Source organism: Ricinus communis, chromosome 5 (genome assembly GCF_019578655.1).
Source record: "Ricinus communis isolate WT05 ecotype wild-type chromosome 5, ASM1957865v1, whole genome shotgun sequence".
In the NCBI taxonomy this organism is placed as follows: Eukaryota; Viridiplantae; Streptophyta; class Magnoliopsida; order Malpighiales; family Euphorbiaceae; genus Ricinus; species Ricinus communis.
Window position 1 is genome coordinate 21,388,320 of NC_063260.1, and position 121,896 is coordinate 21,510,215.

Here is a 121,896-nt window from a genome sequence, read left to right on the forward strand (position 1 = left end):
TAAATATACACATTGTATAATAAACATTTGCATAAGCTGAATCAATAATGAAAGAAAGGCCAAAAAAAATTCTATGGAAAACCAAAAACAAAATTAAAAAAAAAAAAAGAGATAAAAATGCAATATTGTTATCACTATTGAGCTCAAACGAACCCCATATAGCAGGATTATTAAAGAAAAAATGAAAATTTTATAATATAATAATAATTAAAAAAGATAGATAACAAGTTGGTTTGGATAATAAGTTTGAATATTAAATTTTGAGTAACATCATTTATTGCACCTTTAAGTATTCTTTTCAAAACAGTAAGATGGAATCAACAGCTAAATTCAAAATTGTTGGTCCACAAATCCTTTATTAATATTAAAAAATAAAAGATTTAAGAAATTATTTATATTTTAAAACCATCAAAAACTTAATTTTCACAAATTATATCTTAAGTTTATGATTTACTTTTTCTTAGTATGCTCTCTATAAAATATTAATTTACTAATGGAGAATGTGAATTTCTCGCCTGTCTCTCCACAAATTATACATGCATCAACTTGACTATTAAAATAAAATACTTGTTTTTTTGATAAAAAAGTAACCGATAAAAGTATAATTATTTATTGGTTACTTATCAATATAAAATATAATTGGCATTGAAAAAGAGATAGTAAAGTGTTCTAATTAAATTCCATGCAATCACATGTAATTTGACATTTTTGTTTTATCGACTAGCTAGCAACAGTGAATAGTTTATGTGCTTTTCAATTTATGCATCCTTTTCTTAGTAAAATTTAAATAACAATACTCATTTATATTATAAGTTGATCTCTCAAGTATCTTGTATATGATTTTATATTTGCATGTCATGTAAATTAAATATGTAATATTTAGTATATTAATTTATAAATTATATTTAAATATTCTACTCAAACTTTTATAATCAAAATATTGAATAATATTTTTAAATTATTTGATAACATGAATAAATAAAATTATATTATCAAAAAAAAAATTATTTGATAACATGTGTTTCATGCTTTTTGATTTTGGATCATCCATTTCTATAAATTAGATTTTTGTTATGTGCATATATATTAAGTATTTGACTCGTTATCATTTAAACAAAAATACATTATAATTTTTTTAGTCAGTAATAAATAAATTTAATACATGGTTAAAAATTAAGATTCATATCTATTGTAGAAATATATTAATTTAATGATAATATTTATTCTAATAATTTTATTTTATTTTAATAAGATAAAAAATAAAAAATATTTTCATGTATGAACCTTTTTATTTTTCTATTTTTAAAAATTATAAAATTAAATATTTAATTATAATATTCATTTATTACAGTTAAATCACTGTCATTATTTTGAATAAATATAATTAAGTAGAAGCTTAATAATTTATTTTTTAATAATCTTTTGAAGTGTACAAATAAATTATTTTAAATTATTATTTAAATTTTATTAGGTTTTTATGTTTAAATCATATCGACTACTTTGAAATTTTTATTATTGACCTAATGATAGGATCATTAAGTTAAAAATTGTGTATGCTATGTAAATCTTACGCTACCCACTCAAAAAGTCATATTAATAAATAACAATTTTATAAGACACATACTTATTTTAAGATAAAATAAGTATATAATTGAATCATATTAAAATAATAATGTAATAGTTCATCTGAATATGTTTTACATATCACTATTATTTTTTATTTTTTAATTTATAATTATTATTATTGTCATGATAAATATCTTATAATATGTTAACATTTTATTTTAATTGGTAATAATTTTATTTATTTTTTAAATTTATTTTACTCACATACGTTACATGTCAATATTAACTATTTGACTCGCTATCGCTTAAAAGATAAAAGTATATTATATATATATATATATTTATTTATTTATTTACTTATTTATTTTTTATTTATTGTTCATTTTAAGATGTTGTTTTAATTTTTACTTATTACATTAATATTATATTAAATATATAATTAAAATTAAAGTAAAATTAATATAATATTCTTAGAATTATAAATCATTATATAATCGAAAATATGATTTATTAACTAATATAATGAAAGAAAGATCAAAAGAATTTATAATCAAAACACAATAACATACATACATTAGAGAGTAAAACCAAAAATAGAATAAGAAAGAAAAAATAGATAAGAAAATACAATCTTTTTATCACCGTTTAACTCAAACAAATCTTATCTAATAGGATCATTAACTAAAAATAAAAATTTTACAATACAATAATAATTAAAAAAAAAGTAGATAACATGTTGGATTGGATAATAATTTCGGATGTCAAGTTTTGAGTAACATCAATTATTGTACTTTTTAGTATTATTTTCAGAACAACCAGGTGGGTCTAACAGCTAAATTCAAAGTTGTTGGTTTACAGAATTCTTAGTAATATTAAAAAGTAAAAGATTCAAGAATTATCAATTTTTTAAAATCATCAACAACTTCAGTTTCACAACTTATATCTTAAATTCATGACTTGTTTTTTCTTAGAATGCCTCTTTACAAAATATTATTTTGCTAGTGGAGAACTTGAATCCTTAGTCTACCTCTCTACCATTATTATTTCCCTAGTGGAAAAGACCAAATTAACCTTATTAATAAACAATCTAGTGTAAGTTATTTATAAATGAAAATATTAGTGTGAGTTATTTATGCTAGTTATAATTTTTTTATTTTGAAATACCAATTATAGTTTGAAGAATTAGTACAAGTATAAAATGACTTAATAAATCCCTCCAACCAATAGATAACAAAAATGAATTTTCATCCATCTTTTGTAAACATTAATTTTTTATCATGTTATTTTATTATTTTTTCTTAAAGTTCAATAATGCTTCAAACAACAAAAACTCGGATCCAAGTAAATCCGACCAATAATGCACATACTATAAATCAACATACAGTGATACTAAATCTTGAATAACCAAAACTATTATAGTTTACATCCACAATATAAATCTACAAATTAGTATTTGGAATATACAAATTTTATACTAAACATTTGCATAAGCAGAACCAACAATGAACGAAATGCCAAATAATTTCCTAATCAAAATCCAGGAACATGCATATATTAGGGAGTAAAACTAAAAATAAAATAAGAACAAAAAAGAGATAAGAGGATGCAACCTTTTATCACTATTGAGCTCAAGCAAACCCCATATAGCAGGAACATTAAATAAAAAAAGTTATAATATAATTACAATTAGAAAAGGTAAATAACAAGTTGAATTGGATAATAAGTTTAGATGTCAAAGTTTTGAATAACCTCAATTATTGCACTTTTAACTATTCTTTTCAAAATGTTAGATGGGCCAATCAGGCCTAAATTCAAAGTTGGTGGTCCACATAGCCCATCGATATTAAATCATAAAAAACCTTTTAAAATCATTGAAAACTTAAGTTTCATAAAATTATATTTTAATTTCATGACTTGCTTTCCCTTTTCATGTCTCTATAAAATATTATTTTGCTAGTGAAGAATGTGAATCCCTCACCTGTCTCTCTACAAATTATACATGCCTCTCTAAAATTATTATTTTTCTATCGGAAAAGACCAAATTAACCTAATTGAAAAATAATTTAGCAAGATTTTTCAGTAAATTTATCCTGTCCACCTCCCTTCCCACTTTTATATAATCAATTTTACTATTAAAATAAAATACTTGTTCTTTTAAGAGAAAGAAAAACTACCAATTATTTATCTATTACTTATCGATATGAAATATAACTGGCATGGCAAAATAGATATCTTTACTTCTAACTAAATTCCATACAATGCAGTCACATGTAATTAGACATTTTTGTGTTATTGACTATCTAGCAATAGTGAATAGTTTAAGTATTTTGAAGTTTGATTTTATGCATCATCTTTCTAAATAAAATTTAGATAATAGTGTCATGTAAATTATATATATATAAAATTAAATATATTAATTTAAAAATTATATTTAAATATTCTACTTATACTTTTTTTAATCAAAATATAAAACTATATTTTTGAAATTATTTGATAACATGAATATATAAAATTATATTATGAAAAACATAAATTTTTATTTGATAACATGTGTTTTCGTGCTCTTTTGATTTTGAAATGTATATTAACTATTTAAATCCTTTTTAAAATAAATGCATTATAAATTTATTTAGCCACTAATAAACAAATTTAATATATTATTAAAATTGAAATTCATATGTATTGTAAAAATATATTAATTTAATGAAAATAATTATTCTAATAAAATATTAAAAATATATTAATTTAATGAAAATAATTATTCTAATAATTTTATTTTATTTTAATAAGATAAAATATAACAAACACTTTCTCTCATGTACCATTCTTTTATTTTTCTATTTTCAATAATTATAAAATTAAATATTTTAATTCTGATATTCATTTAGTGTAGTTAAATCACTATCATTATTTTAGATAAATATAATTAAGTAGAAGCTTAATAATTTGTAAAGTGTATAAAAAAATTATTCAAATTATTATTTAAATTTTATTAGTTTTATGTTTAAATCATATTGACTACTCTGAAATTTTTATTACTGTCCTAATGATAGGATTATTAAGTTAAAAATTGTGTATGCTACTATGTTACACACTGATAAAACTATATTAATACATAATAATTTTATAAGACACATATTTATTTTAAGAAAATAAACATACTTAAATTATATTAAAATAATAATTTAATAGTTTATTTAAATATAGTTTACATATCACTATTATTTATTTATTTATTTATTATTATTATTATTATTGACATAATCAATATCTCATAATACGTTAATGTCTTGTTTCAATTGGTAATAATTTTAGTTTTTTTATAAGTTGTTTTACTCACATGCGTTGCACGTGAATATTAATTATTTACCTCGGCCGCTTAAAAAATAAAATTATGTGTATATATATATATATATATTTTTATTTATTGTTCATTTTAGGATGTTGTTTTGATTTTTTACTTATTATATTGACATTATATTAAATATATAATTAGAATTAAAGTAAAATTAATATGATATTCTTAGAATTATAAATCATTATATAATCAAAAAATTTGATTTATTGACTAATATAATATTAAAATTATAATTAAAATGCTATTTTTATGATTAAAATTATTGTTGATTTAAAATTCAAATGGAGTTGGATTCTTAAAATTAGATTTGTACTAAACAAATTATATTATATATTATTAAATTAAATCAATAAAAAACAAAAATAATTTAATTAATTAAAAATTTATGATAAAGTTAACTGAACTTTTATTATCATTGACCATTTATTGATACCAAGAATACTATCAAATTTTTATAAATGAAAATATTAGTGTGAGTTATTTATGCTAGTTATAATTTTTTATTTTGAAATACCAATTATAGTTTGAAGAATTAGTACAAGTATAAAATGACTTAATAAATCCCTCCAACCAATAGATAACAAAAATGAATTTTCATCCATCTTTTGTAAACATTAATTTTTTATCATGTTATTTTATTATTTTTCTTAAAGTTCAATAATGCTTCAAACAACAAAAACTCGGATCCAAGTAAATCCGACCAATAATGCACATACTATAAATCAACATACAGTGATACTAAATCTTGAATAACCAAAACTATTATAGTTTACATCCACAATATAAATCTACAAATTAGTATTTGGAATATACAAATTTTATACTAAACATTTGCATAAGCAGAACCAACAATGAACGAAATGCCAAATAATTTCCTAATCAAAATCCAGGAACATGCATATATTAGGGAGTAAAACTAAAAATAAAATAAGAACAAAAAAAGAGATAAGAGGATGCAACCTTTTTATCACTATTGAGCTCAAGCAAACCCCATATAGCAGGAACATTAAATAAAAAAAGTTATAATATAATTACAATTAGAAAAGGTAAATAACAAGTTGAATTGGATAATAAGTTTAGATGTCAAAGTTTTGAATAACCTCAATTATTGCACTTTTAACTATTCTTTTCAAAATGTTAGATGGGCCAATCAGCTAAATTCAAAGTTGGTGGTCCATACTTCTTGATATTAAATCATAAAAAACCTTTTAAAATCATTGAAAACTTAAGTTTCATAAAATTATATTTTAATTTCATGACTTGCTTTCCCTTTTCATGTCTCTATAAAATATTATTTTGCTAGTGAAGAATGTGAATCCCTCACCTGTCTCTCTACAAATTATACATGCCTCTCTAAAATTATTATTTTTCTATCAGAAAAGACCAAATTAACCTAATTGAAAAATAATTTAGCAAGATTTTTCAGTAAATTTATCTGTCCACCTCCCTTCCCACTTTTATATAATCAATTTTACTATTAAAATAAAATACTTGTTCTTTTAAGAGAAAGAAAAACTACCAATTATTTATCTATTACTTATCGATATGAAATATAACTGGCATGGCAAAATAGATATCTTTACTTCTAACTAAATTCCATACAATGCAGTCACATGTAATTAGACATTTTTTGTGTTATTGACTATCTAGCAATAGTGAATAGTTTAAGTATTTTGAAGTTTGATTTTATGCATCATCTTTCTAAATAAAATTTAGATAATAGTGTCATGTAAATTATATATATATAAAATTAAATATATTAATTTAAAAATTATATTTAAATATTCTACTTATACTTTTTTTAATCAAAATATAAAACTATATTTTTGAAATTATTTGATAACATGAATATATAAAATTATATTATGAAAAACATAAATTTTTATTTGATAACATGTGTTTTCGTGCTCTTTTGATTTTGAAATGTATATTAACTATTTAAATCCTTTTTAAAATAAATGCATTATAAATTTATTTAGCCACTAATAAACAAATTTAATATATTATTAAAATTGAAATTCATATGTATTGTAAAAATATATTAATTTAATGAAAATAATTATTCTAATAAAATATTAAAAATATATTAATTTAATGAAAATAATTATTCTAATAATTTTATTTTATTTTAATAAGATAAAATATAACAAACACTTTCTCTCATGTACCATTCTTTTATTTTTCTATTTTCAATAATTATAAAATTAAATATTTTAATTCTGATATTCATTTAGTGTAGTTAAATCACTATCATTATTTTAGATAAATATAATTAAGTAGAAGCTTAATAATTTGTAAAGTGTATAAAAAAATTATTCAAATTATTATTTAAATTTTATTAGTTTTATGTTTAAATCATATTGACTACTCTGAAATTTTTATTACTGTCCTAATGATAGGATTATTAAGTTAAAAATTGTGTATGCTACTATGTTACACACTGATAAAACTATATTAATACATAATAATTTTATAAGACACATATTTATTTTAAGAAAATAAACATACTTAAATTATATTAAAATAATAATTTAATAGTTTATTTAAATATAGTTTACATATCACTATTATTTATTTATTTATTTATTATTATTATTATTATTATTGACATAATCAATATCTCATAATACGTTAATGTCTTGTTTCAATTGGTAATAATTTTAGTTTTTTTATAAGTTGTTTTACTCACATGCGTTGCGTGAATATTAATTATTTACCTCACTGTCGCTTAAAAAATAAAATTATGTGTATATATATATATATATATTTTTATTTATTGTTCATTTTAGGATGTTGTTTTGATTTTTTACTTATTATATTGACATTATATTAAATATATAATTAGAATTAAAGTAAAATTAATATGATATTCTTAGAATTATAAATCATTATATAATCAAAAATTTGATTTATTGACTAATATAATATTAAAATTATAATTAAAATGCTATTTTTATGATTAAAATTATTGTTGATTTAAAATTCAAATGGAGTTGGATTCTTAAAATTAGATTTGTACTAAACAAATTATATTATATATTATTAAATTAAATCAATAAAAAACAAAAATAATTTAATTAATTAAAAATTTATGATAAAGTTAACTGAACTTTTATTATCATTGACCATTTATTGATACCAAGAATACTATCAAATTTTTATAAATGAAAATATTAGTGTGAGTTATTTATGCTAGTTATAATTTTTTTATTTTGAAATACCAATTATAGTTTGAAGAATTAGTACAAGTATAAAATGACTTAATAAATCCCTCCAACCAATAGATAACAAAAATGAATTTTCATCCATCTTTTGTAAACATTAATTTTTTATCATGTTATTTTATTATTTTTTCTTAAAGTTCAATAATGCTTCAAACAACAAAAACTCGGATCCAAGTAAATCCGACCAATAATGCACATACTATAAATCAACATACAGTGATACTAAATCTTGAATAACCAAAACTATTATAGTTTACATCCACAATATAAATCTACAAATTAGTATTTGGAATATACAAATTTTATACTAAACATTTGCATAAGCAGAACCAACAATGAACGAAATGCCAAATAATTTCCTAATCAAAATCCAGGAACATGCATATATTAGGGAGTAAAACTAAAAATAAAATAAGAACAAAAAAAGAGATAAGAGGATGCAACCTTTTTATCACTATTGAGCTCAAGCAAACCCCATATAGCAGGAACATTAAATAAAAAAAGTTATAATATAATTACAATTAGAAAAGGTAAATAACAAGTTGAATTGGATAATAAGTTTAGATGTCAAAGTTTTGAATAACCTCAATTATTGCACTTTTAACTATTCTTTTCAAAATGTTAGATGGGCCAATCAGCTAAATTCAAAGTTGGTGGTCCACATAGCCCTTACTGATATTAAATCATAAAAAACCTTTTAAAATCATTGAAAACTTAAGTTTCATAAAATTATATTTTAATTTCATGACTTGCTTTCCCTTTTCATGTCTCTATAAAATATTATTTTGCTAGTGAAGAATGTGAATCCCTCACCTGTCTCTCTACAAATTATACATGCCTCTCTAAAATTATTATTTTTCTATCAGAAAAGACCAAATTAACCTAATTGAAAAATAATTTAGCAAGATTTTTCAGTAAATTTATCTGTCCACCTCCCTTCCCACTTTTATATAATCAATTTTACTATTAAAATAAAATACTTGTTCTTTTAAGAGAAAGAAAAACTACCAATTATTTATCTATTACTTATCGATATGAAATATAACTGGCATGGCAAAATAGATATCTTTACTTCTAACTAAATTCCATACAATGCAGTCACATGTAATTAGACATTTTTTGTGTTATTGACTATCTAGCAATAGTGAATAGTTTAAGTATTTTGAAGTTTGATTTTATGCATCATCTTTCTAAATAAAATTTAGATAATAGTGTCATGTAAATTATATATATATAAAATTAAATATATTAATTTAAAAATTATATTTAAATATTCTACTTATACTTTTTTTAATCAAAATATAAAACTATATTTTTGAAATTATTTGATAACATGAATATATAAAATTATATTATGAAAAAACATAAATTTTTATTTGATAACATGTGTTTTCGTGCTCTTTTGATTTTGAAATGTATATTAACTATTTAAATCCTTTTTTAAAATAAATGCATTATAAATTTATTTAGCCACTAATAAACAAATTTAATATATTATTAAAATTGAAATTCATATGTATTGTAAAAATATATTAATTTAATGAAAATAATTATTCTAATAAAATATTAAAAATATATTAATTTAATGAAAATAATTATTCTAATAATTTTATTTTATTTTAATAAGATAAAATATAACAAACACTTTCTCTCATGTACCATTCTTTTATTTTTCTATTTTCAATAATTATAAAATTAAATATTTTAATTCTGATATTCATTTAGTGTAGTTAAATCACTATCATTATTTTAGATAAATATAATTAAGTAGAAGCTTAATAATTTGTAAAGTGTATAAAAAATTATTCAAATTATTATTTAAATTTTATTAGTTTTATGTTTAAATCATATTGACTACTCTGAAATTTTTATTACTGTCCTAATGATAGGATTATTAAGTTAAAAATTGTGTATGCTACTATGTTACACACTGATAAAACTATATTAATACATAATAATTTTATAAGACACATATTTATTTTAAGAAAATAAACATACTTAAATTATATTAAAATAATAATTTAATAGTTTATTTAAATATAGTTTACATATCACTATTATTTATTTATTTATTTATTATTATTATTATTATTATTGACATAATCAATATCTCATAATACGTTAATGTCTTGTTTCAATTGGTAATAATTTTAGTTTTTTTATAAGTTGTTTTACTCACATGCGTTGCACGTGAATATTAATTATTTACCTCGCTGTCGCTTAAAAAATAAAATTATGTGTATATATATATATATATATTTTTATTTATTGTTCATTTTAGGATGTTGTTTTGATTTTTTACTTATTATATTGACATTATATTAAATATATAATTAGAATTAAAGTAAAATTAATATGATATTCTTAGAATTATAAATCATTATATAATCAAAAAATTTGATTTATTGACTAATATAATATTAAAATTATAATTAAAATGCTATTTTTATGATTAAAATTATTGTTGATTTAAAATTCAAATGGAGTTGGATTCTTAAAATTAGATTTGTACTAAACAAATTATATTATATATTATTAAATTAAATCAATAAAAACAAAAATAATTTAATTAATTAAAAATTTATGATAAAGTTAACTGAACTTTTATTATCATTGACCATTTATTGATACCAAGAATACTATCAAATTTTTATAAATGAAAATATTAGTGTGAGTTATTTATGCTAGTTATAATTTTTTATTTTGAAATACCAATTATAGTTTGAAGAATTAGTACAAGTATAAAATGACTTAATAAATCCCTCCAACCAATAGATAACAAAAATGAATTTTCATCCATCTTTTGTAAACATTAATTTTTTATCATGTTATTTTATTATTTTTTCTTAAAGTTCAATAATGCTTCAAACAACAAAAACTCGGATCCAAGTAAATCCGACCAATAATGCACATACTATAAATCAACATACAGTGATACTAAATCTTGAATAACCAAAACTATTATAGTTTACATCCACAATATGAATCTACAAATTAGTATTTGGAATATACAAATTTTATACTAAACATTTGCATAAGCAGAACCAACAATGAACGAAATGCCAAATAATTTCCTAATCAAAATCTAGGAACATGCATATATTAGAGAGTAAAACTAAAAATAAAAATAAAAAAATATAAAGAGGACGCAATCTTTTTATCACTATTAAGCTCAAACAAACTTCATATTGCAGGATCATTAAACAAAAATAAAAAATTTACAATATAATTACAGTTAAAAAATAAATAACAAATTCAATTGGATAATAAGTTCGGATGTCAAGCTTTGAGTGACATCAATTATTGCAATTTTAAGTGTTCTTTTTATAATAGTGAGGTTGGCCAAACAACTAAATTCAAAGCTGGTGGTCCACGTAGCTTTTACTAATATTAATAACTTAAAAATTTAAAAATTATCCATTTTAAACCATCAAAAACTTAAGTTTCACAAAATTATATCTTTAAGGTCATGACTTGCTTTCCCTTTACATGCTCGTTTATAAAATATTATTTTGCCAGTGGAGAATGTGAATCAGTAGCATGTCTTTCTACAAATTATACATGTCTCTCTAAAATTATTATATTTAGAATGGAAAAGACCAAATTAACCTAATTAAAAACTTACTTAGCAAGATTCTTGGATAAATTTATGTGTCCACCTCCCATCTCACTTTTATATAATCAATTTTACTATTAAAATAAAATATTTGTTCATTTAAGAAAAAAAAAAACTATCAATTATTTATCTATTACTTATCAGTATGAAATATAATTGGCATGAAAAAAGATATTGTAAAGTCTTCTAACTAAATCCCATATATAATCACAGGTAATTAGACATTTTTGTTTTATTGACTAGCTACCAATAGTGAATAGTTTAAGTGCTTTTCAAGTTTGATTTTATGCATCATTTTCCTTGTTACAATTTAAATAATAGTACCCATTTAGAAAATAAGTTGATTTGTCAAGTATCTTGCATGTGATTTTATATCCACATGTCATGTAAATTAATTAAATAAATAAAATTAAATATATTAATTTATAAATTATATTTAAATATTCTACTTATACTTTTTTAATCAAAATATAAAACTATATTTTTTAAATTATTTGATAACATGAATAAATAAAATCATATTATGAAAAAATATAAATATTTATTTGATAACATGTGTTTTAGTGCTCTTTTAATTTTGGTTCATCCTTTTATATAGATTAGGTTTTTTTTTTTTTTACATACATGTACATTAACTATTTGATTTTTTTTAAAAACACATTATAAAATTTTTTAGCCAGTAATAAATAAAATTTAATATATTATTAAAAACTAAAATTCATATGTATTATAAAAATTTATTAATTTAATGAAAATAATTATTCTAATTCTAACAATTTTATTTTATTTTAAGATAAAATATAACAAACATCTTCTCATATTAACCATTTTTCTATTTTTCTATTTTCAAAAAATTTAAAATTTAAAATTATATTCATTTATTGCAGTTAAATCACTATCATTATTTTAGATAAATATAATTAAGTAGAAGCTTAATAATTTATTTTTTAATAATTTTTGAAGTGTACAAAGAAATAATCTAGATTATTGTTTAATCATATCGACTACTTTGAAATTTTTGTTAATGAACTAATGATAGAATCATTAAGTATGCTACGTGAAACTCACATTATATACTCATAAAAACATATTAGTACATAATGTTTTTATAAGAAACAAAAAGTTAATTTATTAACTAATATAATATTAAACTTGAAATTAAAATGCTATTTTTAAAATTGAAATCATTGTTGATTTAAAATCCTAATGGAGTTGAACTTTAAAAATAGATTTATACTAAACAAATTATATTATATCTTATTAAACTAAATCATTGAAGACAAAATTAATCTAATTAATTACAAATTTATGATAAAATTAACTAAACTTTTATTATCATGGAATATTTATAGATGCCGACAAGAAATCCTTAAATTAAAAAACTATCAAATTCTTATAAATGAAAATATTAGCCAGTTATAATTTTTTGGAATGCCAAGTTATAATTTGAAGAATTAGTATAACTATGAAATGATTAAATAAATGCCTCCAACTAAGAGATAATAAAAATGAATTTTATTCTTTATAAAAGGTAATTTCTTATCACTATTATTTTATTATTTTTTTTTTAAGATCCAAATAGTTCTTCAAACAACAAAAGCTCATATCCCAGTAAATCCAACTAGCAATGCAGATACTACAAATTAACATATAGTGATAATAAATCTTGAATAGTCAAAACTATTATATTTTTCATCCACAATATTAATCTATAAATTAATATTTGAAAAATATATAAATTTTATACTAAACATCTCCATAAGCTAAACCAACAATGAACGAAAGGTCAAGAAAATTTTTAGTCAATACCCAGTAACATGCATACATTAGAGAGTAAACATCAATTATTGCACTTTTCAGTATTTTTTTCAGAATGGCTAACAGTTAAATTCAAAATTGTTGGTTTACATAACCCTTACTGATATTAAAAAAAATAAAAAATTCAAGAATTATCTATTTTTTAAAACCATCAACAACTTCAGTTTTACAATTTATATCTTAAACTCATGACTTGCTTTTTATTGGAATGCTTCTCTACAAAATATTATTTTACTAGTGGAGAATGTAAATTCTTAGTCTGCCTCTCCACAAATTATACCTACATCTCTACAATTATTATTTTTCTAGTGGAAAAGATTAAATTAACCTAATTAATAAATAATTTATTAAAGTATTTCAGTAAATTTATCTGCCTCTCTTTCTTTTCATTTTTATATATTTTATGACTATTAGTAGCAAAATTTATAATTGTTAATTTAATTAGTTTTATTCATTTATTGATAAGTAAGTATAATTTTCACGTATATTATAAACATAATATAAAAGTAAAAGATAACTTAAGTTTTAAATTCTATTATTAAATTAAGTTAGTTGTTGGCTCTTAATAAAATAAAAGTTGATTGTTAATTTGTATCATATTATCTAATTATATATAGAAAATTAAAATATTATGTCATTTAAATTTTCAAAAAAATTAAATTAATATTATCTTTACCGGTTCATAAATATCAGATAACCATCTTTTTGTCTACAAATATTTTGTATTTATCGTTTTTTACACAAACGGCATGAAAAAAGAAATAGTAAAAACTTATAACTAAATTCCACATAATGCTAGCAATAGTGAATAGTTTAAGTGCTTGTCAATTTTAATTTCATGCATCATTTTTTTATATTTTAAATAGAATCTAAATAACAGTACCTATTAACATAACAAGTTGATATGTCAAGTATTTTACATGTGATTAGGTATTTTATATGTGATTTTATATCTACATGTTATAATAAATTAAATATGTAAAATTTAATATATTAAATTATAAATTATATTTAGATATTATACTTATACTTTAAACAACATTTTTAATTATTTGATAACGTGAATAAATAAAATCATATTATCAAAAATAGAAATTTTATTTGATAACATGTGTTTTATGCTCTTTTGATTTTCGTTCATCCTTTTATGTAAACTAGTTTTTTTTATGCACATATATATTAATTATTTGACTCGTTATTACTTAAAAAATAAACATATTATTAAATTCTTATAATAAGTAATAAATAAATTTAAAATATTATTAAAAATTAAAATTCATATATATTGTAAAAATATATTAATTTAATAAAAATTATTCTAATAATTTGATTTTATTTTAATGAAGTAAACTATAACAAACATTTTCACGTATGAACATATTTTTAGTTTCTATTTTCAAAAATAATACAATTAAATATTTTTCTGATATTCATTTATTATATTTAAATTATTATCACTATTTTGCATAACTATAATGAAATAGAAGTTCAATAATTTACTTTTTAATAATTTTTAAGGTGTATAAATAATTTAAAAGAAAACTACTTTGAAATTTTTGTTAATAACCTAATAATAGGATCATTAAGTTGAAAATTGTGTATGCTTCGTAAAAACTTACGTTATACTCATAAAAACATATTAATACATAAGTTTCTATAAGACACAAACTTGTTTTAAGAGAAAACAATTATACTTATATTATACTAAAATGATAATTTGAGTCCATTTAAATACATTTTATATACCATAATTTTTCTTATTTTCTTAATTTATAATAATAATAATATTTTATTATTTTTATTATTATTATTGCTATAATAAATCTATAATAAGATGTTAATATCTTATTTTAATTGATAATAATCTTAGTTTTTTTTTTAAACGCCAAGTTGTAATTTAAAGAATTAGTACAGGTATAAAATGATTAAATAAATGCCTCCAATCAAGAGATAACAAAAATGAATTTCATTCTTTATAATGGGTAACTTCTTATCATTATTGTAATACCCGGAATTTTTTTTATATATTTAAAAATGAGTTTTTTTTTTATTTAAGTTAATTTTAGCTTTATTTTTATTGGGTTTAATTTGAAATGATTTAATGAAAAATTTAATATTAATCAAATAAATGAGTTATTTTCTATACCCAATTAGTTTGAAATTTTAAGAAATTATTCAAGTAAATTATTTGAGAAATGATTATATTTTGGTTATTCAAAATTTTTCCAAATGCATATTTATATAAGTAAAATTATATATTGGAAAATTTTGGAAGAAATTATAAAGGATGTTTTTATAAAAGAATTTTGAGAAAATTGGTATTATAATTGATTATTTAATTTAATTGTGTGTTAGGACTAAATTGGAAATTTTATTTTTATGAGGTTTTAATGGAAATTTATGAGTTTGGTATTTTCGTAAATAAATATGTCGGTCAAGGGTATTTTTATAATTGTGTATTTTCAATAATTCGGATTTGGCCCAAATTAATTAGTTAAGGGCTTAATTGAAAGGCTAAAAAGAAGTTTGGGAGTTAAATTGGAATTCTGCAGGATGAAATTGTAAGTAATTAAGAAAGTTGAGGGACCAAATTGTAATAAGAAAAAGTTCGGGGGCCTAATGTCGATATTGAAGAAATGGAATCGGGGAAGAAGAAAGGAGGAGAGAGAGAGAAGGCGAGAAGAAGGAGGCCGGGTCTTTGCGTCGTCACGGCGTGCGATCTTGGCCAGCCGGCAAAGCGGCAGCGTGAGGTGAATCGCGCGGCGTGTGGCAATGGCTTTCCGCCGATCTTGGTGGCGATCGGCTCCCCTTGGAGAGCTTCCTTTGGCGGCGGCTGTCGGTTTTGGTGGCCGGGAGGAGAGCTCCGGAGGCAACCGCGTTTTGGGCTTTTCCGGCCGAGCTCCGGCCGGAGGATGGATGATCGGAGGACATATCCCGACTCTCCTCAGCTCAAGCTTCGTGATGGCACCGGTTTTGTGGCGATCGGGCTTCGTTTGCGAATCGACGGTCGAGATCGTCCGCAAATCTCTCCGGATGACCGGGTGTCGGATCGGAAAATCGGAAGTGGGGATCGTCATCAGCACGTCGTTGTGAGTCCGATGGTGTGTTCGGATCGTCGATCGGACTCCTAGTCGGCCGGCGATCGAGCGTCTCGGTAATTTTCTTTGGCCCGATAATTTTAGAAATTCTTGGTTTAATTGTGTCTATTGGATTATATTGTGTATTTGATGATTTTTGTGAGTCAAAAATATTTGTCTGTCAGTTGGCCTGCCATAGTCGTATTTTGTGCTGTGTGGCGGAGTCGGGAAATAGTGAAGTTTGGGGACCCGACTCCCGTTGTTTAAATTGTTGGATATTTGGAGTGTTTTTCTGGCAGGTCCTGGACCCGTTTTTACGGGGTGTAATGTTCGTGTTGTAGGGGAAGTTCTGCCGAATTTTCGGTAGTTCCAGAGTCGAGATTCTTAGACAGTCAGTCCTAGGAATCTAGACCCAGGATCTATTGTAATTGTTTCATCGTTTTGATAAATTGTTTTCCGTGATTAGATGATCTGTCTGTTCGGCTCGCTCCAATCGAGGCACCGGAGCAGAGCTAGGAGGTCGCCAATCCTGTGAGTTAAAGTCATATATCGCTTACGCACGTGTCATGCATAAAATTTGATTTGCTACTGTGAATATTTATTCGCAATTTCAATTTTTCATTCAATTATTATTATTATCATTTGCATGATGCTTTTAATTACTATTTAAATATGTTTTTCCTTTATTACCAATTTTAATATTGCATGATGACTCAGGATGGGACGGCAGTAGAACATAGGAGTTGGATGAGTGTCCAATATTATATGAGAGAGATAGGAAAAGGGTAAAGAGGTAAAAATTTTAAGAAAGAAAGATTAGGACTTGCCCTGGTCGAGCATCGCTCTCTGGGCTTAGTAGAGTGTGGTTGCCGAAGTAAAGGTCCCTGGTCGAGCATTGCTCTCTGGCTTATTTGGAAATTTAAGTGACCGGAGGTAAGGTCCCTGGTCGAGCTATGCTCTCTGGGCGCCAGTCTTATTGGATAAGAGAGCCAAAAGGCTAAGGCTGAGAGTTAAGTGACCGGACTGGAGGTAAGGTCCCTGGTCGAGCTTTGCTCTCTGGGCGCCAGTCCTGTTGGAATGAGAGGTTTGAGATGTTAGAGTTGAGGTTAGTTGAGACATAAGTGTTGAAATAATCGAGATTTTAGACTTGGGATTAGAGTTCTACTGAAGTACTCCGTCCCGTTGCATGTGGAATAAATTTTGTTTAAGCATGGCATGACACATATGTTTTAACATGACACGTATGGTTCGCGTGATTTATTAATTATTTTAAAATTTAATAAGGTGACATTGAGATATTTGAAACTGTTTTAGATATATGATTTTAACTCACTCTCGAGACTGACAGTCTCATTTTTACTGTTTTTCAGATTCGCGACTGTTAGTTCTCTTACGACTCTTATTCAGTAACCCGACTCCTTCATCATCGAGTGATGTATTTGATTTGGTATGTAAATTGGTAAATCTTAGATTCTCCGCAGTAGTAATAGTAGATGTATCAGTTGTAAATTTTCTGAGTTTCAGGTCTCGCCTAGTTTTTCTGGCAGACCGAAGTATTTATGTAAAGTGTAACTATTAAGATGATTTGTGGTTTTAATAATATTAATTTGAGATGAGATTTGTTTAAATCAGTGAGTGTCAGGCTTACTACGGGTTTCGGTGGCCTTAAGCCTACCCATTCCCTAGTGCCGGTCACGGGCCCACGGGTGGGGTCGTGACAATTATTACGATCACAGACCCACAGAATGGGTCGTGACAATGCTTAAGGCTACCAAGACCCGTAGTAAGTCTTATAAAAGCTGTTTTCAGCCGCTCGCGGATAATAGAAATCTTTTCTGAAGTGATATGAACTAACTATGGTCCTACTAACTTCTGTTCGCCAACCTCTTCCCAACACACGAGAGATCTGCATTTTCGGCCATACAATGCCTCATAAGGGGCCATCTCGATGCTTGCATGGTAAAACTTACTATGGGTCTTGTTGGCCTTGAACCTACCTATTCCCTAGTGCCAGTTACGAACCCACATAACAGGCTGTGACAATTACTTTATTGGTTTTCTTAAGAGCAAGTAGTGCTTCAAATAACAAAAACTCGTATTCAAGTAAATCTAACCTGCAATAGAGATACTATAAATCCACATATAGTGATATCTTAAACAATCAAAACTATTATACTTTCCATCCACAACATGAATCTACAAATCAATATCTGTAAGATTTACATATGTTATACTAAACATTTGCATAAGTTAAACCAACAACGAAAGAAAGGCTAAAGAATTTTCATCGACACCCAACAACATGTATATATTAGAAAGTAAAATCAGAAACAAAATAAGAAAAAAAAGAGATAAGAAGATGCAATATTTTTATCACTATTGAGCTTAAATGAACCCCATATAGTAGGTTCTTTAAACAAAAATGAAAACTTTACAATATAATAATAATTAAAAAATAGTAGATAACAAGTTGAATTAGATAATAACTTCGGATATCAAATTTTGAATAACATCAATTATTTTATCTTTCAATAGTCTTTTTAGAATGAGTAGATAGATCAAACAGTTAAATTCAAAGTTGTTGGTCTCCAAAGTCCTTATTAATATTAAAAACTAAAAAATTAAAAATTACTTATCTTTTAAGACTATCAAAAACTTTAATTTCACAGCTATATCTTAAGCTAATAACTTGCTTTTCCTTGACATGCATCCCGATAAGATATTATTTTGCTGTAGAGAATGTGAATCCTTAGCATGCCTTCTACAAAGTATACTTGCCTCTTATAATAATTATTTTTTTAGGAGAAAATACCAAAATAACCTAATTAATAAAAAAAAATGTAGCATATTCCATTTGCATTTTTCATGTCCTATTCGACGTCGGTCCACCAATCTAATAATTTTATTAGAAAAAAATTATAGACAAATTAATACTAATATTTAAGAAATTGATGGTAAACATGCCCTATTTAAGCGGATGTATTCTCACTTTGCCCTGCTCTTAATAATATACAAGGAATGAGCTTTAATTTTTCATTTTAAGTTCATCCATCCAGTGGACATTAAATAATTAAATGTTTTATATTTGGACATTAACTATTTAACAGTAAATGATTATTTACTATATTATTTTTATTTATGAACTTTATCTCTATATATTGGAACATAATTTATAGTGTAGAAGTATTTTCTGAATAAATAACTATCGTCAGTACCATTCAATATTCTAAACACTGAAAATGAAAAAGTTTTTAACAGTCATGTTTTCATTTGAATCAATCGCCTTGCAACTTGAGTATTTATACAACAATTTACAGAGTCAATTATTCAGAATATACATGACTATCATAACTTTATATTTACATTTTACATTTCCAAGTAGAGTATATAATCAGGCTAATAAATAAAGAGTTAATGGATCTTCGCTTGAGAGTTTCACAAATAATATGGTGTTGCACTCTCTGTCTGGCACCATTGGGATTTTGATCATTTCCATCAAACCAAGGCCTTGTTATTTTTATATCATTGTCTTTTGCATTTTAGAGCATTTCTAACAAGCTCTTTAAGTCATGCTTTTTTTATTGAAGGAAAAGGAATTTATATCAATAATTCAAAGCATCAAAACATAATAAGGTCAGAATGAAGCTTGGAGGTTCAAAACAGACCCTAAGGCCAGCATGTGAGTGAGAAGCTCTTACTAACAGGTGACCAATCTAATTAGCTTGCCTTTTGACAAAAACAACACAATAAGAATTATTTTCAACCAACAACTCAGCACACTTAGAAATCAAGGATCCAAACTCGTCAACACCAAACAAGAAATTAGTCACTGCATGAACAACCTGTTGACAATCCAACTCAAACAATTAATTATTGAATATAATAATTTAACATATTATTTTTTAAAATTAAAATTATTATCCAATTAAAAAATTAATATGCTAGTTCTTATGATAGAATTAGTATCATTATTTGATTAAAAAACTATTTATTAGTTAATATAATATTAAAATATAATTAATATACTATTTTTTAGAATTAGAGTGACTGTTTAATTAAGAATATAATATATAAACTTGAATTTCATGTGTCAAAAATAAGTATATATATCAAAACAAAAAATTTATATGTCAAAAAGTAAACATACGTGTCAAAAAAAATTATTAAATTAGGGTTTGTGATCCCGGAAAATTCATTTGAAGCTATCTATTTGGATATCACGTGGAGCATCACTGCTTCCTTCAACTGACTCAAGTGACCAAAAAGTATTCTTAGAGAGGCTTAGACTTGTTTAACAGTAGAAATGAAAGTTCAAAAGAAGAAGCATATCACTGCATAAGCTACAATTTGTCTTCGTCATTGCTAGCCATCAGGGATAGTACTGGAATGGGTTTTTCTACATAGCAAATCGACCGAATTGGTTTGGATGTTTTGGTTTAAAATCTTAAAACCTGTCTCTGAGTTTGAATTTTTAAATTCAACCTGTGGAAATTATATTTTCAAATTCAACCCATCAGATGTTGCTATCCAAACTTGATTATATAAACAAATTAGGGTATATAAAACCCGGTGTCCATTTATCTTAATGAGTATCGGGAGGTTCCACTTTTATACAATTAATTTTCTTCTTCTTTTGTTCCCAATGTAATTTGAACTTTGGAATTTTAATAAAAGACAAGCTCATTCTGTCACCACGCTATATAAAGTTCTTTTTTTTTTTATATTATGCATGTATGAAATAAAATACAATAAAATCAAAACTATATGATTTTATTTAAAACTGCATAGTTTTACTTTGTTAAAATTATATTATGGATGTATAAAATAAATCAGAAAAGAAAACTAAATATCATTATTAAAGAACAGAACAAACAACTACGACTTTATTTCAAATTGTAATTAAAATTATTGTGACTGTTAAAGAGGTAGTTTTATTAATTGCTAGAGACAGATGGGTCGCAGGTTATATTTGAAGGGGATTCGAAGAGGGTTATTGAAGCAATGCTTACAGTCATTAAAGATATCAAACAAATAGCTGCTGGTGTTTGTTCTTTGTCATTTTCTTTTATTTTTGGGCTACCCAAATATAGTGAAGAACTTAAAAAGCCCTCGAGCTGCCAATCAAATAACAATGGAGAAGATGTATGAACAAAAAACTGAAAAATTAGAAGTGACTAAAAATGTGGAAAGTTGGAGAACTTTTGGTGATTAGGCCTTCACTTTAATGCATATATGCTTCCTTCTTTTTTATGTTGTAAAGGGCTCGTTAAAGAGACTCGAACTCAACTTCTTAAGTAAATCAGGTTTTTTCTTTATAGATAATCTAATCCACCTTTCTCCATTACTTCGCCTTCAACAAACATTATAACATTACAACAACGGTCTCGCAATAATCACCTCATATAAAGGAAACTAACTCTCCCTATAAGGCTATAAATGAAGGTATAAAATACGCATGTAGAAATCATAATACATTAAGAAAATAAAAAAGATAAATAACCGCTATAGTTGACGAGAAAAATTAAAATGACCACCAACTTCAAGTCGATATATTTTCGTTTTGTGTTTCCCATGAGAAGATCTCTTGTAAACCACTTCATAAGAACGATCATCTCTTTTAACTTGTGCAGGTCAAGGCTCCTGCTGATGCCATCCTGCATTAGTAAGAATTCATTATACAGTTTCATGCATGCTCATGATATACTATATGTTATAATATACACAACTTATACACTCCTTCTGCATACAGGATTATTAATCAGATATCACTGTAAACATTGCAGCTGATTCACATCCATCACAAGGCATCAATGTGTGTTTAATTTTCCCTTTCAACAGATGGTGGTCTTGGCAGTGATCACGGCTTTTTTTTCTTTTACTTGGCATAATGGATAAAGCAATTAAGGAAGTAATATTGGAGAAACGCCATTGATTAGAGAAGGTTCAAATGCCAGTGGTAGTGTGTGTCCATACAATGACTTACTCGTATCCAAGATTGCCTTGGAGCTACTCCATCTCCTTATCAAATTAATGCATCCGAAAACTTCCAGCAAGAACAGTAGTAGCGATAGCTTCAGATAATCAAATCAAGGGTATAGAAAGGAAAAAAGTTATTCAGAAGCTTGCAATTTAATAGATCAATAGGAGTCAGAAACTTTTACCTTACAAAATTCTTCGTTTTATTTGCTGTCATAGAGATCCAAAATCTTTTGGTGGCCATACCTAGAAACATATAACAGGAGGCGAAAAAATTAATAACCAATAGTATAAAAGTATGAAGATGGGTTTTGATACAACACAATTAACAGATATTGATGTGCCAGTCGCTAATAGAATATATACACCAGCGGCCCAAACTCTGTACAATAAAGTGCTACCTTTCCATTATGCTGGAATCCATACAAGTTCAATTGTTCACCAGAAATTTAATTTCTAATCCTATAAATTCTTGCTTTCTTAACTGCTACTTTTAGCCTGAACCATTGATGTGCCAAACATAGTTTTATGTTGATTACCAGTGGTTCCTACCAAGGCTAATGGTTGATAACCCTTCATTCGTTGCCAGGTAAAGACCAGCCTGCCTTGCGGATAAACATGTTTCCATTAACACCCTTTTTTCTTGGTCAAGGATACTGCAATTGAATCTCCCTTATGCACGGTATGCAGATATAAATAGACATTTTGCATCTCCTGAATGCTATCTTAAGCTGATACCAGAAAGGTCATTGATGAAAACATATCTAACATAATTCTGCTGCATTTAGCACATGGAGCATGGACTATATTGATGACATAAGCATCATCTTGGACAACATTCTTCATCACTTTCAAAAGCAAAACTTCCCTTTATTTCAGGTTTTTCATATCTATATATATATATATATATATATATATATAAAAGAAACACGCCATGAAACTGAACTAAAAAGTAGCTACGAAATTAAGCTCAAGAAGAGACTACAATTACCCTCCAAAACACTTTTGCGTGAAGAAGACCATAAGGAACAGCCCCAAACTTTCTCGAGTCATTGGAATCATACACATTATCTCCCTCGATCCAAATATGGCCCTTAGGAACCTAAAAACATAAAGCAACAAATTCCCAAACTTAAGCATGAACCTCAAGCAAATTATCAAACACAAACCTAGCCACAATCTCAACAATCCAGATTCAAGAAAAGAAACCAAAAACCCATTAAAGAAAATACCATAATAGTATTGCTCGCATCACTGTTCTTGGGATCAACAATGTAAGTGACTGAATCACCCTCAATGCCCATAACACGCTTGGTGACAATTCTTTTAGGATTAACAGGGGACCTTACAAGAACGATATCACCAGGACCCACCTTCCCAAACTGAGGGGAGATTCTCTCAGCCAGTACCAGGTCTCCGGTGAGATTAAGGGTAGGGAGCATGCTGGGGCCATAGGTCTGAGAGGCAGCGTATCAAAAATTCAAGCTCAATTGCAACTGTAATTACTATTACTGGTATGCAAAATAGCAACAATAATGATAAACTAACTTACAAGAGCAGCAGTGCAGAGATAGGTGTCGGTGACGTGGAGAAAGCACAGGAATTTGGCTACTAATATTGATTGATTTAGTGCTTCCTTCGCAAAGCTTTTCCATTGTGCTAGATTTCTCATGCTCTGTTTTTTTTTTTTTTTCAGCTTGCTGTTGTTGTGTAAATCTTGTTTAGCAATAAATGGTAGATAATTTAAATTTGTTATACATTATGTAAATACTTCTTTTTCTGAAAAAAAAATTCAAATGAATATTTCTTCTAATACTATTTATTGATTATTTTTTGTCGCCAAAAGTAGATGAAAAGCAGCTTTAGCGAATTGTTTCTATAGAAAAATATAAAATAAAAATAATTAAAAGTTAAAATTACTAAGAACAAAATTCTTATTTCTTGAACCAACATTACTTTTTAAAGATTTTTTACCAAATCCTTAAAGCTAAATTCGTTAAAAAAAATTAAAGAAGGAAAATACAATAATTTTTTGTTTTATCTGAATCATGTATCTACCTCACCATTAAAGTATATTAAAAAAATTGTTATATTTATCCAACAAGGTTGCCACATCGAATTCAACACAGGCAATTGACACAATTTCCAAAAATCGAATATAATTGAAATGAAATCTTCATATCAGGGTAAAATTATCAAAACTGAAAGTTTGATAAGAATTTCATAGAAGTCAAAAAGTTTTGGGTTTTGTTAGTAATTAAGCCTCAACCAATGAGAGAAAAGGAACAAATTTGACTTGTAAATTAACATAATGAACTCCTTAATCTTGATATCAGCATCCTTATGACATTCACTCATAAATAATTCCTTTAACTGTTCCAATTTTCTTTCATAGTTTTCAACAAATCACTTGCAATCCTAGACATGAATCAGAAAATGGAGAGACTTCTCAATCTGGGGGTTATTGATGGCTTGTTTTTTTTCTAACAAAAATATGATTAGTTAATTGTGGAAATAAAAATCACAATTTATGGACTATTATGATCATAAAATTTCAATTGTAGCTAATTCATAATGAATTCACTGATATGTTTATGTTATACATTCACTTAAATATGATTATAATGTTTAGTAAAAGAACACTTAGGATTGAAATAAATACTATATATATATAAAGCTACTATATCAGGAAGAATCAATATATGCAAACAAAACTAACAAAGAATATATTTTATAAATGCTTAATCACAGATTTTCTCTTTTACAAAAAGAAAAAAAAAAAAAAAAAAAAAGCAAACGCCGAAATGAAAGAAAAGCATATATGCCTTCAATTGACAATTGCTAATGCTCTACCTAATCTACAAAGAAAAAGAATCACAAGATCAAAAAATAAACTATGCAGCAGAAATTATTAAACTAATGGCATAAGAATTACTTCTTTAACTACAATCAAGAAACAACTAAAAGCCAACTAAAGGAAGCAAGGGTGGAGGCGATGGGAGATATGGAGGGGAAAAAGACCTGGATTCAGAAGAGGCAGCAAGGGCGGAGCCGACTGCAGCAAGGGCGGAGCCGACTGCAGCAAGGGCGACGGCGACGGTAAAAAGGGTTTGTGAGGGTGGAGGCTGTGAGGTTTAGATGAAATTATAATTAGGGTTTCTATCTAATATTGGAATTTGTGTTATATTTTCTTTTAATTTGTTTATCAAAACTTGGTAGTGTTGATTAAAACTATATGGTTATCGTTTTAAGATTTAAATATTTATATTAGTATTATTAATGCTTGATTTTAATACTAAAAATAAAATTAATTAGTTAAAATTTAAATTTTATTACATATAACAAAATGTATGAGATTTTTTATATCATATTAATTCGTTAAATGACATATTATTAATAAAAATTTATTTAATAAAATATGATCAATGTCATATTAACACTATATAATCATAAATTAATAATACTAATAGATTAGATTGATTACTATAATAATATTTTTTAACGATATTTAGTTTCTTTTTCCTTTGGTCTATAAGTGATATAATTTTTTTAAACTCAAGTGATATTTTATTTACTAACAAAAAGGTTTTATAATATTCTTTCATATTTTAATAAATATCATATGGATAAAACGTTAATAGTTGTAATGATTAATGTCATTGTGCTGATTTTATTAAAAAAAATTAATGAAAAATTATATTAATTAATTAGAAAAGACGTTGTTAATAAAAAATTATTTTAAAAGATATAGTTAATATTATTATCAGCACTACATAATTATAAATTATAAATATTAATAGTTTGGATATTGATAATAATATTTTTTTAATGATAATATATTATTTTAGTAATAAAATAAATTTTAATTTTACTTAGAATAAAATTCATAATTTTATTTTTCATTATTTTACTCAATACATACTCTTTTATATATATATATATATATATATATATATATATATATATATATATATATATATGTCGTGTTAATAAAAATTTCTAAAATGACCTAGCCGTAGAATGACTGTTTTTATAGAAAATATAAAGTTAAAATCTCATAAGAAATAAAATAATAAATAATATTTTTTAACAGATATAAGAAGGTAGGATAGTCGCGGATATCTTATACCCATATCCGTTTATGTAATCGAGTTCTTAATGGGTATAAAAGGATAGGGTACATATAAGTACCTTATATCCGTTTATATAATCGAATTTGGATAATAAGTGTCCGCGTGTTTAAATCCGGACGCGACTCGAACCGAACTCGACAAAGGTAGTTATTGAGATTTCTTTTACTGTTGCAATTCTGTATTTCATAGTTTTCAACAAATCACTTACAATCCCAAAAATAGAGACTTTTCAAGCTGGGGGTAATTGATGGCTTGCATTTTCTAATAAAAATATGATAAATTAATTGTGGAAATAAAAATCACAAATTATGACTATTATGAAAAGAAGTTTCAATTGTAGCTAATTCATTATGAATTCACTGATATATTTATGTTATACATTCACTTATATATGATTATAATGTTTAGTAAAAGAACACTTAGGATTGAAATAAATACTGTATATATAAAGCTACCTTTTATGTGTTCTTTTTTTTTCCGGCAGAACTCAAAACAAATACTATACAACTCAAGACAATAATTATGGTGTCTGACCAATCTATGTGGCGGCAATAACAAAGATAGCAGATTATGGCTGTGTTACTGTAGGTTCTTACACTGATAGTCCTCAGTAACAGGCCAATTGCACATTGTAACAAGCACCAGCTTGTGTTCCTTTTCTCTGTCCCTTGCTTTCTTCTATGCCTTGTTGCAGTGAGGAATGCATTGATACAGACTTGTTAGAATCCGATGACGACTTTTAACAATGATTTACCTTGATGATCATTCAGCAAAACATACTTATCGGAACATTGCAACTTGCAATCAGTTAACTCCTGGAAAAGAAACACCAAGACAACTAAGATATAATGCTGCTAATGAATAGGCTACTTAACAGCATTATGCAGGGCATCACGCATTTCTGTAGCTCATGCATAAAAGAAAAATAGCAATTTTGTTTTAAATGTTCTTTACTAGCAAGAATGTGGAGTGATTTGAACAGACCTTCCTGACTATGCCATATCCACGGGCCATGAATTGCTGTATCAGTTAATCCTAATTATAATGATACCACGTACAACTATCATGAATTCAAAATCATATGCAGTTGTTCATATCTTAACTTTCGTTAAGTCAATCTGCATACATTGTAGTTTGAATTGCATTTGCAGGTAATTAAGGGTAAGAAATAGCAGTACACACTAAACCAGTATGCTTACACGAGGGTTATGGGAAATAATTTTACCATCTTTTATTGCCAAGCGATGCAACTCAGGCATAAGATGCTAACAGTGGGTCTCTAGAGCCTTCACCATATTTGCTGCTATAATAAAAGTACAGCATCAGTTGAGTTATCCCCAAAATTGTTCCGATTCCATTCGGGACCTATATCAGACGAAAAAAGCACCAAACAGAAAAGGAAAAATAAAAGTGATGTCGGGTAATTCTGCCATAAATACAATGAATGACTTCAAATTCGGGTATCATTAGATATGGTACTTACAGAAATGAAAGGATCATACTTTAACATTCCATATGCGAAGAAAGAGAGACTCATCAGGAAGGTGGCGAGGGAGAGATAGAATGGCATGTACTCAACACTCTTTGTTTTAAACACCAAATTCTGCCAATGTATGTAAAACTGTAAGTAATAATGGAACGAGCAATCTAAAATATAAAGCAAGCAAATTCTTAGATGAACTTACAATGACACAAAGTGGGGAAGCAAACATGGAAATGAGAGAAAAAACACTTAGATATCCAACAAACATCTGTCGAGCATGAGACTCAAAAAAATTTAGGCTCACAAAGACTATTACAGCAAATAGTGCAGAAACAGCAACCAGTAGTCCTATCATCTTTAGCTGCAAGAAGCATTTCAAGAACACCGAAGTGGTCAATATGAAATATGCAAAAAGGAAACAAGAATCTTCTCAAAAATCGAACACAGGCAACAGACAAGAGAGGGAAGATTACCTTTCTTGCTTTATCAGCATGCAAGATGAATATCAGTATGTAGATAAATTGAAAAATTGCCCCAATTGAATTGACTGTTGCAACCAATATCACCTCGGGAGATACAATGGGCATGCCATACCAGAGACAGATCAAGCAGTTCAAGAAGGAATATATATAAGGCAACCCTGAAAACTGTTCTGTTGATTGGCTTCTGATAATTCTCCTAAATGTTGGTCTGGAGACAAAAAGGAAAAAGGAAGAAAAAAAAGGAAAAAAATTTAGCTTCTTTAAGAAAAAGAACATAGAATTTTCATTCTAGTTCTTTACCTTAGTTAAAGGATCATAAAAACTTACATGGGTGACAAAAATAGCGCAAAAGCAAAGATGTTCCCTGAAATTAAGCAGCAGATATTAGATTAGATTTACAAATAAGTAGAGAAGGCAACAACTTTTGATCATACAATGAAACTTCAGCAATCTTTCTGGGAGATTTTGGAGGATACTTGGAAATTAATCTTAGCTAATAATATGATTTTAGCAACACAATCTATTGTCCAAGTTCAACTCTGGAGTATCTTACAGAAACAGATATATAATATGTTAACCCAGTAGAGCAAGGGCAAACTTTTTCAGACATTTCAATTCTCAACATGCAAGAACTAAGAATTTCTCTCAGATATTGGAAATCGTGGAACCGATTTGGAATTTAAACCTCAAATTCCAATACTTGTAGAGGGGAAGCAAAAAAAAGAAAACACAGGTTTGGTAAATTTATAGAAATATAAAGGAATAAACAAAAGACCACTTACCAGCAACTCCAGCTGCATCACTGAAGCCCGTGAAAACAGAATATAATCCAGTTGAACTCATCTGTCAATCTGTTGAACCCTCAAAGACCAAAACCCAAAACTCTGTTTCTCTCTAGCTTTCTCTCTCCTTTTGGAATTTTATACGTAAATATTAGCGAAGGTCGGGATCTATTTATATGTATATCTAATCTAAATGGGAATTCAGCGGTATCTTGAACCAGGATTTCCTTTTTCTTGATTAAATTTCCTTCACTTTAAAGAGTCATTTTGATGTGGGTGAACGTGTGGATATGTGAGCTTATATTCTCATTCTATGCATCAACTTGTGTTGGAATATGCTTTAATTTGTTGTTTGATTCATATAAAAAAGTTTTCATCTTTGATCAAATCAGAGTCAATAAGGCTGTCTTCCTATCAGATAAGCTTTCAATATAAAATACAATTTCAACTGTGTTATTATGCCATTGGATTTTTCTTTCCTTTTCTTTACCCTGTGCAATTGATTATGGAATTTATTTTAACATTTAAAATTTACACATTTTAAATAAAATAAAAATTAATTTAGTATTTTTATATAATTAAATTTATAAAATTAATTATATTTAAATTAAATTTAATAAAATTTTTGATAAATATTTTATATAATTTATTTATTTTATTTTTATTTTTTATTCATATCTCTTTCTTAAATAAAATTAATTTTTTTATAGATTTTAACTAAATATAGTACCAATGTAAATTAAAAGACAACCTAATATTTGATCAAGAAATTCAGATATCTTTTAGCAGTTGCATCTAACTTTCTGGTCCCAGTTCAAAAAATAATAATAATAATAAGAAGAATAAAAAACTTTCTGGTTCAGCTTCATTTGAAGTGTTTTTTTCCCTACCACCTGCAAAGAGGGACCCAAGGTTGAAGTAGCAATGCAAAAGGAGTGCTTAGATCCAAAAGTTAGAACCACATATTTATTTATTTATTTATTTATTTTTATCTCCTTGTTCATTATTTTGTGTTGCCCATTTCTCTGTATCATAACAGATAAGATGCGAACATGGTCCTTAATCATCGGTTGTTCTTATCCATGATATTTATTTTAAATTGAAAAGCGTTTTGCACGTGACACAAATAGCTCAATATAATTTAAATATTATTCTCAAGACTTTATGATATTGAAATCTTTGGTTTACATAACCCTAATGGCATTATTTTTTTTTTATATTTACTTTTATTTACGTAAAGGATAATCTAAATTTTATATGTTATTTGATCTCAAATATTCCATTTCTTTATTAATTTATTGTCAGGGGGCCCAATCAGACTGGGACAGAGAAAAGACAAAGACGGAAAATATGTAGACTGTCTGGACGACTGAGGTTGTGTGTCAAAGAAGTATTTGTTTGTGTAATCTTTCACTTCATTGATGGCGGAGGAATTAGAAAGAAAAAGAAAAACTTAGCCTTTAATTAAGCCGGATTCAGAGTTGCATTCTCATACGATAATCAAATATTTATATAAGGTTCCAACTCCCGACATTACTTGAGAACTTCCAAGGACTGGCAAATCCTTAAATTCGAAATTTGATATTATGCTAATTAACAGAATCTGAAAATATCAGAAGTTTTATTAAGAACCACATTAATACTATTGTTGATGTACTTTGAAAATTTCTAAACTATTGAAAATTTTAGTAAATTTATATTCATTTATTATTATAAATTTAAATAACAATAATAACCGTATAACATTTGAAACTTAGCTTTGGAGGCGGAATTAAATAATTTATGATTGGTCGTGAGGCTCTTATTAATTAGTTGTCTTCGTTGCTCCATTTATCATGGGTAGTATTGGGGGATTTTAATGAGGTGAATATATGGGTACGGGGAAAAAAGAGGGTATAAATAATTGAAGACATTAATGGATGATTATTGATCAAGGGCGAAGGAAGGGGGACTCTGTATTTTTGGTCCGCTTTGATTTTTCTTTTTTGGTTATTACCCTTCTAAAGTAAATGAACAGTTCCTCCTCTGACTGTAATTTATGAAATTCGAAATTTCAAAAAGGCTAGACTACATTTGATAATATTAAATTATTGTTGGTTTATATATAAGATAAATTATTCCAGCTCTTTTGTATTTTTTCGAATGGGAGATTTAATTCCTTAATAGAACTGTTTGGCCTATAATTTTTTGGGCTAAAAGTAAAAGTTGAAGCTGAAAGCCCATAATTATTAATTTAATTAATTAGTTAGTGATTACATGCGTGAAATTATAAGAAAAGTTATATAATTAAATATTTTTATTTTTAAAATAAAAAGAGATAATGTGGCTCTATAATATAAAAAAAAGTAAGTAATTTTTAAGAAAAGTGAAATTTGAAATTCTTTATAAAAAAAAACAGAAACAGAAAATAGAGAGAGGCAAGCATCAACAATTAAATACAATAACTGCACTGTAATATTCAAATACTTAAGTATAAATTATTTATAAATATTTTAATTTTCAACAAACTATTTCTTTCAATTATTATCTTATATTTATATCTATTTCAAACTCTCTAAGTTGTTCATACAAATTTCTATCAATTTAAATACAAGTCATTCAATTGAGCTTCTTCCTTTACAAACATTTATTGCCGCTCTTTTAAGTCATGTAGTGTCTCTTGAGGATATAAGTAAACTGCCAAAGGAATTTAGGGATTTACGAAGAATATAATTAAGAAGTCAATTCAATATGCAGTAATTACAACAGATCATGTACCTATATACGTGTCACGCTTAGCCACCAAATAAAAATACTTATATATACATATCATATTTTTATTTATTACTATAAGTATTGTTAGTGTATGTAAAGATAATCTATTGACATGTTACATCATGTAGTTATTAAGAAAAATAGACACTTCCACTTTGGAGCAATGTGGTTCGTAATTTCAAACGTGAAGATGCAGTCCTAGAGGCATGGAATTATACGGAATTAGATGGAAACATTATCAATTAGTAGGACAGTTGATAAAAGAAGGAGATGCTATATATGAATCACTTACATATTTTTCTGAATTATAAAATAATTGAATTTTTTTTGATAAATGAGAAATTCAAAATGTTTGGGGATGGAAATGAGAGTAATGTCTATAATACTTGGATTGAATTAGATACAATTTAAAGGATTTTGTAGGTTCATTGATCAAGGCTTAACAAAAGAACTTTATAAGTTTCCAAAAACTGAAAATACAAATTAAGAAATTGAATTTCAATTATGTGGTGGTAAACTAAGCAAAAGTGTGGCAAGAAATAGGAGAAATACTAGTAATATGCTTAAAGAAAACTAAGTGGAAAGTCAAAATAAGTATTGATACAATTCCTCAAACATTATATCACTTATTCATCAAATCTTGAATGTGGGAATTAAATCAAACGCCTTTCACCTAATAAGCATTGTGTCACTTAAAATGATAAGTGTGGGAATTTCAAAAATGCTAAAATTGAACTAAAATTCTCGAAATTGAGAGGCAAGGGCTCATTCCATTTATTTTCAAATGGATTCATTGAAAGGCTTAAGGTATTAACAATCTAATGAGCATTATGGTTGAGAATGGTATGTGGGAAGGACAAGCAAGTTGGGAAAACTCTTGTTATGCCGAAGGAACTAAGATATAAAAAGAAGATGGAGAAGTGAGCTGCTATTTCTCAAAACAAGAAAGAAGAGAGAAAAAAAAAAGGGGGGGGGGGTGAGGGGAGGAATTGGTTATATTCAAGACATAGGGGCTAATTGTGCATATGGATCTCAGTTTTGGTCTAACTATCAATTATTCCAAAATTGAAATATCTCATCAAACTTCAAGGGGCAAACAGTAATAATATATAAAGAGGAAAAAAAAATCTTTTATATATCATTCAAATATTTATAACCTCACGCTAGTTAATGAAAATTAAACTTTAAAAGCCCAATGACCCATAAAAAATCAGAAATATCTCAGAATCCAAGAAAAGCACTGTATACCTTAACACAAAAGCAAGACAAATTATTGTAAAAGTCTTCTAACTTCAACAGAGTGATCTATGGATTTTCTAACCGATGCCGTTTAATCTTGACTTCAAATTAACGATTTTACTGTTATCAATTAACCAACAAACACAAAGGGTTGCCAATCTTTTTGAGATTGATTGGAAGTTGGAGGCTTTATATTTTCTTAGGTTCCCATTTTCGTTTTAGGGCAAAAGTGCCTGTGGGAATATGATCAACTTGACGTTTTCCTTTTAGAAATTTTACTATCAATTTTAATTATTTTTTTTCTTTTTTAAAATCCAACATAAATAATGGTATTGTTTAATGGGTGTGATAGACACATTATATAAGTCATAAACATGTGAGCGCAGAGTATATCTAAAATATTATTATATATATCAATTTTTTTTTTATTATAAAGAGTCATTTTATAAAATAAAAGTTCAATATATATTTTTTTAGATTTAAAATGAAGAGTCAAACTTCATTATTTATTTGGTTAAGTATTTATGCGCTTATAATTTTTTTGAAAAAAAAGAGAGAGAAATTTAAACCACTAATTATTACGGAGAAAGATATATAATATATAATTAATATAAAGATTCTATTGTACTTAAATAAAATTTTGTATTCATTATGTTTATATATTTCTTAAAATATTTTTAGGCAAAAGATATAGATAAGTTCTTGAAAGTGCAATTAGATCCCTAAATTTCAAAGAAACTTAATTTCAACTTTAATAATGTTGTTGAATTTATCAAAATGACACAAATATTATCATTTTATGATTTATACTTTTAAAACAACAGAGCTAGGGCTTCCTCCATGTAAAAAACACTGAGTTAAAAACAGTCAAAGAGATTTATTTTATCGGTTAAAATTAATTGGATTTCATATTTTAAGAGCATTTTTGACGGTGCTCTTTATTTTAAAGAGTGTAATTTATATAATAAAGAGTATATTAAGACATATTCAAATATAAAGAGTAAATATTGTATTTAAGTCCAATAGACTTCTTCTATTTTATTATTTATCTTATTTTATTTCCATGAGTATTAATAATTTTATTTTTTTTTTAATTTTTACTAATAGAAAAATAAAAATTATAAATATCAATAAAATTAAATGCATAAAAATTTATATTGCATTTATTAAATATAAAGTAAAGAGTGAAGTTTGGATCTCCATTTGTAGAGAATCAAATTGACTTTCTATTTTATATTTAAAGAATAAAAAGCGTATTAGATAATTATTTTATGATATTTCCTATTTAAAATAAAGAGTTTGATTTGTATAAAGAATATATTGGAGATTCTATTATATGGTGAAATTGACATAATTAATTATAAGAATTTCTAAATTTTAAGGATATAACTGAGTTATTATTAAATTTAAGAATTTAATTAAAAAATATATTTTACCTATTTTTTATTAGAAAAAACTTCATTAAACTATCTTGTAGTTTAACGTAATTTTTAATTTAGAGTCTGTAATTTATATATATATATATATATATATATATATATATATATATATATATATATATATATATTTACTTTAGTAACTGTGAATATGAGTTATTAAATAATAGCTAAATTGGACAATATCGTTAAAAGATTCTGACATGGCACGCAATAACTACTGTTTTTCTAACTGCCACGTCAATACTTGTTAATGGTGTGATGTAATTTGACCATTATTTACTAATTGATTATTTTTGTAAAGTATTAAAGTGAAAAATATATTAAATTATGTGACAATTTGGTGAAAAATTTATTTTTTATTATTGAAATGATGGCGCAGCACCAGTCGAGATACTCTAGTAGCCGGACCTTAAAAATAAAAAATGTCAGGGTAGAAGTATCACTTTTACAAAAAGCTGTAGATCACAAAAAGAACTCGGGGCACTTTTCTTTTTTCCTTTTTTACTTTCTCTTATTATTTAATTCCGAGAGAAGGTGCAGTTTTGCTCCTCATGTTTATAGCCAGAGGCACATATCCCCCTCAACTATTTAATCTTACCTTCCTTCCTTTTATGTAAAAAGAAAAAAAGTTCCCGCCAATTAGCCAAATCTAAATTCCTAATTAATATCTCCCTATCTTCCTAATGCATTGATATGACAATACCGCAAGATTAGGGTAACTGGTCCAGTTCACAACAGCTCGTGAAAGACAAAGGAATGGGAATACAAGGACTTTTGCCTCTTTTGAAATCGATAATGGTACCCATTCACATTAAGGAGTTACAGGGCTGCTGTGTTGCTGTTGATACTTACTCTTGGCTCCACAAAGGCGCCTTGTCTTGCAGTACTCAGCTCTGTAAAGGATTACCCACCTCTAGGTTCCTCTCTCTCTTTACTTATGTATGAATGATTCAATAGAAAAGTTTCAAGTTTTAATAAGCTTGGGTTAATGGGTCTTCTTTTATATTGTTGATTTTGATACGTTCCTATTGTTGTTTCGTTATGATCACTCATTTTGTACAATAATGGTGAGAATTTTAAAAATATCTTTAATTAGGCGTAATGGGTATTTTAGAATTTCATTGACTGATGATTTGGCAATGCTAACACGGATTCTTGTTATGTTCTTATTTATAGTTTTGCATTATTTGAAAAAAAAAAAACGTTAATGATTTCTCAAATTGGGAATGTGGATTTTATTTGCTACTAGCTTGAGTGCATTTCTGTAATTCTTTTTGTTATTCAAATGCTTAAGCCAGAACGATTTTAATGTCTTCTCCTATCAAGTTGGGCGAATGGAGAATTTTCATGTTAACCCAGTGACCAGATGTGAAAAAGTTGATTGCTTTTCTCATGTATTACGAATGTACATTCACATATAATGTGTATTTTTTCTTCATGATCCTTCAGGCACATTCAGTATTGCATGCATAGAGTAAATTTGCTGCGGCATTATGGTGTTAAACCCATTCTTGTCTTTGATGGTGGTCTTCTGCCGATGAAGAGTGAACAAGAGAACAAGCGTGCAAGGTATGCTAGATATACTATTTCAACATTTCAATTTTGCTTTTGACTCTTAGTACATAGCTCCCATGCCCTACTAAACATGGAATCAACTCAAGAGCTCAATTCTGGGTTGCAGCGGCTAAATTAATACCCTTATTCTTCCCCCATTTCACATTGTTTTGAGTGTTATTTGTATGTTAAGTAGTTTCAGAGGTTTCAGTCAAATGCCAATTGACTTGCAAATCATCTTGTCATTAATTGGTAGCTTTAAATCGTAAGTTAATTTTTTTATTTTATGTAGTTTTATCTGAAGGCATTAATTCTTGAAATGTGCTTTTGTGGTAAAGCACTGTATAGATGGAAGGAAACAGAACTTTCCACCTCAACCCTTTGCTGTTTCATTTTTGTCTTTACTGATGAAGTGTGATCAATTCAGTCAGCCTTACGAAGAAAAAGCTTCCTGCTTTTGTTTCTATGTGTCCCGTCTCCTGACAAGTTTTCTTCCCTAAAATGTCTAAACTGGCCTACATCAGAAAAAGAAACATGTAGAGCAAGGATAATGCTAGCACTCATACACACACACACACACACACACAGAGACAGACATGCACACAGACACACGCATTGTTTTAGATTGTTGTACTGATGCTTGCTGTGAAAAACGAAGGATTGTGATACACCTGTAAATAATGAGATGTTATACACTATACAAAATGCAGATCAAGGAAAGAGAATCTTTCACGTGCTATAGAGCACGAGGCAAATGGAAATTCAGCTGCTGCTTATGAATGCTATCAGAAGGCTGTTGATATTTCACCTTCAATTGCTCATGAATTAATCCAGGTAGGTGTGGCAGTATTACAGTATTCCAGACTGATGCTTAACCTTTACTTGCAAGTAATATGTAGCTCTTAGCACTAGAATGTATAACTTTTATTCATGTGGTTGCATGTGGAAGGCCTTGAAGCAGGAAAATGTTTCTTATGTTGTGGCCCCTTATGAGGCTGATGCCCAAATGACCTTCTTGGCAATAAGCAAACAAGTTGATGCAGTTATTACTGAGGACTCTGATCTAATACCATTTGGCTGCCCCAGAGTGAGTTCTCTAGTGGTTCATCATCTTAAATTTTATTACTGTTGATATTTGGTTTGCACACTTTTTCATTCTTGTCTGCAACTCTTCTACTAAGATGCTTTGGCAATGTGGCTGCATTTTTTCTTTTTTTTTTAAAGATTGTATTCAAAATGGACAAATATGGGCAAGGTATTGAGTTTCAGTACTCCAGGCTTCAGCTGAACAAGGAGCTAAGTTTTTCTGGATTCACCCATGAGATGATTCTTCAGATGTGCATTTTGAGTGGCTGTGACTATCTGCAGTCACTACCAGGAATGGGACTCAAAAGGGCTCATGCACTAATTACAAAGTTCAAAAGTTATGATAAGGTGAATGCACTGAATTTCATTCCTTTAACTACATAGTCCAATCAAAGCGCTTTTACAACTTAAGCAAATATTGTTCTTTGCACTGTTTATTGGATTCTGAATTTATTTTACTTAATGTTTCCTCCTGTTCGGAAGATTCCAGATGATTTTATGTGATATACCTAATACCTATTAATTACTGGTTCCTTGCAGGTAATCAAACACCTGAAATATAGCACAATTTCTGTTCCCCCCCTTTATGAAGAGTCCTTTAGGAAAGCAATATTGACCTTCCAGCATCAAAGGGTTTATGATCCTATCGCTGAAGATATCATACATTTGTCTGATTTAGCTGACAATCTTGGTGACAATTTGGACTTTTTGGGCCCATATCCTTTTAATAGTTTTTATCTCATTGCTTTAGTTATTTGTTCCTACTTGTCAAATTACTGTGTCGATACCTTAACCTGGAATACATTAATACCGCAGCATATAGCTAAGGGTATAGCAGAAGGTGATCTTGATCCATTTACCCAAATGCCGTTCAAGGTATCTTCTATATATACCACTCTTTGTTTTTCTTTCTTCTCCCTCCAAGATCTTTGTTCAGGTTTATGAGCATAGGTGTATTCATAAGGCAAACTAGCATAGGTGTATGCAAAAGGCAATCTAGTTTATTAAGGTTGTTCTCCAACTATCAGTTTCTTTCCTAATTTCTAATTTATTAGAGTAGTTTTTGCATGAAAAGAAATTTCCAGGTAATATCTCCAGGATTATTGGTGTAGCTTATATAGTTGAGCAGAAAATTATACATGAGATACTAGTCTATACAAAAAAGAAAAATGATAAAGTTTTAGTAGAATTTAAAGTATGACTGCAAGTAATAATCTTTGATGAAAATGACAGTTTTAGGTCAAGGCATAAGACAATAACCTAATATCATCTATGATATGTTTATAAATTATTCTGTTCTGTAAATTTCATCTATGAAATTGATGTTATACCTACTATTTATTGAGAGCACGGTTGGCATAATTTTAACATTTTGCTAAAATTCTTTTCCCCTTACTCACCCTTCTTCTTGGATTCTTTATTTCACTGCATTAACAGGGAGAAAGTGTTGGTTGCGAAGTGGTGCTTGACAGAACTACTGATTTAAAAAAAGTTCGACCTGAAACTGGAAAGAAAAAGCTAGATTTGCCTGTACAAAAGAATCTTCTAACCAAGTACTTCTGTATCCATTCAAATTCATTAGCTTTGGCCTTTGGGTTCTGGTATTGAACTAGCATCCTGGCATATTAGTTCACTTAAGAACGCCTGATTTCTTGTAACCAATGTATGTTTTTTGCAACTATCATGCCTTAATGTGGTTCCTTGTCAAGACGGCGGGAGGGTTGGCACGAGGAATATTCATAATACTCATTTAGTATCAGAAATGCAACTTATTAATATTTATGATGTTTCTGTCTCCTTCACTAAGGTCCGAAATTAATGACCAATAGGTGCCAGCAATCTTTGTATTCGAGGCTGTGGTAAAAAGGTATGTGGTATTGGAAGATGATATTCTAAACAGTTGGAGCATTTATGCATCTGGATGTGCTTGGTAGGAATACATAAATGTTTTACTTACAAGCTAATAGTGCGGTTTGGGGCCCTAGATCTCTTTTATTTCTTATTAATTTCAAGTTATAATGATACATCCCTCATAGTTCTTCCTGTGCTTGTGTGCTACTTTTTCCTTCCAATTTTCCTTAATGTGTACAAGGCTTTGCATCTCTGGAAGCAAAGAGGAACTTCAGGGCGCCTCGAACTTCACCAATAAATCCAAGTCCAGTAGACAAATCTTCTCTCAGTCCCAATGTGAATTGCAATCTGGAGGTTGCGTCAAGTAACATGGACTGCTCTGCAGCAACCCCACTTGACTATGGAAATATGAAAAGCACCATGCCCGATGATACCGTGAGTAATAAAGCTGATAGTTATCATAATTTGCAGTGATAGCTTGATAATATTCTTCTTGCATATTCCTATAATTAGTAAATTCTTATAGGTGGAAAGTGGTTTTGCTGCTGAAGATCTTGAACTTTCAGCATCTCCAACTCCTGGTAAGGATATAGCTTATTTGCACATTTAATTATGGGTTACATTAGTATATACTTAACTCATTTTGTATTCTTGATACCAAGGCATGATTGGTGAGGAGAGAAGTTCAGTACATAATTTGCTCCAAGAACTCGGGGATTCAACTCATAAGCCTTTTCAAGCATTATTAAAGGAATGCGATAGTAAGAGTGTTACAACAAGAAGTGTACTTCAAGATGAAAGAAAAGCAGAGAACAAAAAGGTCATTGTACAAAGTTCTTACTTTGAGCCCACACCAATAAACAAATTTGATGAAGACAATGAAAAGGAGAAGCTCTTAGTCAAGAATGCTCCCACTGATCCTTGCGACGGTAGCATTCTTAAGAGTGCTTACAAGATAAGAACAGCAGATAACAAGATCACCATTAGGAGCTCTTATTTTCAGCACAATTCAGTGAACAAGAATGATAAAAAGAATGAACACGAGAGGCTCTTAGTTGAGAGTGATGCAGCAATGGGTAGTGATATGAATGAGGATGTCATTCTTGATATTGCTTCTTCTGAAAATAACAGCATTGGCATGAAAAGGAAGACCTCCCAGAATGGCACTGTCCAAAGAGTAAGCATTTTATTTTTTGCGCTCTTTTACTTTGGCACCTATCTCCTTAATATTTCAATGTGTTAATTGCTTATACCTGCTTCAGGAGAATATGAATATGAGAACCAAGCACATGAGGACAGATGCATCACTTTCGGAGAATGGTACGTCTCATTTTCAAGAGCCATTTTTCAACTCTATCTGCCAAATTAGGATCTTTTTTTGTCTTCTCATCAAACTAAAGATTGATCACTTTTCGTTTTTCTGTGTCATCTTGGATTTGGACTCCTCTCCCGATACTGTCATTTTCATGATCATACTGTTCTCCTCAGTTTCAGCTTTCGAAGCTTAGCTTGTTTTACTCTGCTTGATTGTCATCTGGAGGTTATTAAATCAAGAGTATAAATATGTTTGTCGATACGTCATGCAAAATGTTAAATATCAAATGATGGGTTATGTATAATAAAAACCCAGGTTATCAAGATATAACAAGCCCACTCCTTCCAACAGTAAAATATAAAATGAGACAAAATAATAGTTGTTTTATATGACAGAATATCATTTTTATTGATGTGGTCATGAATTTCCCTCACCTAAAGACCTTTGATTCTATAGGTTTCTTGTTCCTTTCAGATGCCATAGAACATGAACTTGCATGCATCAAGCTTTGAGTGAAATACTTGTCTACCATTTCTAGTTTGACCAGAAGAGTTTTCATGTCAAAAAGATGATATCTAACGTGCATTTCTTTTCACCATGTTTCTTTTTCCTTAAGGTTGCCATGCTCCTAATCTTGATGATACATTTGCGGGGACAATGACTGAAGGAGGAAAGTTTGGATCTAACATTTCACATTTAAGCCATTATTCTGACATAGCAGAGAAATCAATGGAGAGATTTGTTTCAGTCATATCATCATTTAAATTCTCTTCATCTGGTTCTCGTGCTAGTGGTCTTCGTGCCCCTCTGAGAGATATTCAAAACACGAGTACCAGTAGGTAATATGTTTACCCTGATGTCAAATTCAGTCAATTTCAGATTTGCTGCATTTCCACATCTATAACTCAGTTTGCATTGATCTTAGGTCAAAGGTTGACGTGGATTTCAGCCGTTTTGCTTATACACCAAAGGACAAGAAGACTGGTGTAGCATTACGGAGATGCTGAATTTGGAAAATATGGAACTGAAAATGCATAAATGTATAATGGCCGAGTCATGAGTCATTTCAGTTGCAGGAGCTCTGGATTCTATTACTTCTATATGGAGAATGTAAGTGGAAACGTTCGCTTTTGCATTTCCTTACATTTATGTTAAAGGGGTGTCACCCCTAATATTAGCTTCTAACCTTGTGTCAGGACCCAACTTCACTCATCAATTTACCTTTAGTTGCAGTACCACCTGTAGCAACATGTTCCTCCTGGCATTACTGTAAGTCGGGATGCAAAATTCTGATTCTTTGTAATCCGATTTTCAGTCATGTGAAACTCTTTTGATGATGTAAGATGTTCCAATGAATTCGATATCTCTATTGTTATTACCTTGTTGCTTTCCAGAGCATTACGTGTTGTAAGAGGAACTCGAAAATCTTAAGAATGAATCCTGAGAGGATTTTCACTTGGTAAAATGTTGCGCTAAATTGTAGTTTTTTTTCTTTTTCTTCCAAATAATGATGAGTAGATAGTATATAGTTCATTATGGGTTCAGACGTTTCAGTGGACATGTGACATCTTTAAAGTTTTGGCAAATACTATAGTTCTATTACAATCCATTTTCGGAAGTGTAATATTTAATGGGATAATTATATCTATTTCTCTGCACTTTCTTTTCTCTTTTTGTATATTGTTGTTTACGGGATGTTAGTGGAGTGTCAAATAACTAAAAATTAGAAAATTAACTTCATACATCCTTTGAGTCTTTGAGAATTTATTTCATAAAGCAAATTAGTTTTTTTTTTTTTTTTTCAAAATGAAATTAATCCTTGACATTAACACTTTAACTAAGGTAGGCAAATAAACTATCCATATGTTGACAAAATGACAGTTTTAATGAACATGATTTAAAATGGAGAGATGAGTGGTTTTTTTTTTTTGTTAATATATATTTGAATATTTGAATTTTAATCACTTAATCAGTTTAAACATTTTAATTTTGATGTAATTTTAGACATTATAATTTATATTTCTTGTAATATTTAAATCTATTAATATATGACTTCATCCAATATGTTCATTTATTATGTGTATAGATGCTTTAGTGTTATAAAAAAATAAAATTCAAATATTTATTAGATTGAATAGCAAATAAAAGAATAACCTTTTAAAACTATAATATAAAATATTAGTATTTATTAAATTAAATTAAAATTTAAAATATTAAATTGAGCAAATGAATAAAATTCTATTTATCTTCTTTTAATAAATAACAAGAACGTAATGGAATAAACCTAAAATGGCCTTTATAATTATTTGTTTACTCAGATCTTTATAATTATTTATTTACTGAATAATAGGAATATCTACCAATAGGGTGATGCCATACTAAATAGTACAATAAGTCAATACAAAATTGCCTCCTAACTTGGTTAAATAGAAATAGTCCAGTGGTAAAATTACACAGCAGCAACTTCATATATCAAACAGTCCAAGTTAGGTTTCATGCGTGTACCTAAGCACCTTTTAATTAAGCCCATCTTAACAACTTGTATTAAAAAATAAGAATCCTCGAGAGTTGAATCGAATGGTAGCATCAATCATTATCAAACATGAACGGTCAAAATAAGTTCATTTTGCAACAAAGCATTAGAATAACTATGATATGCATGACTGAAGGATAAGGTTAATGCTGAAGGATTATCCGACGTGGTGCAGTAACACGAATGCCATTATCAATATCCTAACCCTACCCTGGAATATAGTAATTCCCCCAAGCGTGCACTCCAAATTATATGAAGTAGTCTAACGCATTGGGCAATTATTAGGAACACGTATCGTTCTTTCTCTCCTGTTAACTCATTTTCTTTCAATTGACCCATTCTTTTTAAATTTTATGGTAATATTCTCTTCTCTATCCTTTTGGATGATTGCAACATTAATTAAACCCATTGTACGTTGTCATTTCTGGAAGCTTGGAAATTAGTACTAGTAGTGAAAACTATATATGGTCGAGAATGCTACATTTGTCTTTTGTATTAAGGGAGAGGGATTCTATTCCTGAATATTACTACTATATGGGTTAGTAATCCAGTACTAAATGAAAAAAGAATGCTTTGTGTGTTTTAGCTATATATATATATATATATATATATATATATATATGTTTAAGCAGCACCCACTGAGGTTTCATGGTGAAACAAGATAATGACACTTTAGGATATAATCAATCTTAGTTAGTCATATACATGCATGATAGGATTGCAAAATTAATGATGCCACGTTAGTGGGTCTTAATGGTCTCAAATTGGCCATGCATATTTTATCATATCTTTTAAGAAAGGAATACATGATGCATAGTTTTGTGAACGAATTAATTAGTACAACCCTTTTTTTTTTTCTTTAACGTGGTTGTCTTGTGTTTCATAACTATTATTAATCCTACTTTCTGGGAATCAAATGTTTATAATGACTACACTTTCTAACCTATATACGTCAGTAAACTTAGAAAATCTGAATTCAATCATTTTTCTGTTTTTTCTTTTAAAAACATTTTTATTCAATGCGATTCCTATGTTAGTTTAGTGATAATTTCATAAAGTAATAAAACTTCGAGAATAGGCATCAGATTCAAGCCTTATCCTATCCATATTTAATATATTTCTTTCTTTTTTCAAAACAAAAAATCAAATCTTAATCAAGTAATTAATAAATAATTTCTGGAATAAAATTTTAACTAGACAATCTCATGCACCTTTATCTTTATTAATTAATTTTTTTAAAAAGACCCTCATATTGTTTAATCCACTTAGTTTATCTATAATCATATTTTTAACACACATTTCCACATTCTTAATTATTTTTTTTTGTTCAAAAGAAAACATTATTATTCTAGTTGATTCATTTGCATCCTAACAACCCTCATCTGGTCCAAGCAATAATTTAATAAAAAATATTATGCATTGATCATGATGTCAACCTGATTGATTGATTCTTTATGTAAAATTATATCACTAAGCTATGGTTTCTCATTTATTTTCAAATTATCTCTTTTTTCTTTTTATTAGCATATATATCATTTGGCATGAAAGCTTACTTCCTAAAAACACACACACTCTTCTTTCTCAAGGCAAACCGACAAATGGTAAATCAATCAATAAATAAATTCAATGGCACTATTATTTTAATTTTGTTTTGTTTTTTTTCTAAATTTCTTTTTCCAATTTCTTAGGATTATCTGGAAGCTAACTTCTAGTCCGCGTCATAAGTTAGTGAGCTGACAATATCCAGTCCTTTTATGACAAGTCATTAAATTATGGGACACGTGGCAATGACATCATATTATGCAATCTCAAGTGAACTCCTTGTCAACTTTTTCTTTTTTCTTTTGCATTTTAAAACCCTACGGTGACTTATTTTGTGCTATTATAAGTTCGGTATATGATTTTATTTATTTATTTTATATCTCTATTTTTAAATTAATTAAAACTTATTTTGATCTAGAATTTCAATTACAAGTGGGACATAATTGCAATCTCTCTCCCCTTCTCTAATTCGAAATATGTTGGAGAATAAAATAGAAATTAAATAACTAGAGACTCTTTAGTTTATATAGTATTTGGTTGAAATTTATAAAATTTATTTATGAATCTAAAATTTATATGCTCTAAATGGAGTGAAAGTTAATTTACTATTCTATAAATTTATATAAAATTAGTTATAACTAAATTAGATTTTAATAAAATAAATAAAATTTTAAAATAAATTTCATATCAATAAATTAATATATTTCATAATACTAAAATACCTCTATTTATTTTTTATATTTATATTAATAATAATATTTTATTTATAAAATATAATATTTGACTTTTTATTACAGTATGCAAATATAAATAATAAGATGTTATTTCACTTGTTTAATTATTTATAGTTAATTTAATTCGATTTTATAAAAATAAAGAATTCATATAACTTCCATTAATGAAAGAATTTTATTTCAATTTTTTAATAATATCGAATTTCAATAATAAAAAATCATCAATTCAGAACTAATTAGACCGGTAAATAGTCGTTTTATTTCACTTTAGAAATGGTCATTTTAAAACGTCCCATATAGCATAATGTCAAAAGAAAGAAAGCAAAACAAAAAACATAACGCAAAATAATTTTTTTTTATCTTTCATTTTTAATGAAACAATCATGTATTCTAATTAATAAATGCATTGTATCAGCTATTTTTATTACTTTATTCATAAATCTTTTAATTAAAATTCTTAGTTTAATCTAAATTTCATTTCCTTCATGATTCAATTAAATTAAAAATACATATAGAAAAATAATAATAAAGTAAAACATATTAGTAGAAGTTTTTCAATTTAATGAAATTTTTAATATTTTGAAATTTTAATCATAATTTAGAAAATATTAACAATTTCAAATAGATAATAAAACAACCTTTTAATCTAATAAATTTTCAATATTTTGAAATCTTATAATTACTTTTGGAATAACTTGATATTTTTTTATATATATAGAGATTAAGTTTGTAACACATTAGTAAATTTATATATTAAAATTCTGATTGAACATTTTTTTAGCTTAAATTAATTATATATTTAAGTAACTATTGTTTATAAAAGAAGATGTACCCAATATCTTTTGAGTTATAATAAGAATTTTATTAAATTATCTCTAATAAAGAAAAACATAATACATCTTTTAGTAAAATCAACACTCGAAAGAACTAAAACCTAAATCTAAAAAAATAACATGGCAAAAGAAATCTTAGAACCGTGCTGTCAGATATATAGACAAATAGTCCTGAAGATCGATAACAAGAACTGCTTGATACACAATATTAGCTACGAGCAGGACTAGCATTGCAAGGTATATATATATATATACCCAACTAAATAATCAATAGGGATAAGAAAAAATTATGAAAATTTAAAAATAAAACTCGAATGATATTAATTATAGTTTCCAAATTTCTCTTGTACAATTTCATTTTATTTTAATTAATAACTACATGATAAATTATCTGTAAATTTAGTCCGAAAATAAATCTACATTTCAATTCAAATAATATTTTAAATTAGATTACTTTCTCCTTATTCATAACTTAAAAAAAAAGCCACATGTTAAGAGGAGAAGCACATGGCAATGACAATATAATGTATTCAGGCAGGAAAACTAAAGACTACACACAACAATCTACAAGAAGTCAGTTACTTAGGCACACAAGTTTATATGGCTAAATCGGGTTACCAAATTTTCAGTTAAAAACAATATCAATACCAAATAATCAATCATTATTATATGTAGCCTGCCCAGTTCTCCTATCTAAAACAAGAAAAGCAAAGCCAAATTCTGCTCACAAGGTGAAATAAAGGATATACAATTCAGTACAAATGTAAATTAATTTACCGTGGACTTTATAGAAGTCAAACAATGTAACTGTCATGTGTGCTTACGTTTGGAATCTCTATTTTAACATACACACAAAAAAGAACTTTATTTGTATTTTTACTAGGATTTTTTAATAATAATGTTCATACCATTTTGTAACTTTTGACTTGAGAATTAAACCCTGAAGAATAAGGTAAAAAAGAAAAAAATAAAAAAAATCATTTACCAATTTCTAACTCAAAATTATAAGGTTACTTAAGTTTACAAAGGTACAGAGTTTAATACAAATTCAGGGTTTTACACTTACAAGTTAATTAAAGACGTCCATAATCAAATACAAAATAACGTTCAAACTAATAACTGTATAATCCACATAAGCTCTATTAGTTCTTCCTTCAAAACCATCTCCAAAGGAAAAAATACAAAATTAAAAAAAAAAAAAAAAAAAAAAAAGCTTCCTTCAGAACAAAGTCAGGTACGATCTTCTAAATAAATAATTAGAAATACTGTTTGCAAGAACAGCACCCAGTTGGCAAAAATTAACTGCGGATCCCTAAATCCCGGTGTCGCCTATTGGTTAGAGACTCGAGAGATCCCTGACCAATCTGCTGATTATGATTTTTGAAGCAAACTAAAATCTTAATTACTGATCAGCTTATTCTTTTCTTCTAATTTCACATTAATTTATTGAAAATGATATCTGTGCTTGCCTTTGTTTAAACAAATGTTTAACTACTTTAATAAGATTGCAGCACATGTTGGAATTATAATGCTTGTCTCCTTAGAGGAGCCTATTAAAGTCAATTATTTCTTAATGGAATATAATTAGAAAAAATTATATGCTAACAATTTACTTCGTCCTTATCCTATGTTTTAGTTTTTTCGTGTGCTCATTTTTATATTATGTTTTACCATGAAAGATTTATAAAAATTTCAAATGGCAAGAGTATTTTTTTTTTTTTTTTATATATTAACCGTGTTTCGCTTTTACAGTAAATGTATAAAAATGACTATTTTTCATTTTATAATAATGATCTATTGACTTGATGGCTCATCCATTAAAATGAGAATTTATGATTACTGGCTCAAATAATTAATTTAATTTAATCAAAGCGGTTTTAAAAGTAGGGCGTGAGACACTTATTTTCCCTAGTAATGCAAATTGCAACCAGGGAAAAAAACAATACTATCATATGATCCATTCTATCTAAAAATGAAAAAACCAGCTGTAGATGTTATGCTATGTCCAAAGTGAAGACAAAATGTCCAATAATACTATCATACCCATTCACGACAGTAACCTGTAAACTGCACCATTCATAATAATTCTGGACAAAAATAAAATAAAATAAATTGATACAAATGCTTCTCTTACATTCTTTTAGCCGCGCAGTAAGAAATTGAAGCTGTCTCTACAATTGGATTTCTTCTGTAATATTAAACCTTTGCAGAAGAAAAAAAACTGATATATTTATAAGCATTTAGTAATTTAAGTCCCATGAACAATTCCATTTCCTTGCTTTCCTAATTCCAAATTCTTCTTCTGTTTTACAATGAATAACTAAGGATCTAAAAGAAGAAAAAAAAAAAAAAAGGAAGAGAGAGAGAGTAAGGAAATCAAATTATTTTCATTTTTCCCTTTGTCTCTTCAAATTTAAATGTGCATAATAATAATAATAATAATAATAATTTATGTTTCTAAGAATCCAGTCAGCCTGAGAATGGAATTCCTAACTTGACTCAAATCTCTGCCCTTTAAAGTCCTTCCATTCCCAGAGCAAAGAGAAAACGCCATTAATTTGCCTTCGATTCTTCTCCCAATAATGACATGAGGCGGCACTAATTCATCGTCAAACTGATCATCCGTATCCGTCGTCAGCTGGAACATATTGCTCGGTATGTTCACCGGACCAGACGACCTTGATTTCTTCTGCTTCTTTTTCTTTCCCTTCCTACTACAGCTATCATCATACTCCGTCTCTCTGTTCCGACATAAGCTACTCTTGTCGTGCTCCTCCGAGAAGATAACCTCGGATTCTTCGAACTCTTCCGCCATTTAATTAATAATAATAAATGAGAAATGCTCCGAATAATGCAACAGTAATCAGAAAAGAGAAGGAAATGAGGAGGGGTTTATTTATAGGTGAAGAGTGTAGAGAATTAGAAACAGATAGATAGAGAGAGAATCTAAATCGTAAAGGGTACACCTTTGATTGTTTTCATAGATGGCGTCACTGTATTAGAGAGTTGAGTGCGGTCCCAGCTTTCTCTCTCTCTCTCTCTCTACATCTGTATTCTAAGAAATTACTTACACATGTTTCTCTCTCTAAAGAGACTTTTTTTTTTTTTTTTAAAGATGTCGTGTTATTAATGTAAAAAATCAACAAATCAATCTGCTAAACCAGTTTACTTGAGGCTTACGGGTTTTGAGATCACTTCTGCAATGCTATTGACTTTGCACATTATCCACTTTTTTTATACATAAAATAAGCTCTTTTCTTATTAATTAATTACTCCAATTGATTAAGTAATTTATTTCATACATGGATCGTATTGATTTTAGTTCTTCTTTATGATCATTGATTTGAGTATTTGTATACAAACTGCATTTGAATTCTTTTGAAGAGTTTTTGCATCTCTGGCTAAATTAATTTAAGTTCTATGTATCTATTACATAAAAAGTATTAGGATCGCAAAATGGATTTACATAATCTGAATACATGTAGGTTAGATGTCCGGAATTTATTATGTATTAATGCTATGAATTTTAGTATTTAGTATTAGAACACATTGATTAAGATTCTCTGTGGGTTATATATATATATACATATATTTTCTTTTGAGATCATTTGCTTGCAGTAATAAGGAAGGGATTGAAAGCTGTAATATTCGCAAATGATTGATTGATTGAGGGTAAAATGCGTAGTTGTAAAGCCACAAACATATACATATATAAAAGAAAAAAAAAAAATTCATCGAACACCAACAGGTACGGCAGCCGCATCCGGCGGCTCATGCTCCGGTTCAGAGCGTGGTGGGCGGGCCCACTTTTTATCTATAAAAGTGAGAATGATTTAGAATACGACAAACTAATATGAACTGGGTGACGTGAGGGAATTGCCACGTAGGGTCAATTACTCTCCGATATTGAGGTGCGACGTTGGCGGAAGAGGGTAGTTTTCGTGCAAGTCATTGTAGCGGTGGTGGGGTTTTTCTCTTTGTTTTTTTATTTTTTTATTTTTTCGAATTATTGTTAGTATCATCATTAATTTAAATGTATTATTTGAAATAGTTTCATTATTATCCGGTGAATGTCGAAGAAAATGGTAAAGAGAGCAGTCCCTTTGCTCAAGTGTTGATATTTTCCCTTAAAGTTCCACACAGTTATTTATTATAAAAGAATTATTAGCATATTCATTTTTTTATATCATAAAATAGTCACTTGCTATAAAGGTCAGACTTCAACTATGCTTAATAAAATGTGGCCACCACATTCAAGCTTAATATCATTGTTGCTGTAGCCAAACTCAATACGCTTTAATAATAATAATAAGAGAAATTCTCACTGGAATCTAAAGAAAAGGGTTGCATTTGTCGCCCTATCATTTTTTGAGCTTGTAACTTGGTGCATTAGATATTTTATTTCCCTATCGTTCCGGCAATTATAATTTGATTTTGTTCAAAAAAATTAAATAAGATTTTGATGTGGGTTTGGAATTTAGTTAAAACTAGACGAAAGATTGGGAAGGAAATGCATTTAATTTCCGCAAGAAGTGAGCCTGTCAAGCAATGCAAAATAGACAAAATAATAGAAAAGGTTGGGTCCAACTGAAAATGGTATATTTTTGTGAAGAGTTTCCTTTAAGAGGGTACTTGACGTACATGTTCTCTCTTTTTTAAGACAATGACTGCAGACACAGTTTCGTGGGTCTCGATTTTTTCTCTGTTATTTGTTGTTTTAATCATAAAGAATTTGATAATGACTCCAATCTCATCTAAAATCTTGGTGTGGTTAGACAGTCTTATAAAATAATTAGTCAAGTTTCTTATACCGTTTCAATGATCCAATTCAGTTCTGAATCCACTTGTGAACTTTTCATAATATTTTATTTATTTATTTATTTTTTTCTTATTCTTTTCTCAAACTTGAAAAAAGGGTTAGTCATATTGCTCTAAGTTAGGTTACCGAAATTTTCTTACATTCCCTTTGGACTATTACTTTTTCTTGAAAAGTAACAGTTCTAATTAATTGGGTAACTCAATTACCGAGTGCATGTGGTTTAAGATATATACAAGCATCTTTTAGAATAAAAAGATACGGATAAACTTATCAACTATAAAAAATTAAGTTAAATTCTGAAAAATTAAAATGTTTATATAAACTCTTAACGTTTTTAGAATGGATCACTTTGTTATTAATATTATTAAGTATATCTGTAATTTTCTTAAAAAAAAGTATATATATATTTACTAGTAACAGAATTCACCTAAAATGACAATCAATCACATAAAAAAGAATTTTAAAAATTAAATAATAATAATAATGATAACAATATTATTATTATTATTATGGTAAAATAAACAAATCTTAACGTTTTCTTATCTCTCTCTAAAACCAGCCAACCCGTAACCGCGACTACCACAGCCAATCCCCACCACCTTCTCAACCATGTAGCTTCATCAAGTGCTACCTTGATTCTTGCATCCCATGACATTGATATTGGAACTTAAGGTCTTGGGGAGATGAGGCCATGGAGAGTGGCATCATTCATGAACTCATAGATTACAATCTTCGCAGGCACAAGGTATTCTTGTTTGTGATGGAACCGAAGTTCGTTAATGAAGGCATTGTCCTTCTCCTCTTGGCCCTTCATCTTCTATATATGAAAATAGAAATAGAGCTTGACACCTCTTTAGGATATAGTTCCACAAAAGAGCAACTAGAGTCTGCAGAAATTAGTTCCGTAATCTACTGTTAGGGTTTTCTCTTAAATATGGACAATAACAACTAGCGTTAGCATTTCATACAATTATATCACTGAACGGAATAGAGAATTATATTGACACTATTTAATTCTTCCTAGTCATTGAACTATTAGTGGTACATTCGAAAAATAAATGAAAAAAGAAACTCAAATCTAAATCCGGGGACAATGTCCATTTAAGGCTATTTAATTTTAGATTACAAAAGAAGATTAGAGGACTTGAATTTTAATTTTTTTTTTAATTAACTATGATGCGTGTGTAGGGCTACAGATTTTGATCATCAATATCTAGACAGGTTTAGTCAAACTTTAATAGCTGAATTCAGGTTAAGTAGGCAATTTTTCAGAAATATTGTGCTAGTTTTTCTTCGAGTGCCAGCTCTCGTAGGTGACGCTCACCTGCTACCTGCTATATTCTTTAATGCTTTTTCCTCATGTCCCCGTAAGTTTTTCTAAAAAAAAATATTACTTTTTTTTCAAAAATATGGTATATTGTCTTTTAATTAATGTTTAGTTTTTATTTAAAAAACAACTAAAACAAACCAATCAAAACTGTATTTTTGAAAAAAAAAAAAGTAAAAGAACTGTATTTTTAATATTGTCAGACAGTAAGAATAAAAAAAATTTATACTGTATTTTATATAAAAAAATAAAAAATAAAGGTAATTTTATTATTTTTTTAAGAATAAATCCAAAAAAAGGGACTGGACTACGTTTGGATTATTAAAGCAAAAGCTATTGCATTAGGGCCTACAAATAAGCCCAGAAGAACTGATGTTCAAATTCAATAACGTCCCACTGTGTATAAAATGTTGCCATTATAGCATATACTAGGAATTACATAAAACTTGAATATTGGGAATGAAGGTATAATAAAAAGAAATGTTAAAATAGGAAAACATAATAATTTTCCATAACAATTTCTTCCTCTTTCTTTGTATGCTCCTGAGTAGGAGTCAGCGGTACTATAAATAAACGAAAAAAAAAGAAGAAGGATTAAACACATAGAAAGAACTTGAAAGAAATAATAATGGGGAGGGTTTTCGTCGTAGACCTTACTGAAAGATACCCAAATACTGCTTTCTATTTCTGCCGGACATGCAGTACTCATACTGCTGCATATTTTGATTATTTGGAACATGAAGATGCAGTAATCTCTCTCTCACTCTAATTGTTTTTCTTTTTGTTACTTCTTCATTGTTATTAACTCTAAAGCACTCTTTTTTCCTCCAAAAACTATGTAGATTAATGATCTATGGGGCTCTTTCAGAGATGTGTAAGCTACTTTTTTATTGCATTGGATTATTTCTTTAAATAATGTTGTAGTCTGACATTAAGATAAGACCGGTTTAAGAGTTTATATATACATATATTGCAAATTTACAGAATTAAACTTAATTTTTTCTTTTTGTGCTTAATGTCTCTAGTGTCAACTTGGTGTCTGTTGATACGCCAGAAACTTTTGTATCAGAGGCTAATGGCACTATCACAGCAAGAAAGCTTCACTGTACCAACTGCAGTAGGCACTTGGGGTACAAATACGTAAGACCATTTTGCCTATCTGTTTATTTTAGCAACTTCTCATTAATTTTAATACGAGAAATAAAAAAAAACTATGTAATAAAAATCCACGTGGAAGTGACTTCTAAATGTTCTTTTTATTCTTTTTTCTTTTTCTGATTGGGTGATATGTGCTGGTCTCTAGATCCGTGTTGAACAACCTACTTCAAGGATTAGAGTTGGAACTATTCTATTGAATTTGTAAGATATTTAAATACAATTGACTCCCAACTTCTGTTTATTTTGTTGCATAATTAAATAAATATCAACTTCTTAATTGGGTGTTTGTGATGGTTACAATGTAATCAGGTCGCAGTTAGGATTTCAGATTGGCGACCAGATCCTGGATGCAGACAGAATGAATGCACCACAGCAATGATAAATTGCTAAGGGAGCTATACAAGATAGTTGAGGAAAATTTTGCTACAAAAAATAAGATAATAATAATAATAATTATTATTATTATTACTATCATGTAATCTTCAGAAAGGTTTACAGCAATAAAACAATGGTTATTTTTATTTTTATTTCATTCCAATGTGTTCTGTTCATGAATGTGCTTAATTAATTTTACATGTTGCAATAGTGCAAATAGTATTTAACAAGTTGTAATTACTAATGCGAATAAGTTTTTAGGTTATGAGATTGCATTTCCAATTAATTAATGAATAATATATGTACGTAGCATTGGAAATAAAATAAAATATCTTATTCTTATTTGATCACTAAACTAAACAAAAAGGAAGTAACTTTAACAAACTATAAAGTGCCCTGTAAAATTATTCTCCATCCAAATCCTTCAACGGCCTATGATCAAATCTTTTAGATCATTTTTCTATTTATTCTATATGTTCCTATGTTAAACCAAAATAAATTACCAAGAACTAAAGGGAAAATCTAATTTATTAAGCTAAAGACACTGCAATAGGGCTTCTTACATAATGGAAACTATCGGTCCAAGTATACCAGCCGAAGGCATACTCATCCTTTTGATGCTTCTTTGCCATTTCAGGGTTTGCTGTAATTCTTATAGTGAAGCTTTTCTTCTGGTTAACATGATTGAAGTTCAAAATGCTCGGGGAAGCTTTTACGGAGAATCCCATCGGTGGCTTGGCAGTGAAGAAGTAGACACTGTTGCTAGCACCGACATTTCTCACACTTCTCTTAATAGTTACAGTGCCATTGAGTCTTGGAATTGCTATTGATGGATAATTGAGATTGTATGCTGGACTTAATTCTGTTGGACACTTGTATTTTGGGTCAATATCTTTGAGTCCGTAGTTGCAAAGGTAGTGAACATAGTCCTTGTATGTTGCATCATACACTAGACCAGGGTCTGCTGCCTTTGCCGGCCGGAACTGGCCTGAGCCAAACTGAAAAGGAGTCGCAGGCTCACCGGATGGATCAGTTATTGGTTGACCCTTGTTATTTTTCATCCATGCTGAGCATACAGTAATTGCTTAATTAGTTAAATAGAGAGCCATAATTGTCTTAGTTATACCATTAATAAATGTTGATAATTAAAAAAAAAGGAAGTTCACGTTTATTTACCTGTGGTCATGATGGCAGATCTTATAGCAGCACTGCTCCATGTAGGATGAATGGCTTTGAGAAGTGCAGCTGCAGCAGCCACATGAGGGCAAGCCATAGAAGTTCCTGAGTCAATATTAAACTTAACAGTTCGATTGTCAGTTGATAATTTTGTAGGAGGTGATGCTCCACTCCATGCTGCCAATATATTTACTCCTGGTGCTGAGATGTCAGGCTGTCATAATTATTCAATTAGGTTTCTATCATTCATGTAGTGCTAACATTTAACTCATTAAATATTATACTTTACCTTGAGAATATTAGGATCAATGACGTTCGGACCTCTGCTAGAGAATGCAGCCATAGAAGGTGCAGGTGAGTAATGCAAGACTGTCTTTGCCTTTCCAATGGTAGCTGTTGGATTCTCTGTAGACTTTATGTATTTAAGAATTTCAATTGCTTGATCAGAGGTGACTGCAGTTCCAGGAAGAACATGAGCATCCACAGATACATCATTGCCGTTTGCTGGGCTGTTTCCTAAGATATAACCAACACCTCCTGCTCTTTTCACTTCCATGCCTTTTCCAACTCTCATTCCAGCTCCTCTCATGCATAATACTATCTTTCCCTTCACCTTATCAGGAGAAAGTGAATTTGGGAGGCATTGGCTGCATGAGTATTTCACATTTAGTTGATCTGTTTTTCACGCACATGTTTGAATTGAAAGGAGAGAAGTAAATAGAAATATTAAAGAATAAGGATTTGATGGAGTGTACTTGGTTTCGTTCTGGAGGACGCCAGGGGCAACCATATCTGCTGCATACACTAATGGGTACATTTTGTCTAGCTTGTCTGGAGTCACAGTTTGTCCCTGAAATGAAATCAAATTCAACACAAACTTCGTGCACACTGAATTTCATCCAGCTAATCATTGTTAATTTCGTGAATCGGATTACTATATAGCGTGCAAGTGCATATAATTGCTAAATGAGAAACACCTTGTTCTGTGCACAAATTTATGTCTCCAGCACACATTTCTTGGTGAAAAAGATTTTTTTTTTTTGTTTTATAGGAAATGTGTTTACCATAATTGTCTTGCCATTGCCTAGCACAATAGGACCTAGAAAGGCACGGTCCAGAGTGCTAGCACCAACAGTAATAATCCATGGAGCAGGGTTAGACAAGGTACTAGGAGCAGGGCCTGCATTGCCAGCAGCACAAGCCACCACAATATTCTTCTTGGCAGCATGAAAGGCACCAATGGCAATGCCATCTTGTTCATATGGAACTGGCTGAGTAGTGCCAATGGACATGCTCAATACATGGACTCCATCGGCTATGGCATCGTCTATAGCAGCAAGCATATCTGCCTCATAACATGTGTTGCCATTCGCTTTTTCTTGGTTAGGAAGTGCCCAACATGCCTTGTATATGGCTAGATGGGCCAATGGTGCTCCACCAGAGGCAGTTCCTCGTGCAAATCCACCGTAAGCTGCTGCATCATGGACCCGGTTTCCGGCAACTGTGGAGGCTGTGTGAGTTCCGTGGCCGTCCATGTCACGTGGTGACCTGGAATCCTCCGAGACATTTAGTGCACCGTTATCTTGTTCAAATGCCTTGATGTAGTATCTAGCTCCAATTATTTTCCTGCAAAAATTGCGGTTATTATCTAGCAGGCTAATTGTGTAATTGAAATCCAAATATATAAAGTTAATTCAAAGATTTATAGCTATGATAAATTATCCGAAAACATAATAATTTAATTGAAAATGCAATTATTCAGTAATCATGTTTTCTTCATCAATTTTTCTTTATTAATTAGAATTGTCTTCTTAGTAGTAAGAACAAAAATATATCGATCAATATTCTTTGGACCTTCTTTCGCTTGTTTCTCCTGTCATGTATTTCTCTTCATAAAATAATGCTATATATTTAAAAATAATGCTGTAAAGCTCATTCTAAATGATTACGTTTGAACAAGAATATTAATAGTCTATTCTATGATTTACTCATGTAAAACTTACAATCATTTCATTTGGAAAGGCTAAAAATGGTGGGGTAAAGACAAATTAAAACTGATCATCAGGGTCAAAAGCTAACAAAAATAGACCTGGCTCAAATGCATAGGGCAAGAGTCGAAGGATAAGAAGAGTTCACAAGATAGCCATGAAAAGAAGACCAACAAACAGGAAAAGCAGGTTAGATGACCTTCTTTGTTTTGTTCTAATTGAAATGGACAAGCTAGAAATCATCCTCTTGCCACTACAAAATAAAATTATATGAGTGTAGAATCTAGGTCAGGGTGCAGGCCCATCTGAAGCTGTCAATCAGGAAGGATTTTGTAAAAGTTCCATTATATATAAAAGGAAAATTGTTCAGTAACAGTAATTTTATAGATAAGGTATCTTCTCGCTATTCTATATGAGGAATGAATGGTTAACCACATTTTTATACTATACTTCACTAAATGGAATTATTAATTTTTATGCTCTATGATTCTCCCCCCTAATTTGTGGGGAAGGTTGGAATATAAGATTCCATATCATTTGGAAAATAGTTAAATTTTGGTTTCTTTCAAATGATGTACGAGGGCAAGTGGTGAATGTCCGGACGGTTGAAAATGATATCTACTTTAGACTAGAGTACCCATCATTGAAACAAAGACAAGATTGGTCCACCATAAATTTTTATGTAAGAACATAATAAAGAAAAGGATGTTATCAATCTAGTAGGGCTCCTAAATTTGGACTGATCAGTAACAGCATGCATATGGATGATGTGAGAATTTTCCTTGACAAGAACAAAAAAAAAAAAAAAAAAAGAAAAGAAAAGGAAAAGCAATTCTTGCTATTGAGAAAAGGCGAACAAATTTGTACAAAACCATGCTGTAATAGCTAACCAATGTCACATAGAAGTATTATCTTTTTCAAATTTGACTCCAGGAGAAAGTAAATCATTTAACAGAAGAAAACTGGGAAAGTTAACAGAAAATTCTCACTTGTTACAATGGGAGGAGTTAAATCCAGGCCCAGCTTGGCAGATTCCCTTCCATGATTTGGGAATGGGTCCCATCCCTTCATCACTAAAACTCTTTGATTCTGGCCACACACCTTGATCATCAAAAACAAAATTTTGCATTATTTTTTTGTTAATGAAAAAACAACACTATCACATGCAATTATATTTATGCGAACCAATCAATTCATCACGTATTTCTATATACATTCATAGTGACTAAACTACAAAAGAAGATACGACATGGATCACATGAAAGAAGAGCAGAAACCAGCTAGAAATGCCCAAGAAAAGACAATATATACATAATGATTTATAAATGTAATTATATATATATATATATTTACCACTATCCATGACTCCAACAATGACTCGTTTGCCATATCCAGCTCTGAAAGGTAACTCTCTTTCCAAGTCAAAGTGACTATTGGAGTGGTGGACTTCTTCTCCTTCTTCCAACCCCACAAATTCCCATGACCTTGTTGTTTGCACTGAATATTTTCTTGGATGGCTTTCAATTACTGATTTTACTTCTTCCAATTCTGCAACAGAAACAATATCAACCCCAGGAACAGCAATAACATTATTCAGTATCATATAATATAATCTCATAAGCCAAAATGAAAACAGGCATAAAGCAGAAAATTTTAGATTATCAGAGAAATCTATACACGTACGTGACAGTTTGGAAGCTTGTTCTGGAGTTAACAATGCTGAAAATCCATTGATGCTGTTCTTGTAGCTGTAAAGAAGAGAATCTCTAGCTTCTTGTTCAGTTTCTTTAACGGAAAATAAATAAGAGACATGGGTTTCTTCTATTTCATGCAATGCTTTATCTCCACTGTGTTCTCCAAAGTATACTATGTAAACCTGTAATTTAATTACACAAAACGTTATTTCATGTAAAAGGAAAAAGGAAAAACAAAATAGAGTAAAAACATTCATAAAAAATCAATACGTATACAGAATTAAGCCACCTTTTTCTGTACACATGAGGCTAAAAGAGGAAGCAGAAAGAGAAAGAAAATTGAAATCCTCTTCATCTTTGGTTTGATGATGATGATGATGATGATGAAGGAGTTTTACACAGTATCGTATCAGTGTTGAGTAGATAAATGCGTATATTTATATGAGAATCAAAGTGATAGTTCAAATAAAAAACGGTCCCATATTTTTAGTAAATAATATTATATAGCCTGTAATTCATGGAAACAACCACACTGAAAAATGAAGAGTTATATTCGTTGTCAATCGCCATCTTACCACGTATTTGGTGCAAATTTTCCTATTTTTTCTGTATTTGGATATGGTAAGGAAAAGATTATTATTATTATTATTATTATTGATACTATAGAGTAGACTTCTGTTGATTAAACAGTTCCTGTTATTAGTTCATTTTTTTCTTACGTTGGAATGTCAAATGAATTAGTGTGTAAATCTTTAACCAATGAATTAAATTGTCTTTCTTTCTTTTTTACCAATACATATGTATAATGGCACGATCTGTTTAAAATAGTACAACTTCTCAACCCTATCATCTAAGTTTGAAAACCTGTTTTTCTCAAAAGAAAGTTCAAAGGAAACTGTTTCAGTTTAAGTGGTTAGAATTTCCATTTCTGTTTTCTCAATGCAAGTAATTAGGAGTAATCGCTATCAGATAATGCTTTCACTGTTTAACTATTGTTTTATCTATACGAATTACTTTTGCTTGTTAATATAATAAATAATAATTTATATATATTAATATTCTCACTATTCTTTGCTAAGCTAATATACAAAAGAATCAGATTCAATAATTGATGATTACACTTATCTGAATCTCAGGCTTTTCTCAACCTTTGTGGCCGTGTCTCATTTGATTTTATTATTCCAAAGGGACATCGAAAGAGACATTGAGAGTCTACTTTACTTTTTTTTTTTTTTTAATACTTCTTAAAATTATGGCAATCACCTCTTGCAGAATGGAGAAAAAGGTAATCGATGTTCCTTCTTCATTTACATTATGCCCAGCAATTAAGATTTTCATAACATTCTCTTTATGTTTTTCTAATCGTAATTATTCATATTATTATTATTTTTTTAATTATACATATTTTAATTAATAAAAATTTTAATTTTTTATTTAAAGATACTTTTATATATATAATATATTAACAATTCAATTAAAGATGTAATCGATAATATATTTTTATGATCAATATTATAAATATAATTAATATTTTTAGGATTAAAAATTATTATCTAATTAAAAGATAATATATTAGTTTATGTATTAGTAGAATAATTTATAATTTTCTTAATCTACGAAGATATATAAAATTAATTATAATTTTTTTAAATAGTATTTCATTTCACAATCACAGAAATATTATTTTTTTTTATAAATTTACCGATTTATGATAAATCATTAATTTATGCAAAAGCTTTTGTAATGTCATACCTTTTTTGTAACTAATAAAATCTATAAAAAAAAGTTTTATATGAAAAGAATGGTGATTATAATAAGGTGTGGTTGAGCAAATAAGAAAATGCTTTAGGGCCACTGCCCTACAAAGTATAAGATGCTTAGGCATGGGGCAATTGGGATTATAGATGCTGCCTTCCAACTCTGATGTAACTTGCCGTTTTGTGCAAAGTCTTCCAAATCTAAGCCTACGCATAAAAGAAAAGGACCACCAATTCCAAATCATACTAATTGAAGTTAATACAAAATAAAAATCAAGATTGAAAAAGAAATATCAAATACCGCTTAAGATTTGTCTACTGCCATTGAAAGTTGACTTCATTAGTTAGCCATTTCCCAAATTTGATAATCCATCCTTTGTGATGACACGATCAAGCCTCAAATCATACACATGCTTAATATTCAATTCTTAACGAATTACTTATAAACATAAAAAGAAAATCTAACTCAAATCTTACAATGAGTGATCTTAATTTTGAAAATGAATGAGGTTCATCCTAATCCTGTTAAGAAGAGGACTGTCTGAGAAATCTTAGTAAGGTATGATCATTTAAATCCGTTTAAGGCTTAAACAAACTTAAATCGTCTCTATCTTGCACTTCTGTATTGGATTTATCTATTTCAGGATAAGCATAATACAAGGTCGTCTTTGTTCATTCATTCTCATCTGGTCCACGCTCATATCATTGTCTTTTAAAACATCAAAATCCTCAACATTCCTTCTCCCTTTTAAATTTCAATGCGTAGAGTGGACAATCTAGGAAGGCAAATTGGGCGCTTTGATAATAATAATCTATCATGTCATTCGCGTTTCGAGTATCAAACCTTTTGAAACCGTAGATTTTATTGTGTCTGTTTGTATAGAATCTTTTGTTTTAGGTTGACAATCATAATAATATAAATTGGGATCAGCCGTTGCATGCCATGCGAGTGATGGCAACAACCTTGTCAAAATAGATGTGGTGCGCAATTCCTGAATCACTATTAATGCCCCATGTATTTTGGATTTTTCCATTATCTCAAAAACGGATCACAAGCTGACCCATAAATTTGACTTGTTTACTGCTATACAACTCCAAATTATATATAATTCTATTTTGATTCATGTTTGTAAGTCGACCTCACGATTGGAAGGGGTTGCTACAGGAATAAAACAAAAGCTGCAACCCGTGAACCATAGAATAATAATAATAACAAAAAGCATTAATGAGGATGGTCTCTTATACTCTGCCTGTTGTAATTTGCTTGCAATTCTTCGCAACCAAAAAATAATGAAAAATCTACACAAGAATCACTACGCATCTTCAACTGCCTGCATGTGACACAAAAATCCAATTTTGTCCATCATAAATTAGCTTTATAGGCCATATGAAACCCAAAATTGGCCATGTCTCATTGCTCTGCAGCATAAGCTTCTCCTTCTGAGTTCTCGCAATCCAAAAAAAGAAGGTTCTGCCTAGCTTCCATTTTACACCTTTTTTTTTTCCTTTCTCCTGTGAATTTTCACCATCAATTTTTCTTTTTCCTTCAATAATTTCTGCAGAAAAGAAAAAAATCAGGATTTCAAACCTCACCCGCTGCAGTATGAGGCACACACTCTTGACTGAGCTACTATAGCAGTATAGCCAATGGCTCACCCACAAAACTTTTCCCGCTCAAAAACCATGTAATGATTATTACTCTTTACTTTCTAGTCTAACTACTTCCATGCACAATTATCGACATCAGCTAATAGTTTTTCTTTTCTTTCCACCTGAAATATAATCCTTGTATCATTGAATTTAAGGAGGATTTACATCTAACTGTAGCAAATAAGAGAGTGACGTTTAGACACCCAGTCTGCCACTTCGTTACAACATCTGTTAATATGAACAAAAGAGCAAAAAGAAAAATCTCAAATGTAGTCTGAAATTCTTTTCCCCATTAGAATTGTAATGTCAAGAATAAAATGAATTTTTCTCATCATATACTTTCTTGTTTCTATATTTGATGCCACTGTGTACTCCAAACCCAAAATTACATGCTCTTGCAAGACGTCCAACTACTGGAGGCACAGATACTGTAAGGAAAGAAATTATATGCAAAATGCTGTTTAAATGCCTTTAAAAGCTGTCGGACGAATAAAAGCTGTCGACAAAGCTTTTATATGCACAAAAAAGAATAGACAGCTCTCAATTGAGCCACAAGTATATCATTCCTTCAAGCTCCTTATTAGCATCTCAAGATCTCAAAATCTCCAATTAGAGAATGCACCACACCTGGCAGACTGATATCAACTTAATGACGAGGAATCTGCCAGCTCCTTTAAGAGTGTGACAACATCTTCTGAAGTTCCAAGGAGATATCTAGCATTTGATCGCTTTCGTGAAACAGCACAAGAGAAGTAGTTCTCCCCCTTGAGATCAAGTACAGAAGAACCCTCATGCACTGAAATCCTCTCGCGTACAATAGGTCGCCAAGCAGCACTGCCGATACTGCTCTTTTCTAGAGTTGACAAAGAGCGCTGTTTCTTAAGGTGAGCCTTGGAACGGCTTTTACCGCAGGGAATCTTTGGCAAAGGTGAAACAAGATGGTCCGGTGACCTGGATCGTGCTACAGCAGGTGATTCAATAGGAAGCTCTGGCTCGAAAAAGGTATAGATATCTTCATCCTGAACCAATGAATCCAAAAATAAACTATTGCTTACACTATGAATTATAAGTGCTTCAAAGACAATGTTTTGTTCTAGAGTGGAGCACAAGACGCAACAGGCATGATAACCGTAGCTTCTTGTAGAAGTTTACAGATCAATACTTAATTACATACTATGCCATCCCATCTACAGCAACAATATACCATGCTATTACCGAATGCGCCAGAAAATTGTCTGTGCTTCAGAAATGGCAGGGTTACTGGAAAGTTGTTCATGAAGGTATAACCCATATTTCGTCAGTAAGATTTTCCAACTTACATTGAATTCAAGTTCTATTAGCAAGTGGAAAAGTTGCACTTCTAGAAAATCCTAAACTCGTTCAAGTAAAGGGAACTTCTACACTAACCTTTTCTTTTTTTTAACAAGTGAACTCTTTACCTTCTAATAATTAAGTTTGAAATGGAAAATTATAATAAGAAAGGACAAATTTAGAAATAAAGTAAAAATATAATGCAACTTCAAATTAACCTATATCTATCCCAGTTAAAGTTGGACCAATCCTAATTGGGTTGGCCACTCTGCAGGTGGCCCCTGCAGCCTAAAAACAACGCTACGCTTAACTTGCTCTTAGGCCTAACCAAATTACAGCTTATCTTTGGTTGGATGACCATTAATCTATCTTGGACCAATATATTGGCAATACGTTGCACAGGCCCATGTTTGCCCATGCTTTTCCCAGGCCGACCAATCACATACAAGTGCCAAACTGTCAATTCTAGGTGTTGACAAAAGCGTGTCCTCACTGCACCTTCCTACTGTGAGAAAATGCATTCTTACTTCCATTGTTTCGAAGAATAGGCTGTTCCCTTGTTTCCTTTCTGGAATCTTGCATCAGTACGACTGGCAATGTAGTCATGATTCATCTACATATTAATTTTTCATTTGATGACTGGGCTAGCCATTAAATAAAACTTGACAAATCAGCCAGAACCTATGATATCAGAGGCTAGCCCGGAACCTACTGACTACTGAGCATATTTTATTTAATCCATAACTGAATAATAATCAGCATCAAAAGAATATGAATGAAGATAATTTTAGAGCATAACAAGGGAATAATCCCTTTAATATTAAACAATACTAAAGATCATTCCACTATTTAAAGGTGCTGGTTGAGTATCACTAACTGTACTGAACGTGAAATTGAAGGTTACTAAAAGCACCATACAAGGGAAAAGGAATTATACCTTTGCCAGAAAGTGGCCAACACAGAGCACATAATCAATGGGTGCTTTCATGCCTTGGTTATGAACAATTTCACCTAAAATACGATCTATTGCTGCACCCTGTAATAGTTGGAACAATCACATGAGTAATGTGGTTCTGGTTAATCACATAGCAGAGTTGTGGGTCTAATAGCAAATCACAGGCACATACCTTTGTAACACCAACTGCTCGAACCTCAACAGATCGGCCACCTTGAACAACATCAACAGCTGCATTAGAGATTGGGCCTGTCCAGAGATGCTGCAGCATATCCCTTGCTTGAAGCCTTCCAAACTCTACATCTGAATTTTTCATACTAAAGAAAATTAAACAAACGAATTGTTATAAAAACTGCTAATTATTTTTTCCAACAGAATATACATATGCATATGCATCTCCCTATATATGCATATGCATGAAGGAATATGTGCTTTAGTACCTATATATACACATAAAATTCATCCATTTATAAGCACATCTAAAATTTTCACAGAAAACCTTTCCAAATCCATAATTTCCTTCACTTGGACGACAGAACTACAGACAAAGTGGATAACATAGTTTACATGATAAGTACCTGCATACTTGTAATTCCATACAAGAGAAGTTTCACGAAGCTCAAAATGAGATCGAGGTGTTCTTTCTGTAAAATACTCGAAAACATGCTGAAATCATAAATAAACATAGGAAGTTTAGGGTCCGGCAGACCTCAGATGAAATAGCCATTTCCTGGTGAATCTCACATACCTTTACACTGTCAACCCAATCCATATTGAGATTTTCTGGCATTGTTGTCATCCATTCTCCCCTTGTAAGCCGTAAAAACATCCCATTTTCTGCTGCCAACCACATATTGTATTCTCCAAAATTCTGCACAAGAAGTTGTTAGTCTGGAAGCATAATATGCAAAGGGCTAGGACGGTAACTTGAGAAAGGAGAGTACTTCATCCAGAATGGTTCTATCACTTCCACTGAGGACAACAACAGTTGTCTTTTCATCACTGCAAAGTTTCCTTAAGGGTTCTTTTAACTCTGGGTGCAATCTAGGCTCCATTTCTCTAATTTGACCACCCCTTCTTCCTAAGGTGTCAACTAGTTCAGTTAAAGTTGCATTAAATCCCTGTAATAAGATGCACGGAGATGAAGGTGATTTAACAAAAATATCCTACAAATGCAAATAAAAATTATATATATAAATTATACAGATTACAATAACCACTTCACAGACTTGTAAACAGCTTTGTTAGACAGATAGCAATCTTTCATCATCAATATCATCTCCATAAACTTTAGCAATTACTGATAAAAATAGGCAGTCAGCTCTGGGTTGCTCAATTAAATTGCAGTATCCAAAAATAGATTCCATAGAAGTACACCAGGGCACTATAGGAAATAAAAGAAGATCAATCAACATGATTTTCTACCCTTTGTACATTGGTATCACTTTCTTGGTGGACTTTCAGTTATTTTTCCTTTGTCATTTGAAAACTAATTCATTTAAGGTTACGTAAGACCACATTAAAAAAATTGGAAGCAAGGGTGTTTCAAATTTATTTTTTAAAAAATATTCATCTCACTAACATCACTACATTACATCATTCATCTCTAACATTCACTTAAAAAAGAGTGTGAAAAGAAAAATGAAGTCTAGAAACTCAATTCACGAGATCACATTACTATAGTTATATGGCCATTTCATATTTTGATGTTGTAAGAGGTTCAAGGACATACCAGGATGAGCAAACGATTATTTGATATCAAATATCGTTCAATTGCAATTTGGTGAGGAAGCAAGGGCAGGACTTGTCTTGTTCTTAACTGAGCTTCGACAATGGTATCATTGAGTTCACTGCAAAAGGTGAACTTCATAATTAGAACTAAATGACAGAACATAAAGAGAAATTTTTTCACTGCTATGCATAATACACAAATACTTAATTTAAAGAATAAGACAACAATTAGAAAAAAATAACATGAAAATGAATGATAATAAACATTAATAGCAATATCTGCATATCTGAGCTCTATGAATAATACATAATATAGATTTCTAGCATGCGTGATACAGCCACTGAAAGAGTTTTTCTTTTTTCTTTTCCTTTTCCAGAATTAGAATTTGAGATTTAAACCCAAGAAAACATAAAAGGTCTCAGCAATGAGATACAGTGAGCACCTTACAAAGGTTGCAGCCCACTCTTGCGATGTGTGAGTTGTCACATGCCTGAAATTATGGTTGTGCCTTTTTTCTCTTTCATCCGCTGGCATATTCAAAGCATAACCAATCGACGCAGCTACTTCTGTAATATTCCATGGGTTCACCAGAAGAGCACCAGCACCAAGAGACTGTGCTGCTCCTGCAAACTAGAAATTGAAGAAAGGCAAATGTAAAATTAAAAAATAGATTTTCTCAACCACATTATTTGCCTCAGTAAAATAAGAATGATGAATCCAAGTACCATTTTTCTTTGTTTCTTTTAAGCTCATTTTGCAATGCAATCCCAGAAAAGCGAGAGAGCATTTTCCAAATCACATGCCAGGGTATAAGTTAGAAGAAAACAGCTTTTTGTACCTACTAATAGAACTTTGTAGCTCCTCAAAACCTATATTCACCATGGTTCTTTAACTGACAACAGCTAAATTCCAATAGTTTTCTGATGGTATGATTACTAGAAAGATTTTCGCTTTAAAATTTTCTCCACTATCTGACACAAAATTTCGCGTAAAACTAGTATTTCCAAAGACACTATAACAAGATATCCTTCCCAAACCTTATGTAACAATAATTCTGAAAGTTTACATGCTCATTTGCTCAATTGCCCGAATCTAAGAGTGTTGCAATATGCAATTGCGCATTTGGGATCGACACTTGCTATTGATACTCGACCTACATTAATCCTCTATAAAAGTCCAAACTCATAGGCAGGTGCAACCTTTAATTCTAGAAATCTCTCATTTACACCCAAGAACAAAGACTGTAGACTGTACCACAATGAGCAACCGAGATCATCTGGATATACGGTCAAGCTTTGGGAATGAACTACCTAAGATTTGTATTTTTTAACTTCCTCCAAGACATGGACCAACTATGGATAAAGAAGGAGTGGGCATGTTACGCTATAGCTGACACTTCTAGATTGATTTAATTTAGCAAGAAGTATAAAATATGAAGCATAAAAACAATTCCTGGAGGATGACATCGGCTGTATCCTTCAGATCTTAATCCTCTTGCAACGATACGGACTCGAGGAGATTTAAAAAATTTAATTACCTCACTCAGAATGAGGACCCCTTTCTTGAATGCTTGGCAGGCAACAAACTCGTAACTCACAAGATTCATTCCATCTCTTAAAGATGTAACAAGTGCCACATCTGGATTAGAAAATTTGAAATTTAGAAAGAGAGTAAGAAAGAATCATTTATGTTCAAGCCTCAAAAAAATGCAAATGATCCATATAGCTAATGGCAGCATCAATGTTCAAGCCTCATATCAATATGACTTCCAACAACCATATAAATGTGATCCATTCAATAAATTGATTGGAACCCCACCCAAAACCCCCACCCCATCAAAACGTATATAAATCAAAGAATAGGAGCACAAAAGGTGAAAATAATGTTGATAAATAATATCTTAATATTACCTAGAACATCTTATTGTAAAATTTACATGTAATTAAACGCTTCCTAATTATTTCCTTCTGAAACTATATCAGTTCATTCATTATGTTTTGAAGAAGCAAAGATGAAAAAAATAAAAAACCCAATTAGTTATTGAACAAGAAAGCATCCAAAACAAAATTACTATTCCAATAAAAACAGGATCATAAACTTAAAAGAAAAGCGTACCGGTAACAGCATATAGTGCACACAATGCATGAAAATCAAGAGATCGATCCTGTAACAGCGTAGCAAATGCGTTAGATGTTGTTACATGATAAGTCAAAAACTAAAGGGGCTAAAAAAAATATGTTATTAAATTCTAAGAGAAGGTTTTTACTGATTCATATTTTTAAGATATATAATGCCATGCCTCATCATGTACCGAGTGCCAATTCATTGCATAGTGAATAACAAATCAAAACATTTTATCTTGCTGAGCTTTCATAGTTCCAAGCACAAATGTCAACAGAGAAGAGGATAATTTTGGAATGGAGGTATTGGAAAATTTTGGTGAATTGTTCATTTTGATATCCGGTTTAAAGATGTATGCTTCCGGTCCTTTTATTGGCTACAGGAAGACAGTGCAGTTTCCGCTTCTCCTATCTATTGTGGATGGAAGCTCTGGACTATTCCTTCCATCATGCAGTTCTAGTGACAAGAATGAAATTACTAACATATGGACGAACCAGATGATGTATTGGAACAGCTGTAAGAGTTCCAAATCTTCCATTAATGCGTCCCACAATCTCATGAACCTGGCTTGTGAGCTTTTGATCTGTAAACACAAAACTAATCAGTCAATACTAGATCTCAATCCAAAATAATATAGGAATTAGGGAAAGAGGAAAAGAGAGTAAAAAATGAATGAGATCTGTGCTAAAAATTGCAATAAATTCCAGAGAAGAAATACCATTGCTACATCTAAAGTACAAACGTTCTTCTAGAAATGGAACATAATATGCTAGCTACAGTTTTTTTTTTCCTATTAATCTTGTTTGTTTAGTATTTCTTTGTTCTTTTCCAATTCTCTTTTTTAATTGATATTCTTTCATGATTTCAAATAGCTGTCCCAGATATTACAAACATAACAAAACAAGGTTAAAAAATATCCAGTTATCTAAGGTATTATCCTACATTACATCATTACACCTATCTTTCCATAAAACCTTTTCTAATAAATAATTTAATGCAATAGGAAATCAACTCATACTTAACTGGCATCTTCCAGATCTTCATTATTTCTTCAACATATTGCACTAAGACCTATTTCTTAACTGGAACTGGATTGATAAACAGCATTCGAAATCTAAATCTGAGTTCCAGGTCCTATAACTAAAGCCCCCATCATATGTAATACACCTCTATTCATAACTTCAGATAGGAGAAAGCATGCAGTTACATATATATAGTGGAGAATATAAATTACACTCAGGAACATCTGTCCTTGTTGGTACAGCAATTTGCAGCAAAACTACTTTATCACGCCAGTCAGGATTTTCCTCAAGGAACTCTTCAAATGCCAAAATCTTCTGGGGAATTCCTTTGATCATATCAAGACGATCAACTCCTAACATTACCTGCCCATAAAAGTAACTGCCAGTAATCAAAGAGTAAAACCAGGTAAAACTGGTAAATCTAAGACTGCACAAATGCGAACTAGGAATAATTGACTTGAGTTTACAAGACTGGATAAATTATTTGATCATGTTAGATTAGCCAACACCTTCCATTATGTTCACATGGTCAAATAGTTACAGGACTACTAATAAGATAAATCTCACATATAACAAGAAGACCCAAACCTTTCTGCCAGCAAATCTTTCCTTCAGTTCTTTCATGTGTTCCTGGACCTGAGGGAGTTCAAGAGCTCGGATGAACCGGTCGGAATCTATCCCGATAGGAAACTGTAGTTTCAATCTCCCAAAAACAAAATGTTGACATCATGAGGAAGGATCAGAGTGTTGAAATGCACTGATATGTAACTCTGAGAAGATCCATTATAAAGCAACATGTTTGCAGGTGCGTAGATAAAGAAAGAACAAGTGGTCAGCTAATATACCGCAGCCACACGAGTTAGTTTTCCCTGATCCTCTACTCCTTCAGGTGTACCCTCAAGTCCAAGGATGCGGGTACAAGCACTGACAAAATGTCTCGCATAATCATATGTGTGGAAACTGGAATGAGATCCAACCATTAGAAACTAAGACCTGGAAAATAGCTCTTCTACTGAGTTAAAATTATGTGTTAGCAAGATCCTCATTAATTCTGACCAGAATGTGCCACAGCTGAAACCATGTGGTTTATTCATAAGCATAGATAAAGAGGGCAGGTAAAAATCATTTTCCTCCTAACATGCAGGATTAGACAAGGAGCGTCAAGCATAGCCAACTGAAAATAATTTCTAGTCTGTCAGCAATAAATTCTGATTCCTAGAGTTCTTGAATATCATGCCAATGCATGGAGCACAATGAATAAATAATCATATGTTTTGTCTGCAGGGAAACAGGTAAGAAGACTGATGTACAATGATCTATGCAAGGCCAATGACAACATCAAATCCTAAGCTGTACTATCAACGACTTACCCAACTAAATCAGCAGCAAGAACAGATCTCAACAACTCTGTGCGAGATGGTAGCATCCTATGTATTTCTGAGGAAGGAAAGGGTGTGTGGAGAAACCAACCAACTTTCATATTACTGTTATGTTCTTTCAGACATTTGGGAAGAAACATTAGGTGATAATCATGACACCAAACAACATCTCCCTCTTCGTAATGTTCATTTACAACATCAGCAAACATTTGGTTAGCCTTCTTGTATGCATCAAACTGAGACTGAAAACTACGGGTGGTTGCTAGGCGGTCTTCTTGTGGAAGTCCAAGATAATGGAAAAGCGGCCACAGAATGTTGTTACAATAACCATTATAATATTGATGAACAACATCTTCATCAAGAAAAACTGGGATGCATCTCTGCAATTAATATAGCAAAATTAGGAAGAGAGGGATTGAGCACATGAATTTGGAGGAGAAGGTACTGGAATGGGAAACTGGGACAAATAGTTATTAACATAGTTCTTCAAGATCATAGAAAATAAATACAGGGAACTTAGATTCGAACAAAGACTTTAGGACCTTTTCAGCCAAAGCCTTAGTTAGTGCTTTTTGCCCAATTTCATCATGTACATTTACACCAGCCCAGCCAATCCATCTGGCATCAAATTCTTTCACACCTTCAAGAAAATAATAAGGCATCAAACTGTATGCACTTAAGAAGTAAAAAGTGAATAAGAAATGGAAAAGACAGGGGAATAACCTGCATGAAACAATTTAAACAAAACCATAGCAAAAGATAATCATACATAAAAAGTAACTGCATAACCCCACAGGAACTGAAAAGCTGGTCAAGAAAGAATGTTAGCTATAACTCACCCAAAAGTGCACTGACCAGACCCCCTACACTTATCTCAAGTTGCCATGAATCCTCACCCCGCCTGACTGCAGACACTGGCAACCTGTTGGCAACCACTAACAAACGTTGTTTTGGATGTCCATCTGGCCATTCACATCCATCAACCCCCTCTAATAATGTTCCCTCATGAAGTGGACCACTATTTTCAGTCTCATTTAAAACTGAATCATTGGCGAAGAGCTCTTCTACGATATCTTCACCTAAATCATCATTTGAATTGAAAATCCTGTTGAATTTTCGAAGCTCCCTATCGCGCAAAAGCCTTTCCAATCTAGTTCTGGGAGTGACGGGAGCACAACTGTTGCCTGGCATATGCTTGTTTAGCATCAAAACCTGCAATTTAGAAACTGTAGTCCTTGACATGGTATGTTATTTTCATCTAAGAACTGCTTAAAGAACAGATGTTGAAGAAAAACATTTCATCGAATACAATGCATTTTACATTATTGCATATATTGCATTGCAAGCATGGCAACATGTACATATTAATCAAATGGCAAGTTATGTTTCATCTACATTATTTTCTTTTCCAAATTCTCAATTCATGAGAATCAAAGCAATCACTCGTCAAATTATCAGTAATCTAATTAAACGATAAGGAAAAAGACGCCATAATTTAATGATACAGTAACCCAAGAAGAAAAGATGCACTCCATGTAGATAAGTTAACACAATAACACATAAACCAATTCAGATGGATAACAAGAAGTATGAAAAACACTAAAACACTTCAAGAGAACACGATCAAAACTTCCCGTTAGAGCCAAACACCAAGAAATACTACAAGAGCGCATTTATAATGGCATTCTTTGAAATTAAAAACAAGAACCCATTTTCACAAAAACAAAAACGAACCCAGTACACAAAATATAATAAAATGAAAAAAGAGAAAGGACCCAGTTGCGTGTTGTTACCAGAATATCAAGAAAAGAAATGTAGTAGATCTCCTAAAATGGATAAAAAGCATACGTTGAAGGGCAAAGATTGAACAGAGTGAGTAGCGTTATAGTATAGCAAAAGAAGCGCGTCAGAAGGGCGCCATATGGAGACGAGAGAAAGCAAGCTGGCTAACCGATATTTTAGGAAATAGCTGTGGTGAACAAGCCAGATGTATATCACAAAAATCTCACCTCTATATTTGTATGTGATCAAAGGCAGCAAAAATTTATATGTATGTATTTATCCAAATAAAATGTTTGATAGAAGAATTGATGATGTTGGCCATGCAAATGATAACTGAATTAAAAAAAACGATAATAAATAAATAAAAAACTTTGTTTTATTAATAATAACAATTATTATTAATTATTATTATTATACATGGAAACAATACATGGAACCCCACTATGGAATCAAGCTAGTGAGAGAGATAATGTGAAGAGGAAGTTGTTTGTAGTATGTCCATCATTATATTTGGATTTTGGTACTTATTCTTTTTGCCTATTACCATCAAATCTATCTGCTTCCTCATATTCCAAGGGAATATTATATTTTTCTGCCTCAGTTGATCAATATAATATATACATGCACTAGTTTAGTATCCACGGTTTGAATTTCAAGCTAAATGTCGCACTCAAATTTTAATTTTGATACTTTAGAAGAAGGAAAAGTCATAATCAGGCCCCTAAACTTTTTGCTTTTAGCATTGGGTCATCAAAGTATGTTTGCATTTATCAATAATTTATGAACTATTGGGAATATATAATTTTTTCTTTTGTTATTCCTTAGAACTGCAAAATAGGAAATAATTAATCTTTTACAGTTATATAAAGAAAATAAATTTATACCACTCGAACTAAACCTCCCTGACTCCTATATGTAAACATATCATATTACTTTCTTTTATTAATCAGATAAAAAAAAAATTGAACTTTCTGTTATGTTTATCTATATAAAATATATAACATCAGGAAATTTTTGTTGGCGCTGTGGGTTTTCGACACGTTGCATATGCATAGATTTATACGCCATGTCGAATTGATATCATATTGTTGTTTTTTGTTTAACATAATAATAAAATATAATTATTTAATACAACTTGTGATATTCCAGCAGCCTTTTTTTTTTTAAAGAAATGATAAGTGGATAGATGAAGAAAAATCGGTGAGGGAGACTGAGGGTGGTGATTATATAGGCTTCCCTTATTCGATTTAAAAAGTTCAGAAAAAAAGATAAAATATATTTATATAAAATAAATTTAAATATAACTTTGAAAATATCTAGAAATAAAATTAAAAATATAAATAATTTAAAATAAAAATACCTTTCACCTTGTATGATGTTTTGTTCTATTATATTTTAACTTGATTAGTTGAATTCGACACTTATGTATTTAAGTTATCATCTAATTAAAGTATCAAGTTTAGTTTTCTTATAATATTAAAATAAAATAATTTTGTTTTTTTGTTTTTCCATGCCTCTAGTTATTGTTTCTTTGTTTTATCTCTTATTTTTCACTTTGAACAAAATAAAACCCAAAATTGCAAGGACATGTTGCAAAACTTGCTGAAGATTCTGAAAGGGGGGGAGATTTACAAAAGTATTTAAATAACTTTAACATTTATAAACACGTGTACTAAGAAAATCTTGAATTTTAAATCTATTATTCCATATCTAATAGATATTACATTTTTTTTATTAAAGTCTAATTTGTTATTTTAATTAATTTTTAAAAGTTATTAATTTAGTTTAATTTATTAATTGATTTTTGGCTAAATTAAATTGTTGATTAAAATTAAATAAAATAAATAGTAACATCGGCATCATTTAGAAAAATATAAAACATATGGTGGAATACTGAGAGCTATGAGTTTGAATTTCTCATTATTAATGGGATAAGCACGGTGGATATAGTGTGAAGAGTGCTCATAGAGGTTTATGTGATCAAGGAGTTTCAACTTCTATAGCTAATGATTGTTGGCAGCGGGCTTGGTCGTTAATGGTCCTTCCAAAGGTCAAGAACTTCATCTGGCCTGCTTGTTGTGTTCCGACACGTGAAGGTTGAGGATTTCTGCCCGGTGTGTCAAGGTGAGAATGAATCCATTTTTCATTGCCTGGTCTCCTGTTCATTTGCTAGAAGGTGTTGGTTACAACCCAGTGTTGGTTTTATGCGAGGTACAGGGCAAGAGTTTGTGAAATGGTTTAATCTCTTATGGGGCCGTTCTAACAATGAGCAGTGTGAAATGGGGGCTGTAGTTCTTTGGTGTTCGTGCAATAATCGGAACAATATTGTGTGGAAAAGCAAAGGTCTTTCTGCCATGAGCCTGATTTCTTTTGCTGTTTCTTTTCTGCAAAAGTGGAAGACTGTTCAATCTTCTTTGGCTGCTGCAGATGTCTGGAGTTTGATTGTTGATAAGGAAAAATGGAAAAAGCCAGGTGAGAACTTGTACAAGTGCAACGTGGATGCAGCTCTCTTTAGCTGTAACTCAGAGATTGGTCTGGGCTGCCTGTTACGATATTCCTTGGGGTGAGGCAAGGTCGTTTTCCTGGTCTTATGGATTCCGTGTGACTGCTGAAGCTATTTGCACTCGTGAAGCTCTCAGTTGGATCAAGTCGAGGTTCTTTAATCTTCCTATTCTATTAGAGTCTGACTCTCTTAATGCTTTGAAGATCCGAATTACTAGTGACGCTTACCTTGGATCTGTTATTGGTGACTGTAAAGCTCTTGCGAATGAGCTAAATCTGATTTCTTGTTCTTTTATTAGAAGATCAGAGAATAATATTGCTCATGCGTGAGCAAAACCGGTTTATTTTTTTGTCTGGTTTTAGCTTATGGAACGTGTCTATCTGTTTTCTGCTTTGTAATGTTCTTTCTTTGAATTTGCCGTACTTTAATCTTTCTTTTCTCATTAAAAAAAAAAAAAAATACAGTATCTATTCCACTATCTTTAATTGTGATCAATAATTAAATTTAATAAAATTGCATTCAATATTTATCAAATCATACCTAAATTGATATTTAAAAATTTAATTTAAATAGCAAAATTTCATAAAATATTTGAATCTTTTAGGTCTATTAAATTTTTTTTACTAATTCTAGTCGAAGTTCTAGTTTTTGTTTAGTCTACTAAGTAAATATGGTGAATCGGACCTTTTAGATTTTAATATCAGCATTTTCTTATATTATTATTAATAAAAGAAAATATTGCATAACCTCGGTTCTTCAGGCTATACAAAATTCTTTTTTTAGAAAAAAAAGAAAAAAAAGGCAGTAGAATATAAATATTGAAGCCAAGTTGTAGCTAAAAGCTTTCACGAGTTCCACGTGTGGAAAAAAGAGAGGCCCCCAATCATCATCTTGCTTTTTTAATTGTTTTCCAATTTAATCGGTATGGTACACGTACGAGTGTACTACATGAACAAACATCTTGCACCAAACTATCTAAACCAAAAAAAATCATTATTCATTTTGTTTTTGTGTTATGACTTCTGCTATCCACGAAATACTTATTAAAAAGCTAAAATTAGACCTATTCTCTTATTCCCATTTCTTTTCTCCCTTTAGTTTTCGTGATTATATATTCTTTAAAGGAAAAATACTGGTATTTTATTAATAAAGTTCAAATATTTTTATTATTCTATAAGGGCATTTCAACATTTTCTCAACCTTTTAAAATGTTGGCACGTGGCTATTTTCATGCAGGCAGGAAGCATCTTATTCAATTGACTAATTTTTGTATTTTTAACAGTATGCATGTTTAATGGGCTTCAGTTTTGATATTTTCTGAAAAAATGTGCAATTTTACCTTTTAACGTTTTGGTGTAAAGTGTAAATTAATTCTTAAACTTTAAGCGTAAATAAGCCTTTAAATTAATAAAAACCATAAATTTTATGCCTCTCCCATCTCAATATTTAACGGACATTAACTCTTATAACAACTAGTCAAAAAGAAATGTTAAAAATGATGATGTAGAAAATAATAATTTTTGTAGTTAAAAACAAATAAATAAAAACTCACTTGTCAATAATTGGCTAATACATTTAAAAGATAAAATAAATAATTTGTGTCAAAAATAAAATAATAATTATAGTCACTCTTTTCACCATTTCTCTCTCATCTCACATCACAAAACAGTTGCTGTCCTCACCGCCATCTATTGCCGTCAGAAGCTATGCCAGTGCTGATACCGATAATCGAGTGATGGCAACAGCGTAATAGATCGTGAAAGGATTGATATTGCTCCGTTGATGTGCCTATTATTTTGTATTTTTCAGAGAAGTATTTCTAGATTCATATTTTTGAAATAAAAAGTCCCAGCAAAATCATGTAAAACCTGAACACAAAATTCAGCGATTTCCCCAGAAAACCCTAGCTACATTTAAAATCTAAATTCTCCAAGAAATTGACCTTCGCTTGCAAACGGTTTGGAGCCTTGTATCTTGATGCTCTGTAAGTCATGAGATTTCTCAAGTGGGCGTTTTTAAATGTTAATCATGGGATATTTCTTCCTTACGTAAGGGTCATCATCTAAGGTGTGGGGAACTATCTTTTATTTCTTGGTTGTTTTGTTCTCTGCAGAATTTTGTTTGTTTTGAATGGTGCAGGAGAACCACTTTTTGTTTCTCTTTTCTATCTCTTTAATTTGTGTTAGTGAAGCAAATGGTGTATTCTCTTGTACAAATTACTTATCTGTAAAAGCCTTAGTGATTTCTTGATTGGACTTTTGTCTTGTTTTGGAAAGAAAATTGTTATTGATGCGGTGGATGGTGGTGGACGATGGTGGCAGTGGTTGTAATGGTACTACTGGCGGCCGCAATGAATGACAAGCAGTAATAGTAATTCTTTTCAATTTATTTTAATTGAAGATTGTATGATTTATTCTTCTTAATGTATTAGCTAACTATTTCGTGAAACGTCAACTGTATTTTTTTGTTTTTAATTGCAGTAAATTATTATTTTCCACATCATCATTTTAAGCATTTTTCATATTTAGCTATTAATAGTAAATGAGAGAGGGGCATAAATTCATAGTTTTTAATAGTTTAAGAGTTTATTTGGACCTAAAAATAGTCTAAGGGCAAAAATGCAACTTTTTTTCCATATTTCCTGTGTGTTGTGAAAGGGATAAAAAGCTACGTCAAGGTTTCTAAGGGCTGAAAATGTAGAGAATAATCATGCATTTGGAGTTTGATTTGAAAAACACTTGAATCCTTTAAAAGGGAAAATCAAAAGTAAATGGACATACATATTTCAATTTGAATTCTTTCTTCTATTTGTAACTAAAAAAATCGAAACTCAGGAGATATTTATGGGCAAATGGGTAATGCAGCACAAGGTGGTGAATTTGGGATAAGCTGATGGTGCTGGACCACAAATAGGATGCAATAAACACAGGAAAATCTTACTTATCCACCTCAATCACTTTCTTCTCATACAGTTAAACGTCAACTAGACATGCTTCCTGTGGTCTCCATCAAGCACGCAAATTGACATCCCTTAGTAATTTGCTATCCATGAAGTTCTGGATTTATACTTGTACAGAATAATCACAAACAAACCCCTCCTTTTTAATCATATGCATGAAGAAATTCACAACCTTTTCGAAAAAAAACCATTTACGTACAGATTCTTAAAAACTTTTTTAACTTGAAATTCCGATCATTGACGAGGAAATAAATTAACATTTCAATAAATGTCATATTTCTTAAGAAAGTGAATAACCTTTAAGATTTATCACTGAAATACTTTTTGGTGTCTTGAAGAAAGTAAAGGACAAATTGGAATTAAATTAAAAAAAGATAATTTTGTTTTAAAGAAAATTCTCATTTCTTTTATTTCTAAAACTAATACTTTCACAAAAATTTACAATTCACATTTCGAGCTTCACACATAAGATTCTGAGTATATTTGGTTAATGAAACTAATAGTTTTAGTCTCTGAAATTTTGCAAAAGTTTGATAATTCAATCCTAAAGGCTCTATTTTTGTATTACACTTTAATCCTTAATTTCAATTTTACTATATAATTTAATCATTAAAACTATAAAAATTAGTTCAAAACATTCAATTCTTTAAATCATACACTTTATATTATGAGATTATATTGTAGCTCTTATGGTCACTCGATTTGCTAATTTTAAAGGATTTAAGTGTTTTTTACATCAAAATTCAGGGATGGTTTTGTGATTATGCCCTTATTTCCCGCCTTCCTTAACGGCTAATAAATGTCGCCTACAACCCTGGGCTATAAGAACATTTCTTTTAAGGCCCAGTTTACCTCCTTCCAATCTAAAACTAAATCTGGGCCATACACGTCACTCATTACCTTCAATCACATTCTAGTCTCTGAGAAGTCAAAACCGAATCATAAAAGAAAAATGCCTCGTATTAATCCACCGCTCTCTCCACCTTTCAACCGCCGTCTCATATTACTTTTTCCGATCATACATTTAATTCACGGCTCTCTCCTCCAAGCTGACGGAGCCTCGGCGGCGTCGTCTTCCTATTTCGGATCATACACTCAATACAAAACTATCATCTCCCTCTCTCACTCTCTCTTCACGCGAGTGTCCAACCTCCGCGCCGCACGCGGCGATATTGCCGGGGCAAGTCGCGCAAAAGGAATTGCTGATAGACTTGAAAAAGGTTTCTGGGGTTTGGCGTGGTCCGTAGGTTTTGATTATGTGAAAAATTACTCGTGGAGGGATTTAAATTATAGGGAGCTTTACGGTGTGGTTTCAGACTTGAATGAATTAGCATCGGTTTTGAGCGAGTTGACTCAGGCTGAATCGGACATGCAAAGAGCCTCTTTGGTTGCGAGAAACTACAGTAATATCCTCAGAATTGCTAAGTCTGTTTTACAAAGATTTCTTAAAGTGTTTCACCAATCGGTAATAAGTTAATTACTTGAATTTGTTTCTTCGTGTTACGGTTTTGTAAAATGTAATTAACTAATTCATGATGTACCTTGGGTGTTGTATTGCAGGGAGCTTTGAAGGAAGTAGTGGAGACGGTGCAGAGAGAGGTGGTGGATGGTGAATTATTAAGGGACTCCCTTGAATTGGGAACTAATGATTTGAAAGGTTTGGTTCGAATTTTAAAGGATTTAGCTTCTCAATCTTATTCTACTTCTGATTATTATGATACTGATGATCTTTGATGGTGTCAACACCTTTGTCACTAAATCTGTACGGTTTTGCAACTGTTAATATGATAAACAATTTTGTACTCTTGGATTGAGTGAGCTAATCGTTTGCGGTTCTTCAATATAATAACATTTTATGTTCTTTAGTGAAATATACCAATTGTGTCCAATTAGTATATTCTTAGTGAAAAATGTTAATTTTGTGCAGTTCTTCTCAGAATTTCCCTGTGGGATGTTTGGAATTGGTGGCGGGGTGTTGAAAGAGCAAATTTAGAATTTATTTGATTTACTATTAGATTTTTAAAAAAAGAATTGCGGTTGTGTGAAATCTGTTTTGGGAAAAGATTGCTTTCTTAAAAAGCAATTTTCAGAGCTTAAAGATAAAATAAATTTCGAGCTCAATGCAAACAATCCATAATGTTTAGCTTGAGAATAGACTGGGCGACAGGCCCGGTTCCAACTGCAACTGCGTCAATATCGCCCTGTCAAAGTCATACTAGGAGAAAATGGGGCTCATTTATAGCTTTGCTACACATATATTTGAGGGAGGGAGAGGTGCAGGAGCCTAGTACCCGGCCCTCCTGGGCCTCTTGTGGGCTACATCAGAGCAAACATGAGCAAAGCTAGTCGAGGCCCATCTGCTTAAAAAGGATACACTGTTGCAGTCTCGTTCCCCCCTCTCCCAAGTTCTTATTTATAAGAGGTCATCTTCTAGCCTTAGCCAAGAAGACATTTTAAAATTTGAAGTACGTCTCTGTATCATAAATAGGTGAGGTCATGTCATGTCATGTGGGTGGGTCATGAAATGGAGACACATACTAATTGTTGATTCAACTACCCTCTTTCAATTTCAGTACTGTTTCTGACCAATTTACTTAATTGTGCATCACTTGCTAATATTCACTTTTTTCGTATCTTTGATAACTTTCGTTATCCCTATCCCAAAAAAAGAAGAAAATGAAAAACTGTCCTTTTCATTATCATTTCGGGAATGTGAAAGCGCTTTGTTCATTAGGAAATAATGCAATGTAACCGTCGCTTTAGGGAACATAATTTTCACTTTATTCAAGTCATTTTTATATTTAAAGCAAATAAAGCATAATATCGGTCTATTGCTAAAGTTTATTACAGTTTATATAAAATTTTCTCATTAACCAAATTGTTCCCAAAAATAACAGTCCAAAACATTTTCCACAAAAATGGTACCCAGACCATTTTTTGATTTTTTTTTTTTTTTTGCCCTGCACGAGAGAATACTTGAGGTATTTATTAATTTCTCCTGTGTCACAAATTCATTGTGTTTGTGAAGTCTCTTATATTAGTTAAGAGAAATTGATAGCTATCTGACTCCCAATATGGTGAAAGATGGGCGAGATAGTTGATCCACTATTCAAATTTATTGCTGAATGTCAACCCTCAGCTTGATGGTGAGGACGAATTCAGTCAACTGGAGTTAATTTCTTTTTGTGCTTGCGGTAAGTATAATAGTTTGTGGGTAATATATATGATACATTTGATGCAGACTTTAATTTAGAAGTGAGAACTAGGAACATGGCGTTTTGCTATATGTGATCTAAGAATGCCCTAATCTGATACAACCATACCGGTGCAGTCTTCGTACCCTACCAAAGATATTTGAGTTCATAACATAAGATTTAAGTGTCTGGTATGCTATTATTATTTCTTATGAAAATCTTATTAGAAAAGTTCGTTCAGTGGCTTAAATATGAGTTACACTTGCTTAACGCAACTTACATTCAAATATTAATATAAACATTCTTACTAAAAACATGCATTGGCAAGGCAGTAATACATATGTTTGGGTTCCAATAATGCATTGCCCAGTGTGGCACTGACTCATAAGTCAAGCCAGGCTATATGCACCAAAACAATCATCTTGTTGGAGGATATAGCCTACATTACCAGTCTTAGACATTGCAGCATTCATGAAGACCCATGTTACTCTCTATGACTTACGACCTCTATCATTAAATTTCTCAACCTACTTCCATTATAATTAATTGTTTGGCAACTACTTATATTTCATGAGGCCTGTTTCCACTTCCGCGGGTATTCATTCTCAACGGTTGATTTTACATGTAAACTGTGGATCCACAGGCTGGATGACTCCAATTTAGATCAAAAGTCTATATAATATTATATGGAATTACCCTTTCTAGAAAAACATCTGGCTTCTTCTTCGATTTCTATCTTCTCATATCTGTGGGCACTGCAAGTGGGGATAGGATGCACTAAATAGTAAAAGGTGAGCACTTGCATGGCAAAGGCTTGAGAGTTGTGTTGTGACTCCGTGTTGCCATCGTCCTCTCTCTTTTTAGATAGAGTTTAGTTGAGACTTGAGCCTGAACCTTTTTCGGGTGTTGAAACTGTGACGTTTCATCTAGTATAAAACATTGCTCTTGGATTTTAAATTATCCCTCTATTTCCATGTCTTACTTTTTCTTTTAAAAAACTAAGATTACTTTTTCTTAATAATGCCTATTGATCTCAATATATATATATATATATATATATATATATAAAAATTTCTGAGACCTAAATTTTTTTTGAAACGTGTGTAAAATTTTTATTTTGATATGTGTACTATTTTGACATATAGAATTCAAGCTTATGTGTAAATTTGTGATTTTTCTATTAATTTATTAATTAATAAGTTACATTTCTAATTAAACACTTATTCTAATTCTAAAAGATAACATATTACTAATAAATCAGTTTTCTAATTAGATAATAATTAATTTCTTAATTAGATAATAATTATTTTAAGAAATAGCATATTAATTATATTTTAATATTATATTAACTAATAAATTATTTTTCTAATTAGATAACATTTTTAATTATAAAAAATAATATCTTTAGATATTTTATTCACTAATAAATTAATTTTTAATTGTATAAAAATTTTGATTTTAAAAAAATAACAATATCAATTATATTTGATAGTATTAATCTATATAATGTTAGAGTTAATAAATAGATATTTTAAAAATAATTTATTGATAGTATTAATATAAAAATATTATTAATAAATAAATATTTTATTAATACAATAATATAAATAACAATGTTTTAAAAACATAAAAATATTTAAAAAGAGTTAGTTTGCTATTATTTTTAAAATTATTATATGTTAATATTAAATAGTAAATAATTGATTAAAATACATTTATAAACTCGATTTTATAATTGAGATAATAATAACGTCCTTGCAGCGCATGGTAAATAATTAGTTATCTTAAATTCTAAACATCTTTTCAATTTCAGTCTAAAGTATCATTCTAATATGTAATATTAAAGCATTTTGTTTTAAATCTATCTATTTGGTTAATGATAGTATTTTATCAAACTCTTTAAATATGTGTCAGTTAATTTTGACATGAAGGCATTTTGATTTCTCAACATTTTTCTTCACATGCGCATGCAATCTAGGATCAAAATCAAATAAAGAAAATTCTTATTAATTTCCAAGTTCCTTATTACTTGTTCTTAATAAGATATATGCAAAAATTAAGACCCTAACTCTTATGTCCTTACGAATTTGCACAGTTTGTTTCTCCTCTACAATAAGTATCTTACCTACAAAATAACTACGAGTACACCTCTCTATTGTATTGTATGCTACAACAAAAAAAAAAAAGGTTTTATGCCAATATTTCGAAAGTATCATAATTAGCAAATATCACTTATGCTTAATAAGGGACATTTCATACACACGTTTTCATATTCTATCATTACGAATTTTTTTCTAATAAACCTCCATTTACCTTAAGTATTATGTAATATGAGATTTTATAGTATCTTTCTTTTTTTAACACTTATATCAAGCATTGCTATAGCTCTAGTTATTGTGATATTTCATTTAGGGATGGTAATTTATGCTCTACTCGTGGGTATTATTAGAACCTTATCTAGTCAAATTGAGTAATATTTAAATTAATTAGATAATATGTATAAGTGATTTATACTCAACAAAAGTTGCATTAGGTGTGGGTAGGATACAAATACTATATTATCCTATCCATATCTGTATCTATACCCTATTCGAAATATTTCTTTTAAGCTGGCTGCAAACTATTAGAAATTTTATAACTAAACTTATTAATTTTGATAATTTAATATGTTGTATTTAAAGAATAAGACAAACTATTTTAATTATTTATTATTTTAATATTTTACTTTTATTATTTTAATATAACTTATTTGAATATATTATATGTTATTTTAGTTAAATTGAATTATAAATTAAAAAATTATATCCTTAATGTTTTAGTTTAGTTAGACTTTTATACGTATATTAAAATTTTAATAAATAAATAATCAATAAATTAATAATTAACTTCAACTAAGCAATAAAAATCTATTATTTCCAATTCGGATCAATGTATTAAATAAATAATCTAGCTTAATATATAAGATAATAAATTTGTTTGGTCTATATCTATATAATTTCTATTATATATATATAGACATGTGTGTGTATATAATAACTTTTGAATTCTATGTATATACATACTAACTCTTGATCACATTCTTTTATTTATTTATTTATAATTCCTATATAAATCTTGATCAAACACATAAATGAATAATTAAAATATATAAAAAAATTAATATAAAAATGTAATATATGTTAGTCACAATAATATTATTTTAAAGAGTGATAACTATTTGTGTAGGGGATTATCCGAAACCCCATTAGGTAAGAATGAATTTATTATTTATTATTTAGTATTTAAATCGATATAAATAAGATGTGGATAGATATGCATCCTTGAGGGTATATGCAAGTGTATATGCTATTACTTACCCATTATCATAATCCAAATATATTTTACAAACCGGTACTATAAAAATAATGATAATTATAATAAATTGTGTTGTAATTTTCGTATCGAAACGCTAGTTTTTGATGTTACTAAATGTTGAAAAAAATGTCAGTACAAACTATACATGCTAAAATATAATTTTAAATCAATAATTTTTAGCTGGAAAGCTTGGATATGAGTAAGATTTGAATTCATGATTTAGAAATGGAGGAAAACCGAAAACAAGAGTGAAAATGGGAGATAAAAGGATTCATATTTGCTTCTAGTGAGCCCTACTTTACTAGGCCTTGAATTGATGTTTCTATATCCCCATTCTACTTAATATACTTTGAAAATTTTCCTATTTTGAAGACGAGGGGAAAAAAAGAGAGCATGTTATGAAATGTTTGGAGCTCTAGTTAAAGTATACGTATTTGAAAGATTAATCATGATAATTAATCCATAATTGCACATTACGTACAGCAATAATTATATATGTCATGACCAAATTAAATCGGACTACCGACATATATTGTGGTGCTTAATTACCACTTTGAACGATTCCAATTACTTTGGATATACTTTACAAGTCACAGGAAATTGATCTGTGCATGCAAACAGCTTGTACGAGCAGCAGCAGGGGTAGCAGAAGTAGCCGTTCTTTGGCCATGGCTGTCACAGTATATCCGCGTGAAATAAATGCAGCTAACCAACTCCTCAACCGTAAAAGCTAAATAAGCCACTACGGTATACTAGTCCTTTTTATTATTTCTATATATACTAGCATAAATGTGGTAGCATTTAAACTACTCATTCACATACATGCCAGACTCTACTAGCCTCCATTAATATCTTCTTGGCTCATCCTTGTTACCTTTTCGTGATAAAAAGTTTTACAATTTGGGGTATAAGTAGTTGTTATTGAGATCGATGGAGGGTGTGCTAAAGAAATGGTTGTGGGTAGTTTGCGTGGCGTTTCTGGTGTTGCATGGAAAAATAGCTGCTCAACAGGTTCCGTGCTACTTCATTTTTGGAGATTCATTGGTGGATAATGGGAATAATAATCAGCTTTCTTCTTTGGCTAGAGCTGATTATTTGCCTTATGGTATTGACTTCGCTGGCGGTCCGAGTGGAAGGTTTTCTAATGGCAAAACCACAGTGGATGAGATTGGTAAGCGCACTGACATTAGTAAACTGTTTTGTTACTTAATAAATAGTTAATTCTTGACAGCTGAACTGGATTTTCATTTGGTTGACAAATTTGGAACTGAATGCAGTTTTATGAATTAAGTACCGGAGGAGGGTTTAAATATTTGACATGCTGAGTTATTCACTTAAAATATATTACCATTAGTTAGATTATTAGATAGCAATGACCCAAACCCATGGCCTAATACACATGACAACTGATAGTAGTTCCTTAATGAAAAAAAGTACAGTAGATCAAGAGATTCTTCACTTTTCCAATAATTTTCCTTAACTCGGCCTGAGGCAAATTTTAATCCTGGTTATACATGGTTAATTCCTGTCAAACAGCTCAGCTTTTGGGGTTCAGAAACTACATTCCTCCCTATGCAACCGCAAGGGGTCGACAAATACTTGGAGGAGTAAATTATGCATCTGCAGCCGCTGGAATCAGAGAGGAAACTGGACAACAATTGGTAATCAATTGACAAATTTAATATTAACTCTGCACTATCAATAATTAATGTGTATTGTTTTCTTTTCTTACATGAAAGTAATATTTTCCTTTTTTCTTTTTTGGTTATAGGGAGATCGCATTACTTTTAGTGGTCAAGTAAGAAACTACCGAAATACTGTTTCTCAAATTGTGAACTTGCTAGGGGGCGAGGACGCAGCGGCAGATTACTTGAAACAGTGCATATTTTCCATTGGATTAGGCAGCAATGATTATCTTAACAATTACTTCATGCCCCAATTCTACTCATCCAGTAGGCAATATACACCGGTGCAGTATGCTGATGTTCTTATCCGGCAGTACACTGAGCAACTAACGGTTAGTTTTACTGTTAATTTCCCTTTTCTTCCAATCTCCTTTGACCTCTCAAAGCTTTTTACTCTATTTTCTGCCCGTTTACCTGTAAATATATAGACATTAGTCTAACTTGGATTACGGTCCAGAATTTGTACAACTATGGAGCAAGAAAGTTCGCGTTAATTGGAGTAGGTCAGATAGGGTGCAGCCCAAGCGAACTGGCTCAAAATAGTCCAGATGGTAGAACATGTGTCCAAAGAATTAACTCTGCCAATCAAATTTTCAACAGCAGACTCAGATCTCTTGTTGATCAATTCAATGGCAACACACCTGATGCAAGATTTATCTACATCAATGCTTATGGTATTTTCCAAGATCTGATTAACAACCCTTCTAGATATGGTAAAATACCCTTTTGACATTTTAATCTTTTCCTACACTAAAAGTTGCTTTTATGTAACATCTTATTTCTTTTCTTTTTCTTTTCCTAATGATTTGAATTTTTGTTTCAGGTTTTAGGGTAACGAATGCTGGGTGCTGTGGTGTGGGAAGAAACAACGGTCAAATTACATGTCTACCTTTCCAAACTCCATGCCAAAATAGGAACCAGTATTTGTTTTGGGATGCATTTCACCCTACCGAGGCAGCCAATGTAATTATTGGAAGAAGATCTTACAGTGCTCAATCTGGGTCGGATGCTTACCCGTTTGATATCCGCCGGTTGGCCCAAGTCCGACTCTGAAGATAGAGGGACAGCGTTTACGGTGGCCTAATGACGATTAAGATCAAGATTTTAAGATTATTCGATACGGCACTATGTTATATTGTTTTTTTTGCTCTTAGTCATTGTTGTCTCTGATGTGATTTTGTGTGCTTTTTTTATAAGTGCACATAATTCGAGTCTTGTCTACCTGTGATCCAATATTTGATTTTTAAATTTTTATGTGTATTGCATAAGCAAAGTAAGAGTTGTATTAAGCAAGGAATGTAATAATAATTATAATTATTCGATTAAAGTACAATTTCAGTCTTCTGCCTAGCTGGATTGATAACAGTTTTACTCTTAGAGTTATAGGTCTCGATCACCTCTTATGAAATTAATTCTTTAGAGAGTGAAAAATTAAAAATAAATATGAGATTCATAGTGGCCGTTTAAAAATTTATCGTTTTTTCTAACGCTAACAATTAATATATACTAATCATATGTCCGGTGGGATTCATAGTGGCCATTTAAAAATTCATCATTTTCTCTAACACTAATAATTAATATAATCAATATTATATATCTGGTTAAATAACATTAACAATTAATATATATTAATCATATATATAGTTAAAGATAAAACTCAGATTGATTGATTGTTAGATATGTGATGTTCTGTAATAGAAAAAAAGGGACGTGCTGATTCATTCTTAAAATTCTAATGGTGATTTATTTAATTTAAAATACAAGCATAAGCAGTGTTCTTGAATTTTGGATACAGGACAAACCCTGCTCAGTGCTTTAGCTACTTTACTAAAGAAGGTGGAATACAGACAAAGAGTTAGGTAATCTTGGTCAACAACTGCTAGCTTCCACCAAATCCAGCTTCAACATTGCCCCTCTCTGAGCATGTATATATATGTAGTCGGAGCCAGTAAATGCTGCTCAAAATCCAGCTAATGTGCAAGTAGCTACCAATATCAACCAAAGAACATCCATGTTGTTAAGTTGGCAGCAGCAGGGCCACAGTAACATCCACAAAGATCCTCTCCAATTTTTCTTTTCTGTTTTCTTTTTAGCAGCTTCTAGTATACGCTGTTAGAATTTCTAAAAAAGACAAACAGACTTTCTAAGTATAGATGATTAATTTAACAGAAGATTTCTCCAATTATCAATATTAATTTACTGTTCTTTCTTGGTGATAACAACTAGCGTGTTCATAATTTCCAGCTAATTTCTTGCTCATGATCTTATCCTCCTTATTCCTTTTTTTGGGCATATTTTAAGTTAAATTCATTTCCCACCCTATAAAAACATGTCTCTTGGCCATCACCTTCGAACATCTCTAATTCTCTCCTTATTCTGTTTTTTTCTTTTTCTTTTTTCACTCAAATGCTTGCATAGTTATATTTTTTTCTAAATATTTTTCATCAGTGATGGCTCGGCAATCACAAGTATGTTGGTTGGTCTTTGTTGTATTAATTTTTCTGAACTTGTCAATAAGTTGTATTAATGCACAACAAGTGCCTTGTTATTTCATTTTTGGGGACTCATTTGCTGCTAATGGCAACGACAATGACCTCGACACTTTTAAAGCCAATTACTTGCCATATGGTATTGATTTTCCTGATGGTTCTACAGGAAGGTTCAGCAATGGCAAAACCATGGTCGATATTATTGGTAAAGGGCCAGTTTGGTCCCATCTGCATTTAGTTTTAATTTTTTTTTTTTAAATTCTTTTTATCTTTGTGTTTTTTTTTTTTCCATAGCTGCATTGAAATTCTGATTTTCGAGACAGATTTCAAAAAGTGAATACAGTAAGGGTTAAAGAAAATAAAAAAATTTGACTTTCACAATCATGTTCTGATTAAGCATTTTATCATTACATGCAGCTGAAAAAATTGGGTTTAAGGATTACATTCCACCTTTCAAGAAAGTTGGTAATGGCTCAGAAATTCTCAAAGGTGCAAATTATGCATCTGCTGGAGCAATAGTACAAGCAGACATTGCAGGAAGCGAGGTATAATCTATTGCATACTACAATGTCTTAAATGAAGACGTATATTTGGATTCAATAATTAGAGAATTCATATGTTTTGATCTATCAATTTTGGTGATGCAGGTTACCGCGATTAGCCTCAGTCAACAAGTTAGAAACCACCAAAAAGTAGTCCGACGCATTAACAATTTGTTAGGCAACAAAAACAAGACTAGAAAATACCTTCAGAAATGCTTATATTCAGTTGGAATTGGTAGCAATGATTATCTGTTAGACTACTATACACCTCAAAATAATGGGTCAGAACCACTACGCAAATCCCCATCAGAGGCATATGCAGAGAGCCTAGTTGATGCTCACTTGTTCAATCGCTTGAATGTTAGTGCAGACTGCAGTTTTTATTTAGCACAAACTATCAATAACCATGTTCTGCCTGTGACATCATCTCTAATCTTTTTTCTGCAATCGGTATGATATGTATGTTCAGGCATTGTACAAAGCTGGAGCAAGGAAAATTGTACTGTTTGGCTTGCCACCATTGGGTTGCAGCCCAGCTGCAGTTAGAATGTATGACACACATCAACACTGTATCTCTGTCATTGACACAGATGCTCATATCTTCAACAGCAGGCTGCAAATTTTAGTTGATAGGTTGAACAAAAACTATAAGAATGCACAATTTACCTACATCAACATTTACGACATTACATCAGCTAGAGTTTTTCCAGGTATAGATTTTCTTTTCTTTTCAACCATCCAGTAAACTTTTTCTTTTTCCTTTTCAACCAGTGACTAGTGATTTTGGGCTTTGATGACCCTAATAAAACTGGTATTTGTTTGGGGATATAATGAAACATAAGAATTAAATGGAGGTGTTTATGTGTCAGGTTTCAAGAAGAATGATGTTCCATGCTGTGATACAGACTACAATGGAATGTGTTACCCTAAGGCAACAAGATGCAAGGCCCCCAAAGAATACTTTTTCTGGGATGGGTACCGCCCAACAGAGGCTGCAAACATAATCCTGGGGAGTCTCGCACTTAATGCTTCTGTTCCATCTCAAGCTTACCCTTATAATATCCAACAATTGATTGCGAAGACTGCAAAGGACACAAAGAATCACTGACAAAAAACAAAAAAAAGGAGCTATCTCTACCACCACATGCCATTTCGCAATAAAAACTCTCCAATTATAACATCTTCCAATATTGTGCTTTTTTTTCTGTTTTGTGGCACATTCTTCGTTGTTTCTCTCATGTATTCACAAGCCAACTGTATTTGATTTAGGAAAAATATCAAAAATATTCTTATTTTTTATTTTTTTTATCAAATTTACAGTATATTTTATCAAGTTTACAATATTTTTAATTTTTTAATTTTTACTGTATTAAAATATTAAAAATACAGTTTTTTTAACCCTTTTCTTGAAATTATATTTTAAAATTTCTTTTATTGTTAAAATGACCTAAAACAATTAAAAAAAAGTAATCACTTCATAAATTTGAAAAATAATTAAGAAAATAATATATTTTTTTACAAGTTATAGAGTACAAATAATATTTTTTCAATTTTAAGACATTTTTGAAAAATTTCTTTTAATTTACAACTAAGAAGGATCCTATTTAAGAGTACACGTGAGAAGCTTTCCACCCATTAAGGCAATATCAACAGTTAAAAAGAAATTACTTATGCTTCGATTGATTGGAGAGATTTTGGAAGCCTTAAATAATAATAAAAGACTAGTTATTTATTCGTATGTTATAAGACTATTAATATTATTTTAATTCTAAAATTAAATTTGTTGATATGATTTAATAATTTTTCAATATTTAATATTAATTTATAATACTTTAAAAAAATAATAGTAATTTAGCTATTTTAAATATTTTTTATTTTTTTTATTTTTATTAGTAAAATGATATAAAAATTATTTTTAAAATATTTATTTATTAATTCTAATATTATATAAATTACCAATATAATTGATATTATTATTTTTTAGAATTAGAAATTATTATATAATTAAATATTAATTTATTAGTGAATATAATATTTAAATATTATTTTCTATAATTAAAATTATTATCTAATTAGAAAACTAATTTATTAGTTAATTTAATATTAAAATATAATTAGTATGATATTATTTAGAATAATCATTATCTAACTAGAAAATTAATTTATTATTAATATACTATTTCTTAGGATTAGAATGAGTGTTTAATAAAGAATGTAACTTATTAATCAATAAATTAATAAAAAAAATAACTAAATTACATATAAATTTGAATCCTATGTGTCAGAAATAATACACATATCAAAATAAAAATTACATGTGTCAAAAGATAAACACACGTGTCAAAAAAATTTAAAATTTCAGAAATTAATATAAATATATAGATTTATGAAGTTTAAAACTATAAATAATTTTAGTAAATTAAACATTAAATTCATGGATTTACATGAATCATTTTATTCTTTTAAAAGATGGTAATTTTGAATTTTGACTTTCTTTTAACTTATTAAAAAGAGGATTTAATTAAATTCATCAATTTTGTAAACATATCATCTCTTTCAATCTAAATAGTGCTTTACTCCATTTAAATAATTTTTTTATTAAATTAATTAATTTATTATTAGTCATTTATTCACCTATCTCTCAAGGTGATATTTTAATTAAAATATTAAAAAAATTAAATGCAATTTGGCCACTAATTTTGTCATACGGACTCAATTTAATTTTTTTTAAATCTATAATTTTTTTAGCCTAAATCTTTATATATTTAGTTTAAATTAACTATATTTTGAAGAAAAATATGAGAGTATAATTTTAGTACAATTAATATAATTAAGTAATAAATAGCTATTATTACCATTATTCTCATTGAAACCGTTCTCACCTCTACTGCTCTCGACACCACTACTATTTTAATCGTCTCTTTCACGGTCATTATTAAAAAAAAAAGATAATAAAAACACTGTAGCAATATTTATTTTTTTATTGTGCCTTATTAAAAATAATATATATTTTTAATTTAAATAGTTTAATATAAAAATTAATATTTTTTATATTTTTTATTTTGTCTACTCTCTTTTTAGGAATGTGTAACTCACTCTCTCATTTTTATAAAAAATATGACTAATTTGAATTAAATATACAATAATTTAGATTAAAATATCGAAAAAAATTTTAAAAGGACTAAATCGAACTCGAGCAATAAAATTAATAGCCAAATTGGCCTTTATCCCACAAAAAATTTAGAATTATATTTCTATATCTAAAAGAAATATATACATATAAAATTTTACTAATAATATGAAATTGACATCAAAATAATGTATTTCAAAATAAGTTTGTGAAAAAGAACTTTAATCTAATAAAATTTTAAATATTGTATGACTTTTAAGAAATGATAATTAGTGGTCAATCGTGTGTGCTGAATCTCCGTCCTATTTGCTAGACATCTTATTAAGGATTAGGATCATAGAGGCAACCTTTGCAGATTTGGGCCCTATATTTTGATAATAACCAATTATCCTCTTTTATCAATTTATTTATCATAACATAATATATTGTCAATCAGAAGATGAATGTGTTTTTCTTTTTTGCCAGAAGGGTTTGAAAAGAATTAGTTGCTAAAATCACAAAATGTTCCTAATCTTCAAAATAAAAGTTATATACTAAATATTACCATTGATATGACTTGAAAATAATATTAATAATTTCAACTAATTTGTATGATTTTTTTAATATTTTAGATTATATAAGTAGTATTAAAATTAATTTAAAATAGCTACATTTTAGGATTTGAATTATTATTTTGATTTAGAAAATAATTTTGTAATTAATAATATTAATGATAATGCCATCTCAGCGATTTTAATGTATGACAAAACTTTAAGTTATTCACGAATTAAAAGACAATATCAAGTAATAACAGAGCCACAAGTTTATGTTCTTAAAAGAAACATAGATAATTCACAGGACAATATCAAGTTACTAATATTAAAAGAAGTTCCAGCAAATTCTTACATATCAAGAAGTGAAATGGCAATTTCAGATGTGATATTAAAAAGAAGCGAAACATGCAAAATAAAAGACAAGCAAATATTCCAGGCTCCTAATGAAGCGCTAATCAAGGATAACCAGGAGAATCAAATTAGCGGGCAGTCTCCAATGTCTAAATGCACGGAGTTATCTATCTCAATGCGATCTCTATTTTTATCCTGATTTTCAGCTATATCCTCTTATCTATCTACATTTTTCAATTTGCTGGTTGAATAATGGTGTGCGAGACAAGACGATGGTGGGTTGTCTTCCTTTTTGTCTCGGTAGTATCAGAAAAGATAGATTGGGCTGATGCAGAACCTGAGGTGCCTTGTTTTTTCATCTTTGGTGATTCTTTGGCTGATAATGGCAACAATAACAACCTTAACACTTTAGCCAAAGCTAATTATCCTCCCTATGGGATTGATTATGCTGACGGACCCACTGGAAGATTCACTAATGGTAGAAACACTGTTGATATCCTAGGTACATACATGCATATTGCATTTTGTTTAGCATTTCTGAAAATTTATTGATTTCAAATCATGGGTTTTATAACTGGTATCTCCTGTAGGTATAATTGTCCTGCATGCTAATTGAACTTGATGGTAATGACAGCTGACCTCCTTGGTTTTGATCATCATATTCCACCATTTGCAACTGCTAAAGGTCAGATCATACTTCAAGGTGTGAACTATGCGTCAGGATCTGCAGGAATTCTCCAGGAGACTGGGAAACATTTGGTAACAATCAAAAGATATATCATTAGAATCATCGCCTCTGCATATACATATCTATATATGTATAATGATCGGGCAGGGAAAGTAATTAAATTGTCATCGTCATTGCGCAGGGTCAGAATATGGACTTGGACCAGCAAATAAAAAATCATCAGATAACAATCTCACGCATGATTAGCATACTGGGGAACAATGAAACTGCAGCTACGAAGCAATTAAATCGGTGCATATATGGTGTCGGGATGGGCAGTAATGATTATATTAACAACTACTTCCTGCCTGAAAATTACCCAACAAGCAAAACCTTTTCCCTTGATTCATATGCCAAAGCTCTCATCAGCCAGTACTCCAAACAATTAATGGTTAGATCCATTATTTCTTCCCTTCTTCTATTCGTAGTTCAATCATCTATTGCATGCTTTATACAAAAATAAGATCAGAAAATTTAACGACTGACAGTCCGTATCTTCAAAATTTGTTTCTATGTAATAAAAGAGGAAAAAGATTTTCCTGATTAACTGTATATTTCTTTTTAAATTTTTTTAGGCTTTGTACAATCAAGGAGCAAGAAAAATCGCCCTGGCTGGATTGGGAAATATAGGATGCATTCCACATTCAACTGCTATCCGTCGGAGAAATGGCTCCTTATGTGCAGACATTATGAACGAGGCGGTCCATCTTTTTAACAATCAGCTCGTATCTCTCGTCCAGCAACTTAATAGAAATTTATCCGATGCAAAATTCATATATATAAATAGTACAAGTATTGCAGCGGGTGACCCGACCACAGTTGGTACTTTAACTCGAAATCTAGTTACTTTAAATCGATTATATCAACCGGGCTATTGTTTTCTTGTTAAATTAATTTGAGTGCATGGAATAATTATGCATGCAGGTTTCAGAAATTTGACTTCAGGCTGCTGTGAAGCAAGACAGGATGGACAATGCATTGAAAATCAAGCACCCTGTCCCGACAGAAGAGTATTTGTTTTCTGGGATACTTTTCATCCTACTGAAGCTTCAAATTTATTTACTGCAGGAAGAACATACAAATCTCTTAACTCTTCTGATTGCTATCCATTTGATCTTCATAGTTTAGCTCAACTTGATTTTGTTTGTTGTGGAAATACCAGAAAATATACGAGCAGAGGTCTTATAAACTAAACTTTGTATATTATTCTAGCAATTGGCATCGCGATTTCATATATACCTTTCATTTTCATTTTACAAAAAATCAATACTCCCTCCGTCTCAAAATTATAATTCTTCTTTTCTTCATCTCAAAATTTAGTGTATTTTTATTGTCAATTTAGTAATCAAAAATATTTTTATTGATCCACATTACCAAAATTTAATTTTCACATTTTTTATTTTCAATTGTAGTTTTTTTTGTTGAAAAGTTTAACTAAAAAAATCTATGATTTTAATCTAAATGCAAATTAAAAGTGAATTATCAAATTACAATAGATGGAGAAACTGGTAAGGCAAATAGTAGTAAGCACAGGCCGCGGAGTCACCAAATTATATTTTTTTGGAGTTCAACTTGAGGAAGATTGTAAATTTTTAAAAATGTTCGAACTAAAATGTGTTATCATGTACAATAATGGATCGAAGCCTTATATCATCCTAAATGCAATGAATGTTATCTTTCAGATGTTGGCAAATAAATCCAAACCTTGGTATATACCATTCTAATTTTATTATTATGAGAAACTTTTAATTTAATAGAAGTAAATCGGGAAAATTTTATTTTAACTTAATTATTCTTATTAATAGAATATGTTAATAATTGAGCTTATACATAGAGAGAAAAATTAACCATAATTTAAAAGTATTTTGGTTTCAATAAAAAAAAGTATTCATAGTATTAGATAAATTTAAAGATGTGGTGGTAACTCTAAAAATTGAATTATTGTATTAAATTGTTTTATATAAATAATTTAAATTATCATGAATTTTTACGGAAACACCGTGTATATTTTTTAAAATATATATTATATAAAATTATTATTATACGGACATAAAATTTTATAATTTATTATAATATAGAATTTACTTTTATTTATAGTTAATTTAAATTGAAATCAAAAGGTTATACAACACATAGAAACTACACTTATATATGGGTATAACTATAAAGTAGTGGTGTAAAATGCAATGAATGTGGGCAGTAAATCGAAGCCTCGTACCATCCAAAGTGCAATAAATATGGGCAAATACACCCAAGCGTTGCAATAATGAGTTATCGTAGTTTTTGTCAAGGTGAGTTTTCACCAACTGGCAGATGGTGGAGGGATTTTGGCTTCATCTGTTTGATGTTTTGCTGGTACATACGCCAAGATTGATGTCAAAGAACGTGTTCTTATATGTTTATGTTTTTTTTTCTTTTCCAGGACAAATCTGTCGAACTGGCTTCGTGTTTTCAGTTGCCATTAATGTGAATATGTACACTCCTTCCTGTGCAAGTAATCAAACACTATTATTTTTCTTCTAAAACAAAAAATTATTACTGTTGAAAAAAACAAAAAGATAATCATTGCATAATAACAGCAATCTCCACAAGGGAAAATTACAACACATATATAACACAGAATGGATAGTTTTGGTTGTGGTAGAAGTCGTAAGGACACCCCCCCACCCACTTCAAAGTCCCGTTCCATTATATTTGAAATATTGTCCTGCAACAAATATTATCAATCAAATTCTCCAGACTGTAACATAGTCTGACTTCAGATGATTCTATTCAGGCAACATACACTTGTATAGTCTATGTCCATGGTTAATTAGCAATTTTGATATGACTTGTTCTAGTTAATCAATTATATGTGATTAGGCTACGAAATCGCAAAAAAAAAAAAAACAAAAGAATATATGGAGTGGAGGAGCCTTGGAAAAGTTTGTGAAAGAGGACAGTGGCTAAATCGGTAACCACAAAAAATTACCAATAAACAGCAGAAACTATTATAGACAGCTTGTTGCCCAATTTTATTTTTGTTTTCCTCCTGAGCATTGGCCCAATATGTCATCAGAGCTTTGATAAAAGGATGTGGACGTGGTGTACCTACAATTTAAATGTGAGATAAATGATGTTTCCTTCTGGAACTTCCTTTGCCTCAAAAGAATCCTATATTATAATTAGAATTAGATATGTCTTGTTTAAATGGCAGCAATGTTAGTTTTTGAGGATGAGAGTCTCAGATTTAAGTCCTTTCTCCGCAGTGGATGTAAATGGATGGCTTGATTTTTTTATAAATAATAATTAAAAAAAAGAAGGAAATACATACTATTTAGATTTAAGTTATTTTTTCTTAATTCCGATAATAAGTAGTATGTTTACTTGTTATTTAGGTTATTTTAATTTTTTCAATTGGTATATGATCCCACTTAATCAAATATTTAATCATGTATTAGAAAAAGGGACTAGATATAATTGAATCATTTACCTGAATTTTGCCTTCCTATCAACTTAATTTCATCACTTACTGTTATTTTGCCATAGTTATCAGTAAGTCTAGTGCTTTCTGTAAATGTGTTAAATAATTAAGTGTAATGTGTATATAATTTTAATTTCAAAAAAAAATATGGATATTCTATTAATAAGAATTGATAAGTATATTTTAATATAAAAATTAAAATTAAATATTAAATATTAAAAATATATATAAATAATAATCATTAATCGTGTTGATGGAGCAGTATATCGTAATTCTGCGGGAAGAACACTCCACTCAGTGGCACTAAGTCATATATCAACTTTATAAATGTTGTTTAACGAGTCTGATTGTTTGAATATTAGATTTGATCTCTTTTTTTCCTCTTTTTCGCTTCTATAAAAGGAGAACTCAACACTCCCATAGTAGAAGACTATAAAACTCATAAAAAAGTATTAATATTTATTTATTAAAACTAATTAGTAATAAAGAAACATCGCCGATTTAAAATATATATACAGTTATCCAATATTTATATTCTCTAATTATAAATTTGCTCGTGCTATTGCATGAGTATTCTATTTATTTTTCAAAAATAAATTTTTATTATATATATTTATATTTATATTTATTTATAATCTTTATTATAAAAATAATCTCTTACTTTTTATTTTTATAAGTTATTTATATTTAAAATTAACAACATATGAAAAGAAATGGAAGAAATACTAACTTTATATGCTCATCATATATATATATATATATATTAAGAACTCAATTGATATTATTGCTTAATATTCATAAATAAATCACTTACCTAGAAAATAACAATTTGTAAAATAATAAAATTTATATGGTGTTCTAATCTCGAATAATAAAGGTGCATATCAAACTAATTATATACGAAATTAAACTAAATTTGAATAATTTATAATAAAGTACGAATGTGATGAATTGTCACACAATGTATAAATATAAAAAATATATAAAAATTATAATGTAAAAGAAAATTCATGAAATTAAATAAATAATTCTAATCACTAAACCCGAATAATTTTAATTTATAATTGTCTTTTTTTTTTCTTTTTAAATAGTGAGTTAACTAAGTCTTTCTCAATTAAAAATAAATCTTCTTTCTCACATCGGATTGGCGTATTTAGGATTAAATTTTAACAAAAAAAAAACCTTTTACGGATGGAATTTGGTTGACAAGAAAAGAAACCACAATGATCAGAAAATAGATTAAGGATGTCTTTGAAATTATTGTAGGACTGTTGAAGAAACATATTAGTTTTTTTTTTTTTTCATTTTAAAATATTAATTGTTTTAATTTTTTTATGAACTACTATTTTCAAATTTGTATTTTTAAAAAAAATAATTTTACTTGCTTTTTCCAAAAATAATGTTTAAAACTTTAAAAATAAAATAAAAATTGAGATTGAAATGGTGAACCCACCAGTACTGTGGTAATTAAACATTGAGCTGTTGCTGCTTTTACAGGCCAACATCAACCAGCGGATGTACCCTGTGGTCCCTGAGCCAATATATATCCTCACCAGAACTGGACCTCAACTAACTCTCCAAAATGTTTTAAAATCTCAGTTGAGGATTGTGTTCCTCCACCTACTAGCAGAGCAAGCTAGTATAAATATAGCATACCGCATTTCTTTCCTCTATCCTTCACTGAAAACGATCAACCAATTAACAGAAAGCTCTTCTTGCAACTCCCCGCAAGCATCTCTTTTCTTTCTAGTTAATTAGCTCACATGACATTCCTTTTCCAAGTGGGGGTTGAGGCTAAGTTATGGTGGGTGGTGGTGGTGGTGGTGCTGCCTGCTTTATTCATCATGGGTGCAGAAGGGCATGGGCAGGTGCCTTGCTATTTCATTTTTGGAGACTCATTGGCTGATAATGGAAATAATAATTTGCTTGAGACCCTTGCCAAAGTTAATTATCCACCTTATGGTATTGATTTTCCTTTTGGCCCCACTGGAAGGTTCAGCAATGGTCGAACCACTGTTGATGTAATCGGTAATGTAACCTCATCCAGTTACAATATTATTTGCCATGTTCGCAAATTATTTTAAGAACAGATGCACATTTTGGTATATGAAGTTATACCCATTGGTCACATTTGCGTATTTAGATTTTCACCATTATTTATCAGATAGTTAAAATCTGTAGGCTATTATTAACCGTCTGATCATTGACATAAAACATATATATATCCTGAGAGATAAAGTGGGGACATTTTGTTATGGTTGAGAGTGGGGAGTGAAAAGACCAATGCAGTAGAGAACCACCACATGAATCAAAATCCACTTATATTCAATCGATGTATCAGAAAAATAGACAGATTTTACACACGTACATAACAATATTACATTAATATATAAAAAAATAAATAAATGTCGTCACATTATTGTAAAAATATTTAAATTTAGTTAGTTCTTAGAATCTGTAATATATCTTTTTAACTGCTTCCAGATTTTTTTAATATTTCATTATTTATGTAAAAATATTATTTTGACCTCTCTATTTTTTATATTTATATTTTTCATGATATTATGATAATTTACTTTTTGAATTTGTGATATTGTAATAATTTAATTTAAATTATAATTAATATTTTAATTAATAACTACTAAAATTTTAAATAATAAATTATCAATGGTTGATGCGATTAAAGTACGAATATAGAAACTTAATATAGAAAACGGATTTCAATATTTAATACAAGAAAATTTAAAAAGTTGATCTAATTTCAAAAAAAAAAAATATAAGAATTTCATATTGAGAAATTAAAGTGAAAAGGTTAATAGACATATATAATTACAGGGCTAATATGCATTAGTTCTGAAAAAATTGTAGCATTAGGCATGGTATTTTTTGTAGTATAACGGTATTTTTCTTTTGCATATGACTGTATTATTCTTGGGCATATTTTTGAGTTGTTAAATTAAGCAATTTCTCATTCCAACTACAGCTGAAGTTTTGGGCTTTGACAATTTCATTCCACCTTTTGCAAGTGTCAATGGCACAGACATACTCTTCGGAGTGAATTATGCATCAGGCTCAGCAGGAATTCTCAATGAAACTGGCCAGCAGTTGGTATTATTGAAGTTTACTCGCATATTTATTTATTTATTTTTTGTCTTAATTCATTTAGAATTCGAACATGCATGCAGCATTACACCTCAGGCAACATTCAACGTCGACCCTGTAGCCTTAGCGCCTTACACTTCTGACAACATCCAATGTCACTAAGCGCTAAAGCTCGAGTCGGCTCTTCACATATTTTATATACCTATTTAGCCCACATTCAATTTTCAGGATTTCAAGAAAGAACAATAATCTGTGTTTGCAGGGCGAGCGTATACCCTTGGACATGCAGTTAGAAAATCACCGAACGATAGTCTTGCGATTGGTTGAAATACTGGGAACAGAGTTAGCAGCTTCTTGGTATCTCAGCAAATGCTTGTATACAGTTGGACTCGGCAACAACGATTACATTAATAACTACTTCTTGCCTCAGTATTACAATACAAGCCGAGACTATACCCTGCTTCAGTACACTGAACTTCTCATTGAACAATATACGCAACAAATAAAGGTTCCTACTCCAGTCTTTTCCTTTTGGCCAAATTAATGTTTCTAAAAGCTAAATTCAAAACCTTAGTTATTTCAATTGAACATTGGGGGTGGTTGTTCCCTTAGACTTTGCACAAGTATGGAGCAAGAAAAATTGCCTTGTTTGGACTGGGGCAAATAGGCTGCACTCCAGATGCAATTAGCACATATGGCACGAATGGCTCTACCTGCGTGGAAATTATGGAGGAAGCATCATTACTTTTCAACAGCAAGCTGAAATTAGTGGTTGAACAACTCAACGCTAATATAACAGATGCAAAATTTATATACATCAACTACTATACAATTGGTGCAGATTCTAGTGTTCTTGGTAAGTATCAGCTTAATTAATTTTATAACGAATTTCTATATAAAATGTTGGAAAGTAACTAGGTGAATCTGAACGTACACACGATGTGCACATTTGATATTCTTACAAAGATCTAATGGTCTGGATGGGCGTGCGCACCACAAAAAGTCGTTGCCCATGTTGAGATGAAGCATTTTCCTGAATTTAATGTAGTAATGGAGAATTATGAATGTATTTTGCGGGTGACAGGTTTCACAAATGCGAGTGCTGGATGTTGCCCGGTTGCAAGCGATGGTCAATGTATTCCAGACCAAGTTCCATGCCAAAATAGGACTGCTTATGCATTCTGGGACTCTTTCCATCCAACTGAGGCTGTGAACGTATACATTGGACTGAGATCTTATAGTTCATTACACCCATCCGATGCTTATCCATTCGATATCCGAAATTTGGTTATGCTTAATCAAGAAACTGGAGCTGCCGTGTCAGGGAAAATTAGCATATATCAGGAATAAAATCATGGGAATTGTGCTTTGTTTACTTTATCTTGATCCCTAAAGTTGTATGTGTTTAATTAATGTTGTAAGTTGTAACAAATAATGTTTTATTAATGTAATACATTCCCGAGAGATATCCTGAAAGAGGCAGCTGTTAGGAATAATTTATTTTGTACCTTTTGAAGGACTAATTTGTTGTATATTCAATAAGAAGCAGGGGCAAGCAGCGGTTTAAATTATTACTGCCGTAGTGAAGTCTATTATATATGGTTTCATCCATCGTCTTGCAAAAGGGTATAAGAATAACAGAGGGCTCTATTTTAATTATGGTGCAGGAGACACACTCCTAGCAAAATTTGTAGTACCAACTTCAGGAGCTAGACCCCATAAACACCAACATCTTAACCATACACAAATATTTAAGATTAATTTTTTGTTTGATACTATATCATTGGGGATTTGTGCACCGTAGTTAAATACAATTTACGGCCAAAAATATTAATTTGCAGAGTATTAACTTAGCAAATGTAATAACAAAATATTCAATCGACAGAATTAGAGTGCAATTTCTATATTAATGAATACAAGTTTGTGGTGGCCAAGTCTAGACCTCTCAGCCAACTAAATAATTCATAAAATTCTTTCAGTGGCTGGCCAAAGTAAATAAATAAATGACAACATCAGCAACAGGAGGTTTGGGTTGGGTCAACGAAATTATATGGCCTGGCATCTTCCTTACTTGATTAGAAAAACATTAAGGTCTATGTCACACACCTGGCTTGTTGCTTATGGCAATGCTAAATAATGGTCAATCACATCCAACACAAATCATAAGTTTAAATCATTTTAGAACAGGTCTTTGTTACGCTCAACACTCTGTTTTTTACCCTGGAATCAGGGGATTGACTGTTTATTTAAGAGCCTTGAATTGTCCACTATTCGTGTTTGCTCCATATCCTACTTTAGAAAGATTGAAGAGAATATAAGATTACAAACCAACTTTGGAAGGAAGATGAACTGAAACTTCTCTTCCCTTTATTCTTGCAAGACTATTACATGTAATCTAAATAGATTCTCTGTCATCCCAAATAATATATTTGGTCAATTAGACAGGGTACTGCCTTATATGACCAAAAACGAACAGTTAAGAATATGAAACATGTGTCGTTCTGTTCGATCAAAAACTCCAAATGAGTTAAAAAAGAATGTCCCCTAGATACATACTATAATATAACATATTCAAGTAAAGAATTATTCGTATATATTAAATTTCTTTATCCCCCCACCCCCACTATCACTTTTAGAATTTTCTTTTATTATTGTTTTTTTTATGAAACATATGATCAGTTCAGATTTTAATCATTTATCATTCTGTTCCTTTACTTTATTTGGTTGAGTATGTCAACAATTTATTTTTTTAAAAAGAATTAGGGTGCATATGCACGTTTTTTTATAAAGAAATCTTTCCCTAATGATGGCATATTGAATTATGTTTACATTATTATTCCACGAATTCTTTTTGCTACTTGGGTTTTGTAAATATATAACCCACTTATTTGATACATCACACATATTTTTCTTTGGATATAAGCTCTTTCATTTCTTGCTTTATCTTTTCTACTTGCATTCTTTTCTGTCTTTCTTTAAGCATTCCTATTTCTTCAATCTATTCTTGATGGCTCGTCCGACAAAAGTACATATTAGTTTGGCCATGTTTCTGGTTATAATTGCGTGCTTGAAGCAGTATTCTGTTAATGGAGAACCAAAAGTGCCTTGTTATTTCATTTTTGGAGATTCCTTGGTTGATAGCGGCAATAACAACAATCTTGCTACCACTGCTAAAGTCAATTATCCGCCCTATGGGATTGATTTCCCGGATGGTCCGACCGGAAGGTTTTGCAATGGTCGGACCACGGCTGATGTAATTGGTGAATTCTTTTCTCCTAGCAAATGAACTTCTTAACTAATAAACATTTACCTTCAACTAGCTCCCATGATAAAGTTACAGAAACTCATGCATATGGAAAGGAAACCCAATTCTTAAGTCTTGTTTGCTATAACAAAAAAAAGGCCTGATTCTTCTTTAACATTGTAGCTAATTAGTTGAATAATTTCTCACTGCAGGCGAGCTCTTAGGCTTTGAGAACTTCATACCACCGTTTCTAAGTGCGAATGGCACAGAAATACTTAAGGGTGTAAACTATGCATCTGGCTCAGCAGGAATTCGAACTGAAACCGGCAAGCAATTGGTAATTTTTCTTTTTATGGTTACTATATCTTTTTTTATAAACATAAAGTATTCCTGTAATCTAAAAATGAAAATTTTCTTTTGTTTCTCTTTTCTGTAGGGTGTTAACGTCGACTTGAGTACGCAGTTGCAAAATCACCAAGTTACTATCTCACACATAATTGACATTCTAGGAAGCAAAGACTCAGCTACCCAGCACCTAAATAAATGCTTCTATTCATTTGTAATCGGAAATAATGATTACATTAACAACTACTTCTTGCCCCAATTTTACAATACAAGCATCCAATATACACCTGAGCAGTATGCAGAAGTTCTTATAGAAGAGTATTCTCAACGCATTATGGTTAGTAGTAGTAATATATTATGGCCACCCTAATTGATCATTTCATATATTCAACGCATGATGGTCACTGGTAATTTGTTATATTTGTATATAGTTGGTTTATGGTAGTTGTTATGTCTAATGGTGGAATTAATATAATTGTATAGAAATTGTACAATTCTGGAGCAAGAAAGGTGGCCTTGACTGGGATTGGTCCTATAGGCTGCACCCCGGGAGCTGTTAATTCCTATGACACAAACGGTTCCTTGTGTGTAGATTCAATGAACCAGGCAGCAAACTTTTTCAACAACCGCCTTCAATTACTTGTAGATGAACTCAACAGCAACCTAACTGATGCAAAATTTATCTACCTGAACACATATGGAATCGTTTCAGAATATGCTGCTTCTCCAGGTAGAGCTGCTATATAAGTCTCCTCTGTATCTTTGTTCACGGAGTTGGTGCGGTATATTACTATTTTTAATGTTTAATCTACTGGTTTTGCCTTTCAGGTTTCGACATTAAAATCAACGGTTGCTGTGAAGTAAATGAATTTGGTCTTTGCATACCTTATGATGATCCATGTGAATTTAGGAATTTGCACTTGTTCTGGGATGCATTTCACCCATCTGAAATTGCAAACAAGATCAGCGCAGGAATATCATATCTGTCTTTGAAGAAGATTTTTGAAGTCTATGAACCAGCCGACACGCTAGTCAAAACTAGCTAATTCAGCTACCTTGTTTTGTTTTCAAGGACTGGTAGTTGCCAGAGGAAGGAAGTCCCCAGTTAACAATCTGCCAATTGGGAGATAATAAAGTTATGCTATGTAATTCTGAATTATGTTATCTCTGACATACTTAATAATGTGTATAGGTGAAAAAAATTTCACATAGCATGGATATATATAAATATCTTGGCATGAAACATCTAACATTTTATTTATATATAGATTTGCCCACTTAAAATAGAGAAAAAGAGTACTCTGCAGAAACAAGAAGAAATGAATGAACTTGTTACTCTGTTAGAATTAAGTAAGTAGGTATTAGCTAATGTATAAATGGTAGCCTGATTCCTCTCACGGTCAAAGCCACCACACCATAGATTCTATGGCAACTTTGCCACCTCCACTATATAAATTTAGGTCCGTCCTTCACTTTCTCCTTGCCTTACAAACTTTAACTTGGCGAAACCCTATATATATTATACCCTCATTTTCTCATTCTTTTGCTTCAGACACCATTCTTGCTTTTGCCTTTCTTACATTTACATATCCATTTTCTCAACTTCTTAAATTTTATCGATGGCCCGTGGGATAAAATCACAATACTTGGTACTTCTATCATTTGGTTTATTGATCATAGTTACAAACTCCAAGAATTTTGTTAATGGAAAGCCACAAGTTCCTTGCTATTTCGTTTTTGGAGATTCATTAGTTGATGGAGGCAACAATAACGACCTTAACACAGCTTCTAAAGTCAACTACTCACCTTATGGTATTGACTTTCCTCATGGTCCGACAGGAAGGTTCACCAATGGCCGAACCGTCGCTGATATAATTGGTCCAATCCCTATCCCTTCTATAATGCGTGCAAAATTTTTTATTTTCCTTGCATATAAGAGAAAACAACTTTTAGATTTTTGCTATTTCAATGTTGGACTTTTGTTTGTTTGAATAAGTGTTTAAACTTTAGAAAAATTAATTTTAGAAAATATTTCTAATATTTTTGTCTGACTGACTGTGTTGTATTGGACTCTACATCCATCAACGTAGCTTGCCATTCTTAATTTCTATATCTATGCATATACCTAATTTGACAAACACACCATCGGTGATATTACCTTTCAACATCTCAAAAGAATAAAAATAACAAAACATCTTCCACTGCCACCATCTTCTCTACCACCATCACCACCTTCATTTCCAACACCATTGTCATCGCCCCAACCCCCACCCCTACCCCTACTATCACTATTATTACCTCTACCTCTACCTCCGCCACCATTACCATCTCATACATAAATCTGCATGAATCTCTAATTATACAATTATTAGAACCAAAATAAAATTCTCTAATAATTAGTAAGCTGCAATAATACCAGATAAACTACTTCGTTGATACCAATTTTTTACCATTTGCTTTCAATTGGTACTAAATTTTCAATTTATTTCTTTTTGGTACTCCTCTATTATTTCTGTCTCATCCGATAATATAAAAAAGAAACCCGGTCAATTTCAGCTTATATGGCAGCCGATTGTCCAAGTAAGTATGCCAATAGTGTTCCACATCACATGTTGAATGAATTTTTCATCAAATCATCAAAAATTCTAAAAACAATAAAAAAACTCACCCAAAAGAATCATTAAGAATCACAATCAAATTTCCATTTTCACATCCTTCTTCATCGGATCTTCATTCCATGTATCCCATTATCCTCTCTATCTCTTACTTTGTCTCAATATAGAATTCATGATATATAAACCTTATTCCCATTAAGAAAATGGATACGGCTCAGTTATTTCAATATAGATCTTAAGCTTAAATCAAAATTTCAAGATGTGGGTTTTCTTGGATATGATTTTGTAACAAGAAAAATATCAGAAAACCAGCTACTTTCTTTCTTTTTCTCTCTGACTTATTACTTTTTTTGGAAAGCTGACAAAGAAAGTGAAAATAAATAAATAAAGAGTATAAGAACTAGCTACTTGATCTCCTTCTAGATTTCCAAGAGATAATAGGAGAATAGGATATAGAGTATCCATTCAAAAGCCCATCATCAACCTTTTTTCCTTCTTTACTATCGTACTTTTTTTTTTTTTTTTTCCATTAAAGCACTTCTTGAAACCTTCATGCATCTTTTAAGAATTGAACATCAACAAATTAAAGAAGAGATCTCTTTTCTCTTCGCTAATTGTTATAAAAAAATAATTTTTCTGAGAGAGAGAGAGAGATAATAAGAGTGTTCTGTTATAAATTTCGTTTCTTGTAGTTTGAATTAGCCCCACAGCTGCAAAGAAAGAAAGATGGTGCTATGTTGTTTGTTGTTGTTATTGTTAGTATTGTTACGGCAGAAGAGAAGGAAAGAAGCGTAGAGGAAAGGGAGAAGAATAAGTAAACAGAGAAAAGTGAAAAGAATAGGTTAAATTCTTTTATTATTTTTGATGATTTGACAAAGAACCCAACCGGATGCCACATAAGCTAAAATTGACTGAATTCCTTTCTGGTATGATCGAATTAGATAGAAATAATAGGAGTGATACCAAAAAGAAAGAAATCGAATATTTAATAGCAATTAGGAGTAAGTGGAAAAAAATTAGTACCTACAGGGCAATATACTTCAACAATAACAGTAATAACTATAATTCAAATACTTAAAATTATAAGAGATTGAAAAGGAGGGAAGGAGCAAGAGGAAAGGTCCACCGTTACTTTTTAATTTGATTTTTTTTTATTTTGTTGGATTTTTTTTTAAAAGCTAGAAAAAACGTACAAAAATAGACATAATTGATAAGTGATTCTAAGTGGATTTTTGAGTGCTATGATTGTGAATTTATTAATAGGTTTTTTTTAGGAAAAATTAGAAGAAGACAAAAAAGAGGCGGGAGGAGAGAAGGATATTGTTACCCTATACATTAGCAAATTTGAGGTTATTTTAGTTTCTCTTATTCACATAATATGGCAAGTTACATAAGTGAATGATCCAATAACGTTTAGTCAGCAATCTGGTGACTCAAATATAAAACTAGAATACATCTTCTTATATTCTTTTAAAGTTTAAGTTCAAGAATTGAACTATATTATTTTATTTTTCTTTCAGGTATAGAGATGTATATTTAACAGTTTTTCTATTATTATAACAGGTGAACTTTTAGGATTTCAGAATTTCATCCCATCGTTTTTAGCAGCTACAGACGCAGAAGTGACGAAAGGTGTAAATTACGCATCTGGATCAGCAGGAATCCTAGTTGAATCTGGAAAACACATGGTAGTTAGTTGTTTCTTTTTATTTTTTTCCCATGGATTATAATTGTTTCTTTTATCAAATATAGTTATGAATGTACGTTTATTCAATTAAGAAAGATATTACTATTACAGGGTCAAAATGTAGACATGAATCAACAGCTAAAAAACCATGAAGTTACTATTTCAAGGATAGCCAATATACTTGGAAGTAATGAATTAGCGGCTCAGCATTTGAACAAATGCCTCTATATGTCTGTAATTGGAAGTAATGATTACATTAACAACTACTACATGCCTAAAATTTACAAATCAAGCATGATTTACTCTCCAGCTCAATTCGCGAACGTCCTAATTAGACAATATTCTCAGCAATTACGGGTTAGTTTTCTTTTTTCAATCCTCTTCCAAGCTTCCTCTTTAATAACTACATATTTGGAAATTGACGCAGTGGTATTAGAATTATCTTCAGGACTATGAAATCCTGATATTAGCACTTCAATTAGCCTCGTTGAAATAACAATTTTCTTTTATGATTTTCCTTCCAAATCAGCAATTATACAATTATGGAGCAAGGAAGGTGGGTGTGGCTTCAATCTCTAATATAGGCTGCACACCAAATGCAACTGCTTATTATGGCAGACGTGGCTCCATATGTGTAGACTATATGAACTTCGCAGCAAGCATTTTCAACAGAAGGCTTACCTTGCTTGTCGCTCGACTTAATCTTGAACTAAGAGATGCAAAATTTATCCAATTAGGTTCTCTAGGATATGTTTTTGGAACTAAAATCCCTGGTAGATATATTTATAACCAACCTTATTTCATTCAATCCTGTCTTTTCTAATTCTTGTTTTTGGTTTTCCATATTCAACAATTTTCTTTCCTTTTATGTTATGCCATGCAGGTCATGCGGATATTAAACCCAGCTCAACGTGCTGCGACTTAGATGAATATGGTTTTTGTATTCCTAACAAAGAAGTATGCCCGAACAGGCGCTTGTCCATATTCTGGGATGGATTTCATCCTACCGAAATTATTTCCCGCATTGCTGGAGCTGCAGAATTCGTTGTTTTGCAGGCTATCTTATAACTTCGGGCGCAATCTTCACAAGTTCAATTACATGCATGATAAATTAGATCACCAAGGACTCCCATTTTTCTGCACTAGCTACATATGCTGTGTACGCAAGCCTAGCTTCACATTCCCTATCTTTAGCTTAGGAAAGAAATATAATGAGAACAGAGTTGGATGTCTGTTTACAATTCACTGTTCCTGCAATTGGAATGATTCTTTTCCCGGAAATCCGAAAAGAAAACGTCTCCTCTTTTTTCTTTTTTAATTACTTTGCTTTGTAAATAATCACAGTTCAACCATGAACTGCAATCATACCCTTGGTAATAGAATTAAACAAGAGCCCAATGTTTCTGTTGGGATGAATTTAATCGGGTTTTGTTTGGGATGAATTTGTAGGTTTGGTTTTGGGCTCAAGCAAAAACTAGTGTTCATATTTGTAGGAGGCTTACTTTTAAGAGTTCTCTTAATGGAACTTAAATTCTAAAACATCAAAAGAACTATTAAATTGTTCCTAAAAATAATTGTTCCAGAAAAAGGAAAAATAACAAATCACCTCTTTCTATATTACTATCTTGAGTTTATTTTAGGATAAAGGATCTGGCATTCCCAGCCAATCATAATATGAGAAAAAAGACATTTAAATTTGAGACTAGAAATGCACAAATCACAAGAATAAGTCACTAAATGCAACCAAAATACCGTTTAAGCATGTTAACATGCAAACTTCTTTTTCTCCCTTTTAATTTTTTGTGTATTAATTATTAGAGCTAATTAGTAGTCTGCTCATGTATTGTGCAGTTGTTTTTATTATTTTAATTTTAAATATTTTTTTAATTAAAAATTTTCAACTGCATTACTTTATCCGAAATAATAGTCATATGTACAAAATTTGATCGATAATATATTTAATAGACACAATAATAGATAATCAAAATCTTAAAATATTGTTTTATATTCTTAAATTACTACTAAAAATATAATTAATATATTATTTTTTAAAAATCAAAATTATTATTTAATTAAAGAATTATTTATTAATTAATATATTAATTATATTGGCTATTTTTAGAAATCATTTTATTTATTAATATAGACTAATTTTATGATGACAACACAATTGTCACATGTCAATATTTTGAATGAACATTTTTAAGGCTCAATTTTCTTTGTATATACTGGCGGTCATGAGAACTTTGCTATTCCTTTGGTAAGAAATAACTTTTCCAATTAAAGACTGGAATGACACTTTTTTATTTATAAAATTTTATATGCATAATATTAGACTCATGTATATTAAATATATAACACAACAATTTAATAAATAACATAATTGAAAGTATTATATAAAATCCAATATTTTACAATTCGTTCGTAATAAAATATTCACGATTTAGGACACTTTTCCTTTTTTTATTTTAAGAAAATTATTTAATATATTAATTGTATTTATAAATTAATAATAAAGCATATAATTTATATACTCTTTTTTAGAATTCAAATTATTTCTAATTCAAAAATTTATTGTTTAATATATAAGTTATACTTTCATAAGTTAAAAGCAAAATATAACAAATATATTTCTTTTGATAAATTATTTTGTGTAAATGAAGGCTAATTTTATTATACATCAATAAAAATAGATCAAACACATAATAAAATTTTGTGTTAGGAAATTTTTAAAACTCAAATTTTATATATATAGTTATTTATTTACATATCACATGGACTCTTATAAATTTTATTATAAGATTTTTTCAATTAAAAAAATTAGAGATGCTGCTTTATTTTAAACTTTCATTCATAATATTTGAATTATAATTAAATATGTATACAAGATTTAACAAATGGCATAATTAAGAATATTGAATTAAAAATCCAATATTTTTAAAATTTTTTGTTAATAAAACTTAATATTTTAGATTTTTTTATCATTATTCTCCAATAATATTGTTATTAGTTAAGTAAAAATATCTATAAAATTAATGATAAAAGTGAAATTAATATACATTGTACGATTAGAAATTGTTAAACTAGAAAAATGACTAATAATTAAAGTTATTTTATATAAATCAGTATTCAAAAGTGTGTTAAAATATAAAAATTATTGACACATGTTAAAAATATTTTAAGGACTCAGTGTTTGTACATATACTTTTTCATATTACTTGAGTCTTTATTAAAAACATTGGTAGTGTCTTAGTTAGTGATAAGATAATACCATAATGAAATTAGATATTATAATTCATATAATTGGGTAGAGCTCAACTAGAAATTTGAATTAGTCATAAAAGGGCACCTACAAAAGCAAAGAGGAAAATGTTGCTATCATGAAATTGATTTATGCATTACTTCAATGGAAGCACTACCTGTTGCTTATCATTTTCTTATGTGGTCCTTGAAAATGACGCACAAAATGGTAGATACCGATCATATTTCATAAATGAACTAAAAATATCATAACATGCAACCCTAATACTTCAAGAAGAAGAAGAAAATGAAATTAGTCACAGAATCTAACAAGTTTTAGAACATTTAGCAGAAAAGAAAATCCTTCTCTTACAACAATCCTTATGTATACATATATTATCAAGTCTTAAGCTGGATTACATATTAGTAAAATATGCATGGTAGGATTACTGCTCAGGTTTTGATTTCACTGCTGCAAGATTTTCAGAATTACTTTTCAGCTTTCCAGTAGGTGAGATACCTGATGATACCCCTTCCACAGAAGATCAAAAGAAAAGGCTAGAAATTGATGCCCGCGGATCATATTAACTGCACAAAAAAACATGAAGGATTTGTTTGTGTGTTTGCAAAGTTAATGATTTGTATGTAATATATACATATACAAGGTCTTGATTAGATTCTTACACTAACTGAAGGGCCATCTGATCTTGGTGTGGGTAATGATTGGTGGATTGTAATGCATTCACTTGAAAATAGTTCCTATTATCAAATGGCTGAGATTGCATTATCTCATAGTTCCCGCCTCCTGGCATCAAATTCATGTTCTGCTTCCTCTCATTCTCAGCAATCTGCATAATTTAAGCAAGTTCAATGCTTTTGTGTGCATCCCGATACACAAAAAAGAAAAAGGTAGGGAAAGGGAAGAGAAATTGAACAGAGAGAATTAGGCAGACCTTGGCTCGAAGAAGCTGATTATTGTTGTGCAAATCAATTTCCTGTCATTTAGAATGCAGAAAAAAATTTCAGGCTCGCATTGCAGGACATGATACTAACATTGAGAGGATCTACTTAACTGAGAATCTTGGAATCCTAACAAAACCTTTACTATCTGAATATTTCATTTTGATAATAGTAACTATAGGAACTTGCAAAATCAAAACTTGATAAAAAAAAAATGCTAACTGTTTCCAGAAAAACTATATAAAGATTGACACTTAGATTCCTAAAATGGCACATTCTTCTTTAACAAAGCTGTTAGAGGCTTAGCAATAACTGAAAAATCTTTTACAAATCTTCTATAATAGCCAGCTAACCCAAGTACTTAATCAACTTATCTAAATTAATAATCTAATATCATGCTTCTTATTCTCTACTTATAATTAATATATATATGTTCTCATAAAATAAAAATATCATTGATATACCATCATATGCCCAATGATTAAATGTAAATGCACATAACATGGATGATGAGAAAATGCATGCGTTACATTCACTATTTTAGTAAATGTATTATAAAATTTTATACACATGTAATTCAATTTTTTTTATTGGTAAAAGTTAAAAAAAAATTAAAATTATTAATATTATATAGTAAATAAAATTTTAATAATTAATTTTATTTTTTAACCTTTAAATGGAAAAAATATAGAATTGAAAAGTATCTATCCAAAGCCAAACGGCTAATCCTCGTATATTCTGAAACTATCCAAGCCTAACAATTCCATTTGAAAAAACTTAAAAAATATATTCAATAATAGAGATTAGACAATTCGCTACAATTTTTTTATTTATTAAATTTAAATTAAGATATTTTAATTTTTTTATTTGAGTATTTTTTTTAAATGCTCTTTATTGAGTAAACGATACTTTTTTAGGCTAAAGAAGACCTTGTGATGCTCTTATATGAGTAAAACAAATTAAGGTTCAAGTGGAAAGAAATGGGAAGTGCTAAAACAATTTGGAAGTTATCTTCGCACCTTTAAAACCATCCTGAAATAGTTATACTCATTTTCAGATTCAACAAAGAAGACTAAAGGAATATAAAAACAAAAGAGAGTATTACCCTTTTCTGCATATATTCAATTTCAGCAAACAATAGCTCGTTCTGGTAGAGTTTTCAGAAAGAGTTATAAGAAGAGACCAAGAGAGGAAACTTGTTAGTGGAAGTACACGAGATTACAACGGAGAGAAGTAATATTTTTTAAAATGAAAGATACATAGAATCAGTACCGCATGAGTACCTTTTTGGATCGAATTCTGCTAATTCCTTTCTCTAGTCGTCCCTCCAAGCCCTTAAGGTCTTTCAAATTCAAGGCTCCCAGAGACTCACCCAGCATATGCCTGGAAGTATCATTGTTGTCCACAAAATAAGCCTTTGTATTTCCATGTTCCAAGAGGAAGAGTGAATATGTAAAAGAAACAGCTAATTAAGGGCATTCACATTTACCTGTTTGAATTCTGCAAATTGCCAATTTGCACACGTAGCTTGGCAGCTTCTTGTTGATAGAACTGAAATATAAATCCAAAATCAAGAGCATTCAAGATTTCATTCACAATTCAAGATTAACAAAGAACTCATAGAACAAGCATGAAATACCAATTTCTTGACCATATATACAGAAAGGGATCTTATTTGAGGTTGAACGCAAAAGCCTCCAAATTTAAAGTTTAACATCGGAAATGAGAAATTGCACCTGAGCATTAGCTTCAGAAACAGACCCAGTAGTGGATGAATCTGTGGATACCTTTTTGTACCTGTCAATCGTAGATCTAACGCTGCATCCATGAAATGAATTTCATAAAATGTCTTGAAATGTCCATAGTAATGGTAGCTAGGAAACCATGCAAAAGCGGGAGATGCTAAACACCAATCATCATTCCACACCACAATTATAGTTACTAATAAATTAAAAAAAATTGCTACGTTATTTAACAAAAATTCAAATTAATATGCAAAATTATTCTAAAACGGGAGAACAAGGGTTCATAGTCCAATTGCATCAAACTGGGACTCTATAAAGTTGATTTCTACAGAAGTTGAGTGTAGTAAACAAAAAGTTCTCGTCGAAGATCAAAGGAAAAGTAACCAGACCAACCATATACAACTGGAAATGGAACTTCCCATTGACAAACCATGTATATTAAGTGATTGAAAACCCTAAAATAGAAAGAACATATATCTTAGAGAAAACAATGACATAGTAAAGTACACGTTCAGTTTCCATGCCTAAGAATATTTCAGTTTTATATTATTGATCGTATGAGCTAAAAAAAAAAAAAAAAAAAAAACCTGTCAACTCAATGGTGGGTCAAATCTTTCAAGAGGATACAATCTCAAAGCACTGCTGAACAAATCCCAAAAGTCACATGAGTAATATCTCTAGATACTTGTAAGCCTTATAAAATTGTGCAAGAAAGCCAGATGGACTTGTAGCATCACCTTATCAGCAAGAAGGAAATGATAAAAGAATGCAGTTCTACTATAGACTAGGACTGCAGTTTATGAAATGAATTTGCCAGACTAAAACTAAATGGATCTAACTTTATCAATATGGTATGCAAAATTAGAAAGTACGTTATTATGTATACATAACTTCATCTTCAAATTTTTTTATGCCTATATATATAATTCTATATTTGAATTCATTTTTATATAATTTTTTCACGATCTAAGTGAAGAATAATATAAAAATATATATAGAGATGAAAGAAAATAAAGACATAAAGATTTAAAAGTGTCATAAATTAAAATAATAGTTGGAAGGTATAAGAAATTAATTGGTAAAGTTTAAGGAAAAACTTATGTATTCTGCCAAACTATATTTATCAAAGGAGATTAGAAAGCAGAAATTGACCTATCACTGATAGAATATAGAGTTTCATTGAACTGTGATCTTCACACCTTCAAAGAAAATACTTTTTCCACTCTTTCTTTCTCAACTGATTTTCCATAATTGCTTCTTGTATGATAATTTTACATTCAAATAAATGGGAACTACTTCTGGCCCTTCCCCCAATTTAAGTACGTCAGCCTCCCATATTTCTCTTTGTCAGTGTTACTTGATTTTCTTTTAATGGGCACTAGTAAATATCTCTTTTGTTATGATATTATGACTAGAATGCGAGCTTTTTATATTCTCTTTCTAATTATATATGCTTGAACTTTATAGTTTGTTATTTTAAAAAACATTTGTCAATAATAAACAAGGAAAAAGAAAAGGTGTAAGTTCAAATTTAGAGAACATCAAATTAATTTTTCTCTGTGTTCCGAGATCTTCTTGGTAAATAAATACCACCTTGTTGAAAAACAACATAAAATATTAAACATTTAAAGGAAAAGAAAAAGGGGGAGAGAAATTATCTGCAACAACAAAGAACAGGGAGGTTCCTTTAAAATAAAATAATAAAATATAACTGAGAGAAAGAGGTCCTTCAGAAATTAAAGAGAAACAGGAAGCTTGAGTTGGTCTAGCTCTTAGGCTAAATCATGTACCCTACTGACAATAACCACATTGGCATGTTATAGTGACACTTAAAAATATTAGCTGGTATTAAGCTAAGATCAGCCAATTAAAAGCCATTTTTAAACAGTCAAATCAACCAACTCTCTCAGTTAACTCATCCTAATACGAAACCCTAAACCCTAAAAGCAAAATGAATGACAAAACCCTTTTTTCTTTTGGACCAGTCTGATCACTGATCAGTTTTGATTCTTGAATGACAAAATAAAATAAGAATGTCATGTCGCAGATATAAGTAGACACCCACTTTTCCTATTTTCCTGATACCTTAACTTCCTCGAGCTACTGATTGGTTGTCTGTGCCAAGCTGGCACTGTGTCATGCAATATGATTGGCTAGGTTATATCTAAGGTCAAATCTCAACCACGTGTTACAAACCCATTACTCCATGGATAATACCCTAATCAACAGTGTAATACCCACCTCGATTTAGTGAAAGAAATTTTCCAAGAAGTATAAAGTTCTTGTTTCATTTTCAAGAATATTACTGTACATGTGATAAAATAATAATATTCTAACATATGATTAATAATATATTAATCAATCTATTATTTTTTTTAAATGTGTTCTGAAACTGAAACTCTGAGTGCATCAGAGCCGGCCAATAGCAGTAGCTATAGTTGTACGCTTCCCATTGCATGAAAGAAGAAGCCAGAAGGGACAGAACTCTCTCATTGGCTCTTGCTTGTCGTACATTGTCCCTCTTCTGCATCACTTCACTTTCTCCCTTTCCCTCAAAACTCTTTTCACTCTCTTTAACTTCTTTCAATCCAAAAGAACTTGCATAAATATATCTATGCAAAGATCTTGCAGAAATGCAAAGAGAGAAGCACACTATAATCCTAACAGTAGTGGCCTCATCATGATGACTTAAGTTGATCTATTCCATCGGCCAGTCCACATCTTTCATTATGTGATAGAATTTAACCAAAAGAGATTATAGTAAAGAGATAAAAAGATTTAAGAAAGAAGAAATGGGAATGTGATCATTTTCATTTTATTTTAGCACCATTCTGAAGCCAAAACTTTCAGGCTTGATCAGTATCAGGAATCATGACACAAACCCTTTTGTCAGATTGAAAGAGCAGAAAAATCGTGTGTAACGTGACCAAAGATTCTGTTCCAACACATCAGAAGCTAGCAGCAGCAACAACTATAGATGATCTTGATCTGGTTATTAAAACCCTAACCAGTTACGACATCAGTAACTAAACGAAACTGAAAATGATTTTTGGTTAATTGTCTAGAAGTATCTTTCTTATTGTTTAATTTAGAGATTACCCAGTAAAGGCTAGGAAAGATTTAAATTGAGTCTTGTGAAAACAGATTCTTAAGCCCTAATTTAACCTATGTTTGACTATGAACAAAGGTTTAAGCTTTTCCCACGTGGGTGTGCAAAATTCAGAATTGAGGGAAATTTCGTGTGGATTAGGGAAAAACCCTAATTTGGGAGTGATTGAAGGTCACCTGATTTGTGTGTGATTGGTTTGAAAAGCGACGTTTATCATGATTTCAGAAGAAACGCGTTTAGGGGATTTGTTTTTTCATTTTTAATTATTTTTATGAAAACCCTAATCCTTCTTGTTTGTTGGGTTTACTGACAATTTTCTTTCATTAACTTTGACACTGTACTTTTGCTTTCTTGATGTGCAGCTGACGTGCAATTAAGGAAGTGTCAAGAGATATTGAGAGGATGATTATTTTGGACTAATGAGAAGATGACAGATATTGCAATAGGCCTTCCCTTTTAGCCTTATAGATTGCACATAACAAATAGAAATTGGGAGAGAGAAAGAAAGAAGGAAAGCAAGAGGAATAATGGAAGAGGAAAAGAAGAAAGGAAACAGAAAATTTAACAACAATGGAGTAGAGAAAGTAGCTGAGCTCACATGCCTGCATACATTCCAAAACCCATGCTTGTTTCTACTACAACTACTACTATCACAATGCTCCTATTTTCTATCTATTGCACTAGATCTATGTATCTATCAAACCAAGAACACAAGATAAGATTTATATCATAAAAAGGAAAGAAATAAAATTTTTATAAATAAAGAAAACCATTAAAGCTTATACAAGGAAAAAAACAAAAGAGAAGAAAGAAAGACAAGTGAATCTTAGTTAGGGAGAAACTCAATCACAACTGCAACACACACACACAAAAAATGATTATGTTTCTTTCTTTTCTTTTACCGTAAATCCATCCAAAGATCTAGTTTCAGAGGCAAAAATTAAAATCTTGAGATGAGTTTCCTCCGTAAAAATTGCAAACCATTTAAAGAAACCACTTAAAGACATAAAGAAAGGGAAAGTTCAAAGTTTCTTTTAAACAATATGTCGTTAAAGAAAAAAAAAATACAGTGAACACAGAACACCAATTCAGGCTAGTGCCCTTTGAGAAATTAAAATCCAGAAAGGTTTAAATTTGCAAACCATTTAAAGAATCCGCTTAAAGAAAAAAGGTAAAAGGAAGTTTCTTTTGAACAAGATAGTAATTAAATAAAAGGAAACACAAGAATACCAATTGGGGCTAGTACACTTTGTGAAATTAAGATCAAGACTGGAGAAAGTTTTATGAATTCTTGTGCATATATATTTATATATACCTATTGTTAGCATACTCATAGAGGCGGCCGCGGCTAGAGAAGACAATAAGAGCAACTTCAGCATCACAAAGAACAGACAATTCGTAAGCTTTCTTGAGCAAGCCATTTCTTCTTTTGCAGAAAGTAACTTGGCGATTTGTTGTGTTTTCGATCCGCTTGATCTCGATCTTTCCCCTACCCATTTTCCTCTGAGGTGAGTCATCCCTTGAATCTCCTTGATATTCCATGGCACCTGATCTAAACCAGAAACAAAGTAGCACAATATAGTATTTCAAGATATAGTAATGATAGAAAGAATGATGTAGTTCCTAAGACGACATAAAGAAATTAAAAAAATTTAGCACATATAAACATTTGATCACTGAGAAGTTGCAAGAAGTTTGGTACAAAATTTTATGAAATCATGATTTTAATTTCTTGCGAATTTTCAGTGATCAAGAACTTCATTTGGGTGGTCTGGTTCAATCTTTGAGTGAAAATTTACAAGGAAAAAAAAAAGGAAAGAAAGAAGTTTCAAATACTAAATTAAACAATTTTCATTTCTTGTAGCTTCTTGAAGTACATATCAAAATAGAGAGCATTAAATTAGAGTTTCTTGTTTCGAAAATGTGAAAGAAAGATTTAATGAAAACCCAAAAAGGAGTGAAGCATAGGAAGGAGATCATAAGATTTATGTCTGTTGATGTTTTGGAAAAAAAAAAACTAACCTTTGATAGAAAATAAACAAAACTGAAGGTGCTAATTGAGGAGAGAACGAAAGCTTTTTCAGTTTTATGGGGGGCTTTTCTCTGTTTTTTGTTTCTACAAAATCTGATGAGTAGAAAAAGATGCAGAAAGTGGAAGCAAGGTTGAGCTACGAGGTGGGCATTTATAGAGGAAAAACGACCCTTCATCCATTATTATTATTATTATTATTATTATTATTACTATTATCTACAACTATATTTCATTTCTGTTTCTTTTATCTTTTTGAAAGAAAAAAAAAATAACTTGTCTTATTAATTAATTTCTTTACTTGCGTTTAAATACATATAGCTTTTTGTTGAGTGGTGTATGTTGAAGAAGAAGCAAAGAGGAGGCTTAATTTGGGAATCAGTCATACGATTCAGACTCCAATAACCATCCATTACATCTATTTTATTTATTTTCATGTGAGAAAGACAGAGAGACCAAAAAAAGGAAAAAGAAAAAAGGGACTCCATGGAAGCAAATATATTGAGTGGGGATAAGATTTTGAACATATGTGTTGCAATACCACATTTGATGCGCAATGAAAGTTTGTTCCTTTTCACTATTCTCTTTTTCTTAAAGGTGCTAAAGATTTGTAAGATTTTCGCAATAATAAAATTTTGTCTTAATTTGTCTATAAATTTAGTACAGTTTGTTCTTCTCTTTTTTCTTTTTTTTTTTTTTGGTTGAGATTAACGTTTTTATTTCAAATGGGTGCTACAAAATTGGCAAATAAAAGGTTGTCTAAGCCTGAATTTATAATAATATATAAGATTATCAGTTTTGCCCATTACACAACTTTTCTAGTAATGTAACAATTATTCCGGTTCCCATACGCCTTAATCCACAAAAATTAAATGCCTTGCCTTCCCTTGTTTCTAATTCTAAGCTTGAATAATCTCAATTGTACAAACAAATATGTAAAATAGTTATAATCTTTTGGACATCATTTTAGCAAGCCACATCCTCCAACCACACTCTAGCTCTATCTCTCCCTCTTTCGCCCCTTTAATTCCATTTCAAGGGATACCTTTTATATTATTCAACTCATAACTGTTTCCAGATAGGGTTATGAGAAAAGGTGAAGGTGACTAGCATGTGATATCTAGCCCTTCATGACCTCTCTGTAAATCCCAATCCAACTTTTCTCTCCTATTTTGATCCTTTCTTTCTTTTCTTTTTGACAAGATTTGGCACATATGCTAGCTACCTTTTACTCATTTATAAACCATTAAAATTTCAGTTTTCCAACCCATGTTTTATGCTTATGGCAAGCTAGCAAGCATTGATCTCCCTTATCAATTCGATATATGTATAAAAGAAACGACCAAGAAACATATGCATTAGGGTACTTCCTTACCTAGTTCCCACCTATACATATATATATTTATGTTCATCATAGAAGGACATGTCAATTCTCCATGCGTATGCCTACTTTGGCATTGATATGCGTTAAAAACATTGTAAATGACTAGTCATTCTTTAGCCATGAAATGGAATAGTGTCTTTTGTATGGACTGTGGACGGCATGATCCATGTTCTCTTGCTACTACCTATGCCCTATTTATTATTTGAGTCAAACCATCCAATTCATTTCTTGGTTTGGCAATTTTTATGAGTCGAAGAGAAAAATTTCTATCTTAATTAGCAATGTAACAATGATGATGTATCAACCTGATTTAGAGAAGTGGTATGGTATAATAGTGGATATTGAATGCTAAAATAAAAATAAAATATCTGGACAATGAATAGCTTTTGACAAATTTCTAAAATGATAGACCTCTAAAATATAGATATATGCATGAATGAAAAGAATCTCATATATTGCATGGAGCAAGAAGTGATTGATAATATATATATATGTAAAAAATTTAAACCGATCAACAAGAAACGTTTTTATGTTTAATTGCAGAGAGTTATAAAATTTTAAAATTAAATATGTTTAGTGTAGAAAAATTTTAAAATAGATGAATTTTTAGAAAATTTTTGAATAAATTAAAAAAAAAATCTATCAAGAAACAAAACAATGAGATTAATAAAAGCTACAACGGATATTCTCCGTACATGAGTTTTTATCTTTTTTTTTTTTTTATCACATATTATTGAAAAAGAATGAGCTGCTTTTCTCATTCTCAGAATACAAAAGGGAAGATTTTTCAAGTTTTTACCATAGAAATGAGAGTTTATCCTTATATTAATATAAACTTATGGTAAATAATTCATAAAAGGATGAC

General features: G+C 30.0%; 12 protein-coding genes and 3 long non-coding RNA genes across 28 annotated transcripts; 9 read left to right on the top strand and 6 right to left on the bottom strand.

Annotated features, from left to right (window-relative positions):
- Nucleotides 1–21,949: 21,949 nt before the first annotated feature.
- Nucleotides 21,950–25,864, bottom strand: LOC8267215 (mitochondrial inner membrane protease subunit 1). Of its 5 annotated transcripts, none has more exons than XR_007216132.1 (7): nt 25,657–25,864; nt 24,188–24,310; nt 23,868–24,092; nt 23,627–23,737; nt 22,821–22,881; nt 22,643–22,730; nt 21,950–22,313 (listed from the first exon to the last, which is right to left on the bottom strand). XR_007216132.1 is itself a non-coding variant. In XM_048374986.1 (6 exons), the coding sequence occupies exons 2-5, from the start codon at nt 24,305–24,307 to the stop codon at nt 22,849–22,851; spliced, it is 489 nt and encodes a 162-aa protein (XP_048230943.1). In that variant the 5' UTR covers nt 24,308–24,335; nt 25,657–25,863; the 3' UTR covers nt 21,950–22,313; nt 22,821–22,848. The 5 variants fall into 5 exon arrangements, 1 of the variants encoding a protein (XP_048230943.1); XR_007216133.1 differs by having other exon boundaries at nt 22,643–22,702; nt 24,188–24,335; nt 25,657–25,863; XR_007216131.1 differs by having other exon boundaries at nt 24,188–24,351; nt 25,657–25,863.
- A 1,329-nt stretch (nt 25,865–27,193) lies between these two features.
- Nucleotides 27,194–29,959, bottom strand: LOC8267214 (bidirectional sugar transporter SWEET2a). Its single transcript, XM_048374886.1, has 7 exons — nt 29,516–29,959; nt 29,061–29,097; nt 28,725–28,941; nt 28,454–28,612; nt 28,252–28,371; nt 27,994–28,133; nt 27,194–27,583 (listed from the first exon to the last, which is right to left on the bottom strand). Exons 1-6 carry the CDS (start codon nt 29,574–29,576, stop codon nt 28,020–28,022), a joined length of 708 nt encoding a protein of 235 aa, XP_048230843.1. The 5' UTR covers nt 29,577–29,959; the 3' UTR covers nt 27,194–27,583; nt 27,994–28,019.
- Nucleotides 29,960–35,477: 5,518 nt separating this feature from the next.
- LOC8267213 (exonuclease 1) lies at nt 35,478–42,218 on the top strand. 2 transcript variants are annotated; one of them, XR_007216200.1, is made up of 15 exons: nt 35,479–35,864; nt 36,397–36,516; nt 37,212–37,335; nt 37,451–37,588; nt 37,726–37,935; nt 38,128–38,303; nt 38,391–38,463; nt 39,025–39,148; nt 39,680–39,873; nt 39,965–40,019; nt 40,101–40,615; nt 40,701–40,758; nt 41,370–41,592; nt 41,679–41,863; nt 41,950–42,218. XR_007216200.1 is itself a non-coding variant. In XM_048375214.1 (14 exons), exons 1-14 carry the CDS (start codon nt 35,704–35,706, stop codon nt 41,758–41,760), a joined length of 2,253 nt encoding a protein of 750 aa, XP_048231171.1. In that variant the 5' UTR covers nt 35,478–35,703; the 3' UTR covers nt 41,761–41,943. The 2 variants fall into 2 exon arrangements, 1 of the variants encoding a protein (XP_048231171.1); XM_048375214.1 differs by lacking the exon at nt 41,950–42,218 and having other exon boundaries at nt 35,478–35,864; nt 41,679–41,943.
- A 6,380-nt stretch (nt 42,219–48,598) lies between these two features.
- On the bottom strand, nt 48,599–49,687 carry LOC8267212. The gene has a single exon (XM_002522253.4). It carries the CDS (start codon nt 49,208–49,210, stop codon nt 48,845–48,847), a length of 366 nt encoding a protein of 121 aa, XP_002522299.1. The 5' UTR covers nt 49,211–49,687; the 3' UTR covers nt 48,599–48,844.
- A 4,699-nt stretch (nt 49,688–54,386) lies between these two features.
- LOC8267210 (subtilisin-like protease SBT5.6) lies at nt 54,387–59,394 on the bottom strand. Its single transcript, XM_002522251.3, has 9 exons — nt 59,222–59,394; nt 58,922–59,114; nt 58,592–58,786; nt 58,228–58,339; nt 56,315–56,876; nt 56,006–56,100; nt 55,540–55,897; nt 55,251–55,464; nt 54,387–55,140 (listed from the first exon to the last, which is right to left on the bottom strand). The coding sequence occupies exons 1-9, from the start codon at nt 59,285–59,287 to the stop codon at nt 54,605–54,607; spliced, it is 2,331 nt and encodes a 776-aa protein (XP_002522297.2). The 5' UTR covers nt 59,288–59,394; the 3' UTR covers nt 54,387–54,604.
- A 2,411-nt stretch (nt 59,395–61,805) lies between these two features.
- On the top strand, nt 61,806–63,664 carry LOC125370161. The gene is made up of 2 exons (XR_007216061.1): nt 61,806–62,157; nt 62,252–63,664. It is a non-coding gene; the product is annotated as an uncharacterized LOC125370161 (long non-coding RNA).
- Nucleotides 62,644–72,873, bottom strand: LOC8267209 (alpha,alpha-trehalose-phosphate synthase [UDP-forming] 1). Of its 8 annotated transcripts, none has more exons than XM_048374774.1 (18): nt 72,708–72,873; nt 71,699–72,071; nt 71,402–71,499; nt 70,851–71,239; nt 70,326–70,440; nt 70,069–70,170; nt 69,693–69,843; nt 68,953–69,041; nt 68,453–68,501; nt 67,875–67,975; nt 66,780–66,967; nt 66,338–66,455; nt 65,550–65,726; nt 65,354–65,476; nt 65,184–65,271; nt 64,778–64,908; nt 64,588–64,686; nt 62,644–63,358 (listed from the first exon to the last, which is right to left on the bottom strand). In XM_048374774.1, the coding sequence occupies exons 2-18, from the start codon at nt 72,063–72,065 to the stop codon at nt 62,981–62,983; spliced, it is 2,763 nt and encodes a 920-aa protein (XP_048230731.1). In that variant the 5' UTR covers nt 72,066–72,071; nt 72,708–72,873; the 3' UTR covers nt 62,644–62,980. The 8 variants fall into 8 exon arrangements, 6 of the variants coding, with proteins under 6 accessions (XP_048230731.1, XP_048230732.1, XP_048230729.1 ...); XM_048374775.1 differs by having other exon boundaries at nt 71,699–72,085; XM_048374772.1 differs by having other exon boundaries at nt 72,653–72,873.
- A 1,661-nt stretch (nt 72,874–74,534) lies between these two features.
- Nucleotides 74,535–75,566, top strand: LOC112535345. The gene is made up of 2 exons (XR_003079499.2): nt 74,535–74,765; nt 74,859–75,566. It is a non-coding gene; the product is annotated as an uncharacterized LOC112535345 (long non-coding RNA).
- A 982-nt stretch (nt 75,567–76,548) lies between these two features.
- On the top strand, nt 76,549–77,641 carry LOC125370066. The gene is made up of 2 exons (XR_007215746.1): nt 76,549–77,211; nt 77,421–77,641. It is a non-coding gene; the product is annotated as an uncharacterized LOC125370066 (long non-coding RNA).
- Nucleotides 77,642–78,966: 1,325 nt separating this feature from the next.
- On the top strand, nt 78,967–80,675 carry LOC8267206. The gene is made up of 3 exons (XM_002522247.4): nt 78,967–79,568; nt 79,664–79,760; nt 80,031–80,675. The coding sequence occupies exons 1-3, from the start codon at nt 79,056–79,058 to the stop codon at nt 80,105–80,107; spliced, it is 687 nt and encodes a 228-aa protein (XP_002522293.3). The 5' UTR covers nt 78,967–79,055; the 3' UTR covers nt 80,108–80,675.
- Nucleotides 80,676–85,434: 4,759 nt separating this feature from the next.
- Nucleotides 85,435–95,316, top strand: LOC8267205. The gene is made up of 15 exons (XM_048373599.1): nt 85,435–85,822; nt 86,188–86,312; nt 86,423–86,668; nt 86,794–87,049; nt 87,160–87,386; nt 88,700–89,030; nt 89,243–89,370; nt 89,473–89,727; nt 89,837–90,077; nt 90,237–90,472; nt 93,634–93,883; nt 94,016–94,140; nt 94,251–94,499; nt 94,684–94,930; nt 95,033–95,316. Exons 1-15 carry the CDS (start codon nt 85,582–85,584, stop codon nt 95,299–95,301), a joined length of 3,426 nt encoding a protein of 1,141 aa, XP_048229556.1. The 5' UTR covers nt 85,435–85,581; the 3' UTR covers nt 95,302–95,316.
- Nucleotides 95,317–99,100: 3,784 nt separating this feature from the next.
- On the top strand, nt 99,101–102,244 carry LOC8267202 (GDSL esterase/lipase At1g29670). The gene is made up of 5 exons (XM_002522243.4): nt 99,101–99,599; nt 100,555–100,679; nt 100,936–101,181; nt 101,286–101,529; nt 101,758–102,244. Exons 1-5 carry the CDS (start codon nt 99,335–99,337, stop codon nt 102,021–102,023), a joined length of 1,146 nt encoding a protein of 381 aa, XP_002522289.1. The 5' UTR covers nt 99,101–99,334; the 3' UTR covers nt 102,024–102,244.
- A 1,334-nt stretch (nt 102,245–103,578) lies between these two features.
- Nucleotides 103,579–105,505, top strand: LOC107261500 (GDSL esterase/lipase At1g29670-like). The gene is made up of 5 exons (XM_015721186.3): nt 103,579–103,933; nt 104,130–104,254; nt 104,354–104,599; nt 104,746–104,992; nt 105,091–105,505. The coding sequence occupies exons 1-5, from the start codon at nt 103,681–103,683 to the stop codon at nt 105,306–105,308; spliced, it is 1,089 nt and encodes a 362-aa protein (XP_015576672.2). The 5' UTR covers nt 103,579–103,680; the 3' UTR covers nt 105,309–105,505.
- A 139-nt stretch (nt 105,506–105,644) lies between these two features.
- LOC8267201 (GDSL esterase/lipase At1g29670-like) lies at nt 105,645–109,980 on the top strand. Its single transcript, XM_015721194.2, has 5 exons — nt 105,645–106,140; nt 108,441–108,565; nt 108,676–108,921; nt 109,094–109,337; nt 109,448–109,980. Exons 1-5 carry the CDS (start codon nt 105,882–105,884, stop codon nt 109,630–109,632), a joined length of 1,059 nt encoding a protein of 352 aa, XP_015576680.1. The 5' UTR covers nt 105,645–105,881; the 3' UTR covers nt 109,633–109,980.
- A 2,113-nt stretch (nt 109,981–112,093) lies between these two features.
- On the bottom strand, nt 112,094–119,772 carry LOC8267200 (floral homeotic protein AGAMOUS). 2 transcript variants are annotated; one of them, XM_015721203.2, is made up of 9 exons: nt 119,641–119,772; nt 118,934–119,170; nt 114,501–114,582; nt 114,254–114,315; nt 114,048–114,147; nt 113,870–113,911; nt 112,758–112,799; nt 112,489–112,652; nt 112,094–112,392 (listed from the first exon to the last, which is right to left on the bottom strand). In XM_015721203.2, exons 2-9 carry the CDS (start codon nt 119,158–119,160, stop codon nt 112,389–112,391), a joined length of 723 nt encoding a protein of 240 aa, XP_015576689.1. In that variant the 5' UTR covers nt 119,161–119,170; nt 119,641–119,772; the 3' UTR covers nt 112,094–112,388. The 2 variants fall into 2 exon arrangements, with proteins under 2 accessions (XP_015576689.1, XP_048229455.1); XM_048373498.1 differs by having other exon boundaries at nt 118,934–119,165; nt 119,641–119,769.
- Between the last annotated feature and the right edge of the window lie 2,124 nt (nt 119,773–121,896).

Bases quoted from the DNA above. Each gene is read 5' to 3' on its own strand.
- LOC8267215 (XM_048374986.1), bottom strand. From the start codon at position 24,307: ATGAGAAATCTAGCACAATGGAAAAGCTTTGCGAAGGAAGCACTAAAT. The intron at 24,093-24,187 runs GTAAGTTAGTTT...GCTGCCTCTCAG, and splicing joins ATCTCTGCACTGCTGCTCTT to ACCTATGGCCCCAGCATGCT. The intron at 23,738-23,867 runs GTATTTTCTTTA...TTATGTTTTTAG, and splicing joins ATGCGAGCAATACTATTATG to GTTCCTAAGGGCCATATTTG.
- LOC8267214 (XM_048374886.1), bottom strand. From the start codon at position 29,576: ATGAGTTCAACTGGATTATATTCTGTTTTCACGGGCTTCAGTGATGCA. The intron at 28,613-28,724 runs GTAATCTTCCCT...TGCTTCTTGCAG, and splicing joins ATGCTGATAAAGCAAGAAAG to CTAAAGATGATAGGACTACT. The intron at 28,134-28,251 runs GTAAGTACCATA...CGTCTGATATAG, and splicing joins AGTATGATCCTTTCATTTCT to GTCCCGAATGGAATCGGAAC.
- LOC8267213 (XM_048375214.1), top strand. From the start codon at position 35,704: ATGGGAATACAAGGACTTTTGCCTCTTTTGAAATCGATAATGGTACCC. The intron at 37,589-37,725 runs GTGAGTTCTCTA...TTTTTTTTAAAG, and splicing joins TACCATTTGGCTGCCCCAGA to ATTGTATTCAAAATGGACAA. The intron at 38,304-38,390 runs ATATCCTTTTAA...AACCTGGAATAC, and splicing joins AATTTGGACTTTTTGGGCCC to ATTAATACCGCAGCATATAG.
- LOC8267212 (XM_002522253.4), bottom strand. From the start codon at position 49,210: ATGGCGGAAGAGTTCGAAGAATCCGAGGTTATCTTCTCGGAGGAGCAC.
- LOC8267210 (XM_002522251.3), bottom strand. From the start codon at position 59,287: ATGAAGAGGATTTCAATTTTCTTTCTCTTTCTGCTTCCTCTTTTAGCC. The intron at 59,115-59,221 runs GTGGCTTAATTC...ATTAAATTACAG, and splicing joins CCTCATGTGTACAGAAAAAG to GTTTACATAGTATACTTTGG. The intron at 56,877-58,227 runs GTGAGAATTTTC...CAATTTTTGCAG, and splicing joins AACTCCTCCCATTGTAACAA to GAAAATAATTGGAGCTAGAT.
- LOC8267209 (XM_002522250.4), bottom strand. From the start codon at position 72,101: ATGTCAAGGACTACAGTTTCTAAATTGCAGGTTTTGATGCTAAACAAG. The intron at 71,240-71,401 runs GTCCTAAAGTCT...TATTAATTGCAG, and splicing joins CTAAGGCTTTGGCTGAAAAG to AGATGCATCCCAGTTTTTCT. The intron at 67,976-68,452 runs GTACGCTTTTCT...TTTCTAATCCAG, and splicing joins TGCACTATATGCTGTTACCG to ATGTGGCACTTGTTACATCT.
- LOC8267206 (XM_002522247.4), top strand. From the start codon at position 79,056: ATGCCTCGTATTAATCCACCGCTCTCTCCACCTTTCAACCGCCGTCTC. The intron at 79,569-79,663 runs GTAATAAGTTAA...GTTGTATTGCAG, and splicing joins TTAAAGTGTTTCACCAATCG to GGAGCTTTGAAGGAAGTAGT. The intron at 79,761-80,030 runs GTTTGGTTCGAA...AATTTTGTGCAG, and splicing joins GGGAACTAATGATTTGAAAG to TTCTTCTCAGAATTTCCCTG.
- LOC8267205 (XM_048373599.1), top strand. From the start codon at position 85,582: ATGGAGGGTGTGCTAAAGAAATGGTTGTGGGTAGTTTGCGTGGCGTTT. The intron at 86,313-86,422 runs GTAATCAATTGA...TTTTGGTTATAG, and splicing joins AGGAAACTGGACAACAATTG to GGAGATCGCATTACTTTTAG. The intron at 94,141-94,250 runs GTAACAATCAAA...GTCATTGCGCAG, and splicing joins AGGAGACTGGGAAACATTTG to GGTCAGAATATGGACTTGGA.
- LOC8267202 (XM_002522243.4), top strand. From the start codon at position 99,335: ATGACATTCCTTTTCCAAGTGGGGGTTGAGGCTAAGTTATGGTGGGTG. The intron at 99,600-100,554 runs GTAATGTAACCT...TTCCAACTACAG, and splicing joins AACCACTGTTGATGTAATCG to CTGAAGTTTTGGGCTTTGAC. The intron at 101,182-101,285 runs GTTCCTACTCCA...TTGTTCCCTTAG, and splicing joins AATATACGCAACAAATAAAG to ACTTTGCACAAGTATGGAGC.
- LOC107261500 (XM_015721186.3), top strand. From the start codon at position 103,681: ATGGCTCGTCCGACAAAAGTACATATTAGTTTGGCCATGTTTCTGGTT. The intron at 103,934-104,129 runs GTGAATTCTTTT...TTCTCACTGCAG, and splicing joins GACCACGGCTGATGTAATTG to GCGAGCTCTTAGGCTTTGAG. The intron at 104,993-105,090 runs GTAGAGCTGCTA...TTTGCCTTTCAG, and splicing joins AGAATATGCTGCTTCTCCAG to GTTTCGACATTAAAATCAAC.
- LOC8267201 (XM_015721194.2), top strand. From the start codon at position 105,882: ATGGCCCGTGGGATAAAATCACAATACTTGGTACTTCTATCATTTGGT. The intron at 108,566-108,675 runs GTAGTTAGTTGT...TTACTATTACAG, and splicing joins TTGAATCTGGAAAACACATG to GGTCAAAATGTAGACATGAA. The intron at 109,338-109,447 runs GTAGATATATTT...TATGCCATGCAG, and splicing joins TTTTGGAACTAAAATCCCTG to GTCATGCGGATATTAAACCC.
- LOC8267200 (XM_015721203.2), bottom strand. From the start codon at position 119,160: ATGGAATATCAAGGAGATTCAAGGGATGACTCACCTCAGAGGAAAATG. The intron at 114,583-118,933 runs GTATATATAAAT...TCATGGATGCAG, and splicing joins TATGAGTATGCTAACAATAG to CGTTAGATCTACGATTGACA. The intron at 112,800-113,869 runs GTAATACTCTCT...TCTAAATGACAG, and splicing joins TTGAATATATGCAGAAAAGG to GAAATTGATTTGCACAACAA.